Source organism: Haemaphysalis longicornis, unplaced genomic scaffold, assembly GCF_048455015.1.
Source record: "Haemaphysalis longicornis isolate Haplotype H1 unplaced genomic scaffold, Haemaphysalis longicornis Haplotype H1 scaffold_19, whole genome shotgun sequence".
NCBI classification, from domain to species: Eukaryota; Metazoa; Arthropoda; class Arachnida; order Ixodida; family Ixodidae; genus Haemaphysalis; species Haemaphysalis longicornis.
Genome location: NW_027526288.1, coordinates 1,923,816 through 2,067,994, shown reverse-complemented (window position 1 = coordinate 2,067,994; position 144,179 = coordinate 1,923,816). Strand labels below are relative to the sequence as shown.

Genomic DNA, 144,179 nt, shown 5'->3' with positions numbered 1-144,179 from the left:
TTTAAGCGTATAAGCCACTGACAACGCGCCGTCGCAGCTTCTAAAATCTCCAGTTGTGTAGATTATGGATGCCCAATTTGATTAAATAAATACATGTAATCTAACATATTCTTGTGGGAGTCTAATAAAAATATACGTCCTCCTAGTTGCTTTCACACAGGGCCGGTTGTTCAGTAAAAGTTGCCCGAATATCAGTTATCTCCCCTTTAGATGGGGTAAACGACTTGTACACTCCCCTGTTCAAAGTTTTCGCTACGGACAAATGCACAAGTTCAAGCTAAACCAGCCATACGACAACCGCAGTGTACGCATTAATGCCGAATGAAAGGGCAAGCTTATTCTGACGTGAATGCGGTGGGGTTCACCGTAAAATAAAAAAAAATCGAACAAAAACTTAGTATTGTCGAAGCTGGAGCAGCATATCTTTGCAAGCGTATTTTGATATGAGCGCGTTTTCTACTTCTGGGGTGCTTATGGCACGTGGTGTTAAACATACAGGTTTTCTTACTTTGGTATATTTATTTTTTATTTAACATATACTCTTGTGCCATTACTGTGGCTCTAGATTGATGCTTAGGCCTCTGTTGTTACTAGATCATGACGGTATTGAATGCCACCAGCTCTAGCGCAGTTATACATTGCACTTACCGAGCTGTGCCACGCTCGAGAGCGAGTGGTAGTGTACTGGGGAGCCGGGAAAGGGCAGGGCTAATTAGCAAAATAGAGGTCCGCGCAGGAGTAAACCGAGCACGGGAGCGGGGCCCGAATTGCATTGCTGTGCGGCGTCGGATCGCCAACGGAAGCCAAGGAGCGGCGTTCTGCGGGTACACTTCCACTGCCCCCGCCACCCAATCTGATATGCTTATTCGCCGCTATGCTTTCGCGTCAGACCGGGCGTGACAGTTTTCATAGGATGCCCGATGGCGCTGGTTACGTTGCCGGCAGCAGGGACCGAATCCGCCGCTTCTGGGTTCGCACAAACTGCGCCTGCTCGGAAGCGTGACTTGCTGTGCTCAGCAAAGTGGAATTGTCAATGTCTTGTTCACAGGTGGCCTGTTTTCCAGTTTTCCTTGTTTCTAGCGGTGTGCCTATGCGATGCAAGACATCGTCACTCGTGTGGTGTTTTCTACATTAAAGAACATTTTGTTGTCGCCTTTTAATGTTTTGCATTACATGGACACATCACTTGAAACCAGAAAAACAGGCAATACCATGCCGCCTGTAAACAAGACATTCATAACTGCACTTTGCTGAGCACAACAAGCCACGCTTCCGTGCAGGCGCAGTTTGTGCGAACCCACAAGCGGCCGATTCGGTCACTGCTGCCGGCAACGTAACCAGCGCCACCGGACAGCCTAGCGCTGCCTTTGAAAACTGTCACACCCGGACTGACGCGCAAGCAGAACTGCGATAAGCAAATCAGATAGGGTGGCGGGGGCAGCGCGAGCGCACCCGCAGAACGCCGCTCTTTGGTTCCGGTTGGAGCTCCTGCGCGGCGCAGCGATGCAATTCGGGCACCGCTGCCGTGCTCCGTTTGCTTCTGCGTGGACCTGTTCATGTTTTTTCTCTTTTCACTATTTTTATTAATAAATACTGCCTTTGTTAGAATCCCACAAACACAATTATGTTGTCGGGCCGATGGAAGCTGCTTAAAAAAAATTTTACATCGTATAGCTGTGTCATCAGGGAAAGCATACGTAAGTGCACGTGGTGCTCATACACGTTAATATCGGAATTGTTAAGCTCCTTCAAACGTGTGCCAAACAAAATTAAGAGCTGTTTTTAGTGCACTTTTTTAAAGTTTTCATATTGGTGGGAACAGAAAGTACTCCGAGTTGTAAAGGAAGGCTTTTCAAGTCAGAGGTACTGGATATATACAGTTGCGAAACTCCCCATAGGCCCCATGTATTTAAAGCCGGTCTTCGGTTGCCCCCCTGCGCCGGGGCGAGCACGGGGCAAGTTAACTAGCCTGTCGTCTGTCAGCAGTACGTTGAAGTAGCACTCAAGTTCTTGCGGCTGCTGCAGTAAGTCATAAAAAGAAAAGGCCGAAAAAATAAAGTTCATGTAATCAGTGTAGTTTAATTTAAAAAGCAATGTTTATTTTACAAAAAAAATTCAGTAATAATAGTCTAGCGAAGTTCAGTTGTTATCTCCTAGATGCCGCGCGCGTCGACTTGCCCCTCCAGGGGGGTAAAGCGAGCTCCGAGACCGTACAAATCCTGGGCGCTGACATGATACAATTCTCATGGTTGCCAGATCAATTGTATGCAGTTGTCTAAAAAGTTGTTCCGTAATTACTTAACTAAAACAAAGAACTAAAACAAAATAGTTACAAATAATTGCCTCAATAATAAAAACTAGCTTTATAAAAAACTTTTAGTGAGGTTCTAATTAGTGAAGAAAGAGTAAGTGCGTAGTTCAGTTTTGGTTTCGATTTTCTTTAAGTGGGCTAGGAAGTGGCCAGGCCCTTGCGCCTGACTTGCGCAGTGTGCGTGTGCAGAATCTAGCTCAGATATTCGTGCGTGCAAAACGTGTACAACTGGTACAACTCGGATGCAAGCGCTTAGCAAGTGCCTCCCTGGGCGGTTGCGAGGCTGTCATTCGTTTCTTCACGTTAAGCACCTATCTATAGCCCCTGAAAGGACGCCGGAACAGCGATTCCGATCTGACCTTGACTACCGCAAGTTCACTACAGGCTACGGAGTGGCAGCCAGCGATCGTTCCCGTTGGAGGAGAAATAAAAGGAGCTTTTATAATAGTTCGGTTCCAGTTGTTTTATTCATGGAACTTCTTACAGATCTCCGTGCTTCGAACTTTCGCGCAAACGTTCGTGACGGTAGAACGAAAAAATAGGTAAATGCGGTTTCTTTTTTAATCATTCACAATAAGTCAATAAGTCAATGTTCTCTCCTCGCGCGCTCTGTGCGGCCAATTACTGCCCATTCAGTCCCGCAAGCTTTCCCTTTGAAGTGGTGGAAAGCAGCTAGAACTTGACGAATACAGAATGAAAGAAAGAAGGAAAAAAAAAACGGGACACGCCACTGACTGTATTTCGCATACTCTCGCATACTCCCTTGGCATGCATTCTGCCACTCCGTTGGCCGGCGATCGACCGCGTTCTTTCGTTCCTGTGCTTCAAAGGGCCGCGACTCACCGGCAATATCAGCGGTGGCCCATGCGATAAAGTTTTCTTTTTTGTGTGTGTCAATAAAGGTTTTAAGTTCAGCTAAAGCCACAGTTCACTTCACTTCGTTTGAAAAGCATTGAGCGACTTGCAAATTGTCCCAGAATGGCAAATAGAGCGGCACAGCGCAAAAATGCACGAAGATCATGACGGAGATTCATTTTTCTGAGCGCCCCAGTACGGATCAGCTGATTCCTTGACGTCCTCGCGCATGCGATCAGTCGCATTCGAGCTTGCGCGCAAGTGTTGTGTGAGCGTTGCCACATCTTGCTCAAATAGTCTCAGTACATATAACTCACACGCTAAACCAAAAATACGTCGGTTACCTACACACAGGAGATAAACTACGCAATGCTGTCGACGCCGCCTACACCAAATCGGCCTGGCCAGCGGTCCGCCATGTTACAATTAATCCCGGCATGCTTCGCTAGGCGGACGCGGAAACGCCGCAGTAGCACGTTGCCAGATTACAACCCATCGCTTTCGCTGTTTTTAGTAAGCAAAATCTCAGCTGGCAACATTCAAATCGTTGTATCATGTCTGCCACTGTGTGTCGTACGGTTCCAATGCATTGGCTCAGCGGCGCGCTTTCCCTCTAGAGTCAGTATATTATCTCTATGTGCCCCTCAGCTTCCATGGAGCAGGGGTGCTAGCGCCGCCCGGATTCTGAAGGGAAGTTTCGCAACTGTATATATTGAGTAACTCTGGTTCAAGGGACGGATGGGGGGGGGGGGGGGGGGTTGACGCTACCTATTCCAGATAACTTAAATTGCTTCTTGTAGGCACCGCCCTGAAATAAATCGCCGCAGCACAGAGTTCGTCTATCAGTAATGTAAGGCCAGAGCTTAAGCGGGAATAGATGGGTGCGCTGCCGTGCAATTGTCACGGCAGCTGGAGCACCTGAGGCAGCGCGCTAGAAAATTGTGTGGTCATTGTAACTAAAATTACTGTCCCGGATCACAAAATTTGTGACTCGATCTTTTAATAAGTTATATATAGCCTTCCACGTGTTTGCTTTTACACAGACGTTTTATAAAAAAGGATACAGACATGTTGGGCAGGAGGGAGAATGCTTGTGTGCTTACACAATTTTTTTGATCTCACAGGCTGGAGAGAGACGTAGGTGCCACATAATTGCGAGAACTTTCGTTGATTCACGTCCATTTTCTGCTTCGCCTTAATAGCGTTTACATGCCGCGCTTTGAATCTGACATTAACCGAGGGGTAGAGAAGATACCTTCATAATTCGAAGGTCAACTGCACGGTCACCACCACAACGTAACGGCGGTCATTGTTCACGGAAAAAATTTTTAAGAAGTAAGTAAAACAGCATATGCATTTCCTTGTGCAATGAATTTTTATGGATGCTCTTTTGGAACTTTCGTGCTTAAATTCCTGAAAAAACTGCGGAAAAGGAAGTTTCAAACCGTTGGATGGCACGCGCGACATTGTAATTTTTATTACCCGTTGAAATGAAGAAATTGTCTCGCTGCTTACACAATCGATTACACTGGAAACTAAGCCATCACGAATCCTTTCTTCCCCGCTATATATACATTTACTATCCCAACCTTGCGTGACAAATTAAGTATCGAGTTATTTCTGCGAACTGCCGATATGTTGACTCCATATCCTCCACGTATACCCTTACTCTTGAGAGCTTTACCTCCTTCGTGAGGTTAAAAATGGATTCCGACCTTGCGGCGATATATGGCCTGGACAATGCTGCTTGGACAGAATATCTTTTCGGAGATAAACCTTCAAAGAAAGTTGGATAGCACATTGCGGTTCTCGAGAGCATGAAACGCGTCTGTTGTGCGCTTTAGCGAGTTACAAGTTTTGTTTTTGTGCGATAATCTCTATCGCGTCTTTTCATGTCGGTATGTTTCGCGGTTACCTTTCTCAACCCACTAATTCTTTCCCAGGGAAACCCACCAAATGGTGTGCCAGAAGGAGAAAGGCAGCAGTGCTCGGAGTCATGGCTCGCCGGAGTGGGGAACAACATCTTCAATGCCTTGATTATGTACGCGATGATGCTCATAGTAATGGCGATGCCCCCCCCTCCCCTTTCCGCCCTCTCTCCCGAAGTGCTCAAAATGTTCCCTTGGCGGCAGATGGTACGTTTGCCTCTAGCAATAGGCCACCAATCGCAGTATGACACCGAACGTGCTGGCAGTTGACAATTTTTCTGCTGCGCTCCGTCTCGATCGAAAGCTTTTGCGTTACAGGCTGTTGCGGCCGCGCTCTGTGTAGCAAGCTCTCATAGGAGCAATGCTAGTGCAGCGAGTCTCACCGTTCGTCCGAAAACTTTATCGCCAGCTGTCTCACCTCGTAGCAGCACGTGCTCATTCGCCGCTTCTGACGTGTCTTTGGCTATGCGCTGCAGCTGTGTCTTGAACGAACGCATCACGTACATGTCAATGGGAGTGGGTACGGGAACAAACGCATGTTCAGGACATATTAGTAGAAATTAAGAAAAAGAAATGGGTAGGGGCTGAGAATGTAATGGGAAGGCAAGATAACCAGTGGTCATTAATAGTGACAGTGTGAATCCTTAGAGAAACCAAGTGTGGCAGGGGCGACAGAAAGTTAGATGGGCAGATGAGATCGAGAAGTTTGCCGGTTAAAATTGGACGCAGTTAAGACCTAACAAGGTTAATTGTAGATCCTTTGGAGAGGCCTTTGTCCTGCAGTGGGCGTAGATAGGCTGATGATGATGATCATGATGATGACGACGACGATGATGATGATGCCATGTCACAGGCGCGCGTTTCCAAACGCTTCGCTGCACAGAGCACTCACGTGGCATATTCGATGTCACTGCGTGCGCTATTCTTTTGAGTCAGATAAAGGAAGCCTACCATTCGGGCTGTTGGGCCTCGATGTAAAGTATAGCGGCTCCGGCGGCTTGCGTTCGAGCCCGAGCAGGTGAATGTCTTAATTTATTTTCTATTGCTTACTTGTATTTTTCTAAATTTAGTTTTTTTTTACACACAAATCTACTTGTTGTTTTTGTTAATAATAGTGATTTGGTATGTTTTAGGTCGCTTTAGGTATGAGCCGCAGCCAATGACGACATTTAGTAACCGTTCTGCATCGTTCTAACAGACATATCACGTGGGTGCTTTGTGCAGCGAAGCGTTGGGAAATATGCGTCACAGGCAGGTACGCAGTACCTTTTCTTGTCGAGTGCTCCTCACGACGTTGCTGCTGTGCTTGCTGGCGCGGTGACTCATCTGCCCCCTACACTCTAAGAAAAAAGGTGGTCAAAAGTGAGTCAAAGCGACGACGACTCTTCTTGGAACTTGCTGACTCCGGTAAACGATTAAAGGTAGTCACACAACAGAGTCGTCGTTTCATCGACTCTTTTTTGACTCGTTTGCTTCCGAAAGAATCTCGCATGCATGCATACTTTGCGGCATACATATAATATGCATGTTTTAGAGCTTTGACTTACATTGGGTTACACGTGTATAAGATATGCATACAGTTACTTCGTTATTCCACTGTTATCATTTGATTTTTATGTTCACGTATTTTTTTTTATATTTGATGGATGATTCTATAAATGGTCTTCATTTACGTTATTATCACTATTACACCTGTTAACTCCGCGAACTCGTATTTTTTGTGCGAAAGCAGGGCATTACGCAGTTGGTTCGCTTTCACGATTTTTTATTCGTGTTTTCAATGTTTTCGAGACTTTTTGAAAGCGAAGCCTCAGTGCCCTAACTGATGCCGTTGTATGCCAATTCGCCCTGCAGGAAAGCCAACTTTCTGTGACGATGATGATGAATGATCTTGGTTGAAGTGAAAGTAAAAAGCGCTTCACGTCGACGGAATCAAACGTCGAGTCTCTCGCGTTGTGAAGCCGGCGTCTATCTTATTGCCAAATTTCGGCATACACTGTTAAAAAAATTCCGTATTGTTACGGACAAAGCCTACGTGAAAAAAACGTAAGCTGCTTCGTATTTGAGAAAATGTAGGGAGTGTCCATAAGCAAACGTAAACAGCTACCGCATTTTAGAAAACGAAGGCAATTTCCGTAATTCAACAAAAAGAGTGAGGAAAACAAAATTGAATCTGGCTTAATTGAGATATTAGCAGAACGTAATTGCGTCACTTGCAGTCGTGATGGAGACCTCCTAAATGTATTGTCACGTAGCCAAAAACGACTCGGTTGTCTTGAAGGCAAAACGGTTTATTGGAGCGAACTTGTGCTCCCCTAACAACTCAATGAATACACAAGCGGTGAAGCTGCAGTCAACAAAGTGACGTCGTGACGTCGCAGGAGAGTGTCACCGAATCAAATGCCGCGGCGTCTGCTCTGCGGCATTTATCTTATGGCGCGAGCGTTGCTGGAACCGTCGAATTACATGGAGAACACTGTAGCTCAAAGAAGACTATTGTAGGCTAGTGACGTTAGGGCGAAAAATTCTCCCTATCAATATTTATTTGTTCAGCTTACTACATTCACTCAGAGGGCATTGTTGTAGGAGATACATAAAAAGTGTCCAGTGCAGAAACGGGATCACGAATCTCGTAATATACAAAAATAAAAATCCACAGAGGCGTCTTTTAAAAGCATGCAGCAAAGAACCTTGTACAACATCAAACGACAACAGAGCCGGAGACAAACAAACAAAAATATAAGAGAAAAAAGGAAACAAGACGAAAGGCGAGATTTAAAAAAAAAATGGACATTCTATAAAACGAGTCGCAGCGGTCATCGCACATTGCAGTGGGCAGCAACACGCAACAGCAATAATGAATAAAAAAACAAAAACAAATAATTGACAGCAACAAGATCACGGCAATTCAAGAAACACCGGTTTCAATGTCGCCACGCAGATAACACCTTAGAGCTGTGTCAAATCTAACGCCAGATGCGCAAACGATTCGGGAAGCTTATTCCAATCGCCAATTGTGCGTGAAAAAAAAGATGTTTTAAAAAGGAAGGTGCTGCAATGAATTTCTCTGATCAAATATAGGATAACCCGCGCGGCATAAGAAAGAGTGGAACACGCGCTTATCTTGGGATGCAGATAACACAAACGGGTGCAGCCGATCGTTAAAAACAAAACATAAATAAACATATCCACTGCATGGTTCGTGGCAGTATCTTTTGTCTACAACGCGCCGCAGAAACAAAATTCAAGCGTGACCTGCAATCGCGGTGGCGCTAGTTACCGCACTTCATCACTGGTTGCTCTCAAGGACTCGTCGTGCGCACGGCACCGCATTCGTCCATCGCGCGTGGTATGTGTTGTTTTTCCTGTGGCGGTTGTGGCATGGGGTTTGAGCGCGATAAATCTTTGTTCGCGCTGTGTTTGCGGTGTTTTCTTGATATCTTTCGCACGTTCGCAGTTATCGCTCGGTCGACAGATAGCGTGACAGCAGGTAAGCGTCATTTCATTGCTTGCTTTGAAGTACTGCGTCGCGGGGCGCATTGAACCAACGCCTTGGTTGAACCTGCCTTTGTTCTCCCCTAATTCAGAGCCGTGTTTTGACGCGCGGAGACTGACACGTCGCCGCGAGACACCCGTCGTGCTTTTAGAGAAGGTGAGCGCGCTTTTTTTCTTTCCTTGAAGTGTTAAGACTTTCCCCTCGAGGCTGGTCGTGGTGCAAGCGCGACATTTACGAGCTTCGCACGCTCACACGAGTTATCGGCATCGTGGCTTAGCTGGGCGAATGAAATATGAAATGACTTGACAAGCTGTACTGTAAAACACGCTTATGGGGCTTAGTTCATCTGGCACGGGAGAGCATATCATATTGGTTGGCGGTTCTAAACAGCCGTAGGTTGTAATTGGCGTCCATTTCAAACCTACGCTGGCCATAACTGTCGCGTAGTTTTCTGGTGTATTTCCGCAGTCGAGTAAAATTGTTCGAGCCCCACATTCATGTTCAGTTCTCATTACAGTGTAAAGTCCTTTGAGAAGCACGCTTACGAGCATGCGGCGAGTATTTGCTGTTGCTTCTTCAGTTTTAGCATATCGTTACCGTGTTTGCGTTAGCGTGTTACCGGAAGCCGTGGCGACGGGGAAGCCTGTGCCGGTAATTTACCGTTCGCGGTAACTCTCGCGCTGCGCACTCGACTCCCACAAACACGGTAAACGGTAACGTAAACACGGTAACGATATGCTACAACTGCCTAATAAGTTTTACTCGCACATCTTTTGCGGCAGTCAAGCTGCCGGTTCTGATTTTACGAATCTCTTTCAATCGTCGAAGGCGTAGCTCACTATCGGAACCAGCGCAACACATTTCTGTGTTAACCAAGGTACAGGTGCGCCAAAAATGTAACTATGCAGCTAAATGTCTCCCAGGTGTCGAAAAGTGCTCACGTACTGAACATATACAGAAGAACAGAACATATACAGGCTGCAGTGCTTTTTACATTTTAATAATAATGTCATGTGCAGATAGCAATGCAGGATGAAAAGCTGCAGCTGGTGTAGAGAAACCTTTCCTTCGTGTCTCGCTTGCTTTGAACATTTTGAATTTCACAGCAGTGTACTTAGGGTTATGCCTTGTCCCACTAGCTTGCGTGGTGTGGTTTTCAGGAAATACAAAGCCTTCAAAAACCATATTTTCAGACACCAAAAAAAATCAGGATGGACGAACAAACAATGTTGCATTTTTGTATTCTCTGCCGTCATGTGGGAGCCACGAATCAAGACGTATGAAGCCCATCCCACACATTGTGGACCACTTCAAGAACAAGATAGTCTGTTGTGCATTCTTTCATAGGCTGTGTCAGCGTGCTGAAGTCAGCTGGCTCATTTATGACCCACGAGTCTAGGTGCCACAAAGAAGCAAAGGATACATCAGTGCACTTTGACGACCGAAACAACAATTTTTAAATGGAACCAGTAACTGCCCCAGAGCAATTACAGGGCCCCTGCCCATTTGCGTTGATTCATGATGAGAGCCTATTGTTAGCCAGTGCAAAGATGTCGACCTTATGACAGCGAATTTTGCACTGTTTGACTACAGCTGCAGAGCCAGCAACAAATGCTGTAATGGCTGTCCAGAGGTATTTAATTTAATATTTGCACAGGAAAAGTACTGAGAACAAGAACAAAATAAACCGCAACCCATAGGTGTATGTTGGTGGCACAAGGTGGGGTTTACTTTGTTCTCTTACCTCCTGCCAACTTTGCATCTCTTGGCTCCCGTACTGCCGTTTCAGCTTAGGCTGTTCGTGACGGTAGATTATCAGATCTAATTTTCAAAGGAACTGTGTGAACAATGACTGTTAAAAAAGAACCGTGTGAAATGTCTCTGGGTGTTCAAAATTAATTCGAAACCCTGCACAAAAGCACACCACATAGCACAGGTGTAGCTTTGATACGTTAAACCCCATACTTTTTTAAATGCAGAGCATTTCTTTAACTCGCACTGTCACCCGTCGTCCCTCGGCGTTGTCCGCAGCCAGCCTCCCCCTACACTATAAAAAAAAAATAGTTACGGGCGCCTGGTTTCGATCCCAGGACCCTTTGGGCGGAACGCAAGGTACATGGTGCTCTTCCCATTGCGCCACAAAACACACAGAATCAAAGGCTACGAACGCGCCTTATATCCTTGACTCGTTCAAACTACGTCAAGAAGCTGCTGATACAACGCATTCACTACCTGTGGGCGGAACGCGAGGTACATGGTGCTCTTCCCACTGCGCCACAAAATCGACACAGAATCAGAGGCTACGAACACGCCTTATATCCTTGACTCATTCAAGCTACGTCGTCAGCGGCGTGGGTTGGCGACTCAGCGGCGTGATAGCTGCGTGATGTACACGTGATACCACCAACCCCCCGAACACAAACGTTAACGCAATACACCCACCCCCTATGCGACGCATTTACTCGAGTCCCCTCGCGGGGAGATGGGCCCATTTTTTTGTTTTTTTTTACATTTTTAAGATTTGTTTTGGGGACTTGCTTAAATAGTAAATTGCGTGCATGTTTCCTTCAAGCCACTCAGAATAGTTTGTTGACCTGCCAGTAGCTCAGAGACAAAGGCGTCTGCTGCTGCTTTGCACAAGGTCACAGGTTTGATATTTGGCTGTAACACGGGTTTCTGATGGTGAAGTAATAAAAGGATTGTGTACATGCTATGTGCATGTTAGAAAAACTCCAGGTGGGCCAATCGAAGGCCAACTGTATTCAAATTTCGCATCGGCAAAATTTATTTTGGACGTACAGTGCGTATCACCGAACCAATTGCGACATTACTCGTAGCCCTGTGAAATTCCTTGATAATCAGGTGGAAATGTTTAAAAAATAGAAAATAAACTTCATCGCAGACAATGTGAGACCTGCCAGCGGATCGTGCAAACAGCGATGAAGCAGAAGTGACATTGCAGCCAACCAGGCGATTGGTCCTCCAGCCAGCCAGGTTAACCAGTCAAGCTCTGCTGGGTGGGCTTTTCCTGGACCTGATGCAGACGTGAAGCTGTTGTGCGCATGTTTGCTCTGGCTTGCTGTCTGCGACGTCACTTCAGCCTGGTTGTAATGTCTGCACGCTTCTCAATTTCGGTTTCAGAGTCGCTGATTTTTGATGGTCATTTGTGCCATGCATACGCGTATGTCAGCTGTCATATTTTGTATCTTGCTGTCTTTTTAGGCAGACTAAATAGAAATTAGGTTTTCAAGAGGTCACATTTTTGAGTGCAATTGGCTTTTAATCTGGAGTGTTGCCCACCTTGTAGCAAGTTGTCGAGTGTTGAGCCCGGGATTTATTTTTAAATACCTCTGCTGAAACACTGGAAGGCAAGGTTTATCACAAGTGTTTTCAGTTGCTTGCAGGCAGCATCTAATAGTGGCGCCGCTGTTTTTTGCTAGCAAGAGGCACCATACACGGGGCTGACGATCCTTAGGGAGGGAACTTGCCTGCTGCTACTCGTGTGCTGTGGACTCGACCTGGAGTAGGCTGAGCCAGCAGCTACCACAGCTGAATTTCCCCAGAGGTTAGTTACTTTTTCAGCAGGCCCAGCATTGTTTTCTTGTTTGCCGTATACTTAGGTGCTGAGTTCATTTGTTATCATGCCCGGAATTTTCTTGGTAAAGCTTGGACATGTAGGGCAGACACGATTTCTTAAATTTTTAACAAATTTTTTTTTCTTAGGTATTGTGTCTGCCACGATATTCAATCAGCAGTAGAGCGCAGGAATTTTAGTAGTTCCGATAGGTTTTGTATGAAAACTATGAACCAGATAAACAAAGAACATAGAATAACCTGGGTTGTTTAATAAGGAACCTGTTGTCCTCCTGAGCAAAATATTATGGGGTTCTCGAGTGCCGTGGGTATATTTAAATAAGTTATTCATATTTATCATCATCATCAGCCTATGTACGCCCTCTGCAGGGCAAAGGCCTCCGCCATAGATCTCCAAAAACCCGGTCCTGTGCTAACTGCGACCAATCTATCCCCGCATGCTTCTTGATCTCATCTGCCCATCTAATTTTCTGCTGCCCCTGCCACGCTTCCCTGCTCAAGGGATCCCACTGTGTTACATTTAATGACCGATGGTTATCTCGCCTTCAGACGTGCAGTGTTCATATTATCCCATTTAAAATGGGACCTAAAATGGGATCCGTGTGGCACTTATCGCAGGCTTGGCTCAAGGCATAAGAACTCAGATTTCAAAAAAAAAAGAAGAGGATCCAGTAGCGTATAGGGTGTATGCACTGGCCCCTAAAACGCACGGTGGGGCTACACTCTCAAGGAGGCTGACTTTATTTTTACAGTGAAATGCTGCCACACAGACAGCGCATTCTCCGACGCAAAACATGGTATAAGGCTTGGTGTTCGCAAAAACAACTGTGTGTGTGGCGGTTTTTTTTTCTGGTTCATTAGTCGGTTTACAAATGCCTTGTCGTAACGAGTAGCTGGCTTTTTCTTTTGCTTCGGGATGCCAGACTGCATGTTCATGCTTCTAGAACCGCGGGCCTGAAACAGGCCGCATGATGAAAAGAAACGCCAGGTTTTCGACTGTCTCAAAGCAAAGAATAGGGTACCGTTCGAAGACGGTATGGCCGCATGCAACGAATTCACAAAGAAGGCATTGATGATGGGGTGAATCAATACCGAGTCTTCTGTGCACATTTAGCTTGTTCTGTTCATGTGCATCGAAAAAAAAAACACTTGGAAACAATCGGCATAATCTTCGTCACCTCAAGTCAGTGAATTGTCCCTGCCGCACTTTATAATGCATACACACCTCACAAGCACTTCAACCCAGACCATTTGCATAATCGCTTAACATCATTGGAAACCCAGTTTGAGGATGGTCGCGCGTTCAATGCATCAGAATACTGTCGCTAGAGCTCCTTAACGTCTCACACTCCATAAGAAGCACGCTACAGGCCTTGGGGAAATGGTAATATGAATGGCTCATTGCACATGCCCCTACCACATACAATATTGTCACAAGCTTTGGTAGAAAAATTTTTGTAACTCCAGCCATGATCTTTTGGAGCAAGGCAAGAAATAAGGAAACGGACGTTCGGGGATGATACTGAGCTAGCGCAAAACGACTGCACTGCTCGCGCAGCTCTCAAACCACACAAATAATATTGGCTCCACTTTGTGGCTGAGTGGCCAGTGCATACACCGTATGGAATACAGTACAGCATGAATGTAAGCAGCATGAAGAAAATCAATCGTGCCTGCCCTCTTTTCCAGGCAGCTGTTTAAGGTCAACCCGCCACAAGCAGCAAGTAAACAGGCAGCGAAAGGATGCGCACTAGCGTGCACTCGGAGTTGGTGCAAAGGCTGCGGACCAGTGAATCAAGCTGACGGCAGGTATTTTACTTCTTTTATATGACGCTTCTTTTGGCAGCCATTCTTAAATTCGCACTTTTTCAAAGCTTATAAGCTATTTGTCAGGCTAAATATGGCAAATTAAATGAATTTTCAGTGTATAACACTTGAAGGTTTGAACAAGCGCTTACAGAAGAAGACAAGCCTTCTGGGTCTTTTTTTTGTTGTTGTCTTTTGACATACGTCAGTTTCTCATATTAAGCCATATTCTTTTATGGCACTATAAGACAATTTTAGGAGGACAGGATAAGCATGTGTATCTGTTAGACGTGTATATAAAGACGTGATGCCATCAGCACTTTCAGACTTTGAAAAGGCACTGTCTGCACTGTTGTTCACAAAGCTCAGCATTTCAGAAGCTGCAGACTTAAAAAAAAGCAATTCGATGTTGGAGAAATAGTGAGTTGCGCCTCTATTTTGGTAAGCATCGGGCCAAACCATTTATACCCAAGATATATCAACTTCGAATAACCATAAACAAAATTTTTCATTGGGAAATAGGGCTTGACTTAGTGGTTACAAAAGGCAAATCACCCGTCTTGTTTAGCTAGCCAGTCATCTTAATTATTTCTTGTGTTCGGTGTTATAGCATTCTGCAGCAATGAACCAACAGGCTCAAGCAGTGAATTTATCAAAACTGGGAAGCATATTACCTAAACATATGATCTTGCCAGTATGACTAAAATTTTAGCAGTTCTCATTAATGCGTCAAACTACATTTCGCATCCTAGTTATGCCCGTGATGCTTAAAGGTTATACCACGCAAGAAATGCTGCGTTGGGTGCTAACTCTGGCTGTGCACAGTCCGCTTTACGCACATTGGGAACATTCAACCACCTCAGGAGCTGTACACCAGGGCCGGCTGCCTTACCTGCTTATTTCAATGCTTTTTATTCTCTTCGCATTGAGCTCTCTAGCCTCATTAATGTAGCCTTACTAAGATTACAATCTTTCTTGTGCACATGGTGGGCATAAAAAACGAGTGTAACACAATTTTGTGGCCCTTGTTGACATTGCAAGTTAAGGAGCCTTTGATTTTACAACCAATACAGGTAACACACAATTTACAGAGCATGAAGGCAAAGCACCGCTGAAGAGGACGTCGGGCCAAATAGAATCGTAGAACCTCACTTTCAGCACCGGCACACCATGACCATGGGGCTGTATTTAACGTGTCTTCTAGCTAGACCGAATACCGGTATTTGTTTACCAGACCTTAAGACGCACCAACAACCTTTTCATTCTGGCTCTGCTGCCAGGCAGGCTGCCAGCAACTGGTTACAGAGTCCAAAAATCAAATAGAATAAGTTTTTTTAGAAAAACAAGCTCATAGTGTAAGTATTGGGTATGATGATATATCATCATTTGCTCTTGTTGGGAAGTTTGATGTGGGTTCATAAGTGCGCACAAAAAGTCTTTTAAAGGAAAGGGGCAAAAAATGTTTCAGGCTGACCACGCTGCGAGCACTTGGCTACCAGTGAGGGAGCAACAAAAATGAAAACAGAAGTGAAGAAAAGAGGGTGCTTCGGCCACTGCAGATTAGTCACGCGAGCGTGCGCCTGTTACCGTGACATCAGTGTGAAAGGTGCGGGTGACGGGTGGGTGCAGGAGGCACTGCAGGGCCACGATATTTCGTGCTCAGGTTCCTTGAAAGCCAAGCATTTTTGGGGCATGCCTTACTGCCAGTTCAGGTTCACCGTGGTGGCCGCTGGGGGACCGGTACTGGAAAAAGGTCCATTAGGTTACGGCGCACACTGCACCCCTGCGAGGTGTGCTGGGTAATTTTTACCTGATTGTTGGACTAGTTGCACGAGTCTTGTACATGAAGTGAAATGGAATGCCAAAAGCAAGGTGGCTAAAGATAGGAACGTAATTTAAATTATGATCGGGGTGAGCATGTGCTTTGGAGTGTGAAATGGTGCAACGACTGCCACATCGCTTTGTACAACATTAGCTGTGGCTCGATCGGGTATTGCACAAATAATAATTGCAGAATTCAAATAATCGATTGTAATGTTTGTAAGTTTAAAAACTTTGTACTACATTTTACGCTGTCTATGCATACAGACTCAATAGAATCTAAGAAGTTTGCAAGAACGGAGTGCAGTTCGTAGGTTGCGGTACTCTGTTAAAAATCCTTTCTGTAATGCAGTGGTTCTCAAATAGGGGTCCTTGGACCCCCTGGGGTCCGCGAGGGAATTTTAGGGGTCTGCAAAGCTCTCCCTGATGCTCTCCAACCTTCCCACCCCATTCACTCTTTCTGCTAAACCTTGCTGGCAGTGTGAAAAGGTGGCTTTGCTGCATGACCTGTACGTTAAATTTCTTCGTGAAACCCGTTTTAATGTTGGGTGGGTTCAGATAAGGCCAGCCCAAGTGGTGATGTCCATTTTTTTGTTGAAATGAAACTTTAATATTGTGTAGAACATTGTATTTTCACCATGGAACTGGCATTAGTTTAGTGAGAAGCACCATCGTTGATTTAATAAAAAAATATTTAGAACGCAATCGGCCGTGCTAGTTTCCACATGCTTGGTGTGCCAACTTTGGGGACCCCTAACACGAAGCGAAATTTTTTCAAAATTTTTCTAATTAAACAAATATTTGCAACTTCTTCTGGATTCGCGAAAATTGAATTTGCAATATTTATATTTTTTGAGAAAATATTTCGCAAACTTAGTAGAGAGCAATGTCGTTCAAAAGTGACACTTCTAAAAAAAAATTTTTTTACACATCGCCCTAAAGGCTAAGCAGTATAGTTTTTTAGACGTGTTTATGAGGGGCTGCTGAACACCTCATACCCTTCTCAATGCTCTACAAAGAACATTTATCAAAATAACGCTTCGTGAAATGCGACCAAAAATGAAAATTTGGAAGAAAGGTCATTTAAAAAAATGATGTTTCTCAATTTTCGCGATATTTACACAAAATGGCACTAAATTCCTGAGTATTTAGAAAGGTAAACATTTGTTGCATTATTTTTGTTCTAACTCAGAAAAATGAGGTCACATTCAACACATTTTTTAATGTCCGATCAACGGTTGAGTAGCAGTTCGCAGTGAAAAAAGACAAATAATTATGGCTGTTTTTTGCAGTTTAGAAAAAGAAAGCGACTGATATAAAGAAAACTGATCGTAGTATTCATATTGACCCTATGTTCAACTTGTTAGTTGCGGTAGACATTAAAATAATTGTGAGGTTTTTGAGCTTGTTTCTTCCATCAGACTAAGGCTACCATTTTATTTCGTTATCGCATTGCCCTAGCTGTTTCATAAACCCATATGTTTCATTTCTGACGCTGCTTAATCGCACATTATTGGTAATTTACCCCATTTATAAGCAAGTAACCTCACTGCTGTCACTGAGAATATTTGACATGCGATCGTTATAGTCAAATGTGCATTTCCGTTCTACCTGGTACATGCGAAGCGCTAACTGCAAAACAACTTCGTCTTCCTAACTGTCCGTCTTTTAGCCTCCCGGGGATAATAAATAGGTGTGCTTCTTGAACATTTTGTTTTTAGCTGTTGGAAAGATAAACTTTTATCCCACTACAAAATCTGCCATCCTTTACTGTGAACACTTCAATGTTAAGGGGAAGGTGCAGCGTTCTAGTTCGAAGGCCCTTCAAAGTGTCGACAAGCAGAGGTGAAAACCGTCGCTGCCTCTCCAAGTCCGAGTTCGATGTTGGGTACCTTCATTTTATTTCGTTTGAGTTCGCTATTTCCGGAAGGATACGGGATGCCGAGTACCGGCGGAACATTTTTGCTTTTCTCTTCTTTGTTCTCAAATGTGGCAATATTGGCATCGTGAAGATATAGCACGACGAAATTCACTTTTTCAGGATGCTGTCCACGAACTGTTTCGTACTTTGTGCGGCTTCGGTTGAAGGTCAACGCAATATATGCACAGCAGCTTGATGCTTCACAAGGCTCTCCACGCCGTTGTACGCACTTTTGTCATGTCTGGTTCCAGAGAAAAGCCACTTGGTCACACTAGTGACCCTACATTCACTTCTGTGCACCTCGAGGAACTGATGCCTAAATAGGGTGGCACCACCGTTATTTATACACATTAAAGCGCATATTGATGCATGCTCTTCAAGAAGTCGCTTGATTTCGACCAACCCCAAGCATGCATGAGCCGAATCAAGGCTGTGCTTCCTCAAAGAGTCATAGCCTTTCTCGACATCGCAACGCACGTGAACACACTTTTTTGCCTCTGGTCAATGGTATCCTCTATCTTCGTCGGGAAGTAATTCCTACAGCACAAGCAAAGCTTCTGACCACTGTTTGTCGGATCTTTGAAGATCTCTGTAACTAGAAAGCTGCACCTTCCCCTTAACCTTGAAGTGTCCAAAGTAAAGGTTGGCAGATTTTGTAGTGGGATAAAAGTTTATCTTTCCAACACCTAAAAACAAAATTTTCAAGAAGCACACCTATTTATTATCCTCGGGAGGCTGAAAGACGGACAGTTGGGAAGACGAAGTTGTTTTGCAGTTAGCGCTTCGCATGTACCAGGTAGAACAGAAATACACATTTGACTATGACGATCGCATGTCAAATATTCTCAGTGACAGCAGTGAGGTTACTTGCTTATAAATGTTGTAACTTACCAATAATGTGCGATTAAGCAGCGTCAGAAATATGAAACATATGGGTTTATGACACAGCTAGGGCAATGCGATAACGAAATAAAATGGTAGCCTTACTCTGATGGAAGAAACAAGCTCAGAAACCTCACAATTATTTTAATGCCTACCGCAACTAACAAGTTGAAGAATGGGTAAATATGAATACTATGATCATCAGTTTTCTTTATATCAGTCGCTTTATTTTTCTAAACTGCAAAAAACAGCCATAATTATTTGTCTTTTTTCACTGCGAACTGCTACCCAACCGTTGATTGGACATTAATAAAATGTGCTGAATGTGACCTCATTTTTCCGAATTAGAACAAAAATAATGCAACAAATGTTTAGCTTTCTAGAATACTCAGGAATTGAGTGCCATTTTGTGTAAATATAGCGAAAATTGAGAAACGTTTTTTTTTAATGACGTCGAAAGGTGTGGACTTCTTTTCCAAATTTTCATTTTTGGTCGCATTTCGTGGAGCGATATTTTGATAAATTTTCTTTGTAAAGCATTGAGAAGGGTATGAGGTGTTCAGCAGCCCCTCGTAAACACGTCTAAAAAACTAGACTTTAGGGCGATGCATAAAAAAAAAAATTTTTAGAAGTGCCACTTTTGAACGACATTTCTCTCGCTACTAAGTTTTCTCCAAAAAATATAAATATCGAAAATTCAATTTTCCCGAATCCAGCAGAAAAGTTTGCAAATATTTGTTTAAAAAAATGAGAAAAATTTGGAAAAAAATTTCGATTCGTGTTAGGGGTCCCCAAAGTTGCCACACCAAGCAATGTAGAAAGTAGCCCAGCCCGATCGTGCTCTAAATAGTTTTTTAATAAATCAAAAATGGTGTTTCTCACTAAACTAATGCCAGTTCCATGGTGAAAATACAATGTTCTACACAGTATTAAAGTTTCATCTCAAACAAAAAATGGATATGGCAACACTTTGGCTGTCCTTATCTGAACACACCCTGTTGCTTTCTGCGCGATACAAGCTATGCGAAAAAGCCAGACTCTCAAAACACCTGGCAAAACGATTCGCTGGCAACCCATTCGGTTTCGTTCGCATCGTTTGCAAGCACGTGTGGTTTCAGTTGGGTGCAATCCAGTGTCCAATCCTGTGTGCAATCCAGGTTGATAAGGCTGACGGTGCCATACCGAAGAAATATAAATAACGATGTGCAAGTTCATATCAATGCAGACTTTCAACTGATCGTGTAGATCACTTTTATGTTTTACTGATTACCGATTTACCGATTCCTATGAGGAGTTTACCGACCCCTATGAGAGGGATCAACCACATTTTTTTTTCAGCTGACGGGGCCCACATTTCAAAGGTGTTCTAAGAGATAGGCTTTTCTAATATGGCTGTTTATTAGACAAAGGTTCAAATGAATCTAGCTCTTAGTTTTTGTTAAGTGGCTAATTGCTCTTGCGGTTTTTTGTTTCCTTTTCTCTTCTTTAGGTGATGCCAGGGAACACGGCAGAGGGTGAACATGGCAGTTTGCGTGAAAATAAATTGCAACGCGTTGTAAAAGACATCAAGCTCACCGATTAAAGAAGGTCGCGGGGAGGTTTGATGTCAAGGTAGTGTTCTCAGCACCAAACAAATTGTCCTGTTTGTGTGGGGGTATTGCAAGAAAAGTCAACCAAACGAAAGAAACCCGGGCAGACAGGTGCGGGGTCAGGTATGAAAAACAATTGGTAAAATGCGCGAAAGGCGTTGGTTACCGAATCCCGTTTGATTGCGGTGGATCCTATGTAGTCCAGACGGGCAGGTGCCTGAACATCCGTCTTCGAGAACACTCGTCTTCCTTGAAGAGGACCCCATGTTCCCATCTATCTGACCATTGCAGGAAGCATGTGTGTGTGCCTCTGCTGGAAAAAACAGAAGTCCTGTTTGGGCACCCTCAGCAACGTACACCCGAGGTAGCAGTGGCTTGCTTTATCTATCTTTTTGTGCTATAAAAATGTAACTTGTGTAAGTGCCCCATCCGTCGCCCTTCTTAATGAGGAATTCGCCTATCTTGAAGACAGCGTCCAGTGAAAAGGCAATAAATTTCTTGGATTCGCAATGTTCGGTGCTGATGTTATCGATCTGTTAACATTCGCGCGGATCATCGGGCAATTTCTTGCGGCGCATGCGATTGCTGATTTCTTCCCGATTGCTGTTGAATTACGTCAGTTTTGTGTGTATGATGCGGCACAAAGGTGCGCTGTGTCGGGATTTGTTTTTGGTTTCATTATACTCAGTTGTTAGTAAGTGCTCGTCCTGTGTGGTTCTTCTCTTTGTCCCGCGTTTTTCTGTGCTTTTATTTAGCAAATAAATACATTGTCCAGTGCCAGCAAGTGGTGAGCGTTGCAACATATAGCCTCTGAGTAAATTTCTGTATTCTAAAGTGAACAAAATATTCTCAGAAAACTATAACAATCATCAATTAGGAATTTCTTAACACCGTTTTTCTTTTTAATGTTCATTTGCATTGGGTATGAGTGGTCAAAGTGGTCGTTTCATTAAGCCGAACCAAGCTGTAAGCATTAAATATGAATGTGTTCAAGATTACTATTTTATAAAGGAATAACACTCCCGAACTCTGTTTTGTGTATTTTATTGCCGTGTTTTCGACTTGTGAGTTGTATTGTTCTACAATTTTTTTCACTTCAGTTGTCTAAAGTGAAATTTTCGAATATTTGTTCTAATGGGGTTTTAAGAAAATTTGTGTTTTCATATTCACTTATCAGCTGATCACTGTTGTAGGGTTGTGTTTGTATATGTGAGCTCAAGTGTTGCCTATCCCGTTGAATGTTACAAGTTTTTGTTATTTGAGACAAATGTTGTCTAAGGTGATAATTTTGAATCTTGTATTTCTCAGTTTCTTCTAGTGTGTATATGTAGTCTAAGACAAAAACCCGTGATTTTTATTTCTTGTAACATTTTTTCGAGTCATTGAGCCAATGCATTATTTAAAAGGTTGTAGGCTTTATTTCAATAAAATAGTTCTTTTGGTACTTTGCATTGCTGTTTCTTGCATGTATGCATACCCTTTCGACTCTCAAGGGATCCTGTTTGGTCGATTTGCAAAATAGTCGACTGGACTTTTTCTGTGCAGATTTTGAGTCTCGGTGACTGTGCTGCAGAGTCCTGCATGCTATATCTCTGGGGTCACGGGACTCCCTTTCAGCAGGTCAGGGCAACTTGGCTGGGGTCATGTAGTAGCCAAAGTAGCCAAGCGGGCTCTTTCTAGCCAAACGGAGAGTCTGTGTGACTACTTTTACTGGTCGCAAAGTAGTCATGACGACTCTCTTCGTTTGAAAATTAGGAGTTGAGGTGACTTCTTTTACAGAGTCCTGCATACCCTTTTCTGACTCGGTCTAACAGAGTCACAAGACTCTTATCCGAACAGAGTCAGGACGACTCTTATTACTGGGTCATAACGTAGTCAAGCGGACTCTTTTTGTTTGCTATATTGGAGTCGCCATGACTAATCTTCAGGAGTCCTGCAGACTCGCTCTTGACTCTTCGTCACGACTCCATCCCTAAGAGTCCCAGGACTCTGTTTGAAAGAGAGTCTGGTGACCCTCCCCATAAGAGTCCAAAGGTAGTCAATTCTGTAGCAAGCCAATGACTCTGTAAAATGAGTCACTACTGACTACCATTTTTCTTAGAGTGTATTACGAACAGATCCAGACGGTGGCACCTCCTTCTCTCCAGGCCAGTTGTAATGCATACTGTAGCCAGACGCAAGCATATTGCCGCGAACCATACATTGGGTTTGTTTATTTGTGTTTTGCTTTTACCGCCCGGCTGCGCCGGTCTGTGTTATCTCTGCGCCAAGGGAAGCGCGTGTTCCATTCTTTCCTTCTGTGCCGCATGTGTTATCTGTTGTGATAGGGAGAGCATTCCCATCTAACGTGAACAGCCCAGAATAATCTTCTTGGATCTACTATGTTCTTGATGCAAATCGACGTTTCGAGAACCACGCGCGCCGAGGGATAAAAAGCCTGCAGTGCGGATGCCAAGGCATTCGATTCGACGACACTCGCCTGTGCAAGTCACTTTGTTGACCGCTGCTTCGCCGCCTCTGTATTCTTTTGAGTTGTTAGGGGAGCACAAGTTCGCTCCAATAAACGTGTTTCTCATTCAAGACAACTGCATCGTCCTTGTCTTCGTGACATCTGGTGGAGGTGCGGGGTACGCACCCTTCATGCCCACTACAACCTCTGGAAGCCGGCAAGCCAGCCCAACCAGAGAAAGCCGCCGACTGCAAGGAGTGCTACCCGAGTTCGGTCTCATGCCAGAAGGGCCCAAGAGAAGGAACGCTGCAACCAACACCATGGTGCAAGAAACAACGTCGCCAATCCTCCTGCAGCAGCCCTGGGAACCGCCATCGTTCCAGGGAGCCCCCGCTGAAGACCCCGAAGAATGGTTGGAGAAGCTGCAGCGCGTCCGCATCTTCAACAGGTGGGACGACGAAGAAACTTTCCGCCATGTCTTCTTTTACTTAGAAGATGCCGCTCGAACTTGGTTCGAGAACCATGAGAGTTCTTTGACCGACTGGACTCAATTCAAAAGAGAGTTCCTTAAGACCTTCACTACCGTGGTGAGAAAAGAGCGAGCTGCACTTTTGCTTGAAACTCGAACGCAGCACCCCAACGAAGGTGTCGTGATTTTTGTTGAGGAGATGAAGCGACTTTTTCGCCGTGCCGACCCTGAAATGACCGAAGAAAAAAAGCTCAGGTTTCTAATGCGAGGGGTGAAGCAAGAGCTTTTTGCTTGTCTGGTCCGTAACCCTCCGAAGACAGTGGCGGAATTTGCGTCTGAGGCAGCCGCGATGGAGAAGACGCTAGAAATTCGAACGAGGCAGTACGACCGCCCTGTCAACGCGCTGTTCTCGGAGACTATCGGTGCCGCAACTGGAAGCTCCGATACATTGCGCGAGACCATTCGAGCAGTAGTCAAGGAGGAGCTTCAGAAGCTTTTTCCAACAACGCCGCAACCTCAAGTGGCTTCTCTGACTGACGTCATCCGTGAAGAGGTTCAACAGGCGCTTGGAACTTCTATGCCTTCAGAAGCACCCCGTCAGCCCCAAGCGATGACCTACTCCGCAGCTCTTCGTCAACCCCGCCCTGCTGCACCCCGTCGTCAAGAGGCCCAGCCATACCGCCGTCCAATGCCGCCCGCCCGACGCCCTGTAGACCAATACCAGACGCCAAGGAAGACCGACGTGTGGAGAACGCCCGATAATCGCCCGCTGTGCTACCACTGCAGAGAGGCCGACCACATCTACCGTCGCTGCCCTTACAAGAGGCTCGGTCTGCGAGGATTCTCCGTCGACGCACCGCGCCCCCGACCCGGCCAGCGCCCTACCGAGATCGACGAATACCTGTCCAACACCAACCGAGGACCAGCCCGCTCACACCGATCGCTGTCGTCCTACCCATACCAGTCGCCTAACCGCCGTACCAATGCTGATTTCGCACGTGGAAGGTCCCCCAGCCCACGCGGGGGAAACTAAAAGCAGCAACTTCTGGAGGCGAAGTTGCTCTACGGCGAAAAACTGGAAACCCTCTAACGACGCAAGGACGCGCTGAAGACAGTGATTCACGACATGCCCTCATCCCGAGGACCCGACCTAACCCTGACGAGACTCCCGAACACGACGACAGCTACACGGCGCGACGCGTACCCGACCTGACCGAGACGTCCGTTGAGAAGACGACGACAACGACGATGCACAGTGCCCGACCGTCAACACGTACAAGCAGAGATACGACGCCCCGACGAACCCGGAACTCGAGGAAGACTGCATCTGACGTCAAGGTGTCCATCGACGGCTTTGACGTAGTCGCCCTCGTAGACACGGGAGCTGACTATTCGGTAATGAGCGGACCATTTGCGTCTAAACTGAAGAAAGTTATGACCAGATGGGACGGTCCGCACATACGCACAGCAGGAGGCCACCTCGTGACGCCAAGTGGAACGTGCACATCGCGCGTCACCATAGACGGCACAACGTACCCTGCGGCGTTCGTCGCTCTTCCTAACTGCTTCCGCGACGTTATTCTTGGAATGGACTTTTTGATGGACAACGGTGCAATAATCGATCTGCAGACTAAGTCAATAACTTTTTCCCCCCATCACTCCATGACGCCGGAACCGAACCCCGAACGACGTGCTGCTGTAAGGATTGCCGATAATCATGTCACCCTGCCACCCCGCGCAAGCTTGATGGTCGCAGTCTACTGTGAAGATGCTGCTCCTGACGTCGACGCTATCGTAGACACTGATGAAAGGGTGCTTCTCGACCGTGGTGTGTCTGCCGCAAGAGGCATTGCGCGCTTCAAGGAACACCAATCCCACATTTTGCTTACTAATTTCACCGAGGAGTACCAGCATATAAACAAGGGCGCGGCAATTGCATTCCTCGAAGAAACGCAAGAAGCGAGTGACGTGATCGCGGTCACCAACTTTGAACGCACACCCGTAGAAACCTTCAAGCTCCCGCAGCCCTTTGACGTGAATCCGGCGCTATCGCAAGAACAACGGAACAAATTATTGGCTTTGCTGCGTCGCTATAGCGAATGTTTTTCGTCGAGCGCAAAACTACGTCAGACCCCTCTAGCGAAGCACCGAATAATAACCGAAGATGGAGCCCGACCTACCCCACAGTCACCGTACCGCGTCTCTTCACACGAACGGGAAGCCACCCGGACTCAAGTTGACGACATGCTCAGCGGCGACATTATACAGCCATCGAAAAGCCCCTGGACTGCGCCGGTCGTGCTCGGGAATAACAAAAATGGCACTTTAAGGTTTTGCGTTGACTACCGGCGACTGAACAAAATCAAGAAAAAGGACGTGTACCCCCTCCCCCGAATCGACAACGCCCTCGACCACTTTTGCCACACGAAGTACTTCTCATCGATGAACCTGAAGACCGGCTACTGGCCAATTGAAGTGGACGAGAGAGACCCAGAGAAGACTGCATTTATAACCCCAGACGGCCTAGACAAGTTCAAGGTGATGCCGTTTGGGCTGTGCACAGCACCAGCGACGTTTCAAAGAGTAATGGACACTGTGCTAGCTGGCCTTAAGTGGCACACGTGCCTCGTATACCTCGACGACGTAGTGGTATTCGCCCGGACTTTCGACGAACACATTGCAAGGTTGGAGTCTGTACTAGAGGCCATTCGTACGTCGGGGTTGACGGTAAAGCCTGAAAAGTGCCGTTTCGCATACGGGGAACTCAAGTTCTTGGGCCACGTCGTCAACGCCGCGGGAGTCCTACCTGACCCGGCAAAAACTTCAGCCATTGCGAACTTCCCAAGGCCGAAAGACAAGAAAGGCGTGCGAAGATTTCTCGGGCTGTGCGCATACTACCGGCGCTTCGTCGCAAACTTCGCACGCATTGCAGAGCCACTCACGCGCTTGACGAAAGATAGCACCCCTTTCAGCTGGGAAAACGACCAAGAAAAAGCATTCTGCGAGCTGCAAATACGCCTGCAAAGCCCGCCCGTGCTCGCTCATTTCAACGAAAATGCCGAAACGGAAATGCACACGGACGCCAGTGATATCGGCTTGGGCGCCGTCCTTGTCCAAAAGCAAAGCGGCTGCGAAAGGGTAATCGCCTATGCCAGCCGTGGTCTGTCGAAGGAGGAGAAAGACTATTCTGCCTCTGAGAAAGAGTGCCTGGCTATTATATGGGCGATTTCAAAATTTCGCCCATACGTGTATGGAAGGCCATTCAAGGATGTAACAGACCACCATGCGCTGTGTTGGCTCGCCAATTTGAAGGAACCCTCTGGCCGTCTTGGGCGGTGGAACTTGCGCCTGCAGGAGTTCGACATTACAGTCGTTAATAAATCCGGCAGGAAACACTCCGACGCCGACTGCCTGTCCCGCGCCCCCGTCGACCCACCACCACAAGACTCTGATGAAGACAGCGCGTTCTTCGGGATCGTGAAGGAGAGCGACCTAGCCGCCCAGCAGCGTGCCGACCCCGACTTACGCGTCATAATCGAGTACCTCGAGGGATGCAACGTTGCCGTTCCTAGGACCTTCAAACGCAGTTTACCAGCATTCAGCCTGAGAAACTCCGTCCTCGTGAAGAAGAATTTCAGCCCCGGAACAAGAGCGAATTACCTCCTCGTCATCTCCGCGAACCTTCACGACGAAATTTTGGAAGCGTGCCCCGACGACCCGTCTTCCGGACACCTGGGCACAGCCCGCACTATTGGAAAAATCAAGGAGAGGTACTACTGGCGCGGCCTTACCTCTGACGTCACCCACTACGTCCGGAGCTGCCGTGACCGCCAGCGACAAAAAACGCCGCCGACAAGACCCGCCGGACTTCTGCAACCGATCGCTGTCCCATCGAGACCATTTCAACAGATTGGAATGGACCTTTTAGGCCCGTTCCCTACGTCACGATCACAGAACAAGTGGATTGTCGTAGCGACAGACTACATGACGCCCTACGCAGAGACCGCCGCTCTTCCGAGGGGGACTGCACAAGAAGTGGCGAAGTTCTTTATAAGCCAAGTTGTGCTACGACATGGAGCCCCGGAAGTCCTAATCACAGACCGCGGAACGGCATTTACTGCAGAGCTGATGCAAGGAGTATTACGCTACAGCAACACGGATCCCCGAAGAACGACGGCGTACCACCCCCAAACGAACGGACTAACAGAACGTCTGAACAAGACAATCGCAGATATGCTGTCAATGTACGTTGACGTTGAAGATAAGACTTGGGACGAAGTTCTCCCGTACGTCACGTTTGCGTACAACACGGCTATCCAGGAGACGACGCAGCTGACGCCGTTCAAGCTTGTCTACGGTAGAAGGCCGACTACGATGCTCGACGCCATGCTTCCGCACGTAGAAGACGACGACCTCAACGCCGACGCCCACGGATATCTTCAACGTGCGGAGGAGGCCCGCCAGCTCGCTCGAGTTCGTATAACGGACCAGCAGCTGGTAGATGCGGGCCGCTACAACCTCCGACGCCGAGACGCCGAGTACCAACCAGGTCATCGTGTGTGGGTTTGGACTCCCATCCGACGACGCGGACTCAGTGAGAAGCTCCTGCGACGGTATTTCGGATCCTACCAGATTCTACGACGTGTTGGCCAACTTACCTACGAAGTGATCCTCGATGGTGACTCCGGCACATCACGACAACGCACGCGGCCTGAAGTCGTCCACGTGGTTCGCTTAAAACCTTTCTACGGACGATGACGAACTTTTATTTTCCTCTGTTCGGACTGTCGCTTATGTTAGCATCGGGTCGATGCACTCTTATAGGGGGGGGGGTAATGCCGCGAACCATACATTGGGTTTGTTTATTTGTGTTTTGCTTTTACCGCCCGGCTGCGCCGGTCTGTGTTATCTCGGCGCCAAGGGAAGCGCGTGTTCCATTCTTTCTTTCTGTGCCGCATGTGTTATCTGTTGTGATAGGGAGAGCATTCCGATCTAACGTGAACAGCCCAGAATAATCTTCTTGGATCTACTATGTTCTTGATGCAAATCGACGTTTCGAGAACCACGCGCGCCGAGGGATAAAAAGCCTGCAGTGCGCACGCCGGGGCATTCCATTCGACGGCACTCGCCTGTGCAAGTCACTTTGTTGACCGCTGCTTCGCTTGCCTCTGTATTCTTTTGAGTTGTTAGGGGAGCACAAGTTCGCTCCAATAAACGTGTTTCTCATTCAAGACAACTGCATCGTCCTTGTCTTCGTGACAATATCAAGGTACCCTGTCCATGGTCTCTCTGAATAGGCACTTCCATATCACCAGGATAAAAATAAAGTTTCTCTCTCCCTATCGTAGGGATGTAGCCGCAACCAGTCATTCCCATTTTGAGTATGTGCCCCGCGCCAAGCCCTAAGTATGATCGCCGTCATCGTTCATACCCCTTGAGCTCTGCGGTGAAGACGCCGCAGACACCGCCGCCTCGGGATAGCTTAGCTCGTGTCTTAGCTGGGCGTCTCAGTGGTTTTAAAGACGATAGCCCTTGGGCTACTTAGAGGCACATATTTCTGTCTGTCTGTATGTGTGTCTGTTTTTCTGTGACTCGATTCTGCCCCCAGACCGAAGTGAAACAGAAGCTGCGCAATAGTCTTGTATACCTACAGCCAAATGGAACCGTCTAAGCCCGGTGTCAAGGTTCATACTTGCAAATATTGTTGAACAAGAACGATACATTGCGCAAATATAAGAAAGGAAATCAATTATAAGAAACATTTGCAGTGTTCCTACATTAAAACGTTTTGATGCTTGGCTTTTGCGATAGCAAAGGAAATGCTACATCAACTGGAGAATACCGTCTCCCGCCGTTGCCCGCGCTACTATAGCTTCTGGTGGAATTTAAAAAAATCAAACGGCAAGAGCAACGAAAGGTTCCACTAGACACGTTGCACGTTCCGCTTGAACGCTCGGGGAGTATGGCAACGTGGTTTTATAAACGTTGGAGTAGGGTGCCTCGATTCACGCGCATCTCAGCCGTACGGAAGCGCTGGCCTCGGGGCGCCGACTTAGAGCAGTGGAAGGCGGTAAATTTAAATTGACTTTAAATAAATTGAATTTAATTGAATTAAATTTAATTTAAATTTACATTGATACCGCTCGCACATGCAACCACGTTTTGTCCCCACATTTTTTTTTATCCGAGCAAGCAAAGTCACTATATACAACTTTTTGTCGCACTTATTTTTCTCGCTAAAGACAACAAAGATATGCCCAAATTATCTCGTAATGCAAATATGAGCATGTACGTGCATGTACCATCTTTTATATTGCGCGTGCTTAGCCCTGGTTTTGCTTATCTGCGAACGAACAGAACAAAAACTTCACACTCCTGGACGAAAAGGTCTTGCATGCTTAAATTTCCTTCGTCACCAATTTTCAAAACCGACGAAATTATATTAAACATCTACAAATCGTAACAAAAGCCCACTCCTACCCACAGTTACTGTAAATTCGTAATGTAGCACCGCAGCCTTCGAGCAAAACAGGCGTCTTGCTCATTGAAGTTTTGAGCTTGGCGCAATAAGAATACTTCAGAGCAGTGTCGGGAATTAGGTGGCCACACCGGTTTTTTCTATGAAATCTTTCGAAGCGACAAATTTCGAGTCGGATGTTTTTGTCGCCTTACCGTATCGAAAAACTTCAACTCCCAAACCATTTCTAGACCAACTTTGGCGCGGCTAATTCATAGATGTGGCACACATTACATAAAAAAACATTTCAGTTGTCGGCTAAAAAAATAAAACATCAGAGCAAGTTTTCTGTCGTTTTTGAGTGCAGGAGTACAGGAGCTGGGTAATATTTCAGACACAATATTCCGAATTATTGGCAAAGAAAACATTAAGCTTGTATGCACGGGCTACAGAAAAATACTGGATATTTAGGTGTACTTCGCACTTGCTTTCAAAAACGCTTAGCCGTGTGAAGGTCACAGCGGAAAGGGTGGCTTCCGCCGTTCTCCAAACAGTGACGGGGGCATAGAGTAGAAAGAAAGCGGAGTGCGAATAATGTGGTTGCGAGTGAGGTACTAAAACTACGACCAACGTTACCCTCTTAGGCACCGTTTGGCGCCAATTCTAGCTTTACAGACGACGTGGCAGACGACGTTTACAGATGATGTGGCAGGCTTATAATCGGTATTGGAAAAACCATAACTTTCCAATTGTCAACGAGTCAAACAGGAGCCGTCCTGCTGCCGATAAAGCTGAGCGGCCCGTAGATCACGCCAGCTTTCCTTTAGACACCCTCGTCTTTCAGTGACAGAGCGGCAGAGCTTCAAATAGGTGACCGATGAGCTGCCAGGCGCCTGGGCGGCATCGCAGTTGTTGGGAAAGGTTTTCTGCATGAAGAAAACATTGATCAGCTAAAGCCTTGTCAAGCATTAGAAACAGTTTACAAAAGCTCCCCACATGATTTACAGTGGAGCCTTTGGATTCGGGTGCTTCTCAGGCAAGGGCGCTTTTTACTGCTTCTGCCAATGTCTATGTTAGAAAAACTGGCAACTCGGTATTACGAAGTCAACAAAACACGGCACTACAAAAAATGTACGAATTATGTTACGAAGTGAAATCTCTAGACGGCCCTGTATTTGTGATCTACGAATCGCTTGTGCTTCCATTCGTGTTGGCAGAGGCTTAAGGATGTGAAACTCGAGCAGAAGGCTTAATCGTGTCAACAGATCGTCTATCAATTATACTGGATTACTTCTGGTTCCGCTACGCTGTCTAAGGGAGGATTCGGAAATAAATTACTCGCGGGTTATAATTTCAAGCGCCATAGCTGGGTAACTGAGAAAAACGGCGATATAGAAGGGCAAATGTTGACAGATGTAGCGTAGTTATCGCGGATCAAACATGAAGCAAAACCAATAGCCAAAGAGGTACTACTAGTGAACGTGATACCACAGAGTGTTTCATCGGAAGCGGGCTCTCGCCAAGAAAGGAAGTGTTCATTGTGAAACCGGACAAGAACAAGAAATTACTGCGTCAAATTAATAAAAAAAAACTTTAGTTAAAAGCGGATTCCTCTTCATATTGTTTTAATACTGGCTTCCCTAAATAAGCAAAAGCGAACCACTTGCTTTGTTGTTGAATTCGCTGAAAGCCAACCTTTTGTAAACTGTTTATGTTACGGTACTAGCGCTTGCCCGGTCTTGGCTATAATCAAGGGCTACAATATCCTAAGTTACGTTTGTCCCTTCCGCTGTAAAGCTGCTTTCGGAAATCATCACTGACCGGAAAAGTGTGTTACGGGCTCGCCAGTGCCTCAGACTGCTCTTGTTTGAACGACAATGTTGGCGATATAATTGGATGTCTCTGCAAAGAAATTCACTCTCAGATAAATGCATGCAGAAGAAATTCCATGCTAAAATCTGATATGGTTAGGAGGAGCGCGTGAAAAGTTTTCATGGTGCTTTAAAAAATCAAAGACCCTTCTTTAAGAGAAACGTTGGCTAAAAAGCGAACCTTTCTCCCACGCATTGTGCGTCAACGTCAAAGTACAAAATCCAAACTGCTGCTACCGTGTCGGAATAGCGCATTTGGATAGACGTCGTCTTCATAACTCGAGGGACCCAGGTTCTTTTCCGACCGCAGAAAGCGATTTTATCGGGTGACGTTTGATGCGCCTTCGCTTTTCACCATCGTCGTTTTGTGAAACCCATTGTGCAAAGTTGGCTTTCCCGCAGTGCGTGTCACTCGAACGGACGACGCCATTAACGAATCCAAGAAAGCTTTGCTTAAACCCTTTCGGCCCTGGTGGTTTCAGTTGACGCCATCACATAAAAGTTGCTCTAGCAAATAGAAAATGAAACCAACATTCTTTTTAGGGGGAATTGTCCTTCAATGATACCTATTGCAATATATATCACTGTTGTTTCTTTTTAGTTCAGCTACACGCTAAAAAAAAACAAAAGCTCTGGTGAAGTTGAAATTACGACACTGAGGCGGAAAAAATGGTGGCCTCACTTTCATTCTAGAGCTTGTAACTCTATAAACACGTGCACTACAAAGCTCATTTTTTGTTTGTAGGTTTATGTAGTCATAACGTGTAGGAAAATAAGAAAAAGCGATGTCTTTGCTCAACATAACTGTTTTATTTGCTTGATGTCTTAGTTACTTGCCTAATTATAAATCCAATAATCCTTTTACTTCCAGCTCCATTTTTGGTTGGTGGGCTTATGGAACCCTAAAATTTAGGAAAACACACAAAAAACACTGTTTTGTTTGAAACAAAATGATCAGGGCTGAAAGGGTTTAAAAGCAGCGGGAAATCACCGACAATAGGCGGGTACCTTGAGGTATGACATCGGGGTTTCGAAGCAGAGGTGCGTTAACCTTGCAATTGCTGTGCAATTCAAGAAGAAAGAGGGGCGTAATCCGAGGCGTCTGTCCCTAAAACTTCTTGCCCGACTTGTTGTTTATGGCTTAAAGACATAGGTAATATTGCAAATCAAGATAACAAAAAAACATGCACCTGCACGTGTCCATTTTCTTGAGTTCTGTGCTACTAACGGTGCCACAAAACCGGTTTTAAAACAATAATTGTGTCAGCAGCTGTTTTTGAAAACTACCTCTTCAAGGCTAGCTTGATGCTTCTCGTTGTCAAGCGCTTTTTTATTGTCCAGAATGAGGATCGCTTTCGGTGCGTACCTGTGAGATGGTATTTTATGTCGTTCCTAAACTAAGCAAAATGTCAAGGGAGGATATGGGCGGTGAAAGCGCTTAAGCGAAGCCAATGAAATCGGCGTTGATTTTATACGCGGTGATGAACGGCTCACAACCATGTCGTCGAGTAGTTTGCTAGTAGAGGACGTTAGGATAAAGCTGGTAGGCATTTTTAATTTTAGAAGTTCACCGGGGTATGCCCAAAGCAGCCAGTTTTAATTAGAGGGTCTGGAATGCCGGCAGTCCTGTGTTCAAAGAAGCGCCCCTTTTTTCCAATTGTGGTGGTATAGAGGTTGCAACGAGGCTGATGGAGGCTGGGTGGAGGATTGCCTGTTGAGTTGAGACCGTGGCTTTAATCCTAGAAGTGCTGAAAGGCGCATCCTGTTTTTGAGTAGGGGCAACTTAATATGATTTGTTTTTTTTTACAATAAAGTAATGTTTGTGTCAGTTAGGGGTTTCCCAAGCTCTCCAAACCAGTCTTCCCCGGTACCTTCTTGACAGTGAACCTCTTCGGTATATGTGCTAGTCCCGATTCCCCCTGGTTGGTCCGTGATAGAGCATGGAGCAAGTGTCAAGCTCATCAGCTTATTTGTAAGAAGTTTTGGAAATTATAACAAGAAAGGCAGGTAAATTGTACCTAATATTTTCTGTATACTCTCAGCTTCAACTAGCCGTAACGCTGCACAAAGTGTGTTTAGTAAAATGGGGCTAAACGACCGTGTCAGGTTTTGGCCTAAAAGCGAAATGTAATGGCGTATTCATTTCCTCCTTCAGAGGGCTAAACATTCTGGAATTTAGAAACAGTCCGCGACTGTCTTCGCGCAATTATAAAATATATGACTCAAGCTTTACATGTACAAAAACTATTCTATGAAAAATTATTGGGAATGTTTGCGGTTGAAAAGCAACTTTGTCGCGTTGAAAGGCTACTTCATGTTCCGACAAGGACATAACTTGGTCTTGGAAACTAAGCAGAAGACGGAATATGATGGTCTCACTTGTTCCCCATAATGAACTGTTATTTACCCAGAATGAACGTGAAGCTGTATAGTTTATTTTCGGATAACTACCCGCATCTGAACACCGCTGTTCTTGTACACGCCTTGCTTTTTTGTTTCGTAGCAGCTACAGCTCTATAATGTTTAGGTGAACGCTTTATTTTCTAAACTATTATATTTACTAATAGCCTGGCAGGTGTATGTGCTTATACACTATTATTCATGGAAATGAATTGATCGTATATGGTTTAACGCGCCGACGCAACGCCGGCGATGAGGTGCGCCGTAGTGGAGGGCTCCGGATTAATTTTCCCCGCCTGGGGATCTTTAACGTGCGCCGACATCTCTTACACACGGGCGTTTTCGCTTTTCGTCTCCATCAGAAAAGCGGCTGCCACGTCCGGGAATCTAACCCGCGACCTCGTACTCAGCAGCGCAATGCCTTAGCCACTGAGCCACCGGGGTGGGTTTGGAGGAAATGAAGCTAACTACATTGTCCCGAAGGCACGAATGACGACAGTACTTTTTTTAATTACTTTATAAAAGAGGCCGTAAGACGGCTTCATTTGAATTGTCCAGAAAAAGTAATCATCGAGACCGAATGCTCACGTTTCAGGAATAAGGGTGTCCATACTGCCTCACTTAAAAATGAAATCTGCGCATGGGCAACCCGCAAGGTGTATCCTAAACATTCTGCAGCGCCACCACAGATCCCAATTTCTGATAAAATCTTATGCTCAGCCTCGTCATTTGCCCAATATACGCAGCTCGTCCCATTGATTGGCCGTTCTGGAGCATGGTAGTAAAGGCGATATGACATAGGAAATACACCCTGTAGCACAGCGAAGTTTTACTGCAGAGATTAAAGGAATAAATAAACTTTTTTTTTTATTCTGTCCGCAACTTTTTACAACTTAAGTACAAAGAGGTCCTAGGAAAAATTTATTTGAAAAAAAGTGGTCACCATAATTAAATCACACCTTAGGAAAAATAAAGATAATTTTCAGCATCAGAGAATTTGCATTAGGATCATATCTCCTGAACCTGAACTTCGCAAGTAGGGAAATTGACTTTTATGGTTTTGTACATTTTTGAAAATGCGATTTAAGTTTCTCAAACAAATTTCGCAAGACTGAGTAGGCTGTCTTCACACTGCCATGATTCCGCGTTAACATGGAGTAACGGTGACTTTGAAATTTTTGTAGCTTGCTTTGGTGCTGAGTGAACTCACCTATGGGAGTGGTGTTTATGCTACCGCGCAAGAATTATTCATCGACGAGTTTGCCCTAGACTATTCATGTTGTGTTCGCCTCATCACTGGCAAATGTGTCTTTTCTTCTTTTGTAGGACAAATTGCAAATTGAACACACATGTCGACATGCGTGAGATGGAGAGTTTCAATTTCATTACTTCTAATATGAGGCGTACCTGCACATAGTAGGGCATATATTAGACAGGCCCTGCATTTTCGTTGATTGATTGATTGATTGTAGGGTTTAACGCGCCGACGCAACGCAGGCGATGAGGCGCGCCGTAGTGGAGGGCTCCGGATTAATTTTGGCCACCTGGGGATCTTTATCGTGCGCCGAAATCTCGTACACACGGGCGTTTTTGCTTTTCGCCTCCATCAGAAAAGCGGCCGCCGCGGCCGGGAATCGAACCCGCGACCTCGTGCTCAGCAGCGCAAAGCCTTAGCCACTGAGCCCATTTTCGTTGATAGACCGCCCAATATTGTGAATACATGGCCTCTTTGAACTTGTAGTAGTTTTGGAAGCTCAGATTGATTTCTAACAGTACCTTCTGCACAACAGCTTTGTTTTCGCCTTTATTAATGTCAAATTATTCGGAACCAGCTTCTCTTACAGCAAAAACAATAAAAAGGCAAAAATTCTTGCGTGCTCTTACCTTCCGCATATTACAAATAAACTCCGTGAAGTATATTCCTCGTAATTTCGAAGTAAATTCCTTAAGAAATGTAAATGTGAGAGCCTGTCTGTCGTTTGATGTGACGGAATTACGTGTTGGTAATTTCGGTGTGTAGTGTGACGAAATAAGTTTTTATTTTAACGGCGCTGAGGCACCCTTTCAGTGATTTGCGAGGACAACCAAAATGTAAGTTCGGAAAAAGTATTTACCAATTTCCTATAATACATTCCTTACAACTATTTGAAAAACCAGATGTCCTACAAGAAAAAAAAGGAGGTTGCCGCGCCACTGTATGCAGCGATTGATTTTTACCAATTTGAGCTTGATCATTCATTCAGCCTTTTTAACAAGGCAGGAATGCATAAACATAGGCGGCAAAGTTTTTGACCTTCTAGCCGCTTTTGCCTTTCTGTCTTTGGAATATTTTTACGAGGTGGAAGGCTCAAGGGCATAAGAAATGAATGTATAAAAGTTATGGTACTTGTGAGAGGTTGTCGTGTACGGCGTTTTCAAGGGCGGCACAAACTTGCGGAATTAAGTTTTTCGTAACTATTTCTCTGAGAAAAGCGTATTTGGAAGCCAGCAATTGGGGCGCCTAAATAAGTTTCCGTGCAAATAGGTCTGCTGCGGAAACAATCTGAATCTAGTTTTTGTTGAAATGAAATGAGGCAATAAATTTCTGGACAGGTAAAGGCGACTGCTGTTTGCGTCTGCTCGCAGAAAACATTCATCAACGTTTGACTTTTATTGGACACAATGTTTTTCTTTTTCTGACTGGAGCTATATGTTTTCAAAAGTCGTAACAATGTAAAAGTAATCTACTGTCCTGCACTATATGCAAAAAAAGGCCAGAAGGATTTTGAAATGAAATACGCAGGGTGTGAAGGTTGATAGCTTCAAATAGGTGACGTGATTGAGGAATAGGTGTGTATGTCCTCGACAGTTGTGAATTGTATGTCCAGATTGAACAATATGGGCGATATGACGGCCCCCGAGGAGTGCCCCTGTCCCGAAGATCCAGTGTCCCAGACTCCAGCTCCGCAACTCTCAAGGAAGCTTTGCTACCGAACAGGAAGAACCTCACATAATCGTGAAATCGCACACCCAATCCTGGATACGAAATAGACTTCACAATATATGAGTGTAGAACGTTGTCAAAAGGCTTCTCTAGATACAGACCTAGGATGGCCTTAACTCATCCACTACCTCCGTCAAAGATCTGATGTTTGATGAGCTACATTGCGTTTTGAGTTGACAGCCCGGCCGAAAAACCAATAACAGTGTGGTGGTACACCTCGTTCTCCCCAAGTTACCTCGTAAGCCGACTGAGAACCGCATGTTACGGCACCTTGCCAACACATGAAGTGACCGAAATGGGTCTTAAGGTATCAATGCTCGGGGCTTTGCCAGGCTTATATGAAGCAGCACCACAAGAGCTGTCTTACACTGCTGTAGAACCTCCCTATCTCTCCACATAGGGTTAGCATCTCCGCCAAGGTACTTGATCGACCTATTCCTGGCTCTTCAAAAACGTGTTCAAAATCCTGTGGGGCCTGGGAGCGGAGTTGCTGATACGGTTATGAAAAAACGTGCGTATCTCTTCACAGAAAAGTCTTTATCTAGAGAAAAGTCATCCCCGTGTATGTCAGCTCCGTCAGAAGATCATCCGGGGCCACAACAGGGAGGTATTTGTTGGCCAGCTGTCAACAGCTCTTCTTCCGATTTAGACCCCACTTCGTCGTGTGTAGCTCTAACAAGAACGTGCCCCTGACTAGCTCTCGTATTGGAGTCGTTGAGCAAATGGTTAAGCAAGCGTGGCGACTTCCCGTTGCGCACCTGCGCGAGTTGCATATCTCATCCCACTGTTGCCTAGAAAAAAGCTTGCAGTGCTCCTCGATCAGCTTATTCAGCTTGAAACCTTTTTACGCAGCCTGAGATTAGCCACTGCCTCTTCATCTAGCCAGCACAGACTGCTTGGCTTCAATCAGATGGGCCAGCTTGCTATCAAGACTGTTCACCTCCACATCCGTAGTGATCCTCTCCGTAGCTTCCTTTTCATCCTCCCTCACCTGGGCGGCCCAATCCTTCAGAGAACGCCGGTCAAGGTCTTCAATTTCATCCTCCCTTTCTCCTCTGTCTTCGCGGATCGCCCGAAACTTATCGCACTATATAAAGGCCAACTCCCTAAGGCGCCTACCCTCAATATCAAAAGCGACTTGGTTAATGTGGTGATCAGTACCGACGTCCTTGGCAACTTTGCACCATCTAGGCTTGGTAGCGTTCTTTACAGAGCAGAGGTCAGAGGTAGTGTCCCCACACGTCGACGTCCACATTTTATAACAATTATATCTCATGTCTGTTCAATGCAGGTCGGATTTTTGCAGGTTTGTTTTGTATGTTTTCGGATAAAGTAATCCAACATGACTTTCCACTAAAAGAACAAAAGCAGAGTGGTTCAGTACATATGTTCAGCCTGAAAAATGCGAAAGTTTCTTTTACATTAGGTAATGTTGACTTGTACTGAGTGATGCGACCAGTTTTAGCACTTAGGAATGTTGTTGCCTGTTACATACATTTATTTATGTATTTATATTTATTTATTTATTGATTGATTGATTGATTTATTAATATTTTTACTTATTTATTTATGTATTTCAATACGCGGAGGGTGTTGCAGAAGGAGTGGTTAAGTTTGCATGTATGCAAAACAATTGTACATGGGGAGATTATGCAAGTTACACTAGACATGCGGCTTAAATATAGAAAATATTAGTGTTTGCAGAAATTGTACAGAGCTAATAGCAATATACAGGCTCAAACAATGAATTAAATACAAAGCGAGCATACGAACTAATGCAATGCAATTAAGACCACCTACGAAATAAAATCAGCGTAGAAGACCACAATAAAACCAGAACAAAATACAAAGCGAACATACGAACACACGAAAAATAAACCCACGTACCAAAAGGAAATCAGCATAAACGATAGAGAGACCGAACAAATGTTGGATAAATATACAATGCACGTGTGTAAACAACAAGAAGGAAATAAAGAAACGTTTTAATGTGAACGAAAGTAGCGTTCGGCGGCTGTTCGAAATGCGCGCGCGTCTGTGATTGTGGCGCTTGAGGTTGGCGGGTGGTTCCATTGTTTTGATGTTTTTGGGATAAAAGAATAAAAAATAAAACACTAGATTGTATCGCAATGCGGAACTGTAACCTTATAGGGATGATCAGTGCTGGGTATATATATGATGAACTAGTTACCAGTTCGTTTTTTTTTAATTGGGTTAGAGTGGTAGATCTTGTGAAATATATTCAATCGAGCTGCTTTTCTGCGCAAAGAAAGGTTGGGAAGATAAAAAGTGAGTTTTATAAATGTTGCACTTGACATGCGAGGCTAGTTGGCCAAGATAAAACGCGCGCTGCGGTTTTGAACGAATTCTAAAGTGTTAGTAAGATATTAGAATACCGGGTCTCATACTGCGCAGGCATATTCTAGTTTAGGACGGATGAGTGTTTTGTAAAGCATAAATTTCAGGTCAGAAGGGGCAGCAGAAAAGTTGCGTCGGAGGTACCCAGCGGTCCATTTGCTATATTATTTATGTGATTCACGTGCGTTTCCCAAAATAAGTTATGAGTTATGTGGACTCTTAGATACTTCTATGTGTTTATCTCTTCAAGTTGGCGGCCTTCAATAGTGCAAATGGAAGCTTCAGTCGCCAGAAAAGCAAGATTGGAGAGGTCGGGAATCTTAGAATAATGGGGAATAATACGTCATTATGATCACAGAAAAATGATGACGGGGCATTAGGTGGTCGATAACAGACGCAAACGATAGCGTTTTGGTGCATGATGGAAACACAAGCGCAACACACTTCCAACGGATTTGCAAGCGGAATATGGAACGACTGAAGATGATCGGCGATAGCAATCAGGACACCTAGTCCCGACTTTGTGCCTCTATCGAATCGATAGAAGCAAAATGATTTGTGGCATTCAAAAATTTCGCTGAGTAAAATCTATACAGACAACGAGGTTTACGTCAGAATAACCATTTCTGTTAGATTGTTCGGGCAGATACGCTTTTGAAACAAACACTCTAGCCAACGGGTACTGAAAACGGCTTTAGAAAAGCCGCGCCGAAAAGAGAGGTACAGCCAATGATGACCGGAAAACTCGCAGAGGTTCGACGTGATAGGCTTCAGATAAAAAAAAATTCAACCGAATTCAACCAGTTTCAAGCAATCGAATTTTATTTCCTCCCAGTAATCTCATAATGCGGTCAGGTAGTTACTTTTAATTGATATTAAAACTGTATTAAATGTAACTTTTCTTACACAAAATTGTCTGACTGGATTTCGTTCATCTTAAAGGCAGTCTGGAACTTTTTATGACCAGTCCCTTACACACAGTTCTCAGGAAGTCTTCCAACATGACTGCAACACCTCCGGCGGCCTGCTAACTACCTGCCACTTAGTGAACGCATGACCAGACCACCGGAAACCGATGTCCAACCCAGTACATCAACAGCAGGAATTCGTGGTGACCAGCTGAGCTCTGGGGCAACGACCACCTTTGGTTGACTTGGCCTCGGTATGGGCGCGGGCTCGCGGCCTCCTAGACTTAAGTTGCTGTTTGCTTCCCCTCTTATGCATTTAACTTTTCATATCAATAAATGTTTACTACTAATCACACTTCTTTAAACCAATATTATAATATTGCCTCCGTCGTTCAGGTATGCACACTTTTTCAACAGACGTTTCGAAATTCGCTAAGGATACACCTTTTAGCGGACCACACATCGCATGTGCATACATGGACTGTTCTTTCATCTGTTGATGACGCCGCGGTATTGCCAGCCACGACCATAACATCAGATTAAATATTTGATGAAAACACTATATATAGTGCACATATTTTACTTTAGTCAGGACATGAGGTAGTTTGGGCTTGTGGCTAATGTAAAACAGCAAAGGCGCCAATTTCACCACGCAGCCTTTTTATCCTATTTTGATTCATTCACTCTGTTGCACTGCCTGTTGGGATATCGCAAGTCATCCAGCAATAAAAATTGCATTCTTTCAAACTTCAACGACGTTTTAAAAATTTTGGCATAATTTCATTTTTCCTGCTGCAATTCGGATATGCGAGTATGCTAGTCGAAATCCAGAGTACATGTTACACAAAATAGCCAACTTCCTAGCAGGTGAAAATCAGGTCAATGAATGCTCAGGATGACCTCAACTTTTGTAAGAAAGGTCCTATAAACAAGCCAAAAAACTAGTTGAAAGAAAAATACACCATCTTCCCGTAGGGGAACCTCGAGTAGTATGCGAAGCAGCCACGGGATCGAGTGAAGCTCCCATTAGTTTTCAGTCCGTCGTTTCCGTTGACGTTCAGCTTGGCGTACCTTCGTTGTATCAGTAGCTTCTTGACGTAGTTTGAATGAATGAAGGACATAATGCGCGTTCCTAGCACATGCTCCCGTCGCGGTTTGTAGCGCAGTGGGAAGAGCGCCACGTACCTCCCGTTGCGACTAGAGGGTCGAGGGATCAAAACCGGGTGCCGCCTAACTATTTCTTTTTATGGTGGGCTGTTCTGACGTCAGCCCAAACGCTGACGGGCTGAACAGACGCGCATGCGCAGTAGAGTGCGGACGGCGGACAACAACGAGAACGGGGGAGGGAGGGACACAGCCCCGATCATGAGATGTTTCCCGTATAATAAATTGGGTAAACATTGCGCTCAGTGGGACTCCAACAAGGCTATACCTAGGGATTCGAGAGCACCACCTAAAGTAGAGATAACCGCGGTTTGATAATATTGTCTCAATAAAGTTGAACCTAGTAAAAGAGTTGAGGTCGTGAACTTGGAAAGGTTTGTTAAAAGGTGTCTTCAGTGCTGTTCGAAAATTTTGAGCACTCCTATTTACACGTTATAATTGAGTAGTAGCATTAGTGGTTCTGCAAGCATAACTAGTAGTAGTAGTAGCATTAGTGCCTATGTAAAAAAGATCATCAAAAAACCCCCCAAAAAACCATCATAATACCAGGACATCTGCGTTTCTCTGTTTGCATGCCATGGTACGTACTGTGAAGTTGCCGTGCATAAAATAAACATGCTGCTATCCACGTGACACTCCCCTTAAACATTTTATCGGACCTAAACATGCAGCAGCGTTATCGGGACCGTGTGCGTCCTGAGCAGCTGCAAAACATGAGGGCGCTCACAACACCATCATACCCATCCTACAATTCAACACTCATTATTTTGCATTGGGAGGAGCCCTTGGATGGCTTTTAATTTTAAAACAGGTCCTACTATTTCTACTTGCGTCTTTTCATATATTTCATTCGATTAGATATTTATTTTCGACGTTTCTATCAGCGGATGGGTTAAGGGGCCCGCAATGTCCATTGATGATGGCCGTAGCGCCATGCGCAGCTAGCCCGCTAGGGCCGACAGTAGTTGCCACCACCACGACGACCGTCCAGTGTGTGAACTAGGCTGTTGTGTCGTGTCCGCACGCTGTATATCCACCAGTAAACAACGCGACCTCCGCTGGTCAGCTTCGAGTACGTACACAACGAGATGAGTGGCGTTGTAAACGACCTTCTCTAATACGGGAGAATTGCTGCCACATAGTGCCTTAGTCGGCTCCACCGTTTCAGCCCATTTCACAGACGTGGAATAAGTCTTAACTTTTCCGTCTCCCTAAGAAAACCACTGCCCAAAATGTTACACTTTAAATCGTTGAGGACGTTGAGTGCTTTTCTTGGAATCCTGCCTTCCTTGCCCTTCACGGAGCATAGTAGCTTTAAACTGAAAACCGGTTTAGCAACCACTGCTGCAACTTGTGTCAGAGCAGGTGCGTTACACCACCGGCTGTTGCGTCCATAGTTGACCAGTGGCTTCAGCTCTACACAAATGGGAGGCCTCTGGAGCATCGCTTTCGTTGTGACTCGCTCAGGGGCTAGATAGCGCCAGTGGTGATGCCACATGTAGTTTTATGAATGCGAAAATCAGCGAAGTGTTCGGACCCCAAAAATCAGACTATAAACGCTTTCACTGACTATTTCGTGACAAGAACCACTTGGATATCTTACAACGGAAACAGTGTGGAATTGCATGACTTGTTCATCGCTTCAAATACTCCTCCAACCCCATACTTTGCTATGTTGTGTTTTGCAAGTAAAGATTCCATAAAGTGCGTTGATTGCAGCAGCAAACAGGAAGCCTGCAAATTGGCGGTGAGCGCGACCACGGGCGGCGCGGTGGAGCGCGCCTCCGTGACGTCCGCTTAGGGATTCTCGCATTTGTCGTCTCCTTCACTCGGGCTCATTCTCTCTGCTGCTTCTTCGCGCGCGGTTGACTTTTTGTAATAAGGTACGCATTTGGGCTGGTTGGTTCATGACTACGAGTGATAAAACAGGGCTAAAAAGACAGGACAAGAAAGGACACAGGACCACGGCGGTGACTAACAACCAAATGGTTTGGTTGTTAGTCTGCGTCGTGGTCCTGTGTCTTTTCTTGTCCTATCTTTTTAGCGCTGTTTTTTCACTCGTAACTTTTTGTGTTTGTACGTAGGAGATCTCGCGTATGCGCAACCTTTTTTCGTAACAAAAGACCTAAAATTGCATAAACTAGCGTGATTTTAAGTATAGTGTTTGATACCGCTCCGGAAAAAACATTGCCGGCGTCTACCCATGCATTGCTGCGAAACTGGTCCTGTGCGGAGCGCGAAGAGTCGGAGCTATGCGTCAGCTCCTGTATTCAGCAATCTTTCGAACAAAGGCAACCGCCTGAGTCTGACAACCGACATCAGCGGAAAATGGACGACCAAAACAAATTCCAGGCCTTCGGGGCTGTCGGTTTTGGCAGAGGGCATTACGATTCCAGCTAATCGTATGTAAGCTAAAACATAATTAGCAACCTTACCTAACGCTCGAAACTATTGTATCAAGTCACTTTACGTTGTCACGGCATGAAAGTGTGCCGACATGCACTATGGGGCACAAATAAAGTAGGTTGATTTCCAAAAACCTGCTGTGTGTATAAGCGCGCGCTGGTTTTATAGCAGGCTTCTAACCAGTATGGAGGCTTATTGAGCAAAACGAGTTACCTGTATGGCAAACATACAGTAATACTATGTTTGTTCAGATATGGAGGGATATTTCGGTGCATTTGCCGCAGCCAATTCATCCCAATATTGAGGTAGGCGTTATAGTAAAACTGCCCTCAAGAGGAGGAGGACAAAGAAGAGGAGAAAACTTTAACAGTAAACTCGAGCTGGTTAGTGGGCAGGCTCCTCAGGCCAAGACGAGGGAGTAAGAGTAATTTTCTTCAATTCATCGAACGTCATCCCGGGTAGGCCAGGATTTGTTCTTTGCGAGTGAAGAGGTAGGAAAACAATACAGAGCTGTTTGGACATATTCATCGGTTTCGAATTATGTTATAATGAAAACCAGCATGTATACTATTTATTAGCGTTCGTTAGCAAGTATATCAAGCCTTCAACACCGTAACCATGACATAGTTGTTCGCGTTGAGATTCAGTTCGTTACAATAACGATGGTTCGATAGAAATTCGGTGCTCAAAAGCCGCCTTCGAGTACTGTGGACAACGTTATCTGCGCGGTATCGCGGCGGCGTATTTAGCTGAAAACTTCTCATTGCATTTAAATGTGAATAAGAGACTCACGCTATGGTATGTACTTTTGTGCGCAGCCATATGGAAAGCTCATTTCTGAAGAAAGTACTGTGGCGTGATCACAGTCGCCGACTTTGAACACGCACCCGAAGATACCTCATAGCTCCCGCATCCTTTCGACGTGAATCGGGCGCTACCGCAAGAAGAAAGGAACCTGTAATTGCCTTTGCTTCATCGCTACAGAGAGTGTTTTTCGTCGAACTCAAAGTTACGTCAGACACCTCTGGCGAAGCACCGGGTAATAACCGAAGATGGAGCCCGACCTACCCGACAGTCACCGTACCGCGTCTCTTCACACGAGCACCAAGCCATCCGGGCTCAAGTAGATGACATGCTCAGCGACTACGTAATACAGCCATCTAAAAGTCCGTGGACTGCGCCGGTCGTGCTCGGGAATAAAAAAAATGGCACTTTAAGGTTCTGCGTTGACTACCGGAGACTGATCAAAATCACCAAAAAGAACGTGTACCCCCTGCCACGAATCAACGACGCCCTCCACCACCTCTGCCACGTGAAGTACTTCTCATCGATGGATCTGAAGACCGGCTACTGGCAAATTGAAGTGGACGAGAGAGACCTAGAGAAGACCGCATTTATAACCCCGGACGGTCTATACGAGTTCAAGGTGATGGCGTTTGTGCTGTGCACGGCGCCCGCAACGTTTCAAAGGGTAATGGACACCGTGCTAGCTGGCCTGAAGTGGCACACCTGCCTCGTATACCTTGAGGACGTTGTGGTATTCGCCCGGACTTTCGATGAACACCGTGCAAGGTTGGAGTCTGCACTCGAGGCTATTCGCTCGTCGGGGTTAACGCTGAAGCCCGAAAATTGCCGCTTCGTTTACGAGGAACTTCGTTTATGTGTTCTGACCCGATCCTACAAGTAAAAAGTTGTTTAACGTACGTTGTTTAACACCCACGATTGCCTTTGCACGCAAGTAGAGTGGTCGTTTGCTTCAAAGGCGAATGCCATAGCCCAGGGTTCTGTCATCTCGGGCAGAGTGAATGCTAGCGTGCTGAATTCTTTTTTCTTTCGCTGTTACAGCATTTTCACGCGATAGCGGTGCGCGAAAATATGCTTTTTTTGCCCTTTAAGTTGTTTGGAACGCTCTGGGTATCCGTTGTGTGTGTGTGTGTGTGTGTGTGTGTGTGTGTGCGCGTGTGTGTGTGTGTGTGTGTGTGTGTCTGTGTGTGTGTGTGTCTGTGTGTGTGTGTGTGTGTCTGTGTGTGTGTGTGCGTGTGCGTGTGCGTGTGCACGTGCGAGAAAACAGCGTAATACCGATAAGCTCTCGTGTATTGTTTATAGGCAGGCGACTGCGATAGTCCAATAATCTGTTAGGCTTCCACGGGTACGAATCAATCCTTTTTTTGCGTTTTAATAAATATGCTTAGGGGTTTAAGTATCTACTGCAACCTCGCTACCAAATTATTTGCCGCGAGTGAAAAAGTCATGGTTTTCCGCGATGCCTTTCATATCGCTATCGACTCTACATCTGTATTTTTTTTCAAAAGACTGTTTCTGAATTTCTAGATTTGCTGGGGTAATATATTCTGCACATAATTTGTTGGCATGGTATAATAAGGGCAATATTTTTTTCGGTGAGCAGTTAAGCTGATCACTAATATCTGATTGCACAACATCGGCTGTAAGTAAGTTGTTCGGGATATTAGTGAACAAACACATCAAGTGCAGAACTATACCCATCGTAACTCGGGTAAAGATTTTTATTACATAACTTAGACCACGTCCATTTATGGTAGACTGGAAGTCTCTCTGTACATTTGTATATGCTAGCATGCATGCCAATAAACGGCACCAGCACGTTTACCCTGCCTATTGCGGAAGAAATACCGATAGCCATTTGGACAGTATACACTTCAGATGCTGAAGTATACGACGTCTCTGTTAATAGTATCGCGGTAAAAGTTGCGCCAAACGTTTCAAGTAGTGTTGCCATGTCAGCTACTTTATCTGTCAAAGACGGCACGTTTAAAGGAGAAAAAAGGAAACGACAAGGGGGTATGTTCGTGTTTACAATTGTTGGATTTCTGCCGGTTGAATTCTCATAATTTGGTTCTTGCTCGGAACGCACGAAATATGCGTTCCATGCGTTCCAAACAACAAGTACGATATTTTCAGAAATAAAACCGGAAAACGTGTTGTTTTTTGGAAACATGCGTGACTACTAAAAAGAGTACTGCTGTGCAATGAATTCACTTATGCATCAACCCGGGCACCAGTAACTACCCTAATGGCACCAGCAACTACTTCTACTTTTCTCCTGCATTGGTTTGCGGTAACTTTTTCATTATTAAGCGTCGCGCACAGGCTGCGAAGGTCGAGTTTTCGTCCTCTGCGCCCGCCTGCGCCAGGGAAAGCGACCTGAGGCTACGCGCGCCGCGGTGCGGCCAAAAACGCGGCCACGCCCCATTTTCAACTTACGCTGTCTCCGGGCCATTGGGACGGCCGGAGCAACGGCGCGCCGCGGGTAGCCGATCGCGGAGGCCACGGCAGGAGTGACATAGGCTCCGGAACGATCGCCGGCTGGCGCTGCACTCTCCCCTCCGCCAGAGCCTTCTATACTACTAATGCTCTGCCCTCCACTAGAGTTCCTGTATATAGCTCCCTGCGGGAGCTATATACAGGAACTCTACCCTCCGCGGGAGTACGCCGGGGCGGCCGCCGCTTCGGCACGTGCTTTCTTCGCCGCGCGCGTGCTGCATTTCTCGCGCTAGGAAAAGGGCTTGGTAAAATTTTCTTTCGACTTATGTAACCGTACGCGTCAGTACATGTCCAGAAAGTTCGGTTTAACGTAGAGTATATAGTGAGTTCATTTTTGTTTGGCGTTTGTCTTGTCGTCTGCTGCAGACGCGCCGTCTGCTACCCGCCGCTCGATCGGCAGACTGCCCCGACGATTTCAAGGGGGGAAGCGCGTTGTTCGGCGGCTGCTGTCTTTTCGTCCGCAAGGCGACAGCTGTTCAGCTTGTCACAGCGTAGTTTTCTCTTGTTTGTTACTCCCTTCGCGTGTTCCCGCTTCGGACATTCGGATTTTATGGACTGCAGCAATACTGAGGCTTGCAAGAAATGTAAGATAAACGTGATTTATTATGGTTAATAGGTTATTTCTTACTCTTGAAACAATCAGCTGCATCTTATAAAAATGGAATAAAAAGGCACAGGCTAATTAAGGGGTGCGCTACACAGCGCCGTATTTCCATTTCAGTTGTCCCTGATGGAATTTTTGTTCGCAATGTTTGTCACCCGCTTGGAGTACAACTATGGGTTATAGTCACAGTTCGCGGAAACAACAGAAAAGCTTGTGGTGTATAACTTTTAATTACTATTAATACGCAGAATTGGGTGTATAACTCTTTTAATTCCCAGTATTAGTAAAGGTGGGAGAAACAAAAAAAAAACGAACAACACGCAGTCCCGTCGAGAACACAAATTATAATAACAAGAATGAACGGAGCTACTACAGCCAGTGAGATTGCTAGAAACTATTTTTCTTTTTCACCCATGCAAAATATGAACATATTGTGCCATATATGGACGGTATCGAACGGCACCAGCTAAACAAATCCCAAGTTAATTTATTATAGCGGAAAACAGTCATTGGCAGCACGCATTTAAAAAAAATAGTAGAGGGGAGGACTCGTTAGAACACTAGTTCGCATTTTCAAATCCGGGAAATGTAAACTGAACGTGCACACATACAAACAAAAATGGGCCAATTTATTTCACCTTTCGAACCACAGTGATCCATGCTTGCCGTCTTTCCTTTTGGCGCGCTTTCGCCGGGAATTCGTTGAATTTAACGGATAGATTCTTTTCTTTGGCCTTGTTGTTAATGTCGTGGCAGCTGACCATGCAACAATATCAGGGGTTTGCTTGGCTTTCAGTTTTACCACCTTAGACATCGCGAAACGACTGCGGGAGCGTCCGCTCTTGCGCCCCGCTCACCCGATCCGAGGGAGACGCCCGCCGGCCCGCGCGGTCCGTCTTACAACCGCACGTGTAGCTAGCTCGCTGTGCACGCTGTCGCACTCCCGGATCCATTTCTGCCTTCCCCGACCACTCGAAGTACCCGTCCCCCCTACTCCGGAATGCGAACAAAGCGACCACCGGCTGCACGAGCCACTTAAGCCAGCACGTACAGAGGGCGGCGGGAACGCCCCTCACTCCCCCGAAACGAAAAGGACGCCGCTTCGCGATAGAATCAGCGCTGCCCCCGCCCGGTAAACTTTAGCTATTGCCCATAGCATGAGATGCTCTCAGTGTCACATCTAATAAACTTGTTTTTTTCTTCAAGACAGCTTCGTCGTCTTGGGCATGGAGTGCTTGAGTGCAACGGCACGGGGTGCGTGAGTGCAAACATTAACGAGCAATGTTTGCTAAACCTTACTGCCTGGCAGGTAAGTTCGACTGCACAACAACCCAGTTACACGCATAGAGGACTCCACCATATAGTTGATCAGTAGTAGTAGTAGTAGAAAAAATTTATTGAGCTTAATAAAATGACGGCGTCTTCTCAGACGTCGGACGGGGTGGTTCCCTGGTTTCGGGACCCATATACGGCCAGCAGCTCCTGGCCCCTGGCCGCCAGCGCAAGCTGGATCGGCAGGACGGGGCTGGACCGTAAGGTCTCCTATCGCTCATGGGGTGAGGTAGTGGAAGGTGGAGGGTGGTGGGGGGGATAGGGGACTTGAGTGAATTGCACTCTGTCTGGATGTGTGCGAGAGTGCCTATGCTATTTCTGCAAAATGGACAAGTGTCCTCTTCGGTTTCTGGGTAGAATGTTTTCATCAGGACTGGGTGTGTAAGTGAACCCGCCTGAATGCGCCTGATGATTGTTTATTGTTCCCTGCTCAGCGTGCGGTGCGGCTCGGGGAAGGTGCGCCGATCCTTCCTATACTCGGAGGTAATCTCTCTTTACGTGAGCACCGGGTTGGTGGTGTCGGTGTCCTGCCCTGCCCGGAGGGTCATCGCACGGGCATGATAATCGGCTATGACGTTGCCGGCTACGTGTGTGTGGTCAGGAACCCATACGAGCTCTATGGCTCGCTCCGGCGCCCAGTTCTTTGTTAATCGCCCGGTCCCCTGAGGAGATCAAGGCGAGAACAACAACATCGTAGTAGAGGGTTGAAAATATCCCAAACCTCTTTCCGCAGTGTAACTTAGAGTTCTAGGTATATTCAAAATTTACCAAGCTATAAAATTTGGCTCTGCAACGCGACTTCAAATCCCTGAAGCTTCACCGCGAGGCACGTCCACTCGGGTCAGCTTTCTTCAGGACGCCTACGCCGTGCAAGAAAGCCTAACGCATGATAAACCTTGTGAAAGGCCAATATGTTAACTCTGGTGTACATTAGTGAAGTAAGCCAATCACATTAGCTGAAGTGGAATGTTACCAGTGCAGACTTTATAAGCAGGGGAGAAGTGTCCACTCAACAGAATGGCAGGAGTGATAAATTAAGTTGTTACTTATTGACAATGCTTCCAGTAACATACTGCTCCTAGTAGGCATTTGTAGCAACGCCTCTGGAAGGACTTCAGCCAGTCAAATATATACTTCTATTCACACCATGTTGAAGAACCACATTTATTCCATAAATGTGTGCCAATTTTTTCCACTACAACGCTGTCTTTCCTTCGCATTTTTTGTATTGTTTCCTAACCACTGCGCACACTCTCATGTGTCAGGTCGTCATTGCCCGAGTTGTCTTTTCCTTCTGAGGTCATTTTCAAAGCTCTGTACACACCAAAGCAATGATATTCTATCAAAGCTCTATACACACCAAAGCAATGATATTCGAACATATTTTACTCTATTTGCAGCCTCTTTTTTCTCTTTGTATATGATGTAAGTTACTGGTAAGCAACTTGTGATGTAAGCTACTTGTGACACAACAATGACAATGGGTAAAATGGTGACATGCTTCCACTCCGAATGCGCTACTTTGAATTTACAGCATATCTGTATGCAGAATAGCATAGCAGAAGAGTCTAGATGAGAATAGATGAGCATAGATGATCATAGATGAGCATAGCATGCCCTTAAAAGGTGATGCCCCCACAGGATGCGAGATGGCATCCAATTATAGGGAGCACGTCTCTGCACAGCTCTGTCTACCCAGTTCACGGGGTGACGTCTGTGGCTGACCAAATTCTTTGTGTGTTCAAACAAACCCGCCACCAGAGCGAGGGTGAGACCAAGGCCATTCCGGAAAAAACAGAAAAAGATCCCGGTGATTCCCTACATACATGATGTAGCACATAGGCTAAAGAAAATAGGGAATGCCGCTGATGTGCAAGTAGTTTTTTTCAGCCCTTCGCCAACTGGCGGCCCTTTGCAAAAAGACCTACCTCCTGAAACAGGATCCCAACAAGTGCTCCAGCAAGCGCTCCATCAAGCACAAAACGAAGTTTGTCGCATGCACAACGTCGGTAGTCTATGTGATTCTGTTGTCATGCGGCAAAAAGTACGTCTGCCAGACGGGCAGGTGTCTGAACACAAGGCTCAGAGAACACAGTAACAACGTCCACAAAAGTGTGAGAGGGCACCTAGGCATACACTGCCGAGTCTGCAAGGGCACCACCGAGAAATGCACTCCGAAATTAGACGAATGCCAGGTCATTCAGCGTCATTGTGACCAGTGTACAAGGGAAATTGTGGAGGCTGCGGAAATCAGCAGGCTAGGCGAAGATTGTTTCAGCGCTCCTTCCATAGCCCTGTCCACAAAGGAACTTGAGTATCTACACATGCGTGAGGGAGCAATCTAGCTTGCCATCTCAATGTACACACAGGTGCTAAGTGCGGGCGGGCCGATAATCATATTGGGGTCTGTTCTGAATGTCATGTTTCCGGCAGATTTGATATAGATTACCTATCGTGTCGAATGTTTCATCGTGGGTGTTTGCATGCGTGCGTAAAAATATGGCTTGTTTCTCGTAATAAAAGTTCAGTTGGAAGTCAGCGCTTGTCCTTTGGGCCTCAGCTTATGTCTTTGTTTTCTGTTGCGCTGATTGGTAAGATGAATCACGAACTAACCCAATACTACACTCTGTATAGCAGAAGCATCTTCTTACTCATGTGAGATAAGCAGAATGGGCAGTGCTTATATAGATTCAAGATAACAATTCTCTTATCCAAGAATTTTCATTTGATCCACACCTGTACATGCATAGGAAAGTCTGAGAGGTGGCTTCTTTGATTTTCGTGCTGCATTTCATGTCTTTACTGAAATGGAAGCTCCTCATACTAATGAACAGTAGCTGCGAACATGTCATTACGCCGAAACACAGCTTATTCCTGAAACAAAAGTGAGATAATGAAATCGAAGTTGCAGTGATAGTAATCTTCTAGAATCTTTACAATCATAGACTTAAGGCAAATTAGAAGCGCGTTCCTGTTTCCATTTGATTCAGCGAGATTTTTGTGCGAAACAACAACTCAAAACACTCCTCCGGCGAAATGCAGGCGATGAAAACATACCAGCTGCAAATAACACAGTTAACAATAGAATATCAGCGCAACCGAGAATGAAAATAGAGAAGGTGACATAATAAATTACATCACGTAGCTAAGCTAAAGATCGTACAAATTCATGCTGAAAGAAAATTCAGCTTCGACTCGGCGAGTGCATCACAATTCGGGCGAAAATGCTTCCGCCCTGCTTGCACATGGGGCACAGGGCTCTACATAAGCTCTCAGGGAATGCAGGGCGCCACGTCGCGCTCTTTGCACTTCTCCTCGTACATAATTCTCCATGGCGTTAACGTCGTGTGCAATTGTATAAAGTGTATGCACTGCAGTAGTATGTACAACTTACTGGCGCAATCGATGAGAAATAAACAGGGGATTGTCGCCACCTGTCGCACTGGTGTAATAACGTGCGCCACAGACGCAAGAGGGGCGAAGCGGTAGAACGAGCAGCACTCCATGCTCGAGACAAAATGCTCGCATAGGATGACGATGACCGCTTTGTCTCCGAAGCCTTTAGAAGCGCCGATAAGTGGCGCAAACATTACAGATCCTACTGCCTATAGCAACGGCTGTTTCCCGGCAATGCCGAGTGCTCACCAAGCAGACAAAACGCCACAGCGACCGTCCTTGCTGAGCATGCTAAGAACACTGTACACAACACGCGAACAAAGTTTTGAGATACAATCGAACGCCACTAAAGTCACCCTCAGAGAGCATGACGACGCCAAGGGTAGACGCGCAAGGAAGGAAATCTGTAAGCTCGGAAGGAGACGCTCTGATTTGCTTCCGGAGCGCGGCATGGAAGAATGTGGAGGAACACGGCCGCGACGTCACGTGGGCACGGCGCCAGCATTGGCTGGAAGGGGTCCTTTGACGAGGAAAAGCAGCATTTTTCTCCACTCTCTCAAAGTATAGTTGTCTTCTGCTCATACGATTGATGTTTTTCTCTCGACAGCATCTAAAGAGCCTTTGAAGAGCAAAGCACTCTTTCCGGGCCCTCCACCATAACTTGCGTGTAAATGTTAAGTACGTCCATAACACCGGTGTAACTAAGACAGCAGATGGGCAGGAATGTGGCAAGCCCCTGCGTGGACGCCGTCGCCAAACGGCCCCGCAGGCCCGGCCGCCGCCACCACCGCAGCTGCAGTCACAGTATGCCTCCGCAGGCTCGGCCGCCGCGGCAGCCGCCGCAGCAGCCGCCGAATGCTTCCGCAGGCCATGCCGCCACCGTTGCAGCCGCGGCCGCCGTACGCCTCCGCAAGCTCGTCCGCCGCCGCCGCCGCCGCCACCGTAGCCGCCGTATGTTTCGCAGACACGGCCGCCGCAGCAGCCGCCGCCGCACGCCTCTGCAGGCCAGGCCGCCGCTGCCGCCGCCGCCGTATGTCTCCGCAAGCTCGGCCGCCGCCGTGGCCGCTGCCGCTGCCGCCGGAACGCCGAATGCTTCCGCAGGCCAGGCCGCCGCCGCCACAGCTGCATCCGCCGCATGCCTCCGCAAGCTCGGCCGCCGCTGCCGCCGCCGCCGCCGCCGCCGTATGCCTCCGCAGGCCAGGCCGCCGCATGCACGGCATTTAAACGTTTTGTGTGGCTCCTGTAGAGCCGTGCTGCGCGTGCGCACAGCTGCCGCGCCCGAGCTACCGCCGCCGCACGCTCCGCTGGTCTGCGCATTCCAGAGGAGCGACGTAATAGCCGAGGCATGTGCACTGGCGCCGGCGCGTGCCCAGCTATGCGCGAAGTTTGACGCTGCGGCGGTGCCTCTTGAGACCGTTTCTCGTTTTGTGGTCATGCGGAGAGGTATCAGTGGTGACTAAAAATGTTTAGTCATGCACGTGTGCGTGGTGTCGCACGCGGTACACTAAGGGCTGGAAGTTTCTAAGTCTAAGCTGCAGTATTTTCCTCAGCAGCGCGACATCGCTCTCACCCGTACGTTCCGACACGCGCCTAAGCGCACGTGAATGCATGTTGACGCGCCAGAACCTATAGTCCGATGCGCGGCTGCATCGTTTATGCCACATCTGGAGTGCAGTGAACAGGAAAACAAACAAAGGCGAACAGGAAAACAAACACCCACAAACGCCGCACAAGGCACTGAAACCTTTGCACTTTCGAGGAAGCCTGGGAAACTCTGGCCAGGGCGTCTCTTTCTCATTAGCGACGTGCAGCCCCGTTTGCAGGGTCATAAAACGCCACGGGGAGTCTCTCGACGGCCTCGCGCTCGTCCAGCCCTGAGCGCACTGTAGAGTGTTCGATTCACAAGTCGCAGTTGCTTGCCACCATTGTGCGCTTTAGAGACCCCTGGCCGTATTTGGGACCATGCGTTTGGACCCCTGGTCCAGAGGCTTCATCGAGCTGTCCACAGTGCTCGAACGAGGTCGAGGAAGTAATACATTTCATGCCCCTCCACACATACGACGATCCCAACAACGGTGGCCCCCGGCTGCCCTCACACCAGCCCGCATCTTCGCCGGCAGACGTTTGACCACACTGCCACTGCACGAAAAAATGTCCTTGGAAAGCCTCGTGACCTCGGGTCGAGGGCTGTGGCCGAAACGAAAACAGTAGCTGCACCTGCTTCTGAATGTTGGGTGCAAGGTTGGGTGCAAAGTAGGACACAATGTTGGGTGCAAACGTCGCTTCGGCAATGGCTCTAATTGGTTCGCGTCTCCGATCAGAAGTACGAAATAAAAAGTTTACGAAGCGCATCTTAAAGCAAAGCTTTTTACCTCTACCCCGCGAGAGTTCTTTCGCGACCGTTGGTGTCACCAGAAAACTCCCGCGAACAAATAGAAGAATTTGTAGGTTGCCGATGAAGCGGTGCGGCCGAGCCCACGTTTATTACGGTTGCGCTGGCTGCGCCATGGTCGGAACGAAGCGAGTAGAAAAGAGGGGGCCGTTCCAGAGGTGTGCCGAGTGCTCACTGTCTTCCCTGTGCCAGCTGGCCAATCTGTTGATGATGATGGTGGCGCTTAAGAAGATGATGATGGGGGCGCTACAGGGCTCCCCCCTTAGCGTGAAGAGCGGTAAAGTGAGAAATGTAAATAACAATGCAGGAAAATACACCATGCACTATGTACAGTTATGTACAATTTGTCCGTAGTCAGGAAGAGTCCTTGGGCAGTCAGTGGTCAAGTGGCAGTAAGTTGACTAACGGCACGGTCTATGTCATCGGTGAGGTAGCGTCCGGGATGTGGGGAAACCTCTGGTGGACGAGGCTGGGAGTGCGGCCGCGGACGCCTTGCGGGGTGCGAAGCGGCTGCTGCAATTGATGGTGGCGCGACCGGCAGGCGTAACTGGAAGGACAGCGACAAGGTGAAGCGTGGTGCGGCAGAATGACGACCGGAGTGGCTTGACTGTGCTGTGGTGTGAGCTCTGTGGATGTGTCGCTGTCTGGGCCACTTGCGCACGCACCGTGAGAGACGGAGCAGCGCAGGGCGCCAACGACAAGCGTCTCTCGAACCACCAGTGTGTCGGATTTCTGACGTGCAGTGCACTCGCGCTGGTTTCATCCGGGGTTGGAGAGCAGAGCGCCTGTGACACCGTAAACCGAATACGCTCCTGTAGCAGGAAATCGGTCGAGGTGGGGTGACCATTTCGTGGCGCGTCTGACTGCATAGGAACGAAACATTCTTTCGGCGACGTTTGTTGGCACGTTTGTCCCGCAATTGTTTCTCCGGTGTCTTCATCATAGCCAGGGTGTCAGGACTGTCGGGGGCAGTCTGATCAGCTTCGAGTGTCAGTTGCACATCCGAGGATCTCGAGCTGTTTACTGCTGGAAGCTGTTTCACCGGTGACGGGGAAGAGGTCTCGCGTGTGCGGGGAGGAAAAGGGTCTGAAAGATCCTTCTCACCCGTGCCGTGTGACGAAGGCGGTGAAGTTTCCCAGTTGTTAGCGGCAAAGCAGTCAACACCCGGGTGGGTTTGTGCAGCAGACGCAACAACGTGTGGGACTGCGCCATGGTGTTGCGTCGAGTTGGCTAAGTGGAACGCCAATTCGGAAGTGCCGCAAGTCGTAGTCGGGGCTCGCGCTTGTTGGTCAGGTGAGGGTGGACCTGCCGGTGACGTGTAATCCACGGATGCCGTTGGAAGGCGTGGTGGTGTGGACAAAGGCGTTCCTATACCGTGGTGGTTTAGGACAGCGGCTTTCAAGTCGTCATACGCACCGAGTCCTGGGGTCGGCAGCTGGATCTGCTCAATGAGGTCAGCAGGTAGCTGCTGTAGGGTGACGTGGTACCTGATTTCCGGGGACCAGATGTCATTTACATAAAAATGGCTCTCCAGAATGACGAATCATGCAGAGTGGGTTGTGATGGCGCCAAACGGAATCAGCAAGGGAAGGTCTGGGAAGGCGGGAAACGTTCTTCGGGTGCCGTCGACCGCGTTGTCGGTGGGGAAGCAGCGTTGCGAAACCATGGCGAAGCCGCTTGTCCGGGCCACCAAATTGTAGGCGGCCGATGAAGCGGTGCGGCCGAGCCCACGTTTATTACGGTTGCGCTGGCTGTGCCATGGTCGGAACGAAGCGAGTAGAAAAGAGGGGGCCGTTCCAGAGGTGTGCCGAGTGCTGAGTGTCTTCCCTGTGCCAGCTGGCCAATCTGCTGATGATGATGGTGGCGCTTAAGAAGATGATGATGGTGGCGCTACAAATTTACTGCAATGCCAGGAACCGAACCTTGAACTAACACAGTAAGAAAGCAAGAGCCCGTTGACTTACCGATTTAGCTGCGAGCCCACGTGCAGACGGGGAAGACAAGTGGCGCACTCACCAAGCACATCTACGGGTTTAACCCCTGCATTCTCGCTAAATGCCACGCGATAACGATTAAAGGAAGCTCACCCCACCCATGGCTTCTTACTTCCTGTATGCCAACGGGCCTGTGGCTTCCAGTGTTCACGTAAAAAAATCTCAGCTCCTTGTCGTCCGCCCTCACGCCAGACGATACCTCAAGGAACACATTAAAATACTCCTTGATGGCCAGGCCATCACTCCGAGCCCCAGCATCAAGATCCTGGGCCTACATCTTCAGACCAACACCAAGAGTGACGTATCGTTGCTGCGTCTCAAACACAGCATCAATAAATCATACACATGATCAGGCGAGTTGCCAGCAAGAAGCGAAGCCTCAAGAAATTCGATACCATTCCATTAGTTAAAGCTTTTGCCCTCTCGAGAATCACTTACGTCGGCCCCCTGTCTTCTTCTCGGCAATGAGGACATAAAGATGCTTTATATAATGTTTAGAAAGGTGGTTCAGCAAGCCATTCGTTTTCCCATGAGTGCGTCCACACCGAGGCTGCTTAGCACAGGGCTCTGCAACACTGTGGAAGAGCTGATCGAGGACCATCTTTCTATCCAGAAGCTACGAATAAGCAGAACTGGGGCAAGTCATCGCATCTTTCAACAGATTGACTGAGCAGCACCGAAGGCCACTCCGCTTTATGTACTCCTGGACTTTCGGCGAAAAGAAATAAAGATGCTCCCTACCCCTCAGACGACGAGGGTCGCCGACAATCACGCGGGGCAAGCGCTTAACACCACCCGCGGTGGGGATCATGCAGTTTTATACACAGACGCCTCCCAACCCCGAGGGCAGCAGTACGCCATCATCATGGCTACCTCCAGAACCAACCTCCTTGCTTGTGCATCACTCAAGACCCAAGACATGTCGGAAGCGGCTGAGGGAGACATCGCCTTAGCTTTCACTCAACCAGGGGTTCGTAAGGTAGTCACCAATTCCCCACAAGCCTACCGAATTACCTGTCGGGTTTGGTATCCCGGCCTGCACTGCATGTGCTAAAAAACCACTTCTAAAATGGTTCTATTCAGCTCATCTGAACACCCGCTCACGCTTCCATGGAGGTCAACAAATACGCCAACCAAGCCTGCACTTTTACCCCACGTGCTATGGAGCTGCACGAGGACAGCCAACCGCTCGTCTCGTTCAGGGACATAACCCAGAATTATCCCCTTCTGAGATAGACCCTACCTTTTCCTTACCCTGCGCTTTCTATAGAACAACAATCTACCCCACGGCTGATACAATACGACTCCTTCCCACACCCGACGCGTCTTCACTTAATGCACCCGAATTGCTACTACGATGAATGTAAATTTTGCTCAGAAGTAGGAACACTCTGCCACTTAGTGGGGGTGTGCGACTTTAGGCCTGAACCCGCCATTGTGGTTCAGTGGCTAAGGCGTTTGGTTGCGGAGCAGGAGGCCGCGGGCTCGATTTCCGGCCGCGGCGGCCGCTTTTCTGATGGAAGCGAAAAGCAAAAACGCCCGTGTGTACTAGATTTCGGCGCACATAAAGACCCCCAGGCGGTCGAAATTAATCCGGAGCCTTCCACTACGGCGCGCATCATCGCCTGCGTTGCCGGGGTGCGTTAAACCCCCCAAATCAATCAAACTTGAGCCCTGAGAACCCTCCTCTCTTTCCGTCAACTACTGAACAAAAGCAACTGAACATGCTGCTGTCCAGACACTCTCTGCCTACCCAGCTTCAGCATGCGGACAGATCACAGGCGGTGCGCACTGAATGTGGGCTACAACGAGGAAGAAACCGCTCCTCTGGGCCACACTCTGTGCCGTTCAAAAATCTCAATAGGCGTATTTCCTCCTCCCACTCCCTCTCTGCCGGTGATCTTGTCGTCTCCCTCCGCGACGGCAGAGACGGCGAAGTGAGATCGTCTGAGAGCGTGTTTGAGCTTTAATTTTATAAAACAAAGTTGCCACTCATGTGCTACACCAATACGACTCAACCATCCACTGTTCATGCTTCATGCATTAATTTAACCTTAGCAAGAACATCTCTTTGAAGTAATAGAGGGTGTGGCTAAGTGCATTTCACTTCTCTCTGGTTTCGCTATTTGTAGCGCGACGTGAGTGAATCTAATTGACGTCGCTTAGGTAATCGTTGTGGTTGCATTGACAGCTTTGCTTTCCAACCACATTCGCAGAGTGGATTGGCTCTAACTTTTTTTTAAGTTGGCACATCCTTTTCGCACCAAGACCAAATCGCCCGGAGAAATAGTCGGAATACTCCTGTTGTGGCGCCTGTCGAAGAAACGATTCATTGTCTCCCTATACTTTATTTCACCCTCGACTGTCCTTTTCGTTTCTTGAAGTTTAACCCTTGTCGTCAGACCAAGGATCTCGTCAGCGGGCAGGTATGATGGCTTACCAAAGGCTGCATACTGAGGGCTGCACCCCAGCGCACTTGTGTGCGACCGGTTGTGATGCGTGACCGCCGCCTCCAGACAGCACTTCCAACCCCCGGGAAAGTTTGGGTAGAAGTGGATGTACTGTTTAATATCTCTTATGGCCCGTTCTGCAAGACCATTAGCCGCCGGGTGATATAATAATGCCTTTATTTCCAACCACAATGATGTAGGAAAAGAGGGGAAAAAAAGATAATCTGGTTAGCTTGACGGCGCTCCCTCCTCCTCGAATATTAGATAGATAATTCAAGCGACACACAGCACAGCACAAAGCGCAAAAAAGGAAGTAGCAAAAAACAAAACAAAAAAAGCAATGGCGCTGTATTTACAGGCGTTCAGAAAAAAAGAAACTGAAAAGGAAAAGAAAATGGAAATCGGCCACAACATTCACAATCGGGTTCTTTAACACTGGAAGAACTAGCAGGCTAGTAAAACTGCAAATCAAAATATAAAATAAACAAACAACAAAAAACACCTTAAAAAACTCCATTTTACACCGCAACGTATGAATGACACGAACAGTTCAAAACTAGAACTAAACATAAACAAAAAAACACTTTTTTCTTGGCAACACGGCGTTGACAGTAGACCAGCGCACGGTTTAGAAATATACAAACAACATTTGCAACATTAAAAAGGCTTTTTACACAGAATAGCAGTTTTGACAGTGAGATAGCAAAAAGGAACAAACCATGGATTGCACTCAATACAACAAAACAGAAATAGAGAACAGCCACGATTAGCTTTCGTTACGGCTGCAAATAAACACTCGTAAATCCCCTTTCTTCACAGTATCCAACTCTACATTTGAATTCATGCAAAAGTTTAACATCTCCGGAATTTTATGTCTCAACATTTGTTGTCCGTAATTTGTTCTAAAAGAGGGAATGTTCCAAACACCATGGCTGCGTGTTGCGTATATCGTGGGTCGTTTCAGTAAAGCGGCAAACTGTGAAAGAAATTACTGGGGTTTTTTATTGCCATTTTATAGGTCGTGCACATACAATAGGCATAAATATTATAGGCAGTCATTATGTCGTATTTTCGAAATAAAAAATGCGAAGGATAATCATACGAGACGTTTGCTACGGTTCTTAACATTTTTTTCTGTAAGACATGTAATTTGTGTGGATTGACAGCCCCTGTATGTCCCCAGATTAAGCAGCAGTAATTTAGGTGCGAAGCAAACAGGGAGTTATAAATAAGAAGCTTCACTCGAATAGGAAGGATCTGTTTGCTAACAAAAGTAAGGCCAGTAATGCGACATAACTTCGATGCGACATACTCTAGGTGCTCGTTCTATTTCATGCTCTCCAAGAAAATTACACCCAGTGTTTTAAAAGATCTGACTATTTCTATGTTCGCGCCACAGAGCTCAAAATTCATAACGCGGTTAAATTCTGTATTCTTAGTGTGAAACACAAATGCTTTAGTTTTATTGGTATTTATTTTCATTCCATTGAAATCTGCCCATTTTTCTAGTTCTACAAGACTTTTATTTGCTTTCAATTCTAGTTCATTTGCCGATGAAGTGGAAAATAGCAAAGTGGTGTCATCCGCATAAATGACAAATTTCGCTTGGTTATCGTGCTGTGGGATATCGTTTACAAAAATATTAAATCAAAATGGGCCTAATATGCTGCCTTGTGGCACACCTGATAGGATAGGATTCACGGCGGACGTGTGCTCATTTATCTGAACGAACTGCATTCGGCTGCTTAAATAAGATATTAAAAGGATCAAAGGCGGTCCCCGGAAGCCGTAGTGTTCTAACTTTTTCAGTAAGATTGAGTGATCCAGATAGTGGAAAGCTTTTGTAAAAGATATTTGACGAGAATGTAAAGTTGGGCTTGTTGGTGATGCATTTTTGTAGGCAAAGCGCGAGGCAGACACAGGACGAAGAAGAGATGGGACGAAGACGAGCGCAAACTTCCAACAAAGTTTATTTCGAGAAGCAAACGAATATATACCCCGAGCCAAAACAGTGACAAAATACACAGAATCATCTAGAGATAACACACTTGCCATGCGCGAACATTCTATAGCCTCAGGAATGGCAACTCTGTATCACAAATATCGAGGGAGGGGGTGCTGACACATTTCGGCCCCACTCTACAAATCTTTTCCGCTTCAATGATTTAGCGCGTAAGACTGCTTTTGCTTTTCCCTATCACAAAGGTTTTTTTTGAAAATCCGCTTAAAACCCTTTAAAACACACGTGCTGCAGTGCTGTGCGAGGAAACCATCGCGACCATTCATTACATTGCGTGCGTGTTCGCGGAGCCTATCATTTAAACAGCGACCGGTCTGTCCTACATATTGCTTACCACATAAGAGAGGGATCTGGCACACCACATTTCCTGCACACGAAACGAAGAGATTTTTGTGCTTCTTGGAACATCCTCTGTTTACTTTTGCGTCAGAAGATTTCATCTTGAATAAGGTGGCCAAATTTTTCGGCGCTGAAAAGACTACTTTTACACTAGCACTTGCTCCGATTTTTTTTAGGTTGTGTGATACGCCATGAATATACAGAACCACGGCGAGTTTAGGCTGGAGTAATGACGTTTCTTGTAGAAGAGATTGTTTTGACATATGCTTCTTGACCAAAGCTTCCGCTACCGATATCCGTATGTGCGTGGGATAACCATAATTCGAGAGCCTCAAAGACTGTTCGTTGAAACTATAGACCATTAGGTGGGGGCACGACTTATGTAGGGCATTGCGGAAGCAGAGGTTCATAATGCCTCTTTTAACAAGTTTTGAGTGAGCTGAATGGAATGGGAGAAGAGTTTTACTGCTTCTAGACTGGTACGCCCAGCAGGTGCGGTTCTGGTGAAAGGTGAAAGCTATGTCTAAAAATCGTAGAGTGTTGTTAGATGGCAACTCATGGGTTAGAGAGAGAGGTTTAAAACATTCTCTGATAAAATTGAGAGTGAAAAGAGCATGTGATTCGCAGGAGCAAGGCTCACAGTCAAGAAAAACCAAATAGTCGTCAACAAATCTAATAGTGCGAAATACATGCTTGTCATTGCGGTCAAGGGAAACGGTTCTGTCAAGTTTGGCTAAAAACAGGTCGCTTAAAATTGGAGCAACGCAGGAACCTATACAAATTCCATCCTTTTGGAGGTAGGGCTTTCCATTCCACTGGATAAATGTTGCTCGCAAATAAACGGATAAAAGTTCCAAGAAACCCCCGGCCGACACACCGACATTGTTTTGGAAGGCAATGCACTCACAATTGTCAATGCATTCTTCAATACAACTAAGAAGCAAGTCATGAGGGATCGAATAATACAAGTCTTTTACATCGATAGAAAATGCGTACATGCTTTGACGAAAACGCGGGGAAACAAAACCAAGAACCTCATCGGAATTTTTGACAACAAAAGGATCGTCTACTGTCAAAAGGCCAAGCTTACTTTGTAAGAACAATGCGACGCACTTCTGCCAAGTGCCATTTCCTGAAATGATTACTCGAAATGGTTTCTCTGGCTTTTGGGTTTTAGCACTAAAGAAAACTTCTAGAAAGTCTTTTTTAGAGTTAGCCATGCTGCTAACCAGTTTACTGAGGTTAAGCTTCTCGCACAGTTTTTTCGCCTCAGCTTTTACCTTCGAAATTACTACATTCATATCACATTTGAAAACGGAAGAAACAGCTGCACTTGCTCGTGAATTGAAAAGGGTAGTGGACAGAACTGCAAACCCCCCATCCTTGTCGGCGGAGACCACGGTGAGGGCATTATCCTTGAGGTAGGCCGCGACTTTTTTCAGCGGTAGCCTGGAGTGGTGCTGCTTCGAACGGAGAAGATAATCGACACCCGCGGAAACACAGCCGCCTTGCTCAGAGTCCGAAGCCCTCCAAGAAATTTCACGCACCAGGGATAGCCTTTCAGGAGCCGAAAGCATACGCTCAACCGCGAACTTTGGTGTCAAGTGAGAGTGCCTCTGTCAGGTATGCTGGCATGTTTACAGACTCGAGCATGCGAACACCGCACTTGCCTTTTTCGTCTTGCTTTGTCCTTGCTTTGCTGGCAGTCCTCAGACGCGCCAATTCGCAGGTCCAGATGGCTTCTGTTGTCTGGTCAGTGAAGCGCTGATATTCGCGAAGCTGTCTTCTGCCAACGGAGACGTCCATGTTGTCGAGTACTTGAGCCGATAGCCACTGCCTAAGCAGCCTTGCTTGTCGCCTGCACTCTGACCTCAGGATCTTGCACACTCTTGTGCCGTGGCCGACCGATGGGATGAACCCACCAAAGATACGCGAAGCATCTTCAGGTAGTATATTGTTCCGCATGCAGAAAGTCAACCTTCGCGCACGGCAAGTGGTCAAGGCGATCAGCGCGACGGTCGCACAAGGATTTTGAAGAGAACACATAAAAGGGCCCGTTGTACTAGAAAGATATGTGACGAGAGTGTAAAGTTGGGCTTGTTGGTGATGCATTCTTGTAGGCAAAGCGCGATGCAGAAACAGGACGAGAAACACAGGACGAGAGACTCAGGACGAGTGTCTGCATTGCGCTTTGCCTACAAGAACTTTTGTAAAACCCACGTATATACCAACAGCCAACTTTCTTTCTTCGAAAGCGTTCAAAATAAATTCTTTTTGCTGTAAGAGTGCAAGCTCTGTTGTGCGGCGCTTCCTGAAACCGAACTGAGCGTCGGTCAGCAACTTCAGCTTATCGCAGAAGTGCGACATTCTAGATAAAATTACCTTTTTCCAGTCCTTTTGAAAATACAGGCAGTATTGACACTGGCCTGTAGTTTCCGAAATCGTTCCTGTCGCGTTTCTTGAACACAATACTGACCCTGGCGAGTTGCATATGTTGCGGGAAAACACCTTGGGATAGTCAAAGGTTAAATATATGTGTTGGGATCGGTAGTATAAGATCTGACACAAGCTTTACGGGTTTTACTTTAATTACATAGTCATTGCAGCTTCCGCTGTTGTTCAATTCTAGAAAAACTGATTTCACCTCGTTATCGTCTACCTGGCGCAAGAAAAATGTCTCATCACTCTTGAATTTGAAAGTATTCAATGCATTGTTACTAATACCTCCTTTTACTAAATCGACAAAATATTCATTCAAAGAGTTGGCAAGACAACCACCTGTCAGCTCGTTTCCATCTTTATTAATCTCTGTTACTGAATTGAAATTTAGAGCACGGTTTAAAACTGCGTTCAGTTTTGCCATGTAACATCCGTCATCTTTGACGTAAGGTTAAAGTATTCGCAAAAGTAATTTTTTCTTGCTGCTTTCAGTTCTTTTGTGACTTTATTACGGAAAGACATGGAAATCTTAAGCTCTTTCAGATCGCGAGATTTAATAAACTTTTTATAAAGTTTATCTTTCGTTTCAATTTTATTAAGCAGCTCAGGAGTGATCCAGGGTTTGCGGATCTTACCAGATGGCCGAAGGGGTTTGAATAGAACACACTCCTTGTACAGAGCTAAACAAATTAGCGCCAATCCACACTGTGAATGTGGTTGGAAAGCAAAGCTGTAAACTGCACCCACAACGATTACCCATGCGACGTCACTTAAATTCACTCACGTCGCTCTACATATAGTGAAACCAGAGAGAAGTGGAATGCACTTAACCACACCCTCTATTACTGTATGAGACATTCTTGGTAAGGTTAAATTACTGCACGATGCATGAACGATGGTTGGTTGAGTTGTGTGGTGTAGCACATGAGTAGAAACTCATTTTTTAAGAAATTATAGCTCAAACCCGGTGTTAGGCGATCTCACTTCTCAGTCTCTGCCTTCGCGGACGGAGGTGATCAGATCGGCTGCAGAGATGGGGGAGGAGCAAGAGAGGAGGGAGAGCATGAGTAAATACTTAAATTCAGATTTCTGAACGGCACAGAGTGCCGCCCAGTGGAGTGATTCCTTCTTCACTGTAGCGCATATTCAGTCCGCGCCGTTGTGCTCTGCCCACCAGCTGAAACTGGGTAGGCAAAGAGGGGCTGGACAGCAGCACCTCACATTGCTCTTGTTCGGTGGTTGACGGAAAGAAAGGAGGGTGCTCAGGGCTAAGTCACACACCCCGAATTTGTGGCAGAGTGTTCCTACTTCTGAGCAAAATTTACATTCAGCGTCGTAGCGACTGGGGTTCATTAAATGAAGGCGCGTTGGGTGTGGGAAGGAGCCGGATTGTACGAGCCGTAGGGTAGTTTGTTTTTCTATGGAGAGGTCAGGGTAAGGCGAAGGTAGGGTCTGTCTCAGAAGGCGATAATGCTGGGTTGTGTCCCTGAACGAGAGAAGCGGGTTACTGTCCTCGTGCAGCTCCTTAGGAGTGGGGATGGTAAAAGTGCAGGCTGGGTGGTCGTATTCTTTGCCCCCTATGGAAGCGTTAGCGGGTGTCCAGATGAGCTGAATGGAACCGTTTTGTGAGTGGTTTTTAGCACGCGCAGTGCAGGTCGGGACACCAAAACCGACTGGTTATTCTGGTAGGCTCGTTGCGAATCGGTTACTACCTTACGAACCCCTGTTAGTGTGAGAGCCAAGGCGATGGCTGCCTTTTCTGCTGCCGTCATTTCTTCGGTGTCTAGAGAGGCACCCGCAAGAAGGTTGGTTCTGGAGGTAGCCTCAATGATGGCGTACTGCTGGCCTCGATGTTGGGAGGCCTATGTGTAGATAATGACATGATGCCCACCGAGGCTGGTGTTGAGCGCTTGAGCCCGTGCTTGTCGGTGACCTTCGTCGTGTGAGGGGTTTATATTTCAAAGCAAAGGGAGCATATTTAGTTCTTGTCGCCAAACGTCCAGGACTATATCAAGCGGATTGGCATTATGTGCTGCCCAGCTAATCTGGAGAAGGATGCGGCGACCCGCCGCAGTTCTGCTGATTCGGTGCTTCTGCACACAGATGGCCCTCTAACCGCTCTTCCACCGTGTTGTAGAGCCCCGGGCTAAGCAGCCTTTCGGTGGACGCACTCATGGGAAGGCCAATGGCTTGCTCAACCACCTTTCTAATCATTATATAAAGCATCTTAAGTCCTCCTTGCCATGAAGAAGGCGTAAGTGATTCGTAAGTTGAAGACGTAAGTTGACGTAAGTAATTCGCAAGAGGACAAAAGCTTGAGGTAATCGAAAGGTATCAGATTCCTTGAGGCCTCGCTTCTTGGTGTCAACTTGCCTGATCGTGTGTATGATTTTATTGATAGTGTGTTTGAGGCGCTGCAAGGATTTGTCACTCTTGGTGTTGGTCTGAAGATGTAAGCGCAGGATCATGATGCTGGGGCTTGGACTATGGCCTGGGCCATCAAGGGGTATTTCAATGTGTTCCTTGAGGTGTCGTTTGTCGTGAGGGCGGACGACAAGAAGCTGATAATTTTTACGTGTGTACTGGAAGCCACAGGCTTTAGCACACTGGCGTACTAGAAGTGACATGCTATGGGTTGGTGTGGAGCTTCCTTTAATCGCTATCGCGTGGCATTCAGCGAGAATGCAGGGGTTAAACCCGTAGATGTGCTTGCTGAGTGCACCCCTTTTCTTCCCTATGTCCGCATGGGCTCGTAGCTAAGTCGGTAAGATAACGGGCTTTTGCTATGTTACCCTGTTAGTTCCAGGTTTGATTCCTCGTGGTGCAGTAAATTCTTTATTTGTTCGCGGGAGTTTTCTGGTGACACCAACGGTCGCGAAAGAATCCTTGGGGGGTAGAGGTAAAAAACTTTGCTTTTGAGAAGTATCAAGGAAGGAAATGTAAGCGCGTTCCGCGTCCGCTGTATTAAACTCATGTCGCCGGTCGCAAATACGCACCTTATCTCGAAAAGCGCACAGATTATTATCCGTTACTACTTGATACGATATTGGTGGCACAGTTTCTTTTTTAAAGTTGTTTGATAAAGGCATAAGTAGATGCCATTGTAATCCCTTATGTCGCTGATAATTACACCCGATTTTAGGTTTTTTTTGAATTCACATTTGTAACGAATAAGTTAAGTAAGGTAGCGGTTGTGCCGGTTAAACGTGTAGGAGCCACAGTTACGTTTCTACATCCAAGCGACTGTATAAGATGTTCGAACTCATTTTTCATTGGAGCATCAACGAGCATATTGATATTAAAATCACCGCCTAAAACAACATCACATCGCATTTCGTTTGCATAGGCTAGCAAAGATTCGACAAAAATATAAAAATTTGGCAGGTTGCCATCAGGTACCCGATACACGACGGAAGTGATGATGTTATTTGATACTGATTGATTTGATTGTAGGGTTTGACGCGCCGACGCAACGCAGGCGATCAGGCGCGCCGTTGTGGAGGGCTCCGGATTAATTTTGACCACCTGGGGATCTTTAACGTGCGCCGAAATCTCGTACACACGATCATTTTGGCTTTTCGCCTCCATCGGAAAAGCGGCCGCCGCGGCCGGGAATCGAACCCGCGACCACGTGCTCAGCAGCGCAACGCCTTAGCCACTGAGCCACCGCGGCGGGTTTTATTTGATACTAGGGTTAGGAATTCATAGTCTTGATTCTGACAAAAGTATTGCTATAGTATTTTGCACGAGATATGTTTCCGCACCATCAATGATGCACCTCCCCCGCGGCCACTGGATCTATTCTGTATGAAATTGTCGTGCGTTGGCAAACTAGGCACATTGGTACTGTCAACGTACCAAGTTTCAGTTAATAAAATTAGATAAATACTACATGAAATTCATTGAAGAGCACTTCTAGTTCTGCGGTTTTATTTTTAGCTGATCGGGTGTTCAAGAAAAAGAAAGTTAACGAATGTGGTAGTTCCTTTCGGCAAGCATTTTGAAAATGGCTTGGCAGTATGTAGTCACTGTCTATTTTACTGGAAAACACTGCCAAAGACGCATGCGCGGAGTCTTAAGCTAGCGAATATAGATCCCGCTCATTGCGTACAATGAAAGCATTATCACTGTCTCCGCGTTTCACAAGTATTCTGTTGTTCCTGTGCTAGGCATATCGGTAGCCGTTGTTCTGACCCCAGGCCTTTGTCGCTGCAAGCAAATGCCGGCTTCTCTTAGTCAACGTTTCTAAAATGAAGAAATTTATTTTAATTGATTCAGTTCAGTCTTTTTTTTAGAAACGAGTCCTTCAAAGTGTGATTTGAAAATTGAACGATAATGCCTGGAATCCTATCTCTACCTGCCGGTAGCCTGTGCACAGAGACGTCACTAGAAGTGAGATGAGGAACGTTGATTTTTGTAGCGACTTCGTTTACCTTCGCCAACAAGAACGCACCCTCGTCGACAGGAAATCCATGAAATTCCAAGTTTAACTTCCTACTTTGCCATTTCAGGTCATCAATGTCTTGCGCAATCTGTTCAGCCTCGCATGCGTGCTCTCGCATTCCAATTCCTGTCACCCTCTTTTTAAAGCAAAGCTTTTTACCTCTACCCCCCAAGGGTTCTTTCGCGACCGTTGGTGTAACCAGAAAACTCCAGCGAACAAACAAAAGAATTTACCGGCACCGCCGGGAATCGAACCTGCAACTAATAGACTAACAAAGCGAGAGCCCGTTGTCTTACCTATTTAGCTACGAGCCCACGCAAAGACGGTGAAGACAGGTGGTGTACTCACCAAGCACATCTACGGGTTTACCCCCTGCGTTCTCGCTGAATGCCACGTGAAAGTGTCACGCGACCACTCACGCCCGTCTAGCGGCCCTGTGCGCACCTTGCTCATGTGCTAAGAGTTACAGAAATTACAGGAAGCTAATACCAATGCATGGCATCTCACTTCTAGTACGCCAATGTGCTAAAGCCTGTGGCCTCCAGTGTTCACGCAAAAAATCACAGCTCCTTGTCGTCCGCCCTTACGCCAAATCAAGGAAAACATTCAAATACTCCTTGATGGCCAGGCCATCACTCCAAGCCTCAGCATCAAGATCCTGGGCCTACATCTCGAGGCTAACACGAAGAGTGACGTCTCCTTGCAGCGCCTCACAAACAGCATTAATCAAATCATACACATAATCAGGCGAGTTGCCCCCAAGAAGCGAGGCCTAAAGGAATCCGGTACCTTTCGATTAGTTGAAGCTTTTGTCCTCTCGAGAGTCACTTACGTGAACCCCCTGTCTTCTTCTCAACAAGGAAGACATAGAGCTGCTTTATATAATGATTAGAAAGGCGGTCGAGCAGGCCATTGGTCTTCTCATGAGTGCGTCCACACAGACGCTGCTTAGCACGGGGCTCCACAACACGATGGAAGAGCTGATAGAAGGCCATCTTTCTAACCAGAAGGTCCGATTCAGAACTGCGGTGGGTAACCGCATGCTTCACCAGATTGGCTGGGCAGCCCAGAATGTCACTCCGCTTGACGCACACCCAGACTCTTGGCGACTAAAACTAAATATGCTCCCTTTGCTTAGAAATATGAACCCCTCACATGACGAGGGTCACCGAAAAGCACGGGCTCAAGCTCTAAACACCACCCTCGGGGGGGATCATGGAGTTATCTACAGAGTACGTCGAGCTACCCACGAGGCGGCCCCGCAGATGCGCATTTCAGGCACTGCTTCATGCGCGAAGTAAAAATGATGTTCCAGGGTTATTGAAATTAAGGCTTTATTTCGAACATGTATCTTGAGAATATTACGCATAACAGATATCTTAAGCACCTAGCAGATATATGAAAACCGCAGGTATATGCGCGAGCAAAGCACATAGGGAAGCGCGCCAATAGTAAGTACACCACGATCATGCAATGCGGCTTTATCACGACGAAAAAGCAAGTGGCTGCTGACCTCGAATGTAGTTGCCGTTTTGAACGACATGCTTAGGTCAAATTTTCTAGGTGGACACCTATTTTTTTCCAATCCGTAGGTTCCATGTACATAGCACCTTGCGAGGAGCGTCGTCTGCTTCTCACGGGAAGCGGTAAAAGCATGCACTCCTGTACTTAAATTGTGCCCTCACACCAAAGGGGACGCAGTAAAGCTTCGCACACGTCCGCTTTATTCTCTTGGGGTCTTCTTTTGGCGGCATCACAAAAACTACGTATTTATGGCGCTTAACAAGCATGCTGCACCATGGAGAAGTCCGCAACCAGACCTGATTAGGGCGATTGTCGCGACGGCCGCTAGGTGGCGAGCGCAACCACGGAGTCACCATTCGTACTGGAAAAGCTTGCTGAACAACTTTTGAAAGGCTTGAAGATTCAAGGCCCAGAGCCTGGAAAAACGCCGAAATATCCTGATTCATCGGAAGGGATGATCCCACGGACCTCAACAATTACAGATCTATCAGCCTACTCTCAGCTTTCTACAAACTATTTACCAAAGGTATACGCAGCTACTTTGGTGACAGCGAAGATTATCATCACCCGAGAAAGCAGTTTGAGTGTACGAGAGTGTATTCACAAACTAGGATTCAAGTCATCACCCTAGTGGAAAAAAGTCCGCAGAGTACAATAAACCTCTTCACAATGCTTTTATAGACTATGCGAAATCGGCTGACTCCGTACTCACCGCCACGTTGCTAGATGCATAAAATCCCAGGTAATAAAGAAGGCCTACGAAACGCTTCTAGAAGGCTATATAAAGAAGACAGTGCGGATGAACCTCCACAAGCAAAGCAATAAATTCCTGATACAAAAGGGAGTAAGACAGGGAGAAACCATCACACCAAAATTATTCAAACGATGTCGGGAGGCGGCATTTTGAAGGCCTGACTGCAAAACATAGTATTAAGGATAAATAGGAAATACTTGAGCCATCTGAGCTTTGCTTGTGACATAGCCTTGCTGAGTGAGACTCCAGAACAACTGCAAACAATGTGTGAGGAACTACAACCAGAGAGCACGATGGTGGGGCTAAAAATAAATAAGAATGAATCAAAGTAATGAGGATTAAGCGTGCCAAAAGTGTCTTCTTTAGTTAGCTTGTGAGAAGAAACCCTAAAGAAAAAAAACATGACTACCTTGGACAGATGGTTAGTGCTGACCCCAACCACGAGACATAAATTCGGCTCAGAATTGGTTAAGGTTGGGGAGCACTCCAAAAGTACTCCAAAAATGACAAAAACGCTACCTCTGTCATTCTAAAGAAAATATACAACTAGTGAATACTGCCGGTTATGACAAACGAGAGCCAGGCGCCTTAAAAAACCACTCTAAAGCGAATTGAGGTCTGCTCAGCGAGCCATGGAGCGAATAGTGTTAGGAGTAGTACTCGGGGACCGGAAATAAGTTAGCTGGGGCATAGAAGACACTGTAGAAGAAGCTACCATAGTTTAAATACAGAACACAAAATGTACCTTTGCTCGCCATGTAATGAGGCGAAGAAACAACCGGCGGAGCATTAGGGCAACACAGTCGATGCCAAGAGATGTGTCTAGAAGGAGGGGAAGGCCACTTATCCAATGAAGAGACGAAAGAAGGTAACTGGGGGGTGAACTGCGGATTCGAGTAGTGCAAGACCGGAGCAGTTGGAGATAAATGGTAGAGGCCTTCGTCCGGCAGTGGGTCCGAGTAACCTGATGATGATGATGAATAGTGTCAAGTATCACCTTACAGTTTGTCCATCCTACCCCATTTTTCTTCACTAAAGCAAAACGTTTTTGCGAGACCGTGGTTTTCTATAAAAAAACTAATGCATTTCCTTATTAACCGACGGTTAGATGAAAACGTGTGATCACACCTGTGGACACAAGTGCGTTCTTAAAAACACGCTTGCACGCTGTCAAAACAGTCGCTTCCAAGGCGCAAAAAACAAATATTCCTAGTTAAGAAAACACACACGGTTATCACGAAGAAATGGTGTGCCTTTGTCTCATCAGCCATTTATTTAGATTGTTTGTAGATACGTTTACGTAGTACACGAAAAATCGTCTTGTGGGTTCATTCATCATTGTCGAATTCGGCACTTAATTGTTGGAGGATGGCTTGGCCGCACATTCAAGAAAGCTTGGACGCACGTTTACCATATACCCTTCTCATAACTTTCTTGAGATTGGACGTTTTTAAATGTAAATAATAAAAAGGATATCAAGGTTCGAGCACTGCATCAGCTACATCATATTGGCTCTTATAGGCGGGCGTGCAAAGAATCTTGAATTCGCTTTCCCATTCAGAATAATACAGTGTTTCTTACAGTAGCGTTGCCGGGGCGGCCTGCCAAGACTTCCAAGTTGAGAGTAGATGCAGCAAGGACGATGTAAGGCCGAGCGACTCGAGACACTCGAGACACTACAGAGTGTCTCGAGACACTACAGAGCGACTTGCGTCATCACAAAGTGAGTACTGTATCTTCCAAACTGAAATATTCTGGTCAGATAACTGGACTAAAATGATGGAGAAATTGAAACACTGTTTAGTCATGAAATTTTATTTGTCCCAGCTAAAACATGGGTCTATAAACTTTTCTTATTCATTGGAAATTTACGAAATAATGGTGTGCGTGTTTTTGATTTACTATGTCCTGTTTTCTGCTGCATTAGGGTCTTGTATTTCGCGCTTTGTAATTTTTTCTGGAAGGGTGTTCAGGAAAGAGAGGTGCACTACTTGGATGTTAACATCCGGTTAATGCACTGATAACTTTGTTCGCGATATTGTCTCCACCAAGTCAATAGTACAACCCGTTTATAGCGAATTGCAATATGCACCGCGATTAGTTCGATATATCCAATAGTTCGATATAGCCGAACCCGCCTATAACGAACTTATCGTTGCAAGTTCGCAATCCGCGGGAGCCCCCCACCCCCCTTCCTGGGGGGGGTGGGGGGCTCCCCCACCCCCCCACCCCCATCCCCGCATGCAGGAACGAACACAGTAAAGTAGCCATTACCATACCCAACGTAATCTATTTATTGCAAATAAAGCTACTTTCCGCCTTAACTGCCTACTTTGAAAAGAAAAAAGCGGTGATTTTTGTTTTCAATTTCGTTTTGGCGGCTTCAACTAGCGTAACATTCTCTACACGAAATATTGTTTGCACCAATTCACGTCCGCGTCCTCTAAAATCTAAGAAGCATTGGCGGAGCACATCGACTGCCGAAAGCGCTTCATTATAAGCGTCGGACGGCTTTCACTCGCGACATCATAGGGAACGTGGGGGAGCTCTTCCCACAGTTCACCGATGCTGCAGTCTTGGTCCGGACTCACTGACTGCGCGGGTTCCGTCGTGAGTCCCGCGCGTCGGAAACAGTTACGGAAAGTGTCGGGCGTCACGTTGCTCCGTGCGAGATGCAATGTCTAAGTCGCAACTCTTGATACATGGTCGCGGCCAATCCACATCTCAATCGCCGCTCCGAGGCCGTGCATTTCGGCGGCCACTCTAGGCGCGCAGAGTTCGATATATCGGATGTGAACTTCGTTATAAGGAATATGTTTCCTATGTATTTCCGTAACTGAATTATTTTTGTTCGATATATAGCATAATTCGCTCTATCCGGGTTCGTTATAACCAGGTTTGACTGTACTAAAATGACTGGGGCCAAAATTTGGAGAGTGGATGAGCAATTAATCGCAGTGACGGGCAAGATGCGCGCCTTCGTCTAGTATCTTGCATCAGCCAGAGTAGATGGCTGCATGCCAGCGCGGACGCCTCACTTCTCGCGATTCGAATTGGAAGCAGGAGAAAAGTGAGTTGCTGTACTGATGAAAGCCGCTGTGGAAGCAGAAAGTTTGACAAAAACGCAGCAGCGAGAAGGGAGACACTGCAGGTAGATGTACTAGTGCTTTAGTGTTGCTTTATGCTGGTATAGTGCTCTGTGTGTTTTCGGTAGGTACAAACATGAAACAGTGTACACATCTTTTTTGTGTGCCACTCATAACCTGACTTTCAATATCAAGCCGTCAAAAAGGAAGGGGCGAGGAAGCACTGCTGAGTAACTTTTATTGACTTCGAAACACAAGTACACAAGTACTTATTTAGTGTATGAGCGGTTTAGAGTACGATCACTAGTTATCTTTCGCGTCATTTCCTCCAACTCTCGGCTGGAATGACTGAGAAAATACTCTGATTTGAACTTTTATTTCAGTCGCACTTAACTTGTTCAGGCCTAAGTAGATGCCTCTGTGCAACGTTTTTACGTCAGACGCAACTGCGGTTACACCTAATCCACCTTTGTCCTTCTTTATTTGCGTCTTTTTGTTCCTTCCACTACTATGGCTATGGCTGCACCAGGGTTCGCATCGCAATTTCTACGCAAAATTTAGGTTTGTCAAAAACATACATTGTAGGTTCACAATTTCTTAGTTTTGTGATTCGCTTGCTCTTATCACTGATCTGTGCTCCAACACAGGTCTATGACAAACTTTTCTCTGTGAATGGCAACAACCCATGCACTAGATACACTTGCAGTCAGGTAGACGTGCCGAGCTCTGGCTTTCATGGGTTGGCGTGCCTCTACCTGGTTGATAGCCCGCCTGATCCACATTTACTCAACTTTATTATAAAGCCAGCTACGCGATTTTATCTTTGATAAGTTGGCCCTATGGTGTGCCTTCTCTGCGGCATTTTCTGGAGAAAATGTGTGTCTGGGTTGGTGAATATTGTCACGTAGGCAGTGTACAAATTCTTTCGCATGGAAGCAAGAAAAGGTGAATCTGAACAGTTCAACGTAATATCGGAAACATAATCTTGGCTGCCGGCCTCTGTAGTACGTGAGCCATGTTAAAAGAGCCGCAGTTATGAATACCACACAGAGGTACGGTGTAAAAGAACTAGAAGCACAATGGGAGCAAGTAAAAGCGACAGGAAACGAGCCAAGTCCAGGACGAAGGACTTACGTTACCGGATTCCGTCACGACACGACCGGCAAGCCGGCCGTATTACCGCAGCTATGTAGAGGTACAGGCCAACTGACACACCTACAGCCTCGGGAAATGAAGGCAGCGTGAATGCCTCTGCTTCTCGCTATGCTGCCTAGAGCCCATGCACATAGTCCCATTTCTTTTAGCTCAACGAGGCTTAAAACCTGGACGCTTTCCTCGGATAATGAACAACGGAGGGTGAAATGGGGTGAGTATATCCGTTTCCATTCTGTTGTCGTTATGCGTTCTGCGACGCCTTGAGATTTAATGTATTGCCCTTTGTCCTTAGGCAAGCGGTAGCGATGAATTCGTTGGTAATTACCTGTGCTGGGTCCTTGCAGAAAAAAAAATATTCGTTTATTTTTCGCTTCTATCATTTTATAATATAACACCAAAACGACCATAACCAACAATCCCTAGTAGAAGCAACCTATTGTTACCATGGCACTAATCAGTTTACTTTGGCTGCAGTGAACTAAGCAGGGACTCGCACTTGTACGCACACTGACATTGCTTTATCGCTCGAGTACGGACAAATCAGATTACTTATGGTATGGGGAATTTTCAGAAAGTAAATTACGTCACGTTTGTTTCAAATATCAAGCTGAATGTATTTAAGGCTGTTGTGATACCTTTCTTGGTATAGGTGTTTTTTCTATTTTATGCCTTTCCACATGTTCCCGAAATTGGCTTCTTTTTATAATGATGAAATATTGTACTGTGTTTCAGGTCGGCTTGGAGGTGTTATATTTAACGGGAAGACCATGTAGCTCATATTTGTGTCGTGTAGAAGGAAGTGTATTTGTGTTTATCATTTTCGTCGAATTGAACATAATGGCCGCTGTAATTCAAACGGACCTCTTAGATTATATCTAGTATAATAATTGAATCACAGCACTGCCGGTTTCGGTTTTAGGACAAGAACAAACATGGATTTCTTCGTATCATAAAACTGCGCGATGAGCTTAGTAGATGTGAAGAAAAGTTTCTCTTCTGCGTTTAGGCATGCATATCTATGATGGTGAACAACTACGGTGCGTGTTTAGCTTAATGTGTTAGCCGGTTGACAAAATTATATATTGTATTGTAAACAGTAGTAAGAAGCTGGAGCGTAATCAGAAACTGCCAGCCTTAATATTCAGCTTTTTTACACTGTGACACCTTTTAAAAAAACTGGAAACTTCCAATTCAGCAATATATGCCAAACCATAATTACCGATGTCATATAAATCCGCGAATGTGTATTAAAAAGGCCAGGATTTCCAAATAAATATAAACATGAAGCTTTTTGATTATGGCTTTTGCGATGTCACCAGTCCACCAGCTAGGAATGCAGTCGGCCAAAAGCGAGATTGCCCGTGAAATGGAGACTTCGGCGCAAGTTAAAGAACACCAGGTGGTCAATTTTAGTCCGGAGGCGTACACTACGGCGCGCCCAATCGCCTGTGAAGCGTCGGTGCGTAAAACTCACATTGTATCAATCAACTACTACGCTACTCTTTTATTTCAATCGGTGTGATTGCAAACTCGTATCATTTCTACGGAAGCATTATTTGGCTATTGTACTGACGACCTTGACATGTCCTAGCGGTGGGCCGACCTTGCTTGATATACGTGTGATCAGGCAACAGCACTGCAGTATGGGATATATATGCGTCGAGCCGCTTTCTTTCCCAGCCGTGGCTCCATTCTCCGGGGGTGATTCTGAATTCAAAGAGCAAGTAGAGCGTCAGCACACATTGTCACATCCATAATTCAGATATGTTGTGGCCAGCGCCGAAAATCGGAAATATTACGGAGAATACTGCTTTTCTGCGATGTGCACATGCATGTGAAGACACGGCGAACATGGTCACTACGGTTTTCTGAGTAGATAAAAAAGCTCTCCCTAAACTTTTCTGCCTTACAATCAATAGTTTTACACTCAGCGACTACAAATGACGCTATAGGGTATAGTGGGGTGGTGCATGTTTGCCTTCGGGGACAGTTTTTGTCCAATAAAGTGGCCAAGGTTTTAGCCTTCCTTTTGGCAGCAAGTTATAGCTAGGAATTTTGCGACAGTTCTGCCTTATCTTTGGCGGCAAGTTACGGCGGTGAAAATGGCACTATTATAGCCCCATAGGCGGCGGTGACGTATGGTGCTGAACACAAGGGTATATCGCTTGACTTTATGTGGAGATATATAAAAATTAAAAATCTCAAAGGTACCGCCTCACTTTTGACGGCGAGTTTAGAGGAGGTAAGTTTCTAGGGTAAAGGCTTCTTTTCGCGGCATGTTATAACTGTCAAATGAGAAGGACATACCTTGTGGGCAAGTTTTGACCATGATAGTGGCAGAGCAGAATATAGTATTCCCTTTGCCGTGGAGATATAGCTTTGAATATGACAAGGATGTAGCCTTACTGTTGGCAGCAATGTTTGTCCATAATTCTGCAGGGCATTTTATTTCCTGGGTGACTGAAGTCTCATCAATATTTACGCTTTTCGTTTCCTGGAGAGATGGACGTGTCAGTAGAGGAATATAATCTTACCTTCAGCCGCGAACTGTGAATCAAAATTTTACAGGTATTGCCTTACCTTCGGCAGTGAAATATAGCGATCAAAATTCAAGAATATAGAGCCTTGCTTTTTGCTCCGATTTATGTCTTGGAAAATGGTAATGCCTCGCCGTCGGCGACCGGTGATGGCTTTATATTCGCCGGAGCCATGTATTGTGCGGTTAGTTATGGCTGTGAACCTCACATGCGTAGAGCCTTACCTTCGGTAGTTGATATGACCGTAATAGTCAGGGCTATAGCCTTTCGTCCGGCAGCAAGAAATGGCTATAACAATCTCGAGCGTATGCTTACTATTCTTCATCATTATCATCCTCATGAGCTTGTTTGTGTCCACTACAGGACGAAAGCCCCTCGCAACGGTTTCGAGCCCCGCCTATCGAATGCCAGCTTAGTCCATGTTTTCCTCCTAAATTTTGGTAGCTCATCTTGCTAGCTCATCTGTTCTCGGCCGAACACTAGTGCGTTTGAGGTCTATTGGCAGCCAGTCTGTCAAATGGGCGGTCCACCTGTTTTTCCTTATTCACATTATGTAACCAGCCCATCCCCATTTCTTTCGCTTAATTGAACTAGAATGTCCTCCACCTGGGTCTGTTTCCTAATTCATGCGTCTGTTTTCCGGTGCCTGATCTTGACCCCTAGCCTTCGGTGTTCCATGGCACCGATCTAAGTCTGGTTTCAAGCCGTTTGGTAAGACCCCAAGTTTCTTCCCCATAAATCGTTACCGGAAGAACTGATTGATTAAATACAAGCTTTTTGAGTGACAGGGGAAGCATACCATTGAGGATCTCGGTGTTCTTACCAAATGTAAACCACCCCATGCTTGTCCTGCGGGTAAGTTCCCGTTCATGGTTTGGATCTGCAGGTGTGACGTGCTCGAGATATACGTATTCGGTGACTGTTTCTAAGACCTCATTGCCTACCTGGAAGTGATGTACCTTGGCGTGCCGTTTCGACGTTACCTTGGGTCTTTCCGTGTTCATTTTTATCACTGAAATTATACTTGCTTAGCGCAAATGGCAAAGCATGTGCTGCAAATCGTCCTGCTCTGACTGAACAGGACAATGTCATCTGCAAACCGTAGGTGGCTCAGGTATTCCCCATTAATTCTCACCCTTGTTTTCCTCCACCTAAGCTTTCTTAACACACCCTCCAGACAGGCTGTAACTGTGGTGATATTGTATCCTCTTGCCGGACCCCCTTTTGTATAAGAAATTTGAAGTTCTGTGATGGAGCCGTGTGGTTCCCTTACAGCCGTGGAATATATCATTGAATATCGCAATGTATGCCTCGTCGCTTACCATTAGTCGTCTTGCCATTAGTAAAGCCTTATGGCTGTGAAAATGTCACGGTTTATGAAAGTTATGAAAGCGATTGTGACAGACCTATTGCCATGCCTCTGGCTGCAAATCGTTGCTGCGAAAATGACAAGAGTATAGCTTTAACATCAGGGGGAGTAATTGAAGTTGTAGTGGCTGATGAAAGTGTTAGGGCCTTGCCTCCAGATGCAAATTGAGGCTGTGAAAATGGCACGTGCCTTATCATCAGTGGTGAGTTATCCTTGTGAAATTGACGAGGGTTCTAGCGTTATCTTCAGTGGCGAGGTGGGACTGTCTGAATTGCCAAGGTGAAGGTTTTCTCTTTGCAATAGCATCAGAAAACTCCCAAGCGTTTAAAATGTAGCGGGGCGGTTACTTACGGCTCTGCGGCGTGCGTTCAACGTAACTCCCCCTATCCTCAAAGAGACACATAGTGCGGAAGAGGTTTGTGGTCCCGCCGAATCCACTGTACCTTCGACCAAATCCTCTTTGAGTGAATCGGCCATTGCTCAAGCGGGGACGATTTCGTCCGCCGCTCGTTAGTAGCTCGACTAGTTGGCGGCAAGGAAGCGGAGACGACCTTTGCAACGCATCTCAAACGTGGTCGCTCCTGAGGACAAGAGAACATCTCGCAGCTTTCCTCCCTGCATGACCTGACCGGTCGAACTGTTTCACTTGTCCAGTGTGCGCTTTTCTATGCTATAATGAGGGAAACTGCGCTTCACTTGTTGGAAGAGTGCAGTGGCTTCGCGCACCTACCGGGAGGCGGAGATCCGATGTTTTCCGTTTAGGGGCGAAAAAAACACTCAATTGAGTTTGACAGCTCGCTTCCAGAGTTGAGAAACCGGGCGTGTACCCTGGTTTGAGGCTTACGTGAGGGCGGAGGAAAAAATGTGTCTCGCCGAAAAACGTGTCGCCGTCCCTGGGTGTTGCAGAGCGAACGCTGCAAGGGGGACATGATACTCCGATTTACCCACTCGGGCAGGTGAGGGGTCGAGGCAACATGTTGTCCTTTTCTGTTGCTTGACGTCGAAGGCAGCCCATGAGACAATGCATACCTTTCCCGCCAATGAACGTGCTGGCCGTGGACAACTCGGCTTGGAGGCTAGGACGAATGCAACCTTGCTCAACTCGCCCCCGTCTTCTTGTGCGGATGCTTTGTCAAAGGGAAAAGCTCCGCTGGCCATGAATAGGAGGCTACAAACCGGGTACTGGCAAGTGCGGAATGGGCGGGAATTTTCGTTGTAGTCTCGCAGTGTGCTTTGCCAGGTAGGAGAGCGGCACAACACCAGAGAAGTCTTCCGGCGACTCGCCGCCCAGCCAACTAAGAGTCGTAGAAATAGAACAAAGTGCGTTCATTAGGCTGCGGAGGGTTCACCAGCCTGAAACTTTCAGGAACAGCTTCTTTCAAACGGAACAAAGTTTGGCCAGAGCTCCAGAGCCTCGATCGGAAACGACTCCGTAAACTATAACCCTAAACACACAAAGATAATACCCCCCACCCCCCAAAAGCCAACCCAGGTGCAGCAGTACGAACTGCTTCGCACTCGGTGCCGACGTAAACACGAGTGCTCAGCGGACACCCGGTGGGGTCGGCACCCACTACTTCATTGAGCTCGGTTCACCGGTTCCACTCGATATACTAATTACAATACTAACAGTATTTACAATATATAAAAAAGGACCGATCTTCTGAGCGGGAGCTCTTATTGGCAGAGAGCGTCACAAATAGAGTAGTCGGGCTCCGCTGATTGTGCAGTTGAGCCCTGCATTTACAGCTTGGGGTCGCATTTTCCTCGTTGCCTTCGACAATAGGGCCATATGAGCACGACGCAACAGGTTGAGTCGTGTTGCGCCCCAGGAATAGCCGGTTCCGCAACGACGGCTCATGCGAGGGTGTCTGCAACCGCGTTCGGGCTAACCTTTTTGTCGCGCTGTTTGAAGCGCTAGCGCTGCAGCTGGTGTGGCCAGCTCACGATGCATCCCGAAGGTGTGCGTAATCGCTTGCGCTGGCTGAACTCCACGTGGTTCTTCTCCACTACGAACCAAACTCCGTCGACATAAAAGTCGGGCCTACATGGAATACGTAGCAAAATAGTTGCTCGGGCTACTAGACGTAAGACAGAAGAAAGAAATCTCCGTGCCCAGATGTAGACGCAGGGTGAGCGTGCAGTGTTTCCTTGAAGGATTCCATCAGCGTTTCCACTGTTGAGAAAAGCCGCGTGTCTCTCGCGAGTACGCCAGATCAACAACAAAGGTCCACCAGTGCCCCCGCGGAGGAGAACGCCGCCGCTGCCTTGTCGTTGGAGCAAAGGCACCCCGATCTGACAACGAAGCACGGCCAGAGCGTGGGTCCCGCTATCGGCGTAAGCACGTGGTGGGACATATGCGCGTTATCATCGGGAGAGCGAGGGTGCCAAGTACAACGAAGCGCGGAGCTCCTCCGTGCGTCGAGACGTTAGCTAGCACGGGCCGGTTTGCGGCCGCACCTGGTCGAACAAATGCGCGTCAACGTCGCCGGTGCGAGAGCGCATGGTATCTACGTAGGCCATATCCTGCGTGAAGCAAAAGTAGAGAATAATACCTCTGTCAAACGTGCCTATTTAGGTGTACTTACGCTGAGTGAACCTGGGCTTCCCGAATGGCACTTTGTCTGCACGCTGCTAGCCGACGAAAGAAAGTGTGTTTGGCCGTGATGACAGTGACGATAGGCGGCGTAACGGTTTTGTTAAATATAACAAAATAACCGTGAAGTATTGAAAACTTGTCGTTTTATTACTTTAAAAACGGCAATATTACTTTAAGTGCGTATAAAAAAAAGCAGAAGTTTCAGTAAACCAGAACTGCGTAAACAGACAAGACTAGTACGTAGCATATCAAAAGCAGAGCGTACAAAAGTGCTGGTAAACATCAGTGCCAACGCCGAAGCGAGCGAATGGAAGCGCGCTGTGCTGCCTATTTGTGCGTCCGAGCACAGCGCTTGCGTGAAGAGCTAGAATTTGAAGTGGAAATGGAGTCGTACTTGGCAATATCTAAACATATGAAAGATTGTACTCGTAAGAACAAATTTGCCATCGGCGCAGTGGTGGCTGAAAATCTGCACCGATCGAGAATGACCTCTTAAGGAAATGAACGGTGGTTCGAAGAAACCTTGCCATACTTGGGTGACCAACACTTCAAGGAAGCGTTCCCGGTAACGTCAGTTACATTTAGGTACTTGGTGGAGTCCTGTCTGTCTTCACTAGAGCGCCAGACGACCGTGATAAAAGTCCCAATCTCCGTTGAAAAGCGCGTGGCCGTGGGCCTTTACCGCCTCTGTTCTACTGCTGAGGACAGAAAGATCGCCCCTCTGTTCGGCATCGGACGATCAACTGTGAATGCGCTCTTCAGAGAGTTTTGTGCTGCTGTCATCACAATTCTTGAGGGCGTCTTGTTGGGGATGGTTCGTCCTGATGGGATGGCCACGCAGATGCGTGAATTTCACGCCATCACTGGCTTCCCCCAAGTAGTTGGCGCCCTTGACGGTTCCACGTTCTGTTTCGCCAGCAAAAGAATCAGCAGCTGACTACTACCACTACAAGGGGTGGTAGGTTCTTCTGTTCTATTGTGTGCGCTCAAACAGAATATTATGCTCAGTGTAAAAATGGTTTTACTCGCAGTAATTTGACTGTAAATGGCTGGATGTTTGTAAGTTTCATTTTATGTCAACCATTCTGTGTGACTTAGAATTTTCTGTATTGCCATTTTAATGTTTATAGCAGCGAATTGACACTAACTTGCTGCATGTTTCGTAATTCCGTTTCATGTAAACCATCCCGTGTAACCCCAATTTGTCTGTATTGCCATTTTAAAGTAACTAAACATTTCAGTTTGGTGAAATGATTGTCTAAGCAATAACTTTTACTGACTTCAATGTTCGAAACTTAGTAGTGTTTTTCCTTGCAGGTATAGTTGATACTACTTGCCCTGGTTGACCACCGCTACCGATTCCGGTATGCAATGTTGGTAGCCCAGGTGGATGCCATTATGCTGGTGTGTACGGCGCTACGAGCCTGTGCACAACCTTGGAGAGGGAGGACTTTAGCTGCCCGGTTGCTCTAATGAGTGGCACTGATGTGCCACCGATTATTTTGTGCGACCAAGCATTACCATTCGGTACACACTTGCAAAAGCTGTTCGCGCACGATGACAGCGACTCGAGAGCCTCGAGTCGAAGCCTTTCCATATTTCAACTCGAAGCCTTTTCCATGTTTCAATTTCTCTTTCCTGTGCGATGACTTCAGCATTTCATGTTGCTTTTGTTGTTTTACCATGTATGCCACTCTGCTATGGCCGCATCTTGTGGCTAACGGTATTGCTAAATAAATAAAAAGTGCAATCCTGCAATCCTCCTGCTTTAATCTAATCACCGCATTATCGCTTAGTAATCACTTTGAGATGAACTTTTGTTCTTGGTAATAAACAGGTAGCAAAAAAAAGCACGCATTCTCCTCTTGATCTCATTTTGTCCAACTGGTTGAATGTCACCTTTTTTTTCAGGTTGACTTCACCAATTACAAGCGCATGCAAGTTTCTACAAAGTTCTGTTCTTAAAAAAACTGCAGTTGCCGCAGAAAGTGAAGCTTACAAAGTACCGCAACATTGAAGGTTTATTAATCCTTTGTATGAAAATGCTGATCATCCTTCTTGGTTCACTGCAAAGAGTAGAGTAGAAAGGGGAACTTTTGTGGCCAGAAGTGAAGGAAGCGTGACAAAAGCAGACATCCTGGGTGTCACCAGTTTATTTTTTGCACAGCTTCCCTAACAAGTGGATGAGTTTTTCCTCCCTCTCTTCGTGGTACTGCATGAACTGCAGTTGCTGCTCACGCAGCTCTACCTCCCTATCTATGCGCTGTTCTAACAAGCAACGCAGCTGCCGCTCTTCGTCGAGAGATTCTGAATAAAACGGTGCTTGGTGCCGGTGACCGCTTTCTCCCTGCAGCTTATGAGCGCCTCGGGGTCCCCGCTACTTGCTCTAATTCATCTGTAGGCTTCGTTTCTCCTTCTCCACTCTCACAAACGTCTCCAGGTAGCTCCTCGTTGCTGCCACTGCTGGTAGAGGGGCGCGGTGAGGCTGCTCGTTGGTCATGAAGCCGCGGCGCTCTCCATTGTTCTTGTGGCAACTCTTCAACCAGGCCCACGCCTGCGTGAACCATACCACTGAAAAGCTAAAATAAACGTAGTTCTTCAACCCAACGGAAATGCAAAGTACAAACTTCTCAGATTTTTTATGCAATTTACAAGCCCTGTCACCTCGCCTTCATGACGCCTCGGATTTGCAGACTTGAAGGGTGCGTGGTGAGGTCACTGGAACATCTTCCAAGTGAACAGTGGCTGTGTAAATAGTTAATCCTGAAGCCGATGAGGCACTGAAACAAGCAACAAAAGGCATAAACGCCCTGCCAGAGAAACCATTAGGCAAGGCGGCTGGAAATATTCATTGAGATGAACTGGCTGTGTCTGTCAAGTGACTACGTACCTGCACTGAAGAAGCAGCTGCTGCGGCAGGACCACATCTGCTTTCCCGCACCAGGGCTCGGTTCTTTTTATCCAACGTACCCAGAAAGACACTGATGTCAGGGAAAAAATCTCCACTTGATGGCACCCTTCCCAGTCGTCGTGCCAGTGCGACTGTAGAACCTAAACAAAATGCTGACGATTGCCAACTTTTAGGTGCACCGATTGCATAAAGGTACGTGGCAAAACCAGCGTATTTTTGTGAGTTACAGCTTCCATAAAAGTACTTCAATACAAAATGGAGCTTTGTTTTTGTGGGTTACCAGCTTCGTTTAAAAGTACGTCACTACAAAATAAAGGTGGGAACATCTCAACCAGTTACCAGAAATTTCTGAATTATTGCGGGACTTAGCTAAACGTGTTGTCCAGGTTCTGCATCTTCTTCTTCACTTCTTCAACCATTATTTCTTATTCGAAGGGCAACGAGTCGTTTGCGGTGCGGATGCACGCATTGTAGTTGCGCTTAACACGACACAAGTTTGGCAAGTGGTTTTCGCATAGGCGAATTACTGCGCGTGTCTCGTTGTCCGTCCATTTCGTGCGATACTTGCCGAAGTTCGAAGAAGCAGAGTCATCCGCGTTGGTCGCCACCAGAAAATGTAAAATGCCCGTATAATAAACAAGTACACGAGCGCAAACGCATGCAGTTGTTCGTACGACAACGTAGCTGACAGCAGAGAGATTGCCCGACGCGCGACCACCTGATTCACCGAAGAGAAATGGCCGCTGTTAAAAAAAAAAACCCTGGACAAAAAAAAAGAACTAGCGAAGGATAGAGAGTACTTGCATGGGTTTCTCGGCTACTTGGATGTTTTTCACATAAACAAATATAATTTGCTAATTCTTCTTAAAGAGGTTACAACAATTTTACGGCTTGTTACCTTGACATTATATTTTTTTAAATGTTTAAACCCTTGCTGATGCGAGTACTCACTCTGCGAGCCAGGCTGGGTAAAGTGTGCTTGGGGAGCACACCCAGCTTATAGTGTGTTCTTTGTAAAGTGTCATTCGCGTTTGCTGTTTAGCTGCTCCGTATCACATTTTAGCCGAGTGCACTCTGTGGAAGTGCACTTAAACAGGCACGTTTGACAGGAGTGTAGGTTTTGGTTTGTGCCCGCACTGACGGGAGTATACTGGCGCAGTGACGCCGTTGGAGTACGGACGCTTTAACACGGGAAACCATGGTGAGGGGCCGATGCTGCACGGCCGTTGATGCTCCAAACAATGCGCCATAGTAAGTCTGACGTCTGGGCCAGTGTTGCGGAATGGGCGTCCCCATTCCATTCCAATTCAATTCCGGGGAATTACACACACTAAACTTTTTTACACCCTTTTTGGCCGAAAAGGGTGTAAAAACCTTGTCCCATGGCTAACACCTTTAAAAGGTGTTTTCGCCAAAAAAGGGTGTACGGACGAAAAAAGGGTGTAAGAACAAAAAAAAGGTGTTGAGGATGCTCAACACCCTTAAAGGGTGGTGAGGACGCTCAACACCCTAAATAAAGGGTGTTGAGCATCCTCACACCGTTTTTTAAAGGTGATGGCATGCGCAGTACCATGGTGTTGCGCATGTCATCACCATAGCCTTGGAGGCTTGCGACCTATCACCATGGTGTCCTAATGCAATTCATGGCGACAGGTGTATGTCTGGAGGCTCTGTAAGTAAATGAAATGCAACAATTTATGACTAATGGCACAATTTTAAGTTATATATACAGTGATCCCTGGTGGCATCAAACTCGGATATCTTGAAATATCGGTTAACTTGACATGACACACAAAAAAAACGTAGTAGTCTGAACCAAAAAAGAAGAAATAATAGAACTTCCCAATTTCATGCACGTGACGATCACAACATTGGTGCACTAGAAGGACCACTGAAAACTGTTATCAGTGTGCTCACTACACATTAGCATTCAAGTGATACAACTAGACAGAACTGGACCCCCACTACAATTGCAATCATGTTTTCTGGTGGTAGCTTCCAAAAACAATATCCCATGTGATGTGCACCCGTAGAGAACTTGTATTGGTATTTGTCGTCACAACTTTTTTAAAAGGTAGACAACCACATTTATAAGTTCTATTGACCATAAATTGCACAATTTCTTTTGTGTCAAAAATCTTGAGACTCAAGCCGAATGAAACCACGTTTTCCGAACAAACTTTTACAATCGACAGTAAATGTTGCAACACAAAAAAAGAAACAAGAATGTTTGCAAAATTCTGTGCATGAATCCTGAGACTAAAACTAATTCACAACCATAAACTGATTGAGGTGTCTATTAATAAACATTTTGGCAACTTCTCTTAAAACTTTACAGCCAAGCACATACCAAATATTAAGATACAAGCAATTATGAACTTCCTTCCCTCCGAATGCAATGAGGTGGACACAGCAGTCTGAACTATAAAGAACATTTATCTTTGACCCACCCTATAGCCGGTATTCATTGAAAAGTTTAGCTGTCAATTTCTTCGTTTGGCAACACTGAAATAGCCACGAACATGGCTGATCGCACGGCTCGTGCCACTGCGGCCGCACGCCGAAGAAAAATATAACACCGACTTGCGTCGCCTGCTCCGTTTCAACCGATTCTCAACAGTGGTGTCATCAAAGTTGTTATTAAAAGCACTCGCGTTGGAGTCAAGGCATTACTTTGCGTTCGGCGGGCTAGAGCTTGGAATGTCCAAACCATATCATGCGCTTAGCACAGACAAGTACCGCCAGAATCCAAGCACACCCTTTAGGGTGCTTGGATTCTTTCGCCGCAGGAGCACCCTTTTCTGCCCAAAATATCATAGGTAGGAGTTTTTCCTGCAAAAGCACCCACCTAAAGGGGTACAAAAAGGGTGCATCATCCTCGGTTCACAAATGGCGCTGCAGGTGTGCAGCCACATATGGCACAGTATGACACACAATTACGGTATGAAACATTCGTGCTTTCCAAGCTCCGTTCTATGAGACATTCCATTAAAGCTCAATGTCAGCTGATAATTTACTTGAACTTTCTGACCCACCGATTTTTGAAACATCCATTTATAAAGTCTAATATTACAGCCAAATCGCAGTACAGAAGTTGTATCATTAGAGGATGTTGATTATTCGAAACGGTTAAAAATTCAATTTTATGTTCATTTTGCTAAACTGCAGCGCACATCCTTCGAGCTTCACTGCACAGCATAAACGTGTTATGCAGTGAAAGCAAGAAGGCGTGCAACAAATCAACTGCACAAAAGTTCTTCGAACCTTAAAACCCTTGGCTTCTCAGCATTTCATCAAACTTCCAATCACGGTAGCTACTCGCAATGTTTAGTGCCTTATTCTTGAGCTGAGCAGAAAAGCTCAATATTAAGGCAGACCAAATACAATATGTATACTTCCCTACGTACTGTGGCTTTATTCTACCCATAAAAGTTGGGTCCCCACTGCCACTTATTTTATTTTACATTATTCTTTTTGCTTCATGAAAAATGACCCCACATAGCAATACCAAGAACTGTAAACATCACAGAACAATGCATATGAGTTCCCTGGTTGAAATGTGATGACACTGTTGTTATAGCAGTATTTTATCATGAGTCTAGCTTGTGCATGGTGCCTTGCATTACGTCCCTGCTGGTGGATGTGGGGTCATTTTTCGATGTTGCAAATGAAAAGCCAACAGCCAGTGCCCATTAGTTTCGTCTAGTATTACGAGGTGCGTCATGGGAACCATCAAACCCGTCTATAGCCCTTTTAAGAGTTGACTAGAAGTAAAATCAGCAATATTATCAATAAAACGTTTAGCATCTTTTTTATTAGCAGCTTTACTGTTGCTACTTGCCATATTTAGGTTTTTTCTGCGTTTCTTAATGACATTTTTGTTTCGCTGAGAAGGTGCATAACCAATGAAAGCTTTTCTGTAAACCTTTGGTAGCTATGCAATTGTTAGAAAATATTTTACTAAATAAGGCAGCTTAAACTTAGAATACTTGCATTTAGAAACATTAAAATCAATTTAAATTGATCATACATTTCTGGCTGTTCTTACACAAAGCTGCACATGGGATATTAAGTGCACCGCGAGGAGGGCTCTGGATTAGCTTTGGCAACTTTGGGATATTTATTGTGGACTTAAATCTCCACACATGGGCATTTTCACTTTCTGCCTCCAACAGGAAAATGGCCACCAATTTAGAGAGCTATTCTTACTAGTATTTGATGTACATTTTAAAATAATCTCAAGTATTATAGCCACAAAATTATTCTCTACAACAGCACCCAGCGGGTGCTGTTATAGAGAGATTGTGCACTACACCAGACAATGTACTACACTGTCGAGAGCTTTGAGATCTACAAAGCAAGCTAATACTGGTAAAATGTTTCATACCATAATTACTGTGTGTTCAAAGCTCACGTGTGAAGTACAGATACTGGTGCTTCAGCAAGAACCGAGGATGAGCACCCTTCCTGGTTCTGAAAAAAAAATAAACATGGAAAAACGCTTTAAGCAGGATTAAGAAACAGGGTTGAAAGAAAGTGAGCAAGCAATTCTTTCAAAATATGCAAAGCAATGCAAACAAATATTTATTTCAACTTCATGTCTACAAAAGACAATCTCATTAAGGCTGGTAATGGAGTCTTGGGTAAAAAAAGAGCAGAGAGCACTTATATAAATGCTACAGGGAACCTTCAAGCCAAAAATTGCTTGAGCACTTAAACTAATCACTGTTGAACAAATTCATGAAAATTGAATGGATGAAAAACCAGCGGTAAACACAGGACGCAGTTAAAAGAGAACAACAGGACAAGCTTATCCCGTCGTTCTCTTCCGTACCCTGTGTTTTCCACTGGTTTTTCATCCATTAAACATGTACCAACTAGCACAGTTCGATGCCTTGGTATCATAAAAAGACGAATTGTCACTCCTTACAGACAGTTGAAAAAAAAGGAAGTATAAAGCAGGTGACAAAATTAAAATGACAGCAGATTGGTTAACTTTTAATTTTAAGTGATAATATAAAAAATAATGGCATGAATGAAAGTGAGCAGCAACCACAGGACCATGATGCTAGGCCAACATTCCACTTTGAAGCAAAATATCCGCTTTCAACGCTACATAGGCCAAACATGCAATGCGGCAACCCTTTAGGCCCACAAAACCTTCCATAATCTTTAAAAAAGCTACAATTTAGTTGAGAAAAACTGACCACAACAAATTGGAATTGACAACTAGATACAGTTGTCACACCAAAGCAAGCCGGCGAAAGATGAACAGATATCTAGCTGTTCTACCCCCTATTTGTGCCCTAGCCTCTGATCCGCTGCAGCAAACAAAAAAATTGTTTATATGTAGAACTTTGGCTCTTGGTCAAACAGACAGTTCTAATGAAGGAGCCAAGTAGGTTCCGAAACGTTGGGAACGCTTCGGATAAAGTCCTTGGTTAGAGTATTATATTTGTTTCCATCAAGCACAAAAAAAATGCATGGTAAAGCGCTAACATTAACTTTGTCTACTGCGGTTCCTTCATGGTGACATCACTACAGGAACCAAAAATACAATACAGTGCATTAAAGGGGCCATTCGGACAACATAGAAGTTCGCTTCGTTCGAAATATTTCCTGTTTTATAGTGCCCCACCGCTTCAGCAAATGATGCTGCATTCACTGAGAAATTAATTTAGGTTAAAAGTCTGATTCTCCCACCATATGTTTTTGGGATGTCAGCAATGAAGCCATAAGTGCATGTAATCAAACAAACTACTGCGTCACTCGGGTCTGCAGCCTTGCTAGCCATCAGTCCTCCCAGGTGGAGCTACCATACTCATCCACAAACCGTTGTTTGCCATTGCTTTGTTTTTGACCGCTTCTGCACCTGGCTTGTTTTCGTTACTGCAGAAAGTAATGGTTTTGTGAAACATGAGGTATCCTCGACAAACAGGGTCACGTAAGACAACATCGCCTATGCCAATCGGCCAGGGCCGTGCAAGCCAACTCCAAAGCGGCGGAGTGCTGTGCAGCTAAAACAAGCATAGTGCACGCCGTACCAACAGCAGTGCGCATCGGTACTTGTATGTGTACGCGTATTTTCGTAACTTTGATTGTTTACTGCCCCATTTTTACTGCTGCAAAATGAATATGCATTACATTTAAGTGCAAATAGCTCATTCGGCATGCTTATAAGGCCTGCCCAATTTGCGTTTGCTTTTGCCGGCCTCAGCCAATCGCACAGCTGGGGACATATGACATCATAGGTACTGCTGTGGGAAATGAGCTAGTGGGTCGCATGGCCATTCCCTTTTTCCTAATTATATAGCTTATTCGAGTGAAGTGCAGCTAAAAATGGTGTCAGTATGATTCTAACGAGGCAATCTGTCGAATGAATCAAACTTGTGTGTTGTCTGCATGGCCCCTCTAAGCAAAGACAAGGCAGCCAATTTTTTTATTTAGGCTGCCTTCATGCACACAGTACGGGACTCCTGACATATTTACAGTTGCAATAAAAATCAGAAATAGAACGAATATACATTGGACACTCCACAATGTCCAAAAACAAAGGAATAATGTGCGAGTGAGCTACCTAAAACACTGCATCAGAAGATCATATACATCAAGGCAACTAATAAAAACCATGGCTAGTGCATAGCCACTACGCAGCTCATTTGTTAAGAGCTTATGTGCGTCCCCACAAGTTGGCTGTGTAAACCCACTGACACCTAACAGAGTCCAAGGTTCGACGAAAACTCGTCAGGGGAGGGTGATTCATTGATGAAATACAAGCAGGCACTCGCCTGGTCAAAAACAAATAAATAAAGACGCCTTGGGGCCCCTACTGGCCCCTTGTTCACAATGAAGAGGGGGTGAAAGGTCGCGACTATCTATAGGTTCGGTGGCGCAGATTGCGCATGTATATCTCGGGGAGATTACCCCGCTACCGGTTAATCGTGTTTTTAGTTGGTTGAATATGCTCTGATCCTAAAAGTAGTCGTGTTGACAGGCGCTTCTCTGATGCGATTATGCTTGCGGAATCCTAATCGATGGAGTGGTCAGTAGCCAGGTGATGATCCGCCGAGGCAATTCAACTTGCATTGCCTTTTTTGACATCGTTCTGGGGCTATTGAATTCTTTTAAAAATTTCCAGTTTCACCTATGTAGGATTAGGAACGAAAAAGAGACGTCGACCAGTCCAAAAAAAACGTACTGACGTTTGGGCTTCCAGCACGGAAGCCTTGTTCACAATAAATGCATCACCAGAAGTGGGTCGTTTAAGTGGGCTTAAATAATCGCTGCAAAGAGCGTGCGTAGATCGGGTTTAGATTTCCGTCGTTACGATTGACTGTGTTAGATGTGGTCTGAATGATTAGTGATTCCAGATGTAGCCGTGATGCTATCACTTTTTCTGTAGCGACGATTCTTGCATTGTCCCAATCAATCTTGTGGTCATTCATGACGGCGTGTTCGGCTAAAGCATTGTTGCGGACGCTTTTATTCTTTACGTCACGTGCGTACTGCTGCAGACGATTCTTATAATTTCCTGATTCCCCTATACGCACGCCACTGCAGTCTGCACAAGGTATCTCGTATACCACACCGGGGAAGCGCTCCTTGGGCAAGCGGTCCTTGACTCTCACGAGCTCATGGCGCATCTTTTTGGCTGGAACGTGGGCCACCTGCACGTCATATTCCCGTAGGATACGTGCCAAACATTCACTTGTTCCTGGAAGGTAGGGCACAGGAGCTCGCTTCATCGGGGCAGGAGGCACGTCCAGTTGTCCCCGTCGGGTCAGTTGGCGTTCCGTTGCGTTTTTAAAGTGCCTAGGGTAACCGCAGCTAGCCAGGTCGTCCCATACCTTTGCCGTGTCCACCGCCGCATCCTCGGGCTTCGAGCACAATCTTTTCGCACGCTGCAGTAGCGTGCTAACAACAGCCGTCTTGCGGGAAGCGGGGTGCACGGAGTTGAAGTTCAGGTAGCGGCCTGTGTGCGTTTCCTTGCGGTACACGCTGAAACGTAGCCTCTGGCCCTGCCGAGACACGAGGACGTCCAGGAAGGGAAGTTTGCCATCGGCCCCCTCTTCTGACGTGAACTGAATGGCACGTTCCATACTGTTGAGGTGGGCCAGCAAGCTGTTCGCCGCGTCTTTCTGAACGACGCCGAAACAATCGTCGACATAACGCAAGAACACTTTTGGTTGAGGGGCAAAGGAGGCTAGCGCGCGTGCTTCCAGCGCTTCCATAGTCAGGTTCGCCGCCGTGACCAAAATAGCGGCACCCATTGGAGTCTCCTGCCTTTGCTTGTAAAAATGGCCTATAAAGACGAAGTACGTATTGTTGAGGCAAAAATCTAGAAGCCTACATAGTTCTGGCACATCCATCGGTGATCTCTTGGGCAACGTCTGATCAGCCTTGAGAGCAGCCGTGCATAGGTTGACAGCCAGGTCAATCGGAATGCTCGTGAAAAGGGACTTCACGTCGAAGGACACCATCAAGTCGTCTTTCTCGATCACGGTGTTGCGAGTCTTCTCGACAAAATCGAAAGAATTACGAATGTGAGTGGTCCCTTTACCGACGAGCGGCGCCAGAACTTGGTGCAGGAACTTCGACAGGTGGCCCTGCACCAAGTTCTGGCTCCGCTCGTCGGTAAAGGGACCACTCACATTCGTAATTCTTTCGATTTTGTCGAGAAGACTCGCAACACCGTGATCGAGAAAGACGACTTGATGGTGTCCTTCGACGTGAAGTCCCTTTTCACGAGCATTCCGATTGACCTGGCTGTCAACCTATGCACCGCTGCTCTCGAGGCTGATCAGACGTTGCCCAAGAGATCACCGATGGATGAGCGAGAACTACGCAGGCTTCTAGATTTTTGCCTGAACAATACGTACTTCGTCTTTATAGGCCATTTTTACAAGCAAAGGCAGGAGACTCCAATGGGTGCCGCTATTTCGGTCACGGCGGCGAACCTGACCATGGAAGCGCTGGAAGCACGCGCGCTAGCCTCCTTTGCCCCTCAACCAAAAGTGTTCTTGCGTTATGTCGACGATTGTTTCGGCGTCATTCAGAAAGACGCGGCGAACAGCTTGCTGGCCCACCTCAACAGTATGGAACGTGCCATTCAGTTCACGTCAGAAGAGGGGGCCGATGGCAAACTTCCCTTCCTGGATGTCCTCGAGTCTCGGCAGGGCCAGAGGCTACGTTTCAGCGTGTACCGCAAGGAAACGCACACAGACCGCTACCTGAACTTCAACTCCGTGCACCCCGCTTCCCGCAAGACGGCTGTTGTTAGCACGCTACTGCAGCGTGCGAAAAGATCGTGCTCGAAGCCCGAGGATGCGGCGGTGGACACGGCAAAGGTACGGGACGACCTGGCTAGCTGCGGTTACCCGAGGCACTTATAAACACAACAGAACGCCAACTGACACGACGGGGACAACTGGACGTGCCTCCTGCCCCGATGAAGCGAGCTCCTGTGCATTACCTTCCAGGAACAAGTAAATGTTTGGCACGTATCCTACGGGAATATGACGTGCAGGTGGCCCACGTTCCAGCCAAAAAGATGCGCCATGAGCTCGTGAGAGTCAAGGACCGCTTGCCCAAGGAGCGCTTCCCCGGTGTGGTATACGAGATACCTTGTGCAGACTGCAGTGGCGTGCGTATAGGGGAATCAGGAAATTATAAGAATCGTCTGCAGCAGTACGCACGTGACGTAAAGAATAAAAGCGTCCGCAACAATGCTTTAGCCAAACACGCCGTCGTGAATGACCACAAGATTGATTGGGACAATGCAAGAATCGTCGCTACAGAAAAAGTGACCATCACGGCTACATCTGGAATCACTAATCATTCAGACCACATCTAACACAGTCAATCGTAACGACGGAAATCTAAACCCATCTACTCACGCTCTTTGCAGTGATTATAGAAGCCCACTTAAACGACCCACTTCTGGTGATGCATTTATTGTGAACAAGGCTTCGGTGCTGGAAGCCCAAACGTCAGTACGTTTTTTTTGGACTGGTCGGCGTCTCTTTTTCGTTCCTAATGCACCCTCCCGGCCAGACGGGATTCCATCATGCTCTCGATTTCACCTATGTAGGATGCGTCGCAATCCTTGCATGGAATTTTGTAGGCAACACCGGGGAATCTTGATTTTTCTAAAGGGTCCTTCACGCGTACCAGCTCCTGATTAAGCCTGTTCGTTGGCATGTGTGCAATTTTAACGCCATATGTGCCAGACACCCTTGCAAGAGCTTCACTGATGTCTTGCGTGTAGAGGACGGCAGCGCGGTTTTGCCTGTATTTTTCAGGAACCCTTTCGGGGGAGGCAACTGAAGCCCGCAATTGTTGCGTCCTCACAAGCTTTGAAGGGTAGCCATTGCTGCGAAGGTCCTTCCTTACCACGGCTAGCTCTTGCTTGCGCAGACCAGGCTTAGAGCAGATTCGTGATGCGCGTGAGAAGAGTGCAGCGGCGACGGAGCGTTTTTGGCCTATAGGATGCGCAGAGTCGAACCCCAGGTATCTACTCGTGTGGGTCGGCTTTCGATACACACTGGTTGTAAATCCTTTGGCCGACCGTCTCACAAGTACGTCGAAGAAGGTGATCTGTCCATTATTTTCCTGTTCCATGGTGAACTGGATGCTTGGAACACAAGAGTTTAGATGCTCAAATAAAGGCATTACGTCTCGGCGGTGGATCACACAAAAACAGTCGTCTACGTAGCAGACAAAGATCTTGGGGCCGTCTTGTACGAGTATAGCGCAGAATTTTCTAGAGCCTCTAGGACAATATTCGCACAGACTACTGAAACGGAAGCTCCCATCCCTGTTCGAAACCGCTGATCCGTTGAAAACAAAATATATGTGTTCTGCAGGCCAAATTCCAGGAGACAATATAAGTCTTGCGTCTCAATTGGCGAACGTGAAGGCAGAGATGCATCGTTCTCGAGTAGATCCTTGCAACTCCGGACCGCGTAATTTTGCCTGGAATTTGGCCTGCAGAACACGTTTTGTTTTCAACGTATAATGTTACAAGCAGCGGTTTGGAACAGCGATGGGAGATTCCATTTCAGCAGTCTGTGCGAATATTGCCTTAGAGGCTCTAGAAAATTCTGCGCTATGCTCGTACAAGACGGCCCCAAGATCTTTGTCTGCTACGTAGACGACTGTTTTTGTGTGATCCACGCCGAGATGTAATGCCTTTAATTGAGCATCTAAACTCTTGTGTTCCAAGCAACCAGTTCACCATGGAACAGGAAAATAATGGACAGATCGCCTTCCTCGACGTACTTGTGAGACGGTCGGCCAAAGGATTTACAACCACTGTGTATCGAAGGCCGACCCACACGGGTAGATACCTGGGGTTCGACTCTGCGCATCCTATAGGCCAAAAACGCTCCGTCGCCGCTGCACTCTTCTCACGCGCATCACGAATCTGCTCTGAGCTTGGTCTGCGCAAGCAAGAGCTAGCCGTGGTAAGGAAGGACCTTCGCCGTAACGGCTACCCTTCAAAGCTTGTGAGGACGCAACAATTGCGGGCTTCAGTTGCCTCCTCCGAAAGGGTTCCTGAAGAAGACAGGCAAAAACGCGCTGCCGTCCCCTACACGCAAGGCATCAGTGAAGCTCTTGCAAGGGTGTTTGGCACATATGGCGTTAAAACTGCACACGTGCCAACGAACAGGCTTAAGCAGAAGCTGGTACGCGTGAAGGACCCTTTAGAAAATCAAGATTCCCCGGAGTTGCCTACAAAATTCCATGCAAGGATAGCGATGCATCCTACATAGTTCACTGGAAATTTTTAAAAGAAGAATTCAATAGCACCAGAACGATGTCAAAAAGGGCAATGTAAGCTGAAATGCCTTGGCGGATCATCACCTGGCTACTGACCACGTCATCAATTGGGATTCCGCAAGCATAATCGCGCCAGAGAAGCGCCTGTCGACACGACTACTTTTAGAATCAGTGCATATTCAACCAACTAAAAACACGATTAACCGGTCGCGGGGTAATCTCCCCGAGATACACATGCGCACTCTGCGCCACCGAACCTATAAATAATCGAGACCTTTCTCCCCCCCTTTCATTGTGATCAAGGGACCAGTAGGGGCCCCAAAATGTCTTTATTTGTTTTTGACCAGGCGAGTGCCTGCTTGTATTTCATCAACACCGAACTAACCCGCCTGAATCACCACTTTATAGACATTGAGCAATTCTTTGAATTGATTTATTGTAGCAAGCAACCACTTTATGGACATTGAGCAATTCTTTGAATTGGTTTATTGTAGCAAGCTGTCTTGTTTATTTCCTTATTTTTTTGGCATTTCCTGTCTCATTTGAAATTGGGAGACCAGATAGCTTTTACTACGGGTCATGCACTGGTTACAACAAATATTTGATTTCACTTTAAACAATTGTGAGTTCTGTTTTATTGCTCACCAATGACCTGAAATATAAGAGGCTCTTAAAACATGTGCTGGCATTTCTTTCCTGCACTGTAGTACAACTAATCATGACTTTTATCACATTTTGTTCACAAATTGTAATATTTAGAAAGTATTCAGCTGAACGAAAACGTTATTTCAGAAGCATGCGCAACCAACAAGGCCTCAATGACTCTCCCCACGTGGTTCACTTGTTTCTGTCACAAATAACCTGATTGCAGCCACATTCCACCCAAGACGAAGGTAACATACCCTCTGGGATGATGAATATTTAAAATGCCTTACGAGTAAGTGCTCAGCACATGAAATTGTGGCATTAAAACAGAAGATCCGTCTGCGGCATCCTTCACTTGGGGCACCGCTTGATCACAAACTTCGAGAAGCTGAAAAATGCTCCATGCGCCGCTCCAGCCAGCAGAAACAATGGAGGACGCAAGTTGGTAGGTGGACCGTTGGCATCCTGCGATTGTGAAGATTTTTATTTAGTAGATGCTCTTCTTTTTGTACCATTGTTCGTTTTTCCTTTAACAAGCAGCTGAACTCCTGCAGGTTCTACGAATCATACAAGCATAATAAAATGCAGCAAGGCAGAACAATTGGCAGGTTACCTCAATTTTTCTTTTCTAGGAATGAAAACAATGTAGGTAATCTATACACCACTACAATCAAACCTTTCAATTTTTACCTACTTCACTCCTAACAAGCCCGCATACACGTTAGACATGTGAGAAAGCTGCTACATTTATGCCCACAAACTTAATCAGGCATCAGAAATCGGCAGGGAACGACGTGTTACCTTTAAATGGCACTTTTTTTGTTCAAAACACGTAAATGGGCGAGAAAGGCCCATAACTATAATTTCGTACCCTTATCTGGAATGGTTTTCAGGCAATGCTTACATCTCACTTCAGTACCTTCAGGTGGTGGAGATCTTTGAAAACTCATTGCGGGCAAGTGGGTTGTGTTCAAGCTCTCGTATCTTGCCAGCATATGCTGGATTCCAGCATTCCCAATTCAACGTGACGACTCGAATGTGGTGGATGCAAGAAAGAATAAGCACACGCCAAGGGCGTAGCCGGGGGGGGGGGTCCAGGTGCTCCCCCCCCCCCTTCTTCATAATGTTTTATGCCAAGGCTGGGGTGCGGTTTAGGCAGCCTGAAAAACCGCCTGAAGTTACCTGCAGTTTTAAGGAAATTCTTGCTCACATAAAGCTGAACACAAGGGCTATGTCAACGTCTGATCCCTGCGCCCGCTCCAGATGCTGTACCTGTCAATATATACAGCCCGGCTGCATTTCGCGCCGGATACACCGACAAGCGCCGGGAACCTGCTGCGAGCCGATCAAAACAGCCCCACTGTTTCAATGGCGGAACAGCACGGCCGGGGAATGGCAGAACAGCAGGAAAAGCCTCATATAGGCTTACATGTGGTCGGGAGCGTGTCATTCCTTGTCTTTACACTGGTACAAAGTATAATCACATGACAGAGCATGTCGCTGTATTTTGTTCAGTCAACTATCAATCCTTGATATGTTTATTTTTCTACCGACATCGTATTTCATTGACTATTGCAGATCCATAATTTCTGCTGCATAAAAAGCATTGCTCTGCCCATGTTGTATTTCCTCCACATCAACAAAACTACACAATTCTCCTTATTGCGGAGCTTTGTTTTTTTAGCACTATTCCACTGTTTCCTTCTCCTCCCTCTTGGTTAGAATCAGCATTCTGTATTTGCTTAACCGGAATTTTACTGAAGCCATGTCTGTTTCGATTTAACAGATAGAAATATAATGAAATTTAAGAAACGTGCAACAAGCTCAACATTCAACAGCAGTGCAATAAGGTGTTCTGCTTAGCGCAAGTTTACTACTCACGTTACTAGCACAAAAAATAACAAAAGGCGATTACCTAAGGACGAAGACGCACGTTTGCTAGCTTCACCGCCATAATATACGAATGCGCCGCATGTACAGTCCACTGCGATTCGATGGTTGTCGCGGGAAAGCTACTCTTTCAAACGAAGCAGAAAGAACACCAGCTTTAGCAAATATTCCATGCAAGTTTCGTTATCGTCGGCGTAATAAAGGGCAACCAAGTCCAAGTCTGTGCTTGATAACAACGAATGTACAGCTTGAAACCCAAAGGGTGGCAAGTCAGTCGTGCGGGCCATTGTTGTATCATGGAACAGCCAACAAGGGAGCGAAGAGTGCGAAATCTCGATTTTCATGGTTCCGAAACGAAACCGTGGGCTGGTGGCACGCTTGGCCGCTCAATGCTGGCGCGATAACCTTCAAATCGTGCTCGACTGTACTTCATAGCTGACAAGAAAACTTAATAGTCCCTTTTCCAAAGGAAAATCTAAAACACGAGAATCTTGATAGCAAACATTCAGTGTTGGCCTCCATTTCCTCCCGACGAACTTCGGGGACCGCGCGCCACTCACGAGCGCATTCATGATCACGCTCACAAGCGCGGGTCCGCCTAACCACCTGCTCTGCGGACGAATGATTCGCCCGTGGTCTGCCCATAGACCAGCGAACGGGAATTTAGGTGATCCTAATTATCATCACCATCTAAGCTCCTTAAAGGAGCCATGAAGAGAAAACACAAGTTTGGTTCATTCAAAAGATTGTCTCGTTAGAATCATACTGACACCACTTTTAACGTAAACTTCGCTCAAATAAGCTACATAATTAGGAAAAACGGGAATGGTCATGCGACCCACCAGCTCATTTCCCGCAACAGAACCTATAATGTCACATGAGCTAAGCTCTGCGATTGGCGGAGGCTGGCAGAAGCAGACGCCAATTAGGTAGAGCTTACAAACTAGACGAATGAGCGATTTGCGCTTAAATTTAGGGCACATTCTTTACAAAGCAATAAGAATGATGGGACAAACAGTGGAAGTTACGAAAGCACATGTAAACATAGAAGTACTGATGTGTTCTGCTGTTCGTACTGCGCACAGCATGCTTGGTTTAGCTGCACAGCACTGCGGGGCTTGGGGTTGTCTCAGACGACACTGGCCGATTGACGCAAGCAACGGTGTCTTACGTGACCCCATTTGTCGAGCGAGCACTGTTTCAGGGAACGAATATTTTCTCCCAGAACAAAAACAAGCCAGATTTAAATGCGGGCAAAAACAAACCAAACGCTTGCCACGGTATGGTGGCGTCATCTAGGTTACAGAACGTAAAAAAAACGCGGGAACAAACCAACACCGCTGTACAGGGTGGAGACAACCTTTGAACGGTCCCGTGCCGCCGCAATTGGGCCAACAGGCTCAACGCGTTATTCTTTTCGTTTCCCACGAGACCTAGCAACGCGAAACAGACAATATGATTCAAACTTCTTCAGTAAACCGCGTTGCGGCGATAATTTTAGCGCGGTTTTGACACAATGACTTGCTTCGGCGGCGAGCGAGCAACCGAAAATGGCGGCGCCAGCGTATACGTGTCTCTGCCCTGTACGGCGGATGCGTGAATGAAGGTACTCTAGGCTGCAGAGCGGTCGGTTCCTGTGATGTCACTTGGGACCACGAAAACGCACGATTGAGCGGGAAAATCAAAATTTTAACCTAAATTGTTTAATTTCTCAGTGAATAAAGCACCGTTTGTATCCAGACAAGCGCTGGGGGCACTATAAAACACGAAATCTTTCGAATAAAACCAACTTGCATTTTCTCTTCATGGCTCCTTTAAGGTGGGCTTTACAGTTAGCGTTGAGCATACACAAATCGCATGTTAAAGTCAGTTATTTCAAGCATCGTTTGCAAAACAACGCGCAAGATGCCTTGCCTACATATTTCCCCGTCCCATCTTTTGGTCGACCACGGCTCCCCCCCCCCCCCCCCCCCGAAAAAAAATTCCTTGCGCCTGGCAAACGCCCAATCAGGAGTACGTTCAGCATGCACGTCGGTTGTTTAAAAAAAAGGGTGTAATGTACTGCTCAGAAGACTCAATGCTTGCACGCATCTTGGAGCAGCAACGGCCTTGGCAGATGTGTTTGAGTGGTTTTCCTCTCTCATAACATCCACAGTGCTTTCAGGAAAAGCCCCAGGCCTAACAATTAGCATGTTCCAGTTAAGAATAATGCTGCGGATACTTTACATTTTTCAAATCTTTTTCTTTGTGGAAGGATGTTTCTTTATTGGCGGTACAGCACTAGCGTGCGTAAATCGCAGCCTTCAGAACCCCAATCAGGCCTGTTTAAAATGGTACAGGCAGTTACATAACTATTTGAAAAAGTGGACTGCAAGGACTGTCAATTCACATGATAAACATCCAAAAAATAGCTGAAAACAGAACTGGTAAGGCTTTATCGAAGACTAAACTACAAAGGTAATAACATTTTTGTGTCACCACCTAAGAAATATGGCTTCACCGTAAACATGACTAACTGGTAAGGCTTTATCGAAGACTAAACTACAAAGGTAATAACATTTTTGTGTCACCACCTAAGAAATATGGCTTCACCGTAAACATGACTAACACCAGGAAGTTCGTATACATGGTGATTAACTGCTACGCCCACATTATGATTTTGGGTGAAACTTTGAGTTTTCCGAAATTAACAATAAAGGTTGCCATTGAGCGCCTACATGTTAGGTTATGCATGAAACACCAATAATTGTTACGGGGGAGAGAACTTGTACATACAAGTGATCGAACAATAATCAAGTATGATAGCCCACTGTGCTACCAAAACTGTGTTTGAAAACTTACGTTCTGGAGGCCAAACACTGTTGACAATGCTTGTGGCTCTTGTCCGGTTGAATGGAGGGACGTGATGCGCTCAGACCGTCCAGAGGTCTAAAACGGGATGACACATGATTACCACACATGCAAGAATGGAAATGATTAGGTGCACGAATGTTACGTCTCGGGCACACAACATTCAGCCAAAATCACTGCCCGCGTACCGCGGCACCGTACACATGGTGAGGTGGCTCGCCGCAAACGCAACGAAGCTTGCGAGGCGCGCACATTCGCTCGCAAACGATTCTCCCTCGCAATTCCCAACACGGCACAAACGACTGCGGTGATCAACGAAGCCGAAAACGCTGCGCAGCACAGTTTAGAGGAGTAGCCGCCCGTGTTCTGATAAACTACGCGTAAGACGTGGTTCGCAGTGGTGAACTCTGAAGCTGTTCAATATAGTGCTGCGGAATGGGAAACGTTACTGAGTTACTGAGCGCCACGGCGTTACTGAGCGCCAGTGCGTTTAGCGCTCAATGCAAGCACCACAATCTTTCGCACATCGCCTTTCTAGAGACGAGCCCTCTAGGTTCAACCTCGCCAGTTCAGTTAAACAATTCACACACGCGTGCTCCTGTTAACGAATACTTAAAGCGGCGATGACAGCTACAAACGACATCCAGTGACAAGAAAGGCGGCAAATGTGACGAGACAGCTTACCGAGAGGAGCCGACGCAGAAGAGCGAGCGACGTTCAGAGGCAAGCGCCAACGAAATTAGCCGTCTTCAGGTGGCAAAGTTGTTCTCAAATACTTCATCGCGAAGTCGAACACGACAGACACAACCGAAGACGACGAGGTGCCCAATTAATCATAATAACTGTGCTTGTTTAACCGCACACCACAGTAAACACAACCGATGAAAGACGGGTCACGGGGTATCTGTTCCGGAATCCGGCCACGCCGCCGCGCGCCGTACTCAGGGTTTCGGCCGTTGGCAGGGAGTTGCGTAAACAAATTAAAACGACAACAATAAATAATTGCCTATTTTACTGAATATAACAGTAACTTATTATTTTTTTGTGTGTAATATAATAAAGAAGCTTATATTTTTTAAGTTTACAAACACAAAACGCGAATTTTTGGGCGCTCAATTTGAACGTTAAAAAAAGCAGTAGATAGTAAGATAACACTCCGCAATGAAATTTGGCAGTGTTCTAGTGTAAGTAATCGTATTATTATTTGGCGTCTGTTTATTTAGCGCCCGATTTCATGCCCCCTCCCTCCCCAACTTTTGTTTTCTTTTGATATCTGCCTTGTTCTCCAACGTTGTTTCTGCAGGAGAAACTAGGTGGTCTGTTTATTGCATTTGTACACAATATTTACGGTCGCTAACAATAAGAATGGAATAAAATTGTGATTGCTAGTACGTTACAACTCCACTGAGTGACGAGAATGACTGTTGTCAGAGAGGGCTATGATTGTGCTGGTGGGGCAGGAGAGGAACAGGGAACGACGGAATGATGATACAGATGTCACAGTTCAAGGCTGTGCTGTGCTCCGTGCAAGGCTGTAGAAAACAAAAAGTGGGAGGGGGAGTGTTATTCTGTCGAAGTCGTAACAAGCAAGGGCTGATATTTTTTCCTGTTTCAACTTCGGTGCTGCCGCTGCTTTTTATTGAATTTGGCAGCTTTTTTTTTTCTTTTGAACATTTTTGACGAGGTTGGGAGGATGGTGCAATGGGATGTCTTTTTGAAATTATATTGCATGCATGGCCTCAATCAATGAAGAGCTGAACACCTTTCCCACACCCTTTCAACACCCTTCCTCAAAACAGGGTGTTGAGGTTGGTCAACACCCTTTTTTCACGAAAAAAGGGTGGAAAGCAATGAAAAAGGGTGTTGAGATTCAAGAAAAAGGGTGTGAGGGCCTCCCAACACCCTTTTTTCAATTATTTTACACCTTTTTTGGCCAAAAGGGCGTAAAAAAGTTTAGTGTGAAGTTGCCTAAATTCCATTCCTTTCAATTCCTCGGAATGCAGAAACATCGCCCATTCCCACTCCGGGAATTTCTGGGCAGTTCAATTCCATTCCTTTAATTCCTCAACGTTTTATCGGGTGAGTATCAAGTTACCAATGAACTCACCATTAAGCTGATGTTATTACACGCGTTAAGAACTGCTAAAATACGCAAAGCACGTAACCAAAGTCGAGGGATAGTGGCTTTGTGGCATATGTCGTTCAGTGCTATCACCCTACTAACTCCCACAGGGGCAGTTCTCCAGGTAGTTATTATAGTATTTGCATGGCCAGCACGTCTTTACTAGTTGTGATGCTTTAATATTGTTTAAGTGTGAATGTGTTAATGCTAACGTGACGACATGTTCTATTTTTGTGCTGACAAAGGTATGGTTGAAGAAGCAGTTAACACGCGTATGGAGCGGTCGTGAGCATGGTTAGAACTATAATTTTGTTAACGAGGAACAGAAGCTCCGGATCTGGTGGTATAGTTGGAAGAATTACCGCTCGAGCACCTTGTCCCGCCTTTGCACCGAATACGGATCACGGGCCGCACAGGTCGTCAGCACTCACGCATGTCAATCGTGCCTTGAAAGCACGGATAGGTTCAGAACTTCCTGCGTTTGCGTGTGAGCAGGTATGCAATGTCGCCCTTGCCGAAAAGCTTAGTTACGTGCGTCAGGTATCATCCACTGCGCACGAGCGAAAGTTCAGGCTGTGCTTAGAGTACGCGTATGGGTGTCTCGATGAGAACCAATGCGCAGGGAGAATTCTTTTTTCTCTCGTTAGTGTATACTGGGATAGTGCATTGGTTGGTATACTAATCTGCGTCTTGTTTTTTTTTCGTTTAGAAATTGGGAAATTGTTATCGCTTTAGCACCACGCAACGTTTGGCTTTAGCTAACTGAACAAGGACTTATAGAATGCGTTGCGGCCTCGGGCTCAGCAAAACTGAGTCCAAGGCCTGCGTAACTAATGGTATAACTGAGGCCTGTATAACTAATTTCAGGAGTTGCATGCAGTGGAGTAGCAATGAAGGTTCCCCCAAGTGTCCTCTGGTCTGGGCGATCAACCGAAAGAAAAGATGTAAAGAAAAATGATAACGATAATAATAGACGGACACGTTCGGCAGCCGGTCTGTCTAGTGTTGTGGAAATCCCTACGCCAGAAAAAAGTGCGTAGGTGTCCTCGTTGATACATTGTAGGGTTTAACGCGCCGATGCAACGCAGGCAATGAAGCGCGCAGTAGTGGAGGGCTCCGGATTAATTTTGACCACCTTAGGCATAAATCTCGTACACACGGGCGTTTTTGCTTTTCGCCTCCATCAGCGGCCGCCGCGGCCGGGAATTGAACCGCGACCTCCTACGCAGCAGCGCAATTAGGTCTCCTCGTGAATTTTATGTGCTGCAATAAAGGTCTCAAGCTGCCGTTAAAGGTCGAAAAAAAGTTTATTTTGGTTTCATTCATCAAAATTCCGTAACAAATTGGTGTGAGCCAAATAGGCGCTTCGCCGTTCAGTTCTGAAAACACGAAGTGTAAATGACGGCTGCTTCAACTATCAGTTCTAAAAACAAAAAAAGTAAACTAATACAGTTGTCTTCTGCCTGTGCGTTGCGCTTGACAAACGAGCTGCATAAAAGAGGTGTTTGAGAGCCGGTTTCGCTTCGCTGTGTGCCACTAAAAGAGATGCCATGGGAAACACGCGTTCCACGTCAGCTGACGTCACATTTACAACTCAAACTGCCCTTACGAGTCGGGAAAGCAAGGGGAAGTGGCTAGCGTTCGCTTTCCGTTAGGTCGAAACCGTTTAGGAACAAAGCTTACAGTGTGCAGCCTGCAGGCGCAGGCGTGACCCTAGTTCCTATCACATGGGCTCTCCTGTTTCGGGTGGATTCTCGAACCAATATGTTAGGCCTTCGTAGACGCTGCTTTGGCAAAGGCGTCCGAGTGTCTAGACAGGAGGGCCAGTATTGCAAAACGTCCTGGGGGAAAAGGGGGGAGCGCGAAGGGAGATGGGGCATAAGCTGATATGCGACATTTCGCAGTGAACACAAGCACCGCGCCAGCGTCCCGATGACGGCGAGGTGGGATACGATCACCGACGGTTCCGGACGCAAAAAAAAGTGAAGTGTGGGGAGACAGCTCGCAGCCGGGGCGGAGGCGCCGCCAAGATAAAAAATCACAAGGCGAAGTTGCTGGGAGAGATAGGGGGGATGCCACCGCGGTAGTTCCCGACGACGGATACCAACGGCTTAGAGCCGCGTTTACTAGGCGGAGATTCGCGACGAACTTCGTAGCAGCGCTGTATTTATAGACATAATTGTAGTAGAATCGCTGCTTATAAATATACCGTGCTTGTAATCAGCTAATCGATTTTAACAGTACTGAGTTATTGTTAAATTCAAGGCTCCGGCTTACTAATGTTTGAACTTAGGGTGGTGGGATCTTTTGCGTATTTTTGCATATTTTGACAAAAAAAAAACAGCGCGTAGAAGGAAAAGTGCGCTTTCTTTTGGGAAAAATACATGTAATTCCATTCCCATTCCATTCCGGGCAAAAGGTGCTTAATTCCATTCCCATTCCATTCCTTCAAAGATTGTCGCCATTCCGTTGCCATTCCATTCCGGGGTCGGGAAAATGTGGAATGATTTCGGATTCATTCCAATTCCGGACTGGTAACTCCGCAACACTGATCTCAACCCTCTTTTAGAAGGTCTATGGTTATGCAATCGGGGCCTGCAGCTTTCCCTCTTTTCATGCCTTAATTGCCTTTTCTACTTCCTCTTTCGTTACTTGCGGAACATCGCAAGCAACGGTTGTAGGCTAGGTAACTTGTACCGCTCCAGAGCTGTTGGCGTATATCTTGGTGCAGAATCGTTCAGTGATTTTTATATACTCTTCCATATTGCGCATAATGTTACCGTGTTCATCTCTAAGTGCGTACATTCTGTCTCTGCCAATAGCCAGGTTCTTCTTTGTTGCCTTCAAGAGTGATCCTTTTTTTAACTTTTCCTCAATGACCGCCATGTTGTACGCACGAAGGTCATTTGTTTTGCTTTATCAATTTTGGCTGCTCATCTAGTCTAGTTTGATACATCGTATTCGGCAATATGATTCTCTGGCGCTGCCGAATAAGTTCTTTTGTTTGCCCAGTGCGTTTTCCTCATTCCTTTTTACATGCTGCTTGTCATTCACACATTTAACATTCCGGCATTTGATGAGTGCTGGTTGCTTGTATAGCTTCGAGGCTCGCTCTGTTGGCCAGAGCCTATGCGATTAGGCTAAATTCTCTAAGCTCCGTGCGATTTCGAGGGTGCCCTGTCCTCGGATTTTAAACACAAAGGGTGAGATGCAATGATTACGTAGGCTTATAAATTCTTCTAGGCTTCTTTTTTTGACGCCTTCTGGTTTAATCACCGTCCTTATCATCCTCAGCCTATTCAGGTCTACTGCAGTACGAAGTCCTCTCCCATTAATTTCGAAATTTTCTGGTACTGCGCTGCTCGAGTGTACAGCTTACCCCGACTTTTTTTTTCTTTTATCCCTCCATAGGGATTGTGGCTTCCCCCTCTTCTAGACTAATTTCTTTGTTACCTTTATTGTAGGCCAGTTGTCGGTTAGTCTTAGTACATGGCCAGCCAAAGTCCATCTATTTTTATTTCTTTGAACTATGCTATTTTCTGCTGTACTTTGTTCTCTGATCAGGGTAGCTCTTTTCCTGTCCCTGAGTGTTATTCCTAAGATTATTCGTTCCGTGGTCCGCTGAGAAGGCCCCAGTTCTCTTTAAACTTGTTCTGTAAGGCACCAGGTTCACAGCTCCGAATGTCATCACCTGCAGTATGCACTGGTTTTAGATCTGTCTTTTGAGTGATACAGGCAACTCACTTTTTATTATTTGCAAGTGCCTGCGGAGTGCTACCCAACCCATATCTGTTCTGCCCGAGATTTCTCTCTCGAGGTTGGGGTGAGGAATAAGTATCTGTTCAAAGTAGTTATGTTCTTTTATATCTAGCGTTTCGTTTCCTTAACTTAAAGGACGCTTTCTGCAAGCTCATTCCTTTTTACTTGAGATTTGTTCTTAATATTTTAGCCCCAAATCCACGCTTCCTGATTGCACTTCCTCAAACATTGTTTGGAAATGTTGTGCAGCCTCACTCTGCAAGGCTATCTCGTCCTAAAACCTCAAATGACTCAAGTATTCTCCGTTTATCATTAGTCCTCGGTTTTACCAGTGAAGCTTTACTAAATACCCCCTCCAGACATGCCGTAAAAAGAAAATATTTTGGGGGAGGTGGTATCTCCATGTCTTACTCCATTTCGAATCGGGATGTTATCGCTTTGCTTGTGGAGGGTTATGCTGCTCGTGTATTCCTTATATATCTCTTGTAGAAGTGTTATGCCAGTCTCCTCCTGGTCTTTTAGTGCTTCGAGAACGGCTGCGGTGAGTACGAAATGAAGCGCTTTCCATAATTTATAAATGCCATGTAGAGGGGTTCACGGACTCTGCGGAATTTTCCAGCGCTTGATTGACAACTTGGGTGTGATTTATGGGTAAGTACGCTGTCTAAAACCACGCCGGTTGCCCGAGTTGTAGGGAATCCAATCTGTCACCTATGCGGCTAAATGTAACTTTGCTAAACAGCTTTAAACAAGTGAAACTAGGCGGATGCGTCTGTAATTATTGAGGCCCTTGGTATCTCCCTTCTTAAGAATGAGTATAATGCTGGTATTTTCCAGCCTTTGCGCACTTTTTGAGACTTGAAGCATTGCGTAGATAGTACAGCCAGCTTTCCTACTACAATATCGCCTGCCTCCTTCAAATTATCCACAGTTGTGCCGTCGTCACCTGCAGCGTTTTGTCACCTGTGCTTGATTTATAGGCGTTAGTATTTAGACGAACGGTAGCAGTAAACGTGTTAGTGTTTAAGGCTTCTCGGTCTGAACTGAAGCTCAGATCTTCGCGCATTGCTTGGCTTCAATAAGTTCTTTCCATCACCGTTGCTACTTGTGCAGTGTACAGGAAATTGTTTTTTCATGACCCTCCTACTTGGCGCCTTCCATGGACTTGCAGTACGATACAAATAATTGTAATTCCTAAGTTACACCGGCGGGGACACTTCTTAAAAATACATCATCAAACAAACCCGAATAAACTGTCCATTTTAAAGGTAGCCCATTATATTGGTTGAAGCCAAGGTTTAACACGCCGACGCAACGCAGGCGATGAGGCGCGCTGTAGCGGAGTGCTCGGGAATAATTTTGACCAACTTGGGATCCTTAACGAGCTCCGAAATCTCGTACACACAGGCGTTTTTGCTCCTCGCCTCCACTGGAAAAGCGGCAGCCGAAGCCGGGAGTCGAACCCGTGTCCCTGTTCTCAGAAGAACAACGCCTTAGCCACTCAGCCACAACCGCGGGGAGTTAGCTAATAAATACGTTAAGAACGGCGCAACTAATTCCGTTCCAGCTCCATAAAACGTTTTCCCCACCATTACCATAACCAGTTAATATTAGTTTTGTAGCAATAAATCAAGCAGGTACTTTCAGGATGTTTGGGTACTGACAATCTTTATTCCCTAGATTTCATACCATTTTTATTATGTTGCAATAAGCAAGTTCTGAAAAATCGAACTACCAGAGATTTGTATAAAGGAGGTTGATGTGGTATCGAGGTGTCTTTATAGATGATGTTTACCCTCTTTTTGAATTTGCTCTTTTTGTACCAAAGGAATTTCTTCTGTTTTCCTGAGTGGGAAATATCCTACATGTTTCTGTTATTCATATGAGGATTTTCGCAATAGATGACACAAAAATAGCATACTTCGTATTTGCGTCTTTCGAAATGTCTTTGTGTTGTTTAGGCTCCTGGAATACTTACCGGGTTATTAAATTATTGTGATCGTATTACCTATGGTAAAACACAATTTCTCTTTCAGATCAAAACATACTGATACTGCTTTTTTGTGTGATTGTGATGCGTCAGGTAAGTTAGGTGTATGGGATCAACTGTTCGTTTTTGCCATTTAGGTAACGAGTGCCGTGATAGTGTTTTCCCACGATGCATTTCTCGCAAAATATTTAGTCGGTTTATATTTATACACATATTTTATTATCAGCATTTGGAAGAGGGCCAGGGCATCGTCAGGCGGTTCCCGCACTAGGACTCGGCTCTCTAATGCTTTGATGAAATTGAAAATAAACATTTTGAGAACTTTCCAGATTCATCAATGAAGGTCAATAAATATCCTCTTCTAATATAAACGCGCGAGCGTAGACTGATAAGTTGATCTTATTGATTAAGTTTAGCTAAAGGAAGCTTCCTCCAAGATGGCTTGTTTTTAGGAATCCTGTATTTCAATCAATCACAGTTCTCTCGAACTGGCCTTTTACGCAATACGGCAACAACGTCTTGGTTTTTACATTCCCATAAACACTGCTCACATATCAGTGTATACCACCGAAACATTCTGTTGAAGCTTGTACTCATAATTGTACTGATAACTGCTCAAACTCGAGCTTTACAGTACGAGAGACATCCGTAAAGCTATTGCTGGCGTTCGGAAGGATTGGCAAGGGTGTTACCAGGAACCACTCTCAAGTGTGTGCGAACTGTGGACATTATGTAGAGGTTCATGCACGTAATGTAGGCAAATTGCACACGTTTTGCAACATGCAATATTTGCAGGTCTTTTGAAAGCAGTGGCTCTGCACACGTACTGCCTCCTCTTGGGCCGGAATGGGTCCGTCACGGGCGACGACGCACAGAAAGGTTGTGGCGACAACGGCATGACCTTACTGAGCGGTAGGAGGACGCGCTTGGAGCTTGTCTGCTGCCTGATACAAATGTTCGATCTGTCGGACCGCTATATCATGCGGGCTGACGCGTAAGTGGGTTGAGGTACTGCACGAGATGGACACTGTGAAAGACAAATAACCAGTCCGTGTTCCCGGAAATATCGTGGGCGGGGGAGGAATATGAGGTCTCGCTGAGCGACTTAAAAGTAAAGGTACATCGGTCCGAAGGTCTATAAAAGGAATGCTATGGGCCAAGCTTAGGTTAAGGAAACAGCTTCGTGGATTAGGGAACAGATTCATGTGGAAGACAATTTTTGTTGAAATTAGGCGAACGGTATGCGCATGAGTGGCTTATGTCATGCACATGAGGGGCAAAAGGTGTACTATTCGTCTAACGGAGTGGCTGTCAGTGTAGCATAAACTTAATGAGGGTCGGGCAAGGACTCAATAGTAGATGATTGGCGGCGATTCAGGGGCAAAGCAAGGGTTCAGGCAACATTCGGGTGGCGTGGTTGGATATATTTGGGAGAGGGCTTCGTCCTGCAGTGAACACAACCAGGACGACGACGTTTTGATAAAAATGACAATGATGATAATAATTAAGAATATGTATTGATGATGATGGTGGTGGTGCTGGTGATGATAGATAGATAGATAGATAGATAGATAGATAGATAGATAGATAGATAGATAGATAGATAGATAATGAAATATTGGATGGGTGTTTAGGTGGACAGGTTAATCGATTGGTTGATTGTTTGAGTGATTTTAAGGGAATTACAAGAAGTGATTTTATGGGAATTACAAAAAAAAACTGTTGGATTCTGTAAAATAAAACAGTAAATAAGTTATTGCCATCATTTTCTTTATTGCAAAAAAAGCGAGTCACTGATGATTTTTCTGTAGAGGCAGCGCTTCTAACGTAATCAAAATTTTACCTTAGCAAGCAATGTGATCGGAAAAAAGTTAACCTTGCTAAAAATATCGCTATAAATAACCCAAACAATCAAAGCCAGCTTGCACAACGTTGCAAGCCTGATATCACAGCAGAGCTAGGTCTGTCTCACCTAGCTAAACTCTTGCGATCTTTCTACAACCTACTCAGAAGCGTTTACTTTATGTATATACATGGCTTTTCAGGAAACATTTTAATAAGTAGTTTTAAGTACAGTCTTTGGCAGATAAAAACGCTTTGTGTGTGCCGAGTAATTAGGGCTCGTGGTTGGTGTAACAAGAGATGTTGCAAGTGCTCTTTTGGGAAGCAAATCACCAGAATATGTTAATTACTTTTCGAATATTCTAGTTAGGGACTTGGTTTTAATGAGGAAACTTTAATGGATCACGAATCCATCCGGTATCGGCTAGTGCATTGGGAAAATTGATTTTGTTTAAAGAGCTGGAAAGCTCAGAACCTGAGCTCTCCAGATGCGCGCAACGGACATCAGCTGAGCTCCGGAAAGCCATGCCCATGCTGCGATAACGCTCGGAGCTGTACACGTGACACGTACGCCGTGCTTTATTCGCGGGCGAAACACTGGCAAGCGGCACCGTGTTCATCTTCCGCTGGAATTTCCTCACTACCGAATTTGAACTGTCAGCAGCATTGGCGAGTATGGTCGGGAGCTGCGACCCCACGATTGCATCTCGTGATGCGTCAGCGTTTTACTTTGTGATACCACCAAGGTGGTGTTTGTAAAGAGTTTCATGGGTTTCGCACCCCTGAAGTTAAGTACCAACTTCGCAAATCGCAGCAAAACAGAGACAGTGGTGCAGTAATAAAACTCTATTTCTGGAGGAATGCTGAGTATTTTACAGCAAATGCTCAAAATGTTTGTCTTGCGTACCACTTTTGTGAAACCCAGATATTATGACACCCTATACGAAATCACCTATCTAACGAACAAACGCGGATTCTCCCTCAGATGCCTACACGGCTAAATGCTTATATGAACTGGAATTAACGAATTAAATGCAGCGCCATTCCCGATTTATCGATGTAGCCTGACAAATTAAACACCTTAAAAACTAGGCAATTTCGAGTGGGTTTTGTGGGTTTCGTGGGTTTCCTTTTATGAATTACCGTGCAAGTATTTGTCTCATTTAAAGCACTTGAGAGTCAAGTGAGCTATATTTGGGGGATGTACGAATATTCCAAACATTCATTTCATTTTATTTCACTTTCATGAAGTAAAATAAAAATGCGCGTAACAATGAGCGGCCTCATCGCCATCGACCAGTCGCGGGTCCAACGACATGAATACATCCGGGTATCGTTTCTTACAGATTTCGAACATAATTTGTGATATAAAAATATTAGTACAAAAGAGCTGAAAAGAAATACACCTTTATAACATGGTACAAATGCATGAAAATATATAAAGAACCGTCACCACATCTTAGAAGAGGCACTAAATGTTGTTCAGGCACAAATGCACACCTATAACAAACTTCAGAGAAACCTAACAACAGGAACAAAACGGCAGTAGAAGTCAGAGCCATTTGTCTTGATTTAACAAATGTTTTTTCAAGGTTAAAAAAATGGGGCGATTGTTTGATAACTCATGGTATGTCAATACATAACAATTTCTTCTGGATATCGATGCGAATAAGAAACCATCTTGCACCTTCTAATCAAATAATACCATTTTATGAACTCTTATAAATATACGAGGTATTTCCAACTTGGAAGCATGCATCCGCGAACTCGGCGGAAGTCGACGGGCTCTTCGCACCGCTCCGGTGTAGCCAGCGACTAAAGGCAAGCGAAAGGTGCTTTTAGGAAAGCCTCTCACCTCCTTGGCATCGGGCCAATCCCTTTCCCGCTTGTCCTTCACATCCGGCAAACGTCGTCGAGTTCAAGCTGCCCAAGTGAACGCACTCTAGATGAGAAAGTCCAGCATTGTGTTCTCATTTTCCCACAGTAACCCAATATATGATCCGAAAATGATGAGGAAATCGATAACTTTTAACATGGAATGTTCCTCTTTTTTACATGGGGCCCCGAAAAAAGCAGGAGTGTGTTGAGCTTCACGCTCCCTGGCACAAAGATCAAGCTTCCTTGACAAGGAGATGTTGACACTGCGGCACTCCGGAAGCTAGAGCGCCGTCCACTTCAGTACTCACGCACTGGATCTGATTTGGGTCTCCGGTCCATCTATTTGTATTAGGCATGGCATGTCGTTGTGAGAACCGGTATTTAAGATGTTTGGGTGTGCGTGAAAAGACATTCCGGGTATAAATGCTTTTTAATAGCAAAGTGTTTGAATTGTTCTCACTGCCAACGGGGCCGGCGAGCAAGGGCAAAGCGGTTGCGGTTTTGCAGTGCCATGAAGGCACGCAGTAAAGGGTATATGAAGCAGGCTAAGTATTATGCCTGGCGTTGCCCCGAATGCTGCGTTTTTTAGGACTGATATGAGGGTCTGTCTAACTGGCATTTATATTTCTTTTCTAAAAGGAATTGCGCGAATAACATTGCGTGCAAAATGTTTAATCGTACATAATCACATTACACAATCATGAACTTGTGTTTGGAGTCCTCACAAGAGATGAAAGATTCACTTCCATAAAATCCAATGTTAGTGAAGCTCTAAATACCAGGATAGTTTTCTTGGGCTTGTTTGAAGCAACATAAAAAGTTGGAAAAAGCTTTTTCACGGACATTTACCGTTCTTCTGTGTAGTTACAGACGCGTGCTTGAGAAATTGTAAATTCAGTTCTCATTCAATATGCCTCAATACTCGCTTCAATTCGAAAATATTTGCTTATATTCTAAACCATTTGAACAGAATAACTATTAGGTTTGTATTCGCTTAGAAACTAAAAAAACAATAATTCGCACAACAATATAATTTAATCTAGGCATTATTTAACAGCATGAACACAACAAAATCTCCACTGCGGAAGGCAGCTCTCACTGAGAGCTCAATTCTTTGGAAGGTGAAATTATCATATTACCTGAAAAACTAGTTTTAGAGGGTTCAACACCACCTGTCTTATTTTCATGTCTACTCCACAACCATAGCCCTGTTGTCTACGGTTGGTCAAGACTTTGTGTAAATGAGTTGCTCATGTTGTTATTGCTGTTGTCTCACTGCGCAGGGGACTTATCAAACACTTCGTTGGACCATGCGAAGAATTTCCCATCAAGGTGGCACATTGATGAGGATCGTGCCGTGTTTTTGCTTCTGCGGATTCCTGAAAACTGTTTGTGCAAGAATAATAAAACTACGCAAGTCAAGTTTGCTCTTTTAACACCGGAGCCGTGGTAGCTTCTCGTAATCTATGGTGCGTAGCGCGCTAAAAATACAAAAAAGTCGAGCGCTCGGGGGCGCTTGCCTGACCGCAAACGCACAGCGTCCCTGGCACTCGCAGTGAGTTGCGCAAAAAAAAAGAACGCTCGCGAAAACACTGAGGAGTCCTTCGCGTTCCCTATCAACCGTTAGCGCCACCGCTGTGCAGCATCTTCTCTGCAGAAAATCTGCAGGAACGCCGCGCATGCGTCGTACATGCACGCGGCCCCACTGCGTCCCAGCTGCCGTTCAGCGCTACCGTGTATGTAATGCTTGGAATGAGGAACACGACAATATCTATGCATTTCAAGATAGTACAGTGCATAGCGCCGAACATATAAGTAAACAATTTCAAACTTGCACAAATGCGTGATGAAGTGTCCTTCAGTGCTCACATAGAAAGAAATTTTGCAGCTGCGGTATGGCTCAAGCCTTGCGCGAGTTAATGCTACCTTGGCCAGTTTATTGTGTTCTTTACTTTCATCACCCTAGGTTTGTAGAACTAGGCACGGCAAAAAACGTTTGTGCCCGCCAGTGTGTCGTGAAATCGTTTTTGCTCAATTACACTTCCCCGCATTTCTGCCTACAACGCTTCTGAGTTTCGATGTATTAACATGAAGTTCTATATATGCTAACCTACGTTGTTCATTCTGGCATGTAGGTTTTGCTTAGCACCGTGGGAGTCTTTCAATATTGGGTACGCATTCCTGAAGATTCGCGGCAGAAGGCAGATCACAATAAAATCCTCAACACACAGCCCTAAAACAGGACATTTAAGGCGACCTAAAGGAGGAGAAAGCACCCAAATTAAAAGCGTTGAGAATCAAAACCACCGTAATGCTTACAGACCAGGGAAACATAAAAAAAATATTTAACCAAATTAGCCCATATCTACCTAAAAGAAACAAAGCAGCTGATAAATACAAAACCCAGATATGAAGTTTATCTAAAACACACAAAAATCGAACTTTCAACCCAAAAAGTGCCCAAATCATCTCAATTACCGAAACAAGGACTGAAATTGACATGAACGAACAAAACATCCGCATATCCTGTGTACCTCCGGCCGTGAATCGAGTGCGAAAGGTTTTGCGGACATGTCCGTTGCATTGTTACGTAATAATAAATTTTATTCTGCATACGATGGATACGCATGCACTAATATTGTACCGTATTCGACTGGACACTGCATTCTGCTTTCCGTGTGCGAAAATTGGCCACCGCAAGTGGTGACGAGGGCTGGCGTCGGACTGGTCTCTGCCTCTTTAATGTCCCACGGTGCGCATGAAAAGCTGGTGAAAAGAGAAGAAGACTCACTTTGTTTTCTAGAAAACACATCTATTAAATGCCTGTCATCATCTACAATATTTTGACCACCTATCGGGAACAATGTGGGCTTCAAGAGCGTTTCTAGTCAAAAATTCTAAAAAATCTTTCAGCTGACATGTCGACGTAAAAAGGCGAGAGCAGGGAAACAGGCATATTACGAGGCGGACGGTAGTTGGGGATTGCTTCCAGTTACAAAAGAGACACAAGGCAGATCATCGTGTCTGAAAACCAGGATGATGGGTTACCCCAGGGTGTAGATTTTCATTGTTTCCGGAAAGACCGGCATCTTGGCTGAATGAGAGAACCATAGAAAAAGGACTGAGAGTGCCTGTTTTGCGACAACTTGCCGACTTCTCGCCGATTTTATAAGAGCTTTCAACCGGCTGGAGTCGAAGTAGGGAGCTTTAAACTGTGTGTATCTCGCCTTTCACTCATCTCCGACTATTCGTAATTGAAGAGTGCGCTGTTCAAAGAGAGAGATAAAGAGTGAATATGAACATTTCTTATTGATGAGCATAAGTGCTGACATTAGGGCAGTCACCCGGGGAAGGCATTTCTATTCCGGGATACCCAGGCTGCGGCTTGCCGTTCAGGCCCTCTGTACCAAGTGCTGCTTCTGGCCGAGGTTACGATCCGCCAGACGAAGCCTTCCGCAACACATATTTCAAAAAAAAAGTGCAGTGCGCTTGAGTAGTCGTTAATTGAAAGATAGTAGGTTAGCAAGTATGGATAAAAGTACGTTGGGTGTTTGTCAAGGACCATTGAAAAACCATATCACCATATCAATCCACAGGAAATGTGAATTCAGGTATGTGTATTTGTAGAATACCAGTTGTTTTCAGAACCTACATTTCAGGCGTTTTTTTTTGCATTGAGCGACATCGTCAAACCACAACTAAGTCAGATATAACTGCAGTGACAAGAGAAAATCAAACTTTCTCATAAAGGAGCTGGAAACAAAATAGGTGACATAACGCCCTGCAAACGCGTACGCATAAATAGTTTCGTATCAAAAATGGGTCAAATCCCGCTGTTTCAGGGATCGAAATTGGCCAAATATATCTTCCCAATAAAAGTTTGTTTTAGGCGTGACTGTTCGGAATTTTTCGTGGATAATTTTATCAGATTAGTTTTGCTGCTCGGAGAGGGCTTATCATAAATTAAGACGGAAATTCGGAGATTGACGAAAGATCTGTCGCCAGAGGTCGACCACAAAATGACAGAAGAAAAGGTGACTGATACGCAACTGAGACGTCTGAAACACTGTTTGCATGTCGTCTCCCCCGTCTCTGAAAAGGAACTCTGGTTATGTTTATTTTTATTACTCCCCTGTTTACCATTTTAGTACATACCTATGTGGCCGCCGCTTAGAAGCCGTGGCAAGCAAATCTCAACCCCCTTCCTCTGTGGGGACAATGCACTTAATGAGGCTGAAAAAGAGCATATGTGCACAATTCCTATCAGGATTTCTGGAAATTTATTGCGAGGCAATGAAGAACTAGCTTACTTCGCGAGTGCCTTCAGGCATGCCCAAGAAAATTATCCTACTGCAGAATTCGACATGAGCTGCTGATGCTGCCAAGTAGACTCATCTCTCTTGATGTATAGTTCTACGGTTCTTGAAGCCCTGTTAGACATATTTAATGCTTTTTCCTTCAAAACTCCGGCGCATCATTCTTGAAAGTAACTTTAAATAAAGATTTTATAACAATGCACATCACCAGTATTTCAATTTATTACCAGCCAAATCCAAGCTTATTATTCCAATTTTCATCAAGTTCACTGCGTAAGTTTATTCCTCTTGGCCATACATTTCCCCTGCCTGGCATATAAAACGTGCCAAATGATAACTTTGAGAGCGCTGCGTTTATGCCCGGTAACGAACTTACGCTTTGTTCTAAAATTTGCTTTACGTGGATTTGACTCATGTTGAAAAAAAGGGCTCATGTACGGGCACCTAGGCATTGTAATCTTTTTTCTCCTGAATATTTTTGAGCGTTGTCATTATTAGCCGATTATCCCACGGCAACAACGCTGTATATCCACGCATTTGGAAAAAAGGCATAGTGTGATAGATAAACAAGTGTAAAAATTTAGAGTGTAAGTGGTGACGTGGGCAATAAGCAACATTTAAAACGAGTGTAAATGAAAAAATAAATTATAAAAAAGACAGCTAACCAAATCATCCGTTATGAAGTATTAACGCGCCGAAGGTACACCTGGGAAATCAGGCGCGCCAAAGTGGAGACCTCCGGAATAATTTTGACCATTCGGGAATGTTTAACGTGCGCGTAAATCTCTGACACGCACCCGTTTTCGTTTTCCACCTTCGTAAAAGAAGGGGCCGCTGCCTTCGGCAGGCGAACCCACGTCCTTGAACTCTGCAGCAGAGCGGCTCAGCCACAAGGCACCGCGAATGGTAAGCTACGAAAATCATACGCATGAATCTTGTACATGCCCTCGCACAATGAAGCCATACATCAAAATAAAGTATTGCAAACACGCTATCTGTAAAAGAAAAAAAAAACGCATCTCCACGAAGTGAATCATGACAACTTGGCGAAGCACTGGGAACAGTCCTTACCATAAATCCCCCAAGAGAGTGCTTACTACAGATATAACGATTTTCGATCCAATGCAATCTCATACAATACAATTCAGTTCATTTTATTCCAGTTTAATTAATTTCAATCCAATCAAGTCCAATCCGATCCAATCCAATGCTCATCACGCATGCACGTCACGGCTCTGCCATAGCTCCCGTCTCTCTCTAATCTGTGTGAACCTTTTATTTTGTACTTGTTAAAGTTTTGAGAACCTTTTGTTCACAGATGTTTCGACTTTCACGGTGCTGTGCGTGTCTCTCTCTCTTTATCTTTCTCTAACCTTTTGTGAACGTTTTATTTTGTTCTTGTGAACCTTTTGTGAACCTTTTGTTCACAGATATTTCGGCTAACACGGTGCTATGCGTCTCTCTCTCTCTCTCTCTCTCTCTCTCTCTCTCTCTCTCTCTCTCTCTCTCTCTCTCATTCTCTAAACTTTAGTAAACCTCTTATTTGGTTCTTGTTAACACTTTGTGAACCTTTTGTTCAGTGATGTTTCGAATTACACGGTGCTGTGATGTGAGACAGGACGCTGGACGGCGGACGGACAAGCCTCGGTCTTAAGGTACTTCGCCCCTAAATGATATCGTGGATACGCACCTTCCGTGTAACGACCGAATTTTTCGAAAACGCATAATTCCCGTTTAGAACGACGAGAACGACAACTACTTTTTCTCTGCCACTAGCAACGCGCGTAGAGAGCAGAGTGGGGGCGTATCATGGGCAACTACTGCGGAGGCGATATTTCGACCACCGATACGAATCAGGTTGGCAATTATGGTGCTACGTAAGATGGTATATAAACGGGTTGATTTGACAAGTTCCGTTTCTAAACCGACCTAAAAAATACAAAAAACTTACTTATTTTGGAATAGAATTCACCAAAATAGGCCTAAAAAACAATCGATTGCAAAATAATTGCAAATAGTTTTTAGAACTTGTGACTCTACAACCCAGGACGTTCGCTGTAATACCTGCAACCATGCTCCTATTATGTAGTCCTATAAAAGAGAAGTTCCTTTAGCATTTGCTCAAAAGCATAGGAGTGATCCAGCGAACTACTGGAAGGCGCTCAGTGCGCGTAGGGAGTGCGGACTTGTACATAGATAAATACGGAATGCCGCTCTGCTGAGAAGCGGGTTGAAACCCCATTGGTTCGGACATGTGTTTTACATTTATTTATTCTTTCCGAGCGGTCCGTTTTCTTGATCTGGCTTCAACGACGGTGGTTTTGCCCAGAAGAATGTCCGCACTTGAGAATTTCTTCTTAAAAGGAAGAAAAACAATGGTAGGACGAACATTTTGTTCCCTCGGTGCCACCGCTTTTCAGCAACTTGATGGTTACCTCAAGTTTAACCTGGTTATTTTATTTGGAAGTGCACCCTTGGCTTGATACGTTGCGAATGTGTGATAAAAAATCACCGGGCACTTAATGCCGTGTTCACTGGGGCCTTACGTCGTACCGCCTGGGTTTCGTTTTCCACTTGAAGATTAGTCCCGTACAAGCTGCCTTACATGGATACTTGGGCTTTGTTCCTGACTAATTTAAGCACATCATGTGTATGGGTCTCGACAAAATGAAGATCGTGTAGTTCTCTCGTATTTGATGAAAAGGTCCCACAGATGCCGAAACTACGCCACTGCAGTCCACTTCATTTCACAAGCTGTGTTTCAATAGAAACGGCAGACTTTCTTTGCGTAAAGCACAGCTGCAGGCTTTTTGACATCACATAACTCTAATTGGTGGACTCAGCAGCGGCCTTCTAGGTTTAAAAAGACAACAGACTATACCACCAACTTGCTCTTTTAAATAGGTAAAAAAGGTTCCGGTGGGGACGGTAATCACAGTATTGTTGTTAAGGGTGCACCTCCTCGTAGCTTAAGGAGAAAAGAAAAAATCTTAAAGTTGGCAGGGGAATATATAGAGAAAGAACTTTGAACAAGGTAGCTTCCTTAGAATATTCCAATGTTTCGCCAAGGAAAAGTGGCTAATGAGTGGGTAGAGAAAAGAAAGGAGAGAGAGGAGGGACACGGGGAGAGAGAAATAGCAAATATTAGGTTCCCTCACACCAACCTGCCAATAAACAGGCAGGACAGAGAATTCATCACAGTGACATTCACCGATGTTATTCTCTGCAATTGTTTTTTTCTATATTGCAGCCACATACGTGTTTTTTTAATACCTGCATTTAGAAGATTGGTCATAGGGTTAAAGGTAATACAGATACCTCTAAGTCACTGTGAGAATTACCGGCAGCAAGTACAGTAATTTGGCTAGCTATGAAAATGCCTGAAGTGAATAAACACAAATACTTAGTACGTGTTTTCGGCGATGAATGGAGCTAGAGTAGAATGTCGCGGCCCAACATACCCATATCCTGGGACGTATTCTTAAAAACACTCTCAAATAAGAAATAGTAGCTATATGTAGCACTAACAAAGTCGCATACAACCAATCCGTATTATTGGTGACGACGTATGGCGCAGAAACTTTACGTCTTAAAAACACCTGGACACAAGCATTGATCTGAAGAATTAGTGCAACAAAGGGTGGTAAGACGATTGGCGAAGAGAGAAAATGGTGTTTTGATAGAGACAGACTGGTGTAGGCCTTGTAGCTGAAATTAAAAGAATGAAGTTCACTTGGACTAGCGAGAAAGAAGCAACCGCTGAACAAGAAAGAGGCAACCACTGAACCACGAGGGTTACAAAGTGGCTTCGGCCTGATGAGTGGGTTGGACAGTGCAAAACATTAGCGCTTCCATATTTGGGTAGGTGGTTTGATGATGATACTAAAGATTGCTATGTTTGTTGCCCCGTAGTACGGTGCCGATCAGGAGCCAAATCGCCCGTGCTCCGGTTGATTTGGCAGGAGGCTCGCGGGCCGACGGCGTTGAAGTTCTCGGAGAGGGTGGCCGACTTGAAGAACCCGATACGTTTGTATTTAATGAATTGAAACAAAGAGTTTACACAACTATTTACATTGGAGTAACTGGATACATGAGTAACAAAAAAGGAAAAAACCTGAAACTTCCGTTAAACGTTATAGCTTCAAGTGCACGCCAGTTACCCAGTGCTTCAACTCCGTCTAACTACCCTATTCTTGGAGCGTGCACAGACCTCTCGAGTGACAACGACGGCCGGGACTCTGTTCCAACTGCAGGACCCGTCTTGTTGCCGGGTACAAAGCTGTACCCTTAACTTCCGACGCGATCCTCAAGTCTACTCCTCGCCTAGGGGCTCACAGATCCCAACCTAGCTTCAAGGGCCGAGACTCTTGCTTCGCCGGGAACTGCCTAGTCGGGAGCTCAGACAAGAGCTCTCTTTTACTGCTAAGTTCAGCCTTATACAACCTCGGTATTACTCCCTCTCAGAAAAGCCCCTCTAGGTTTCGTACACGGGTATGGGAGGGTTTATATTCCCGTAGACAGCTGTCACTCACCCATTTAGCGAATATTCAATCAGACGCTATAGGCTTCGGGTCAAAAGACTGTGCGCGGGCGTGGAAGCACGCGGCGGCGAGTACACATGCCTCCGAAGAGTGAGGGTGAAAAGCCGCGGCTACCGAAAAGCAGCCGTTCCTACGGTGGCGCGCCACAAAGGGATCTCGCGGAAAAGCCGCCGCTGCCATGGGGTTAGACGACGACATTTACCGCTTCGCTGTCCGCTACTGACAGGAATCTCGCAATTTGGCGGGGCCATCAGCTATCGCAAATGGGATTATTCCCCGGAATTCCTCCATCCAGACAAGCCTTCTCGCAAATGCGCCTCAGCGAATAGACGATGGCCACAACGTAGTGTCGGCCGTGCTGTGCTGCTCGACCGAACGGTGGGGATCTACTTTTTAACACGCGAGGCCCTTGCTACTCACCTTATAAATGGACCTTAAAATGACGAATACAATCCATTAATGAATCTCTGAGGACTTGTCAGCACTACATCCTCAAATAAAGCTAGAAAAGAATGCGGTCAATGCTAGTAATTTGGCTAAAAAACGTTAAATATAGCACAATGCTTTTCAAGACATGTTATACGCCAGCTTTCAATTATGCAGCCCAAATGCTTAATACAACTGCTGCCACATTCATTACTAGCAATTATAATTTCTTAGTTCTTGTTATATTTCTAGGTAGGACGAACAAGGTTTTCTGCGAAATTCGTTTACACACATAAAGGCCGACAGATGGGAAGGCCTAGCTACGTGTATTGTGCATTAAGTTGCAAAAATTACATGTAACACTAATCAGCTCTCGTTATTCATGAAAGTTAATGCACTGCTTTGAGCCTGTCCTGAATGAAATTGCTCGCCCAAAATTATGTAAGGAAAATTGGGGGTATCTCGCGGGGAAATTATTTGCGTGGATTTCATATCTTGGTGTTCGCGCACATTACTTCAGACACCTCGCGTGCGCACTTACAGCTACGTGGATGTGGCAGACCCCAATTTTGTTCAGTACGCCGCGACTGTGTGCCCCCTGCTCGCAATGACGCTTGTAAATTTGAACACCACATCAAAGGTCCGCCTGTGTTCCCTGATGAAAATCTTTGAACTCGACCACCAGAGCTTCTCAGTCGCTGATCCGTAAGTAAATGTCGTTTCCCGTGACCCGCGCTAACGGTTGCAGGAAATATCTTTTTTAATCAGTTATTACAATATAGCCTTATTGTGGCAGCTTATATCAAGCACCAGCGCGGACAGACACACTCTTGCATGACGTGAATGATGCGAACGTGTGCGTCACCACAAAGTTAACATATCTCTGTCCACATTTACGTACAGTTACAATAAATGGCATTTCTTGGCCCTAGGTGAAATGGAGTCAATGGTATAGGTACATTCCAACTGTTACAGCAATTGCCGAGGAATTCCGGCCTGCAATTACACTACTTTAGCCATCAGATATGTGTAAATGTCTTTGGGAAATGCACTGTTTTCACGGCAGTGCATACTGACGGAAAGGCCAACTAGCTCAAATAGAAATATCCCTTCCACTCTTCGAAGGCAGAATACAGCGAGTGTCTACACTCTAAGAAGACGAGGAGTGCTGGGCACTCTGTCTAGGAGTAAAAACTTTTGTCCCATACTTAACTCCCTTTGAAAGTATTGGGCTACTCTTCCGAGGAGTAGCGCGTGGCGGCCAAACGAGAGGCGAAACACTCCTCGTGGGATTTACTTGCTGCTTTCGAAGCGGAGTACTTGAACCCTGTGTGAGAATTGCTATGCCATCTCCAAGGCAGCGTTCCGTCATTCCCTTTAGGCGTGTATAAGCTCTATTGGTTTCGGCGTTCCCGGATACTCCAGACGGGTATTACTACTCTCTCTTGGAAAGCATCTCGTTACGCCTCAAGAGCGTTCTGCTATTTCCCGCGAGACAGCGTGTTTTCGCTCCGCCTGCTACTGGACCCCCCCCCCCTTTCCCGACCACTATAGGCAGTTACAAGCAAGCAAAACAGGACAAGCTATTTTGAAACACGGAAAAGAAGAAAAAACAAGGTCAGACTTTATTTTTCAAAAAAATACCGCAACCATCTGTTCATTCAGCAATTTCACACAAAAAGCAATTTATTTGAAATGAAAATATCACAGCATAAAAACGGTTGCTACTCCACATGCACACAGGAGACGGAGTGCCTATTTCGGATATATACAGGAGAAATTCACAAATAAAAATGCAGCAAAGCAATTGAAAACACTAAAATACAAACAATAAATTAAGACAGTAAAAATGACATTAAAATACACAAATAAAAAGGTATTGGCATTAGCATGAAAAGCTTCAGTAGAAATACAACAGTGGGAGAATAGTTAACAGTATTAACATAAAACAAAATGGCCGTAGTATATCAGTGAGTGCTTCACGTGGACTGGAAAGCCAGCTCTTATTTAGGACACATGAAAAACATCTACAAATAAATTTTGCGAAACGAAAACTTCGCACTAAAACAATTCAGCGTGGATTACTATTAACGCATTACAAGCTGCCATTAACACAAAGATACAAAGCCATTGACACGGGAACTCTGCAAGAGATATATGTTGCTGGCACAACAGGAAACTGCAGGAAACACTCCCACGGGGTGCTCAAATGAGGAGGCGCTAGTATGATTTAAAAAAGGCATAACTTGGTATTAAAAACAAACACGTTCGAGCTGAATGCTTCATAATGTTGGTGGCGGCCTTCAGAACAGTACCGACCGAGGCACCGTGCTTTAGCCGAAGTAACGTCTACAGAGGCAAGAAGGTGCTTCGCCGTTGAATCGCTTTACGCACTGAACCGCCAAAACACTGACAGCAGCAATGGAAATCCATCCACGATGTCCACGGATATGAGAAGTGTCTTGAATGCGACGGCCACTCCTGCTGAAGCCTCGGGGATCTCTCTCTCTCTCTCTCTCTCTCTCTCTCTCTAAAAAAATGAATCTTTGGACAAATAGCGTCTTTTCGTGGTTCCTACATAGGCATAAAGAGCGGGACAGCAAAGGTAAGTTCTACAATAAAAAAAATAACAACTTTGACAGTAATATGAAGTTTATTGGGTGATAGATTAGTTTTTGTGCCGAGAGCACGCACTGAACCCGTATTGAAATGCAATACTGCTTGGTGCAGTCACCAGTCTAGATGCGAAAGTGCGGTGACCTTGGATGCAGCCACGCTCATTGTGCCACTTTGCCAATGTCATGCCCCAAACTCATTAGTGCTAACGTGTCTTTAGCTTCCATTGTTTACCTTCCATCGTTCCTGGTATAAAACCTTCCACAAAATTTCAGGAAAGATAACTCGTTTTGTAAGGTTATAATCGCTGATGAATTTGCGCTGGATTTTGTCCTCAGCCGACTGCAACGTACGGCCCGTTATACATTCACAATTCCAGCTTGGAAAAGTTGCTAATGGGTCACATAGCTACTGTTTGTTTTTCATTCTCGAGTACGCGTCGTTGCATGCACGCTGCAGATCGCAACATTTGATGGGAACCAATAAACTCGTTATTGAACGATCAGAACTCTCGAAAATTGAAGGGGTAACCACGAGCAGCGACGGCGACAACCGACGCGAAAAAAGTATTGTAGTGGGTACAACAAACAGTGTGGGCGACAGCGACAAACAAAAAAAGTAATACATTTCTGTCAATGCCCTTCGTCGTCGTAGCTGCCGCTCGCTTGTGGGCTGCTTCTGGCCGGGAATAAGCCGCGAAGGCGACGACCGGTCACCTCCCGCAGTGGCCGCCGTCAGTGGCCTGTGCAAAAAATTTTCGCTTGTCTGTGTCGCCCACAATACCTGTTTGCCGCACACACTGAGTGAGGTTTCTCGCGCCGCTCATCGCCTTAGACGCATGTAGTTACCCCTTAACAGTGCGGGATGTACGCCCCGAAAAGTCCTATTTCCGTTCATCCTGCCCTGAATCAAAACACGAAAACCTGTCTGAACACCATTTAGGTTTGCTGCTGTACGCGCGGTGGTCACTAAAATTATTGTAATTTTAGTGACTGCCACGCGCTAGACGCGCTCCTAACACTCAGCCTATTGTACCCAATTCTTTGGAGCCGCGAAGGTAGCCACGTCTACTGCACGGCAGCCACTCTAACCCTAGCTGCTGAACTAAGAGTACAGGGTAGCACTGCGACTACTCACGCGACCGTGCTTCTTACCTGCAAAAACATTCGGCTAGGATACCAACACTTCACGAATCAAACGGATTGAAACGGTGCAAGAATCGACGCTGTTTGCAGACGGGTACAAAAGCCGCCCTTGAAATCTAAGAAACAGTCAAAATGAGTCACGAAAACGTTATGGCTAAGCGCTTCTCCGGACCGAAGCTAGAGAGCAACTCTGCTTCGCTAAATACACAAGATAAGAATACCAGGATAACTAATGGCTTACCTCCACTACCCGCCAGCGTTTCTTCGTCCGGTAGATAAATCCAAGGTCGTCATCCCAAGGTCCCAAGCTTAAGGAGCGAAGCCTGGCAGGGTTTCCAGGTCCTCGGACTAAAAAGGCGCCGGAAATTTGTCGAAAGGAGCCAGAAAAGTCGCCACCTTTAGCTGAAAGTTTTGTTAGTCGCCAAAAAACCGCCATTTTTGGCAAGGGTGTTGAAGAATCTCAAAGGCGAACGGAAAGCAAGAAAAGCAAACTGTATTTACACTAAGTACAGGGCAAAACAAGCTTTAACATGGCGACCGAGAATCTTCCTTCCTCTTTCTCGTCTTCGTCTGTCTCCTCCGCGTGCCATCACGCCGTGATTCCCGCTATTTTTCCACGTGCTGGGCCCCGCACGCGGGCACCAATTTCAAACCGGATCATAGTTCCTGGCAATAAGAAACATCCTCCCGGCCCCAGCACTGAGGGTTCTAATCTCCGTCTACGCTGCAGTAAGCTCTATTGGGTACAGTAGCTGCACCGGTCGTCGCAATGTAGCTCCGCTAGGAATCCTCACAATGCAGGCTCGGACGTTGTGGTCGCGTCCCATGATAACTTGTATAACCCGACCAGTCTTCCACATTTGTCGAGGAGCTTTTTCTTCGTGGACAAGCACCAAATGTCCAAATGCAGGGCTCTCGTAACTGCACATAAAAACAAAGCAGTGTAAACTTTCGCAGATGAGCCTTCAGTGCGAGCATAAAGAGGTCCAGCGAAGTCTATTCCTACTACCTCGAAGAGATACGAGCGGCGCACCCTATCACCAGGCAAAGGGGCTACAGGTGCACTGGCTGGCCTTAGTCGCGTCTTTATGCAAGCATTGCATCTGCCGATTACCTTTTTTACTCTTTGTCTTCCGCGCTGGACCCATAATCTCTGTCTTAGCTCGGTCAATGTGTCTTGAGTCCCGCCATGAAGGGTTCGTTGGTGGCAATCGCGAATGACAAGTTCGGTGAACGCGTGAGAAGGTGGCAGTAAGAGAGGGTGCTTGACTTCCTGTTCTTCTTGAGAGAACTCTAGCCTGCTTCGTACAAGCATCAATCCCGTTGAGTCAAGGAACGGACTGAGCATCCGAATGCTTGATCGGCAGTCGAGAGGAGCTTGATTCAAGAGCCGCTCGAGCTCCTCACCGTAACTGTCTTGTTGAACAACGCGGATCCAGTACAATTCCGCGTCCTTAATCTCTTCCGCTGAGATGGATGTAGATATCCGGTAGGCAACATTTCTACAATTTCTGATAAATCGCAGAATTCAAGCGGTGATTCGGAGAATTCGCAACAGGTTGGAATACCGCACCAAGTCCAAGATGCGATTCACAGTCCTCACAAAGCAGATTTGCACACATCTCTCCCTTTCTTCGTCGATGCCTTTCAACCCAATCTCTGACTATTCCGTAGGCCAATCTGTAGGGTCTTTCAGTAACCACGTGGTTCCATGCCACCATCGTTCATCGGTTTTCAGAATGTGTAATGACACCCTGCGAGTGAAATCATCGGCAGGATTGCAATTTCCGGGACAATGCCATCACTGTGTCCTAGCCGCCAGTCTTTGAATTTCGGTTACTCGATTTTTGACAAATTCTTTCCATTGTGACGGATTACCCGTAATCCAATGCAGAATGATGCGGGAGTCTGTCCAAAATATAGTTTCGACGTTCCACGGTACTTTGGCAAGAGATGCTTCCAAGAAATTTGACATCCGGGCCCCGAGGACGGCGCCGAGAAGCTCAAGTCGCGGTAATGTCAACGTCTTCATAGGAGCGACTCTTGACTTGGCCATCACCAGTTCTGTTTTCACGCAATTGCTGTTGTCTTGAAGCCTTAAATAGGCGCATGCTCCGTATGCCTTTGGGCTCGCGTCACAAAATATGTGCAGTTGAGCTGCCGTAGTCTCTTGGGATAAATGTACCCACCGAGGTATTTTGACGCTGCCAAGTTCCTGGAGGTCCGATCGCCAATGCCGCCATTGCGCTCCGATGTCAAGTGGAAGATCCTCATCCCAAGAGACATCCCGTTTTCATATCTCTTGGAATAATATCTTGGCTTGAACTGTGAGTGGTGCGATCATTCCGAGAGGATAGAAAATTCGTGCCACTGTATGGAGCACTGATCTTTTGGAGTTTCGATCTTTGTCAAAAAAACTAAGTACAGACTTTGAAGCTATTGTCATGAGATCTCTTCGGGGCTCCCATACCATGCCAAGAATCTTGAGTGTTCCGTCGGCAGAAGTGATGCCTTCTTCCTGCTCGAACAGCTGCTGTAAGTGTGTCGAGTTAGAGGTCCACTTCCTAAGACGCATACCTGCTGACTCTAGTATAGCGTTAGCTTCAGTGAAAACACGTTGCGCCTCTTGGTCGGTGTCGGCTCCCACGAGCAAGTCGTCGACGTAAAACGACTTTCCGAGTAGGGCAGCTGTGTCCCGAAAGGAACCGCTGACAAGTCTGAGGTGATGTTGTAAGGTGGCGTTCAGCAAAAATGGGCTTGCTGTGGTACCAAACGGTACTCTCGTCATCCTCCATTCTTCCACTTCAGGTTTAGGATTCTCGTCCGAGGGAACTTGCTTGAACCACAGAAACCGCAGTGCATCTCTGTCTTGCTCTCGAATGCAGATTTGCAGGAAGGCCTTTTCAATATCTGCGGTCAGAGCGATGGGATGCAACCGAAATTTTATCAACAGTGTGGTCAAGTCTGCCAGAAGCCTTGGGCCTTTTTCCAAGTGTTCATTGAGGGACGTGTACTCCGGCCCTTGTGACGATGCGTCGAAAACCATTCGGACCTTGGTAGCCGTGCACTCGCTGCGAATCACTGCATGATGCGGCATGTAATACACCGGAAAGGATCACGGTCCGATTTCCTTTACCCGGTCTGCGTGTCCCAAAGTCATGTAGGACCGAATGGTGGAGTCGTATTGCTCCCCGAATTCGGGATGGCGCCGCAATTTCGTCCCGAGAGCCAGAAGTCTCTTCATAGCTTGCGTCTTATTGTCGTCCAAGCGACCACCATTATCTTTCCATGGTAGTGCGACCTCGTAGTGGCCCTCCTTAAACTTGACGTTACGCTGGAACTCACACAGAATGTCCGAGGCCTCATTTATAGTATTGTCCTGGTCCACAATACCTATGCTCTCAAGCTCCCAGAACTTCTGCATGATGCTGTGTGCTGGTTTCGCTGACGCACTCGCTCGTAGAACGCAGGTGTTCATCGTCAAGTTAACTGATGTACTCAATGAGAGAGGTCCTTGAAACATCCATCCGAAGACGGAGTCAAGAGCCACCATGCCTGCGTTAGCAGAGTAGCGCTTTATCTCTCCAGTCATCAGCTGCCAGAGGTGATCACAGCCCACAAGCAGCCCAATCCAGGTACGGCTGCCATGCCCGGTATATAAAGTTTGTCGGCGATGTTGTGACCACTGTCTTCCAGTGTCTTCACGAAGTCATGTTCAGCCGGAACTTGGACAACATCTTGGCAAATGAATGGGAACTCAATGGCTTGTATAAGATGCTCCGTACCGTCGTACTGACTGTGAAGACGTACTTCCACGAGAAGCCGACGCTGTGAAGTCGTAGCCGCCTGTCCAAACGTATTCAACTGGAGACTCGTACTTCCAAGCTCTTTCAGGGATAGGGTCTTGGAAATATCCTCCCGAATAAACCTTGTCTGGCTACCACCGTCTGCTATTGCACGAATGTACGCGCAACGCTGACTTCCGACAACCCAAGTCCGGAACGTCTGCAGAAGTACCTCGTTAGTCAAGTATGAACACGTGCTTGTGTGAAGGCTGTTAGTGTTCACACTCTTTGTGACTTCAGCTTTCTTGGGTTGCCACGTTGGATCGCACATAGATGAAACGTGCCTCCCTTGACACTTGCTGCACTTTACTTTCCGGCGACAATCCTTTGAACGATGCCCACGCATAGTGCACCGAAAGCATCGGTTGTCTTTGGCGAGCTTCTTCAACTTTTCTTCTTTGGTGATAGTTACATCACAGTTCTCGGTAGGATGCTTCAGAGAGCAGCAAAAGAAGCAGGTCTTGTTTTCCTGTGGTGCGACAGTATGCAGTACGGCTGCAGTTGGTCGGTGCGCCAATTGTTTGCAGTCAAATGCACTTCGAGGACTTCTTTTATCTTGGCGATCAGCCAACCCACTTCGCTCTCGACTCTCTACCTCTACCAGCAGATATTCAAGAAGACCTTGCAGCTCACGCTCTGCCGGGCCTGTTTCGCAAGTTGTCGGGGATAGCGATCGCCCGCCTTCGTCTTGCTGTTCGGTGCGCGACGTGGATGAGGTCTTAGAAGTCGCCATCAGTCGATATAGCCAACGACGACGTCGCTTGGTAAAGCTTGCAGTATGATGTCCGTCAGCATGGTCGCATAGGTAGCCGAACTGATGTTCAGGGCTTTAAGTCCCCTCATGTGGCAGTGCACGTAGTCCATAAGCTTGCGCAAACCCTTCACGTCTTCCGATGCTTGCACCGAGGGAAGAGACCTCAAGCGAGCCAGATGCTCTTGAACGATGCGTAGAGTGTCACCAAAGCGCCTTTTAAGAATGTCGACGGCATCATCGTAGCATTCACTCGTCGCTTGAAGGCCCGCGATAGACGCAGCTACCTTGCCGTTGAGAAGCGTACGTCGGTACTGGAACTTTTCTCCCTTAGTTAGACAGTCGTTGGTATGAACAGACGCCTGGTAATGCTCCCAGAAACTAGGCCACTGGCTTATCTCCCCGTCGAAGTACTGCAGTTTGAGTGTCGGAAGCTTGACGGAACTGCCTCGCACTAGTTCCTCGCGTTGATCCACCCTCGTGAGTGACGGGTTCCTTGGGATAGGTGACACGTGGCTTGATTGAAGCATTGCTTCTCTTGACTTTAATTGAGCGAGCATACCTTTAGCGGCGTCTTCGTTCTTCAGTACAGCCTCCGTTTCCGCTGCGAACTCTTCGTCCTTGAGGTGCTCTTCGAACAAAACATCCAGCCTTTCCAATTCGTCTTTGTTGGCCTGCAGTCTTTCACGCAACGACGCCAGCTCGCCGGTGTCCGCCGTATCCAAGACAGCTTTTGCGTCATTGATGAGGCGAGTATTCTGTTGCCGCCGAGCAGTACGCTTCTCCTTCAGTCGGTTTATCCTTGCTTCCGAACACCGGTCGCACCGTTCACCTCCTGGTGGACACCCGAAGCTTTTCCGCTGTCTCTTTCACTGTAGGGCGTTCCACAGTTCCCGGTCTTTCGGCACCAGTTGTTGAAGAATCTCCAAGGCGAGCGGAAAGCAAGAAAAGCAAACTGTATTTACAGTAAGTACAGGGCAAAACAAGCTTTAACATGGCGACCGAGAATCTTCCTTCTTCTTTCTCGTCTTCGTCTGTCTCCTCCGCGTGCCATCACGCCGAGATTCCCGCTATTTTTCCACGTGCTGGGCCCCGCACGCGGGCGCCAATTCCAAACCAGATCACAGTTCCTGGCAATAAGAAATAAAGGGTATTTCTCGGTGGTTTCCTTAGAGAAAAAGCCAACAATTCTCGTTAAATCAGCACAATCGATCAACATTTCATTCTTTCCATGGTACGGGAAAGCAGCGCGTCTTGATCTTATATATCGAAAATGAAAACATCGTGAACAAATCCAAGTTGACCAGGACAAAGTAAATGTCACACCTGCATAAAGAGATACGTTGCTAGCCAATAAAGAACCCATCATGCAAGTCAACTATCTTTTATTGATCCAATCCAATCTAAGGAGACTGGAGGTTTTTCTATGGCGGCATTTAAAGTCGGCACTGACTCAGCAAGAACAATCGAACAAAACATCACTGTGAAACCAATGAGCTACCTTATGTCACTGACAAATATCGTTGTTCACTTTTTCCACCATTTCTCGCGGCACTTGAAATTCAGCACGAGTGACACCTCTCATGCGCAGTGCAAACTTTATTTATGAGGATTGCAACAAGCAGCTTGTGGCCCATTATATATTAAAGTCCGTCTTCGTCAATGTGACGGCACAAAATACATGTTCCGTTCAGCCTTTCACAAGGGCAAGACCAGCAGATTCATTGCAGCTGCAGCAATGTCCTGCATGGGATTTGCACCAGACGGACCCTAATATTGTGCACCGTGGTCCAGAACTCAATGGCGGGCATGTCCGCGTTGACGATTTCTACCTGTCGCAGGTATCTGACTTGTTAGTCGATGCGGCGCTCTGAGCAAGACAACAGGCTATTTGGAAGCGTTTTGAGTCCCTGAAGAGCATGCGGTACTAGAATCGATTGTTTGCTTATCGCTCTCAATTTGCGGACTAGTGCCGTTGAGCTCGGAAGGCGTTTCTGCAAGTCGCACGAGCATGCTTTAATGAAAGCGGAGTACCGTCTTCGGGGCTGAGGCGCATTCCTTGGAGATGCTCTAGAAAACTTCTTCCCAGATCAGCGTCGTGTATGTCAAGAAAAATAGACTCCATGTCCTTCGTGGCCAGAGTCAACAGGCTGGAGTCGTCGTGATGTCGCAAAATGCATGGCTTCAGTGTGCGGCACAGAAGGTGCTTCAAAGGTTTTTGCAATTCTTCGAAAATTCCAAGTGGATCGACATCTTCCCCTTGGAAGACCTTGTTTATCCTTCTCATTTCAACAAGTATCGGCTCTAGAAACAAATTTAAAGATACGCACGGTTTCTCTCAACAGCGTACATTTCCTTTAGAAGGTGGGCGGCGTAGGTTTGAGATGCAAATTCAGATCTCAAAGGCCGTGCTTGACCACCGTCGCTTGAGCTGGCTTCATGCGGTAGAAGTTCTCGCAGGAGTTCAAAACCAATTATGTACGTCAGGGTGGGAGGCCACGTTTTGAAGCCTTTGTATATTAAGCATCACTGTCAAAAGTAGCCACAAAGTCGCCATGTCGCCATTCACATTTTTCTGGCGCCAGGAGCCGCTAAAAGGAGCCAATATGGCGAGAAATCGCCAAACCTGGCAACCCAGCTGCAAAGGCTGGGACTGCACCAACTGCACTCCGGCTGCCCCGGCCAATTGCGCGCGCATTGCTACACAGTGCACATCATGGAGGAAAGAATAACCTTTCCTTTCCTCCATGGTGAACATAGTTCCGGTATCGCCCTCTGCGCCCCCGCAGCTGTGATGTCCGTCCGAAATAAAAACTAGTTCTACGCACGCACGTGACGCACGCATGAACGAACTAATATACGGCTTGCTTACGTGTTCGTGATCTAACGATGACGCACAGGCATGCAAGCAGCTAGCGAGCACGCTTCGCACTGTGTTCAAGCAAGTATGACGATAAGGGCAGGTCAAACTTCCCATGCTGTGCAAGCCGTCTCCGAAGCTTCGGATAATTCTCGCGCCGAGAATGCTGGCGCCGAGAGGCGAAAACGAAAACAGACACCGGCGGCCTGCCGAGGGGCCAAACCCGGAGCATGAAACACCTGAAACCGCCACCGTCGCAGCGAACGCGGCCGGATGTTTATACCAACGAGTGAGAGCTTTGGAGACTTGCGTGGGGCGTGTGTGTGTTGTTCGCCGAGGAGAGTCGCCCCACGCCTGCGCACCGCGTCAGACATTTTCTCCCCATCCTCTTCTGTCCTGATCCACTGTAACCTCAGTTTTCTCAATATTTACACCTTTAATTCACAAAACCTAGTTTCTCCTATTCAATGCGAGCACGCGTCGTACTGTGTTCAAGGAAGTCTGACGATAAGGGCAGGTCGAACTTCCCATGTTGGATGAAGCGTCTATTTGAAAGTCCACTTCGTGCTTAGAACATTGTTTACAAAGCGCAGCCTTGTGTTCCGCGCTGGCGGGACATCACGGTCTGGCGCGATCAGTCTTCGCTCGGCCGGTCCTTGCGGGTGCACCGCCTGTGTCGGTTTTCACCGTAGACGCGAGATCGCGTGGCGGAAAATCCGCCGTGGTAGTACGCCGTATCTCCGTCGGGCTGAACTACGGAGACGTGGCGTCCACCGCCGCGCCGCCGCTGGGATGCCCTCAGTGTAATCGGCGTAATTGCTGAAATGGGCGCGTAGTATTCTTTCCTCCGTGGAGCGCACCTTTTATGATGCATACTCTGCCAACTTTTTAAATGTCGATAACTAAGCCATGACAGAGGAAAAAACAAAACAAAGAAACAAAACCAAATCGAGACAAGCGTTTTTTGAGTTTTGTTAAGCTTGCTCCATTCATGTCACTGAACGCTCCGAGCTATGGTTACACGAATTCATATTCTTGCACGTTTAGAATGCGCGGTGGAAGTACTCGGGCGCTTTTTACACAACTGTTTTATATAATATATACTGATGCAAATAAACATCGCTGATGAGTTGGTGTGCGTAAATGGTAATAGTGCATCTCCATGCTTACTCCCGCACTGGACAAAAATGAAATTGCAATTTTACTCTTCGTACTGGAGAGAGGAGACGATGTGCAGCTTTACTCTTCACTGGGGCGAGAGTGGAATTGGGGCTGCAGTCCGCCGCGCACGAGAAGAGTACGCGGTCAGTTTTGCTCTTCCTCCTCATGGGAGCGAACATTGCATCCAACTCCCCGCAGCTTTCGAGGGGACAGCGCCAACGCTTGCAGGAGTACAATGACTGTTGGACTCTTCAACTACTCCCCCGATTTCTTAGTGTAGATATTGTGGTCATAGGTATGGCGGGTATTTGCTAAAGTGAAATAATACGTTATTCTTATATGCTTACGCCGGCATTGCAAACTGTGGATTTGGTGTTATCCAGGAGGGATGAGCAGCTACTCCGCAAGTTGGAACTCCAGGCGGCATCGCGGGCGGCTGCAGTCTTTGCGCCAGCTGCGTTCTGTAGTTTCCCCGCCCATTCGTGCTTCGCTGCGCATCATCGAATGCGGGGTGACTTCCCATTAATTCCCGCACTCCTCCCTACGAGCAAACATACTACGTCCCCCGTAAAAGTACAACTTCTGAGAACAGTGCAAGCGGCGTTGTCAGCCGATTGCCAATTTCTTAAAGAAGCCTCGGTGTTAATGAGAGGTATGAAACTTGTGAAAGAGGGGTATGTGGTGGCGAGGACGAGTGGAAAAGCAATGCGGTGTAAATGGTCGCCTCCCGAAGAGAAACCCGGGATCGTATCCGTACAGAGCTTATGTGTAGAAAGGAAATAGTTCTGATTTTTGTCTCCCCAATGTTCAAATCTTGTGATCCATGGTACCGACATGGGGTCACGGTCAAGCAAGCAAGATCCAAACAAATCTCTACAACCTCTTACTTGTGACACCGGCGATCGAGCTTTTGTCTGCGAAGGTAAGCTGAAGTCTTGCTGTTCGGACAACGTCAAGGAGACACCAGTGCGTCTGGTGCCAAAGAATTATTCAATAACTAATTCGAGAGGACACCATATTAAAGCAAATTACATTTTTTGAAACCTCTAAAAAGGTCCTATTGTGACAGCAAGTGGTTTCCTGCTCCGAAGCTTGACTTTGCCCTATTTGGGTACTGATAGCTAGAACATTATTTCAGAATAGTTGGACGCAGTAGAGGACAACGTCAAGAGGTTTTGGTTGTCTTCTGCTGCATCCCAGTTTTCCGCTGTTTTTCTAATTTGTCTGCTTTCGTGAAGCCTGAAGAAGAGATTGACCTACGCAAGCAGAAAGCCGTCAATTCCCTGATGCCCGTTACTGTTTTTCTATCTCCGGGCAATATCCACCTGTACATCTTTACGAGAATTTTTTTCACAGTGAGTGATCAGTTTGTGGACAATATCTGGTGCAAGTTATTTTGTTTCTTTTGAAAAACTGGGCTACTGCAAGGAGACAAGTATTGTTGCGCATTTTGCAGACTGATACTACCAGTCACAAGGAAAGGTGTGAGGTGAGTGCTGGAATCTGATCCCCGCAATAGACACTAACTTCTCTTTAGCTGCAGGTTTCCAGATCTGAGCTTGGATGAGGGGGTGGTCCGGAAATTTCTCCAGTATTTATGATGGGTATGAATGTTTTATTACGAAAGACCATACTGTGATCATACTAAAAAAACGCGTTCCCCTGAAAACGGTGGAATAGGCGATACTCTACCTTAGTGAAAAAGAAACCTAGAAAATTGAAGACGCAACTGCCACAAAAGCAAAAGATTTGGACCATAATATCAACACAATGCCCAAATGAAAACGTAAAACCATTTAAGTACCAACTCAGAACTTCTAGATTTCCCTGATTGTTAATCGAACAGAAAATGTTTGGCGTGCATTATTGTAGACCATTCACCTGCGATTTTTGGGAACGTTTACGTCCAGCCCATACAACGATACAAACGTGCATACACACACATACATACTTATATACGTGAATTCATGCATAAAAACACACAAATACATGCGCACTTCCATATGCATACATACATACATACATGCATACTTACCTACCTATCTGCATACTAACATACATACATACGTGCACACCTACATACATACACACAGGCATGCATGCATACACACATAAATGCACACATACTTGCATATCTACATACATACATACATACATGGGTACATACATGCATACGTACATGCATATTACATACATGCATACATACATACATACATAGATACATTCATATATACATGTATGCAAACATACGTACATTCATGCATACAAACATACATGCGTACATACACACACATATGTGGAGAAGCATGTCTATTGCTTCCACTCCAAGCACCTTACAGCATCTACCTCTTGTGGTGTAGCACAGCCGTCTATAAAGGGGATTGCGTGACTGGTGCATCTGCGCGGCCTTAAGGTGTTCGGACTCACACTTGCCGAAGCACGGCTTCGGGTAGTGAAGCTGGCGGCTGTATCGGGGTCTGTTTTCTCCTTCGCTGCTTTCGAGACACACCGATGTGATCGCCGCACTGTCCTTTCACGCGCAGACCAGACCTAACGGTAGAAGAAAGGGATGAAACGCACTCGGCCACCTAAGCAGTTCGTCTAGGGCAAGGGGAATGGCCGGACGTCGTTGTGAACGGATAACAGAATGCACACAAAATTTGGCGTCTCCTAGAAGAGTAGGCATAACGGCTTTATAGGGTCGGTGGAGAAGCGGACGTCTTTTCGCTGATTGACATTGGGAAGGCTTTTGTCGTCACGACGAACGATTTCGTATGGTACGGAGGAAGTTGGACGTACCGGGTAATCGCGGTAAAATGCACACGTGCCCGTTGCCAAGTCCTTGAACAAGGACGAATTGAGGTTCTGGGGTGCTGCTGGCAATTGCCGGAGGCGGGTGTCAGGGCCGGTAGGGTTCGAGCTGTATAGGTCGCAGGTGGGTTGGAGAGAAATTACCCGGGTAGCCGAAGCGGTTCCCCATATACGAGCTCTGTGGGCGTGGCGGGAATGTCCGGGTTGCAGGTGACCCGCCGACCCTGAGCCTCGTCTGGGAGAACCTGAAGCCAGCTAGAATAAGAATGACCCATGATATCTGCTTTTAGCTGTCAGTGGAAATGCTAAATCATCCATCTGTTTTCGCAACGGTGGTAATTGGGGGTCCGCAAACGCTCGAACCAAGTGGAGAAGATGAAGAGTTTGAAGTGAGATTTAAAATGCCGTCTTTGGTCTGCTGTGACGCGAGGAGTAGTGCCTCAGCAGGATATCAACCCGGAGAAGAAATCCAGGGTAGTCTGCGGTAGTCTTTTCGAGTGGTCATAAGTCACGCCACCCAGAAAACGATCGGTGGCGGTGACGCAACAGCGATAAGGTCCTGCTGGGGGTACAGGGAAATATTATCGATGTGGACGTGTTGCGACGGCAGGGGGATTGCTTAAGGAGGCTAACTGACATGCCGGGTTATTTTCTCATGTTGGCATTGGATGCTAGTGCTGGCCGACGTGCGGTATTCACTCGGCATTGCGGGCCAAATCTAGCGGTAAGTCTTAAGAAGTGCCAATTCCGGAATGATTGACGCTGTGGAACTTGTCCAAATTTCTGCGCCGATGCAGCGGAAGCCCGTAGGGTCTCAGTTCTCCGGTGCGGTTTTCGCAATAGAGAATATATACCCAGGGACAGCAACTTGTTGAAGCTGATGAGCAGAGCCATTCTCCAGGAGCCACTGCTGTGCGGCGTCCGGTTTCCTAGCGTTGGCGAGGGCGCCAGTTATCACGGTTAGCAACTCTGGCGCGAAGAGCCAGGAGAGTGCGTCAATGTTTTTCTTCCGGTGATGTCCCAGATGTCTGCTGTAATTTGGTCCATAAAGGACACTTGGTTTTTCTGAACCAGAGGTAGTTTATTACGGCGTTGTGGGAAGGTGTAGGTGATAGGTTTGTGGTATATGTAGGTGGTGCAACACTGTGCCTCGGGGATGTGGCCAAAATTGTCAACCGCAGTTTGGATTCCAAAAAGCTTTTTTTAGTAAGCCGCCCACGTTGTTTCTGCATGCGCCGAAGTTGTACAGGTGAAGGGGGGAGCGGGAAAGCTGCGGCTGTTGGCTCGAGAGTTTTTCGGAAAGGAACAGCAGCGCGCAGTTTTTTCCCCACTAGCTGCACAAGGAATACACGAACGGTGGTGCTAGAGGTATAACCTAACATCCCAAGGAAGCATGTGGCTTAGAATGAGAGAGAAAGGTGGTGTCGCAGAGGGCAGCTTTGCACTATCCAAACGTATTTGCTAAAGCTGGTGTCGAAGTCACAGATTGGTTGCTTCGTACGTTAGTCAATGACTCATTGAGAGGGAACTGTGGTGGGTATCTTTTAGATACGAAGACCGTGTAAGGGTTGATTATGTCAAGAAACTGACGGAGTCTATTGCGGGGGTAGGCCCACGATAGCTTTCCAGGGCTGGTGTGCAGTCGTTGAAGAATCTAGTCCCTTCTTCAGGTATTTGGTGATCAATGAAGGGACCTACAACTGAGATGAGCGTGCTGCTTTAAACAAATATGAGTTAGCCGTGGTCCTTGATACTCTGGAAAAGTGGGCAAAGGTGCTTGCGACGGTCGTGTTTACTGCGAGGAACGAACAATGTCGTTTATATTGAAGCAGAAATCTAGATAATGACAGCATCGTAGGTTAAGCGTTATAATTTTTGGCGTGCGTTGCGGAGGCCCAAACTATTGAAAGGGAACTTGAACACGCCCATCTGAAAATTGTGGTCCTCTGGACGTCTTCCTTGTCGAAAAATTTTCGTGGAGACCTTAACCGTGTTAACCTTAACCTTAAAGGAGCACTGACACCAATTTTCGGCGTTAATATTATTGCACAGTTCGCTTCCTTCACTCAACAGAATACCTTGGGTGAAATATGAGCGGCCTGCGACGCGAAGAACATAGTTTAATTGGATCTCATTTATCGCGCCGACGGAGCAACGCGCGGAGCGGCACACAGCAAATGGACATCAACGTGACATCATCCAGGGAGAGCCAAAAGAATTGACGCGGCAGCGCTCGTCGAAAGCTCGTGACGTCACTTCATGCGTGCTGCCCCGTGAGCGGCGAACGGGCGCAACACCCTCTCAAGCGGGCGCCGGTGACGTCCGCACAAAGTGGTGAGGTCAGGCAGGGAGTCTGTCATATGCGCCGTTCGGGATGAAAGCGCGAGAATTTGAAATAAACAATTTTCAGTCCGTTCAATGTAATTACCTATCGTGCCCTGAAGTATTTGAAGTGCTGTTTCAGGTTCACCAAGCCATTGTGTATTGATAAAAGAAATAAAAGTGTAACATAAAATTTTCTTGTCAGTGCTCCTTTAAGCATTTTGGAAAAGTCCTGTGTTTCACGAACAAGGTACCTGACTGGGTCGTGTGGTAATAGAGGATTCGGTAATATTTACAAGGTAGCCACAATTGCTGCTGTTTGGCACCAGATGCAGGCATGAGGCATTAGAATCTTTTGAGCGGCATACAGTTTCCTAAATTGAGCATGTCTTGAAGCTATTTTTTGGAAATTCGCGCGAGGTAGGCAGCTAAGCAATTTGCGCGCCAAGAAACCGGAGGTCCCGGAGGGGTAGGAGTGTAGTGTATGGTTGGGTGGCGCAGTTTTAGAGGACGGTCACTAGTTGTGGGAGGTATTAAAATTCTGCGAGGAGGACAGAATACGGCCATTTATTTTCAATGATACTCACTCTAGCACTGTGCTCATAAATGTTACTGCGCTGAAGTGGCGCGGAGAAACCTGTTTTGGCGTCGATAAGTCAGTCGTGCCACCTACTCGGTAAGAGATTGCAGCGCGCGAAGTCGGACTCAGTGATGGGCTCTGCTACATAGACGACGACGAAATTCCATGGAATTTTGTGCCGTAGGATTTTGGACTCGATGTTTAGGTGTTAATTTGTCAGTAATGCACTGCTCTCGGCTATGAGGAGTAGCAATGACATTTCTCATGAAAAAGGGCTAATGAATACCATAAGTTGTTGGAGCTACAGTCGGTGAGAAGCCACCACTGCATGACTGGGTCGGTGATAAAATTGCGACGGCCTCCCGCTTAACAGCTCGTGGCGGTCCCTGAGGGCCGCCATTGGTGTCATGTGACCTGTTCCAAACAGCGTGGTTTACATGTCCGGGCCCAATAGCCTAAGCAACGATTGTGGTAGCAGCTGCCATTATCACTGCGATGAATATAGCTGAAATTGCGGTTGGTGCTCTGTGAGCCCTTGGGGGGATGCTACCCTGGGCGTCGATCCAGGTGGTTTCTTGTGCACTTCACCTGGCGTGTGATGTCATCGATACGGCGCATGAATAAGGTGTGGACTCTGAAGTGGCAATGGCATAGACGGTGGGTGTGGCGGCGATGGAAGAGATGCTTCCCTGACTCGTCCGTATCTCGGCGAGTTGGCCGAGGGGTAGAGTAGAGTCGGCTACAAAACAGGAATGCTTGCGCGTGTGATGATGGGTGCTGAAGCCACAAGGTTAAAAGAACGGATTCATCAGCCCGCATGTTTCCGGCGAAGGTACGCAAATGACGCAGCCACAGCGACTGCTTCCGGTCATGGAGCTCTCCGTACAGAAGTAGTTGACGCACCTTCTGGTCTCCAGAAAGTGAAATCCGTAGGACAAGTTATGTTTTCAAATGCAGGTAACTGTCGTTACCCGGAAAACTTCCTAGGACGTAGCAGAGCTCAGTCACCTAGCGCGGGTCCAGTTGCGCGATGACGTAATCGTAGTACGTGGAGTCCTGGGAATACATGCCAGAAAAACCCTGCCCTGACATGTGCGAAGCAAACCTCAGGTGAGTCGACAGAAAATGGTGGAAAGTTGACGGAGAGGCTAGAAACGGCCGGCTATGTGATACCCGCAGGAGTAGCAGCGCCTGCGTTCACGGCGAGCGGGTGAGCGTGGCATTGGAGAGCGCGCCTGCGCCGAATTGTCGATGAAGTGGAATGCGCGCTTCGCGCACTTGCATGCGCCCAATGTTCGTCTTCTCACCATCAGCAAATGAGCTCCTTAGGCTACGAGAGGCAGCTTTATCGTGTTTTGTTTTCACCAGCGGTTTCTTTGAGGAACACCTAAGTGACTGCCACACACAAACACATGCATACATACACACGCATACGTAGACGCACATACATGCATACATACATGCATACATACATATATACTACATGCAGCGAATGACAATGGGAAATGTGGGGCTCGTTGAAATAAGACAGAAATAAGGGCTGGCCGTCAAGAAAACCTAGGAAAGCAAAGTGGAGAATGTGGTAGGTGAATAAAACATATAGGACTTTGGAAGGACAGAAAGCAGAGACAAAATGCCCTCCGGGCGGGATCCAAACCCGTGACTTCCAGAATAGGCGTCTATTGCGATGACCACTACACTACCGGCGTGACTATATTCCCCTCCACTTTCTGGGGTATTTATGTTAAAGGGGTACTGACACAAAATTTTAAAGGCAAGATAACTTCGGAGATAGAATGGTGTGAACACACATACATCATCTGCCAAATATCAGTGGCGAATATAGCTTAGAACATATTTAAATTAAATTTTAAAGTGTGCGAAACGAAATCGAGCAGCCAGCAGAGGACCACGCGCAATTGACATCCTGTGGATAATTTGTAAATAAACAACATCGAAACACGTCACGACTTGGTGTTTGCCGCTTCTGCACTGCCAGCGTTTTTGGCCAGCTCGCCCGGCTCGCCACTGCAATCGCTGGGCCGGAGGGAGGAGCTTCTGCTCTCGAGGACGAACGACCCGATTATTGGCGGCATATTGACATTCATGCATGCATACATGCATAAATGCGCACTATTATGAACAATGTGAAAGGGAAAACGGGAACGCGTTGCAAACAGCCTCCATGCAGACTCGGAGCGATACGCGGATGGCGCTGTGAAAAACAAAGGGGAAAGGAGGGTGCTCTTCCACTAGCTGTTGCCACTCCCATCACGATTGCATTTCAACAAATGAGCAGCGTACGTCATTTGGTGGATAATATGGTATCCTTCGACACCCATAAGACGCACGGCGGTAACGGGAACAGCTGTTGGAACAGCAAACCCCTTTCCACATTGTTTCCGATGGCGGCTGCTGCGTATAACTCATTGCTGGGTCTAAGAGCGCTAACACGAAAGTGTTCTATGCCCGGCTACTCAAAGATTTTGGTGACCTGATATCCGTCACGGAATTGACGTCTTCAGGAAAAGTGCCATTGACGCGGCGGCGCCCGGTTTCAACCCCATGAATCTCTCGCCGCAACACGACGTACGTGGCGCTCTTCCCACTAAGCTGCGAACCGAGATGTAAGCATATGCTACGAACGCGCCTTATGTTCTTCCCTATGGCTCATTCATATGGCGCGCACCGTCTAGAAGAGGCGAAGCGAAGTAGCGCATCATGACGCTAATGAGCGCCGACTGTTGGCGCCTCGATGCCGGCGCCTTCGTGTACGGCGGACGCGCGCGAATGGAGGCACCTTCCCCTGATTTTGTTTCTTGCATGTCGGTGTCACTTCGTCTGGCGGGGTCACCCTCGCGAACCCTTCGGACAAGGAGGAAATTCATTTAACATTCAACTGCGCCTGTGAAGGTCCCTTTTACTTTCGTGTTTTGCGGATTCCTATGAAAGAGGGTTCAACGACACTTTTTTTCTACGCGTTCCTGTGTTCCCTTTCATATTGCTCCTAATAGTACACATACATACATACATACATACATACATACATACATACATACATACATACATACACACATACAGAAAATAATGGTTGGCAGTCATGAAAACCTCGCAAAGCAAAGGGGAGGTTGTAGTGGGTCATAGAAAGAGATGAAGAATTTTTGAGTCGAAAAAAAGTGGTGAAAAAATGCCCGCCGGGTGGGATCCGAACCCACGACCTCCAGAATACCGAGTGGCGCTGGCTACCACCTCCGAGTACAGGAAACAAAAATACCTTAACATAAATACCCGAGAAAGTGCTGGGGAAACAGCCCCGCCGGTAGCGTAGTGGTTATCGCACCAGACCGGTATTCTGGAGGTCGTGGGTTCGGATCCCACCCGGCGGGCATTTTTTCACCACTTTCTTTTCGACTAAAAAAATTCTTCATCTCTTTCTATGACCCACTACAACCTCCCCTTTGCTTTCCGAGGTTTTCTTGACTGCCAACCCTTATTTTCTGTCTTATTTCACGGAGCCCCTCATTTCCCATTTTCTGATTCGCTACACACATACATACATACATACATACATACATACATACATACATACATACATGCATACATACATACATACTTGCATACAAACACGCATACATATACACATAAACACGCATATATACATAGGGAAGTGTGCTTGTGGCCACCAGTGCTGCCTTTCGTACCATTCTACTTGCGTACAATGCCGTCCTGCGC

The 144,179-nt window shown here is 46.2% G+C and overlaps 3 long non-coding RNA genes and 1 other non-coding gene across 5 annotated transcripts; 3 read left to right on the top strand and 1 right to left on the bottom strand.

The window, feature by feature from the left end:
- Positions 1–8,393: 8,393 nt before the first annotated feature.
- Positions 8,394–22,021, top strand: LOC144166768 (uncharacterized). 2 transcript variants are annotated; one of them, XR_013321765.1, is made up of 5 exons: positions 8,394–8,584; positions 8,682–8,746; positions 11,995–12,155; positions 13,874–13,993; positions 20,104–22,021. It is a non-coding gene; the product is annotated as an uncharacterized LOC144166768 (long non-coding RNA). The 2 variants fall into 2 exon arrangements; XR_013321764.1 differs by having other exon boundaries at positions 8,409–8,584; positions 12,031–12,155.
- Positions 22,022–74,930: 52,909 nt separating this feature from the next.
- On the top strand, positions 74,931–115,437 carry LOC144166736 (uncharacterized). The gene is made up of 3 exons (XR_013321748.1): positions 74,931–75,111; positions 110,149–110,265; positions 114,357–115,437. It is a non-coding gene; the product is annotated as an uncharacterized LOC144166736 (long non-coding RNA).
- LOC144166735 (uncharacterized) lies at positions 96,757–102,377 on the bottom strand. Its single transcript, XR_013321747.1, has 3 exons — positions 102,167–102,377; positions 101,474–101,560; positions 96,757–97,207 (listed from the first exon to the last, which is right to left on the bottom strand). It is a non-coding gene; the product is annotated as an uncharacterized LOC144166735 (long non-coding RNA).
- Positions 115,438–143,760: 28,323 nt separating the features above from the next.
- On the top strand, positions 143,761–143,833 carry Trnat-ggu (transfer RNA threonine (anticodon GGU)). The gene has a single exon. It is a non-coding gene; the product is annotated as a tRNA-Thr (tRNA).
- Positions 143,834–144,179: the final 346 nt, after the last annotated feature.